The sequence below is a fragment of the Thamnophis sirtalis genome, unplaced genomic scaffold (assembly GCF_051295495.1).
Source record: "Thamnophis sirtalis isolate CommonGarterSnake01/CBP01778 unplaced genomic scaffold, rThaSir2_p1.2 scaffold_3, whole genome shotgun sequence".
In the NCBI taxonomy this organism is placed as follows: Eukaryota; Metazoa; Chordata; class Lepidosauria; order Squamata; family Natricidae; genus Thamnophis; species Thamnophis sirtalis.
The window spans coordinates 17,929,596-18,069,272 of NW_028261383.1; the positions used below are offsets into that span (position 1 = coordinate 17,929,596).

General features: G+C 45.1%; 10 protein-coding genes and 1 pseudogene across 16 annotated transcripts in view; 5 read left to right on the forward strand and 6 right to left on the reverse strand.

The window, feature by feature from the left end:
• LOC106556396 (uncharacterized) overlaps nt 1–4,681 on the reverse strand; it is a 13,145-nt gene extending 8,464 nt beyond the window's left edge. Inside the window, exons 1-3 of the mRNA XM_087711377.1 lie at nt 4,589–4,681; nt 2,545–3,116; nt 2,135–2,264 (exon numbers count right to left, since the gene is read on the reverse strand). Coding sequence (XP_087567503.1) covers nt 2,135–2,264; nt 2,545–2,961 — 547 coding nt within the window. The 5' untranslated portion in view covers nt 2,962–3,116; nt 4,589–4,681. The remainder of the gene's footprint in view (nt 1–2,134; nt 2,265–2,544; nt 3,117–4,588) is intronic.
• Nucleotides 4,682–9,488: 4,807 nt separating this feature from the next.
• Nucleotides 9,489–18,402, forward strand: LOC106556395 (uncharacterized). The gene is made up of 5 exons (XM_087711413.1): nt 9,489–10,538; nt 10,736–10,865; nt 12,099–12,181; nt 13,848–13,974; nt 15,070–18,402. Exons 1-5 carry the CDS (start codon nt 10,110–10,112, stop codon nt 16,758–16,760), a joined length of 2,460 nt encoding a protein of 819 aa, XP_087567539.1. The 5' UTR covers nt 9,489–10,109; the 3' UTR covers nt 16,761–18,402.
• Nucleotides 18,403–21,405: 3,003 nt separating this feature from the next.
• Nucleotides 21,406–32,156, forward strand: LOC148047329 (uncharacterized). Of its 4 annotated transcripts, none has more exons than XM_087711524.1 (6): nt 21,406–23,047; nt 23,564–23,687; nt 23,974–24,084; nt 26,828–26,909; nt 28,899–29,025; nt 29,645–32,156. In XM_087711524.1, the coding sequence occupies exon 6, from the start codon at nt 29,808–29,810 to the stop codon at nt 31,245–31,247; it is 1,440 nt and encodes a 479-aa protein (XP_087567650.1). In that variant the 5' UTR covers nt 21,406–23,047; nt 23,564–23,687; nt 23,974–24,084; nt 26,828–26,909; nt 28,899–29,025; nt 29,645–29,807; the 3' UTR covers nt 31,248–32,156. The 4 variants fall into 4 exon arrangements, 3 of the variants coding, with proteins under 3 accessions (XP_087567650.1, XP_087567647.1, XP_087567649.1); XM_087711521.1 differs by lacking the exon at nt 21,406–23,047 and adding an exon at nt 23,347–23,433; XR_015696132.1 differs by lacking the exons at nt 21,406–23,047; nt 28,899–29,025; nt 29,645–32,156 and adding exons at nt 23,347–23,433; nt 27,541–28,887.
• Nucleotides 32,157–35,375: 3,219 nt separating this feature from the next.
• LOC106549134 (uncharacterized) lies at nt 35,376–42,695 on the forward strand. The gene is made up of 6 exons (XM_014066700.2): nt 35,376–35,590; nt 37,414–37,979; nt 38,236–38,356; nt 38,992–39,074; nt 39,836–39,962; nt 40,770–42,695. Exons 2-6 carry the CDS (start codon nt 37,569–37,571, stop codon nt 42,404–42,406), a joined length of 2,379 nt encoding a protein of 792 aa, XP_013922175.2. The 5' UTR covers nt 35,376–35,590; nt 37,414–37,568; the 3' UTR covers nt 42,407–42,695.
• A 7,794-nt stretch (nt 42,696–50,489) lies between these two features.
• LOC148047330 (uncharacterized) lies at nt 50,490–56,333 on the reverse strand. Its single transcript, XM_087711438.1, has 3 exons — nt 56,021–56,333; nt 54,539–54,622; nt 50,490–52,507 (listed from the first exon to the last, which is right to left on the reverse strand). The coding sequence occupies exons 1-3, from the start codon at nt 56,321–56,323 to the stop codon at nt 50,621–50,623; spliced, it is 2,274 nt and encodes a 757-aa protein (XP_087567564.1). The 5' UTR covers nt 56,324–56,333; the 3' UTR covers nt 50,490–50,620.
• A 10,636-nt stretch (nt 56,334–66,969) lies between these two features.
• Nucleotides 66,970–73,403, reverse strand: LOC106541138 (rano class II histocompatibility antigen, A beta chain-like). Its single transcript, XM_087708042.1, has 6 exons — nt 73,353–73,403; nt 70,609–70,642; nt 69,238–69,513; nt 67,562–67,843; nt 67,291–67,404; nt 66,970–67,022 (listed from the first exon to the last, which is right to left on the reverse strand). Exons 1-6 carry the CDS (start codon nt 73,401–73,403, stop codon nt 66,970–66,972), a joined length of 810 nt encoding a protein of 269 aa, XP_087564168.1.
• A 3,481-nt stretch (nt 73,404–76,884) lies between these two features.
• Nucleotides 76,885–80,195, forward strand: PFDN6 (prefoldin subunit 6). 2 transcript variants are annotated; one of them, XM_087711579.1, is made up of 5 exons: nt 76,885–77,014; nt 78,694–78,809; nt 79,576–79,646; nt 79,730–79,854; nt 79,981–80,195. In XM_087711579.1, exons 2-5 carry the CDS (start codon nt 78,725–78,727, stop codon nt 80,099–80,101), a joined length of 402 nt encoding a protein of 133 aa, XP_087567705.1. In that variant the 5' UTR covers nt 76,885–77,014; nt 78,694–78,724; the 3' UTR covers nt 80,102–80,195. The 2 variants fall into 2 exon arrangements, with proteins under 2 accessions (XP_087567705.1, XP_087567706.1); XM_087711580.1 differs by having other exon boundaries at nt 76,964–77,117.
• Nucleotides 80,196–83,175: 2,980 nt separating this feature from the next.
• LOC148047332 (uncharacterized) lies at nt 83,176–91,125 on the reverse strand. Of its 2 annotated transcripts, XM_087711449.1 has the most exons (4): nt 90,413–91,125; nt 89,699–89,781; nt 87,994–88,120; nt 83,176–85,793 (listed from the first exon to the last, which is right to left on the reverse strand). In XM_087711449.1, the coding sequence occupies exons 2-4, from the start codon at nt 89,771–89,773 to the stop codon at nt 83,854–83,856; spliced, it is 2,142 nt and encodes a 713-aa protein (XP_087567575.1). In that variant the 5' UTR covers nt 89,774–89,781; nt 90,413–91,125; the 3' UTR covers nt 83,176–83,853. The 2 variants fall into 2 exon arrangements, with proteins under 2 accessions (XP_087567575.1, XP_087567576.1); XM_087711450.1 differs by lacking the exon at nt 87,994–88,120 and having other exon boundaries at nt 90,413–91,124.
• Nucleotides 91,126–98,723: 7,598 nt separating this feature from the next.
• LOC148047333 (uncharacterized) lies at nt 98,724–107,053 on the reverse strand (annotated as a pseudogene). Its single transcript, XR_015696121.1, has 3 exons — nt 106,547–107,053; nt 105,763–105,845; nt 98,724–102,342 (listed from the first exon to the last, which is right to left on the reverse strand). The product of XR_015696121.1 is annotated as an uncharacterized LOC148047333 (transcript).
• A 13,100-nt stretch (nt 107,054–120,153) lies between these two features.
• LOC148047334 (uncharacterized) lies at nt 120,154–124,817 on the reverse strand. Its single transcript, XM_087711395.1, has 2 exons — nt 124,643–124,817; nt 120,154–123,068 (listed from the first exon to the last, which is right to left on the reverse strand). Exon 2 carries the CDS (start codon nt 122,898–122,900, stop codon nt 120,285–120,287), a length of 2,616 nt encoding a protein of 871 aa, XP_087567521.1. The 5' UTR covers nt 122,901–123,068; nt 124,643–124,817; the 3' UTR covers nt 120,154–120,284.
• A 3,178-nt stretch (nt 124,818–127,995) lies between these two features.
• The window catches only part of LOC148047335 (uncharacterized), a gene marked incomplete at its 5' end in the record, with an annotated part of 13,923 nt that continues 2,241 nt past the window's right edge, over nt 127,996–139,677 (forward strand). Inside the window, 7 exons of the mRNA XM_087708043.1 lie at nt 127,996–128,055; nt 129,614–129,899; nt 131,252–131,533; nt 131,691–131,804; nt 132,072–132,095; nt 136,862–136,972; nt 137,058–137,254. Of these exons, the coding sequence (XP_087564169.1) occupies nt 127,996–128,055; nt 129,614–129,899; nt 131,252–131,533; nt 131,691–131,804; nt 132,072–132,095; nt 136,862–136,972; nt 137,058–137,254 (1,074 nt within the window). The remainder of the gene's footprint in view (nt 128,056–129,613; nt 129,900–131,251; nt 131,534–131,690; nt 131,805–132,071; nt 132,096–136,861; nt 136,973–137,057; nt 137,255–139,677) is intronic.

A 139,677-nucleotide genomic window follows, 5' to 3' on the forward strand; every position in this document is an offset into this window, starting at 1 on the left:
GAGTCGAGAATCAAAGAAGCCCACAGCCCCAATACACACTGGAGAACAAACCACAATTGGACCTAACCCTAACCTTTTGGGAAGGAGAGAAGAAAGCATACCCTTCAGTGGTGGGATTCAAATTTTTTTTTACTACCGGTTCTGTGGACATGGCTTGGTGGGCATGGTGAGCGTGGCTTGGTGGGCATGGCAGGGGACGAATACTGCAAAATCTCCATTTCCTCCCCACTCCAGGGAAAAATCTCTATTTCCTCCCGATCAGCTGCGACTCAGGAGGCAGAGAATAGATGAGGGAGGGGCCAGCCAGAGGTGGTATTTATCGCTTCTCCAAACTACACAAAATTTCCGCTACCGGTTCTCCAGAAATCATACTGTTCTGGTATCCCAGAAAGACCAACCATTCTTGCAACCATCCCACTGAAATTCTGACACCCAGGAACATGCCTGCAAGGACAGATGGTGCCGGAGATGATCCAGAAAGTATGTGCAATAGAATTGACTCAAAATTTTCTATCAAGAAAGGCCAAAGACTGATTTGCTCCAATCCCCATTGATGAGAACAAAGAAATTTGGTCCTCAGGATGGAGGATCCAGAATGCAACTCAGAGCGATCCCCAGATAAGTTAGTCTTCTGCAGAGGGGGAATTATGAGAAGGGAGTCTATGAATTGAAGAGTGGGACAGTTTGGGAAACTTAGTTAGTTAGTTAAATTTGCATGTTTGATGCTATGCCTTTGTTTACCTTAGTCAATTAAATAGTCAAGTTTGCATGTTTGATGCCATGCCTTTGTTTACCTTTAGTTAAAAGTTAGTTGACAGTGGAATTTATAATTCCAGGCAGGGAGTGTGCTGCCCCAGCAGTATATAGATAGTGTAAGGATTAAGTGCTGTCTCTTTTAAGAAACTACCTCCTGGAAAATGTAGGCAGACACTGCCTTATGGGAAATGTAGTTCCGTGACATGTGATCATATCTGTGTTTCTGATTGGCCACTGGGGCATTCTGCCTGCATGCAGAGACAATAGCTGATCATTTTGAATATCAGCTTGGACTCGGGAAGCAACATGTGTGCCTCCTCTCTCAACATGGGAGCAAAATCACCATCTTTTTACACCATGTGATGAGACAGATTATGGAAAGTCAAATGTATCTTAACACTGAACTGTAACTTTTGATATTAAGAATGCCTGATAATAAACTTGATCTGAATAAGATTCCTAAGCGTCGAGTTAACTGCAAGCTTTCATTGCTTGAGGCAGAACAGTAAGCTAGAAGCTTGAAGAAGCAGAGTTAAGTCTTTTTTGGTGGGTCATCTTCTAATAAGTCCAACAACTAGACATGAGAAAACACAGAGAATTAAGAACAGCTAGAACCGGGATGGCGAACCTATGGCATGCGGAGCCATTTGTCAGGGCACACAAGGTGTTTTCCTGTCAGCTAGCCAGCGCGCATGTATGTCCTGCCAGCTGACTTCAGCCTTTTTTTTTTTGAGGCCATTTTTTGCCCACCCAGGCTCCAGAGCCTCCAGGGCGCAAAAAACTGGCCCTATGGGCAAACCGGAAGTTCGGGAATGGGCTTTGCTCCTAGGGCCGGTTTTAGCCCTCCGGAGGCTTCCCTCAAGGCTCTGGAGAGCAAAAAATGACCCTACGAAGCCTCCTAAAGGCTCCGGAGGACTAAGAATGGCCCTACGGACAAACCGGAAGTGATTTCCGGTTTGCTTGTAGGGTCGTTTTTAGCCTCCAGAGAGTGCAAACCAGAAGTCCATCCCCAAACTTCCAGTTTGCCAGTAGGGATGGTTTTTTGTGCTCCGGAGGCTTTAGGGAAGATCCTGAAGCCTCTGGAGGGCGACCGGGAGCAGGCGGGCAGGGGAGGCTGTTTTCGCCCTCCCCAGGCTCCTATAAAGCCTCTGGAGCCTGGGGAGGGTGAAAAAGGCATGCAAAAAATGGGGGGGGGGTCGCACTGGTCACACACACATGCACGCTGAGGGTCACGCATTGCATTATGGGTGTGGCATGCCCACGCATGACCCCCCTGTGCTGCCCCTCCCCGCTTTTGGCACAGGAGCCAAAAAAGGTTCACCATCACTGATCTAGAAGCTCTCTGGAAAACCTCCAAACATGTAGAACGTTGCCTTACCTATTGAGACATCTTGACATTGATATTTCTCCTTAGAGATCCCTCCGAAACACAACTTCCGAGTAGGGTTTGTGGGATCCACCTTTTCTTCAGAACAATTAGTCCCCACCTCCAGGACGGACCTTAGAACCTGAAATATTTGCGAAGAAGAATTAAGAGGGCAGGAGATAAAAGAGGATCTGGATTTTCATTTTGTGCCCATAGTATTGCATGTCCTCAGTGTCCATCATTAAGGATAAAAGAGGATAATGGAAGAATTGCTCCAAATGTTTCCTCTGGAAACATTTTCCTTAATTATCTTCTCTAAATATCTGGTAGTATTATTAATACCCCAAACTCCCTTAAAGAGACAATTTCGAATTCAAGCCAATTAAAATGCATCTCTATTTCCCAAGAGGAGCATCTCCCACCTGATACCCTTCCTGCTCCTCCTTCTCCTCTGCTTGGCTCAGCAGGAAACCTTCGGCCAGCGCCACCGCCTGGCAAGTGGTCTCCACTCGGCATTCCCGCACCCAGCATTGCATCTCCCTGGGCAGGACGGCCAGAAACTGCTCCAAGATCACCCGGTCCAACATCTGAGCCTTGGTGTGCTTCTCCGGCTGCAACCATCCCCAGCAAAGGTGGTGAAGGCGGCTGCAAAGCTCTCGTGGACCTTTGGTCTCCTGAAAGAGGCTGTTCCTGAAGTGCCAATGCTGGATCTCAGAACTGAGGGCTGCCTTCTCTGGGATCTTCTGCCTGGGTCCTGCCCAGACGTCCCCAAAATTCCTGGGCTGAGCGGCAACAGGGCCTTTCCCCACTCCTTTACAAGCTGGGTGGATTGCATCCATTTTGGCCTTTTCTCTGACAGGGATCCAGAAGGTCCCTGCAGATATCCTGAGCCTCCAGATGTCTTTTCAGTCCTGTGGTATGAAGGAGCTGTACCGGGAGGCCCAGAGAAGATTTTCAAGCCATTCAGTTCTCAGGAGGCCTCCAGCTTTTACATCTGAGGAGGAAAAGAAAGGAAAATTCAACTCTGAGCTACAAACAATTCTTCTGTAATGAAAACTTGAGGAATTGCCAACTGTTGTATTTTTATTGGTTATCTTACCAGAGAAATATAGTAAAGAAGATACATATTTGATCATACATATAACAACAGCGGCTAGAATTGTATTTGCACAGAACTGGAAAACAGACAAAATCCCGTCAGAAGGAGAGATAATAAAGAAAATATTGGACTGTGTGGAAATGATAAAGTTAATTCTGAGAATAAAAGACAAAGAAGAATCAGTGTACTTCAGGACAAGGGGGCGATTTTATGATTGGTTAGAAAAGGAATATGAATAAAGGATTACAGATCAAGAAACCCAGATGACACACTATTAAACTAAGGGGAGGGGAAGGGAAAAACAGAAAAGTATTAATATACAGTTAAAAGGTGACATATGTGGAATTATTATAATGGAAATAAAATGTGGAAGAGGGAATCTATTTTTATGTAAATATAGAACTGGGTTTGCTCGAATCCCACCCCGAAAATCCACCAGAGTGAAGAAGAAAATAAGTAAATACAACAACCGAAGGAGGGAGAAAGGAGAGGGGAAGAAAGAAGTGGAAAGGAGAGGAAGTAAGGGAGGGGTAGTAAGAGTAGGAGAGAGGGTGGGAAGGGGAAGAAGAAAGGAGGAGTGAGGGAGAGGGAGGGGAAGAGGAAAGGAGACAGGAGCGGCGGAAAGAAGGGAGAGAAGGGAGGACGGGAGGACAGAAGAAGTAGTAGGGTTGTTGTAAAATAAGATGGACGTACGTACAAGCTGGCAGAAAAGCGATCCTGATTATATTTTTGATTTTTTTTAAATGAATTGTGATCAATGTTAAAGGATAACACATAAATATCAACAGTACTTATGAGAATGTATATATGAGAAAGAAAAATAAAACTTTTTTTTTAAAGGAACGACCGACTATTCTCCTTCAGAAATGGTTGATGGTTTAATCAAAAGGAGGGCAAGGTGATATTTTGGAAGTGGGGAGGGCCAAAAATCAGATCTCTGCTCCTCTCTCCAGTCTCGACCCGCCCTCCTTGGAGACCAACCCTCATTCTTTTTTGGGGGGGGAGGGTCTTTCTTCCGCAGAAATGCAGCTGAGCTCCATGACAGCAAGAAAAACATTTGAGGGTTAATTCCCAGGCGCAGAATCGGAGCTCTCCAAGGTGCGGGAGTGCCAGGAACGAATTCCTGGATTCTTTTTTGGCTAGGAACGCTGCGAAGTAAACCTGGTTTATGCCCAATGTGAGGTTCTCGTGGGCTTCCCCCCCACCCTCCACTCTTCCTCACCCACCCACCCCACCCCACCCCAATGTCGGATCCCTTGCATGCAAAGCCAGGAGCAGGACTGGGTGTCCCCCACCCCCCACCCCCACCCTGCAAGCCTCCAGATCCTCAGTCCAGCAAACCCTCCGGCGTCCCTCCATCTCTCCACCGGCTTCTCCGAAGATGCTCCTCCCCGAGAGGCTCGGGGTCGCGGAATCCCCAAAGCGCAGTTTTTCAACCGGTCCACCCAAGCTAGGCAATCGTGGCGGAGCATGCGCGGTGGCGGCGAGAGCGAGGCAGACAGACGGTGGCGAGCGCTCCCTGGTGGCACTTGCGGGCAACGCCCGGGCTTCTGTCTGTGAGATCGTAAGGGGTCCCTTAAAGGCCATCCAGGCCAACCCGGGCTCAAGAGAACAGAACGGGATTATTATTTTTTTTATTCCCCAAGTGTGGTTGGATGCACACTTTGTCTCCGGTGCATAAGCTCTCAGGGTGCATACAAGCAACAAATGATAAATCGTGATCCTTGAATTAGAACAGAGCTGGAAGGGACTCGGCGGTCTTCTAGTCCTATATCATTCCAGACAAGTGACTATCCAGTCTCTTCTTAAATACAGTACCTCCAATGTTGGAGCACCCATGACTTCTGGTGGCAAGCTGTTCCCCAGGTTAATTGTCCTCCCAGTTAGGAAGTTTCTCCTTAATCCCAGGTTGCTTCTCTCTTTGATTAGTTTCCAACCACTGTTTCTTGTTATGCCCTCTGGTGCTTTGGAGAATAATTTGACCCCCTCCCTCTTCTTTGTGGCAGCCCCTAAAATACTGGAATATTGCTATCATGTCACCCCTAATTCTTCTTTTCTTTAGACTAGCCAGACACAAAACTTGCAACCATTCCTCATGTGGTTTAGTCTCCAGGCCTTTGATCCTCTTAGTTGCTGAACTTTTTCCAAAGTCTCAACATCTTTTTTGTAGTACGGTGACCAAAATTGGTTGCAGTATTCCAAGTGTGGCCTTACTTACTAATATTTTGAAGGAGTATATGAATCAATATTGGCGTCTGCTTATATGATTGTATGCTGTCAGAAATTAGTTGTTTTCTAGCCCAGCGAATTGCAAACCTTATGTTATCTCACTGCTGCGTCTCGCTTGCATTCTTGGCTTCAAGCTAGGCACATTCTTGAAAACATGGAAGAAATTGTTACACGGGAATAGCTGGCCCCATAGATATAGGAACCAAAGTAGGGAATTTTCCTGGCTCATAAATCTTTAAAGCATTCTGCCGAAAAAGAACTTGGCAAGGGGGGGGGGGCTGCCACCCCCTACACAAGGCTATAGGAATCCTCCATAGATAAGGTAGGCAGATACAGGAGCTTGAACAAAAGGATGCTTTAAGTTGGTAAAGACTCTTTGTCTCTGATGGGATAAACTTTGCTTCTATCTGCCTTAAATATATACAATACTCTGAGCCCCTCTTGCAGGGGGCGGCTCTTCCTTACATGCATTTGTTTATATGTTTTGGGTATAGTTTTGTCACCCAGGATTGTATTCTCTTTTTTGGCTGCTACTGCACACTGCTGGCTCACCCACTAGGACTCCCAAGGTCCCTCCAGTAACCCCCCCCCCCCAAGCTTTCATTCATTTAAGGCCTAAAATTGAGGCTCTTTTGCGGACCTCTTGAAATGTATCCCAGCATTGGGATACATTGGCACTGTATCCCAATGCTGGGATACAGGACAGAGATGGGACAGTTTGACATTTGACCTTCCTTCTGTGTTCTCAAGCCAAGCTCAGATCTTGGGGACCACTTAAGAGATTCTTTCGACGACAATCTCTCACAAATGAAGGCAAATATATCTAAATATTGCAGGATCCAATCTGGCTCAGTTACTGGGACCAGAGATTGTCTTCTGACCTTTGCGACTCCTGCTGGAACCCATCCTCAGGGAATGTCTCTTCACCAGAATGTGTGCTTTCACATAAATAGTATTTGTGGTGCCTGGTTGTGTATGACTTTTTAGTTGTTGGCAGTTGTTTCGTTGCGCTGCATCTTCATTTGTCCTCCAAGAACAATCTCTCCCTGTGTCTTTTTCCAGCTATGCTCCACTATTGAGGGAACTAAGAAAGGGAAACTTATTCTAGGATAGGAATTCAGACTTCTTTTTGTTGGGAGAGTTGGGAGACCACCAGGCGATCCGATGCCCAGAAGGCAAAGCTGCCAAAGGCTATCCATGAGTCTGAGGTGAAGTACAAGGGCCCAGAGATCCCCTGCCAGAGGGACAACGTAACACGGCCCAGGTCACCAGAGGATCACCTCTGTCCATACTTCTCTCACCCAAGGCCCATCAGGGTGGTGCTGCCTCTCCTCCCTCAGGAGGAGTATGTGAGTCTGTGCACTTCCTTCCTTTCGTATTTCCATCCCTCCTTCCTCTTTCTTTCCAATTCTTTTTCCTTCCTTCCCTTCTTTCATCTTTCTTTTTTTCCTTTCCATCTTTTCTTCTTTTTTCCCTTCCTTCCTCTCATCTTTCTTTCCTTTTTTCCTTTCCATCCTTCCTCTTTCTTTCCAATTTTCCTTCCTTTTTTTCCCCCTTCCTTCCTCTCATCTTTCCTTCCTTCTTTTTTCCTTTCCATCCTTCCTCTTTCTTTCCAACTTTCCTTCCTTTCTTCTTCTTTTCCCTTCCTTCCTCTCATCTTTCCTTCCTTTCTTCCTTTCCATCCTTCCTCTTCCCAATTTTCCTTCCTTTCTTCTTTTTTCCCTTTCCTTCCTCTCATCTTTCCTTCCTTCTTTTTTCCTTTCCATCCTTCCTCTCTTTCCAATTTCCCTTCCTTTCTTTTTTTCCCTTCCTTCCTCTCATCTTTCCTTCCTTCTTTTTTCCTTTCCCTCCTTCCTCTTTCTTTCCAATTTCCCTTCCTTTCTTCTTTTTTCCCTTTCCTTCCTCTCGTCTTTCCTTCCTTTTTTCCTTTCCATCCTTCCTCTTTCTTTCCAATTTTCCTTCCTTTCTTCTTTTTTCCCTTCCTTCCTCTCATCTTTCCTTCCTTCTTTTTTCCTTTCCATCCTTCCTCTTTCTTTCCAATTTTCCTTCCTTTCTTCTTCTTTTCCCTTCCTTCTTCTCTCCTTTCCTTTCTTTTTTCCTTTCCATCCTTCCTCTTTCCAATTTTCCTTCCTTTCTTCTTCTTTTACCTTCCTTCCTCTCATCTTTCCTTCCTTTCTTCCTTTCCATCCTTCCTCTCTTTCCAATTTTCCTTCCTTTCTTCTTTTTTTCCCTTCCTTCCTCTCGTCTTTCCTTCCTTCTTTTTTCCTTTCCATCCTTCCTCTTTCTTTCCAATTTTCTTTCCTTTTTTTCCTTCCTTCCTCTCATCTTTCCTTCCTTTTTTCCTTTCCATCCTTCCTCTTTCTTTCCAATTTCCCTTCCTTTCTTCTTTTTTTCCCTTCCTTCCTCTCTTCTTTCCTTTCTTCTTTTTTCCTTTCCATCCTTCCTCTTTCTTTCCAATTTTCCTTCCTTTCTTCTTTTTTCCCTTCCTTCCTCTCATCTTTCCTTCCTTCTTTTTTCCTTTCCATCCTTCCTCTTTCTTTCCAATTTCCCTTCCTTTCTTTTTTCCCCTTCCTTCCTCTCACCTCTCCTTCCTTCTTTTTTCCTTTCCATCCTTCCTCTTTCTTTCCAATTTTTCTTCCTTTCTTCTTTTTTTCCCTTCCTCTCATCTTTCCTTCCTTCCTTCCTTTCCAATTTTCCTTCCTTTCTTTTTTTCCCTTCCTCTCCGCCTTTCATCTTTCCTTCCTGCTTTCTTTTTTTCCTTTCCATCCTTCCCTCCGCTTTCTTTCCAATCTTCCTAACTGCCTTGTCTTCCGCGGCTGAGGCGACTCAGAAACGCCTCTCCAACGGACATAACTTCTCGCCTCCTATTAGCTCTCCCGGCTCACGTGACCCAGCGCGCCCCCTCCTATCCACGCCCCCAAACCGCCAGGCGCCCAGAGCCTACGGAAGCTCTCGTTCTGAGGACTGGCCCCTCTAGGACCGCGCTCGCTCGCTGTAACCCCTTCGTCCCCGCAGGCGGCAGAGAACGAGGGAATCAGAAGTGTGCAGAGCCACCTCGTGGGAAGGAAGCCAAAGGGGAGGGGGAGGCGGACGTGCAAAGGGATCAATCAGGGTTAGTCATCCTAGTCTTGGGGGGAGGGGGGTTGAGGAGAGTCCAGGGTCTCTTTGCATGCAAGACACCCCGCCCCCCCCCACTAATCGTCCCGGGAAAAAGCCTCGGGAAAGGGAGAAGGGAGTTTTTTTGCATTGCAAACTCAAGCAGCACAATGCATTCCTTTCCTTCTTTATTCCGCCTTTTGCTACTTTGTAAGCGGCTCAAGGCGCCAACTCCATAACAACCGTCCTGTGAGGTCTTGTGCAAATCTTATTCAAAGGCCTGGAGGCCAAAACATGAAGGACGGTTGGAGGATTTGGGCTTGGCGGGGGTGCAGAAAAGAGCGACTGCGGGGCGGGGGGGGGGGAAGTACACGAGACCAGTCTTCCAGTATTTGGCGGGCTGCCACAAAGAGGGGGGGGCTCAACTTATTTTCCCAAGCACCTGAAGGCAGGACGAGAAACAATGGATGGAAACTCCATCAAGGAGAGAAGCAACTTGGAATGAAGGAGAAACTTCCTGATAGTGAGAACAATTAACCAGTGGAACGGCTTGCCACCAGGAGTTGCGGCTGCTCCATCACTGGGTGTTTTTAAGAAGAGACTGGACAGTCACTTATCTGAAATGGTATAGGTTCTCCTGCTTGAGCAGGGGGCTGGACTAGAAGACCTCCAAGATCCCTTCCAGCTCTGCCCCACTCTACCGACCCAGCTGAAAAGGATTAGAAGAAAGGAATCGTTCCGGTGACCAGTCGGTCAGGGGCGGGAGGCGGGGGGAATACAATAATTGCCGGGATCTGCTTTGCGTCCGGTGTCAATACTGCGGAGCTGCGGGGGAAGGCAATTGGAGAGGGGATGCCTAGGGGGCGCCCGCCTCAACGTCAAATCCCTGGGCGCCACTGCGCATGCTCCGCCACGTCTGCCCAGCTGGGAAGGAGCGGCTGGGAGCTGAGCCCTGGGAATCTGGGGAGGGAGGGGGGTCCTGCAACCCCGAGTCTCCCCCGGGGAAAGAAACAGCTGGCGGGAGGCTAAAGGAATCAGCTCTTCCCATTTGCATCGACCAGGTTCGCTTCCCAGCGTCTGTAACAAAGAATCTTGCAAGGGGGCATCCCAGCCTGGAACTCCTCCTCCACCCTCTGCAAAGGGATCCCTTTCAAGCTTTGGGGGGGAGGGAGAGGGATCGAAAAGACCCCGCCGAGAGTTTTTCTGTTGCCCCCGGAGCTGAGCGGGCGCCTTCCAGAAAAGACCCTCCCCAAAATGAGGGCGGGGTGTGTGTCAAGAGAGTTGAAGGAGGGACAGACCTTTCACTGAGTCTGAAAGGTTTGTTGATTTTGCCACCACCCTCCCCTCCAAACCGTTACTTGGTCCTGAATTTGATCATACAATCATAGCTTCTGAATGAAAACAGCCTGCAATTCCGGAAGTTTCCTTTCTTTTCCGCCTCCAGTGTAAAAAAACGGGAGCTCTCTTGAGAGCTGAATGGCTTGAATACCGTCTCCCAGCCTCTCTGCCACTCCTCCAGATCCCAGGACTGAAAAGACCTTTGGAGACCCAGGAGATCCACCCATGTCAAAGAAAAGACCAGAAATGGATGCAAACCAGCCAACCTGGAAGCGAGCGGGAAAAGGCCTCGTTGCCACTCAACCCGGGAACTGTGGGGAGGTCTGGGTAGGACCTGGGCAGAAGATCCCAGAGAAGGAAGCCCTCAGTTCTGAGATCCAGCATTGGCACTTCAGGAACAGCCCCTTTCAGGAGGCCGAAGGACCACGAGAGCTTTGCAGCCGCCTTCACCGCCTTTGCTGGGGATGGTTGCAGCCCGAGAAGCACACCAAGGCTCAGATGTTGGACCGGGTGATCTTGGAGCAGTTTCTAGCCGTCCTGCCCAGGGAGATGCAGCGCTGGGTGCGGGAGTGCCGAGCGGAGACCACTTGCCAGGCGGTGGCCCTGGCCGAAGGTTTCCTGCTAAGCCAGGCAGAGGAGGAGGGAATGCACCAGGTGAGAAACGTTCCTCTTGGGAAATATGGAGGAAGCTTAATGTCCGGGAATTCTTAAATGTATCCTTAATGCTTTGGATGATTAATACATCTTAATAATCCCCGTTCTTTGATTTAGGTCACACAGAGCTGGCAATGTTGAAAATGAAAATGTAGTTCATAAGTTCTTGTAACTCCCTTTTTTGGTCAAAATTTCAGGTTCTGGGGTCCTTCATGGAGATAGGGACTAATTGTCCTGGGGAAAGAGTGAATCCCACAAATCGCTCTCAGGAGCCACGTTGTAGAGGACTTTACAAAGAGGGAGATCAATGTCAAGACACCTCAATAGGTAAGAGGAGGTCATTCTACAAGGTTGGAAATGTTGCAGAGAAATTCTAGTTATTCTTTATTCTTTTATCTTCCGAGATGGGGAGGGGATTAACCTGTCTTTGGCCTTCCTGATACGTAATAGCAATAGCAGTTAGACTTATATACCGCTTCACAGGGCTTTCAGCCCTCTCTAAGCAGTTTGCAGAGTCAGCATATCGCCCCCACAGTCTGGGTCCTCATTTTACCCACCTCGGAAGGATGGAAGGTTGAGTCAACCTTGAGCCGGTGAGATTAGAACCGCTGAACTGCAGATAACAGTCAGCTGAAGTGGCCTGCAGTACTGCACCCTAACCACTGTGCCACCTGGGAGAACCAGTTCGGGGGGTGTAGCAGGCCTGGGCCACTGTCGGTTCTAGCGGCCCAGATTGCCAAGCTACTACCGGTTCAGCCAAACCAGTCCAAACTGGTCCAAACTGGTAGAAACTCACCACTTGTGTGGGTGTGCATGGATGCAGATAACAGTCAGCTGAAGTGGCCTGCTGTACTGCACCCTAACCCCTGCGCCACCTCGGTAATTTCAAATAAAGTGTGATATCCATGCTGGAACATCTCTAAGCCATTTTTCCTTGCAGGTGTGTTCCTAGGGTGCCAGAATTGTGTCATTTGCCCTTCCAAAAGGGTTGGTTTCAGGGGTAGGGGGGATCATCTACCATGACTGAGTGATTACTTTGGTTGGCAAGAGTATATTTTTGTGTCCCTGCTCAAAAGGCTAGGAGATAGGTCCACTTGGGGTTTGTGTCCTAGTCAGTGGTGGGATTTAATTTTTTTTTACTACCTCTTCTGTGAGCATGGCTTGGTGGGCGTGGCTTGGTGGGCGTGGCAGCGGAAGGATACTGTAAAATCCCCATTCCCTCCTATCACCTGGGACTCAGGAGGCAGAGAATAGATGCGGGTGGGGCCAGCCAGAAGTGGTATTTACTGGTTCTCTGAACTACTCAAAATTTTCGCTACCGGTTCTCCAGAAGTCGTCAGAACCTGCTGAATACCACCTCTGGTCCTAGTGCATAGTGGGGCGGTGGTCTTCTTTTCTTTCTTTTTCTTGGATCCCAAAATGAAGCCCACAAAAGGCCGCCAAAATAAGAGGGCGATGAATGGAGGTTTCCTTCACAGAACGGGACGAAATATTAAGTTGATGCTTCCAGCTAGAAAAGGTGGGGTTGATTCCTTTCCTGTTTTCCTGTCTTTTTCCCAGGGAACAAAGTGGAGTCACCGTTATTCACCCAATCATCTCCTTGTACTAGTGGAACTGAAAGAATAGCTGGACCTTCAATTCAGGTAGGAAGGAAAAGATCAAAAGCTAATATGGGGGAACAGTTGAGACCTCCGGTTTCTTTTTTTTTTACATTTTTTTTATTAAACAACACACACAAAAAATAATCATCTTATATTACATCTTGTAAAAAGTGTGTCAATTGGTTACAGTTAGCTTTCATGCATCTCTTCCAGAGTCATTGCTTACATTCATATCAAATGTCAAAGTTCTTGATGAGTCTTACTTTCAACATATAGTTCTCATTTGACGGAAATTGTTTTAGTGTCCTTTTGCCTAGAATAATCCATAGTTAAAAACACAACCACCTAATGGCATTTCATTAATTATTACAGAGTCATCCAACAGCCTTAAACCTTTATAACATATTCTAAACAAAAATTAGTTGACAAAATTTCTAAGCCCTTCCCCCCCCACGCAAATCACTATTTACAATTTGTGTCCATGTTCCTTTTGTTATGGTAGTACATGTATGTATCATTAAGTGAAATATCGTAATTCTAGGAGAAAATACGTTGAGAATTATTCCTTGTTTTCAAAGAGTTAAGAACTTTCTTTTTCTGGGCTAAAGGGTAAAGACTGAAGACAATCCTCACTTCATTTTGGCTTTTAGGAACTGCAAAATGATAGAAAGCATAATAATATAGTTGGAAGGGACCTGGGAGGTGTTCTAGTCCAACCTCCTGCTCAAGCAAGAAACTCTACACCATTTCTGACAAGTGGCTGTCTAGCATCTTTTTTAAAACCTCCAGTGATGGAGCACCTGGGCTGAATTAAACAAGTGGTTTTGTATTGGTCTATTTTCAGGTTGTTGTTTTTTTAAAAAATTGGATTAGAAAAGAGATAAAGGATAAAATAAAGGAAACTGATATAGTGGTCCCTCATCCTGTGAACTTGCTTAGCTCAGAAAGTCAACTGAGGGATGGAGTTGTCAATTGGTAAAATCCAGTTTATAGTAACCTGTTCTGTCCCCCCCCCCTTCACGGCTCATTAACAAACGCAGGCAGGCAACTTAAAAGAAAGTCTTTCTTTATCAGTTCTCAGTTCAAACTGGCTTCGAGCCCAAAAATAACATAAATACAAGTCCCCGACAAGAATACAAAACAAAAACTCTTACAAGCACTGCACTTCTTCCACAGTCTCCACGGATCAGGTTTACATGAAACACCAAAGCACTTATCCAAGTGTAACAGGCATAAATCACGATTAATAATCAAGCAATGTTGTACTAAACAAAGAACACGCGAAGGAACGTTGACTCCAGCGACTGGGGTGTGGCAGCATCCGTCCTTTTATCTCCAAACTTGCCTCTAACCCGCCCCAGCTGCATAATGAATCTTGATCCCGAAAAGACTTACAGCAGACATCTGCTGAGTCACAACAGTAACCAATCACATGAACTATTTCAGTAGAGAGGAATACAGTTAATGCACATATAATAACTTTAATGATCTTCAGGGAGAACCTGCTGTACTTCATCACTTAGATGGAGAGGATGGTGTTTGTAACAATCTCTTGAGAGATCAGGGGACGATTTTATCACATAACATGTTGAATCCAGCCGAGGAAAAGTTCAACTAAGAATTACAACTATGTTTTTAGGATTTGCAGATTAAAGGAGATCTTGCAAGTTCCTCCTGTCTCTGCTCATAGAGATTCTTCCCCATTCAGGGTCCTGTGTCCTTTGAGGAGGTGGCTGTTCATTTCACCAGTGAAGAATGGTTGCTGCTGGATTCCAGGCAGAAAGCTCTGCATCAAAAAGTCATGTTGGAGGCTTCTAGGACTGTAACCTTTTTAGGTAAATGTTCATCTAGGGGAAAATTAAATAGGATTGAGGAGTCACTGAACTGTTTATTTGTCGGTTAGGATATCTGTGCAGATCTTCTTAAAATGGATTCTTACCTTTTCTTTTTTTCATTTTGTATTAATTCCGGTCCACTTCTGTGGTCTTCTAAGTACCACAGTATCATTTAGAAGAAAGGAACTGGTAAGAGAGAATCAGTCTGGAGAATTGGCATTCAGTTTTGGTATCTTCTTTGGGCCCTGTGTGTCAGTACTGAAGAACTACTGGGAATATAATCAGAGAGAGATGTTTTTGCTCATTTCACTTATCCTAATTAGTCCCATTTTTTTTTTCTTGGAATGACACTGCAGGTTCCACCACAAAACCGCGGAGTACAAAATCGCGCTCGACGAAAGCGCGCATTTGACGTCATCACAGCGCGACGAAAACATCGCGCTGTGATCGAAAAATGTAAAAATAAAGCGAAAACCTTACCCTAACCCCCCCAAACCTAACCCTAAACCTAACCCTAAACCTAACCCTTAACCTAACCCTAAATCTAACCCTAAACCTAACCGTTAACGTAACGCTAAACCTAACGCTAACCCTTAACCTAACGCTAAACGTAACCCTAACCCTTACCTTTATGTGAATCGGCTTGCTTTAATTTTAATTTTATTTAAATTTTTAATTTTTTTCGTCGCGCTGTGATGACGTCACATGCGCGCTTTCGTCGAGCGCGATTTTGTCCTCCGCGGTTAAGACGGGTCACGGACACTGCAATGACTTTGGCTTTGGTACATTTGACAAAGGGGCATATGCCACCTCATGATGTCAAAATTTAGGCTGCAGGACACGGCATTAGTTGTTGTCATGTTCTGCATTTAAATTGTTGTCAAACCCAATAATTAGATGAGTTGAGCAGCCATGCCAATGTTTTAAATTAAGAAATAGCATTCATGCTGTCATTCCTTGTTTTGTTTTCCCTCCAGATGTTCAGTTTTTTTTTAACATTTTGTCCAGGAATAGACGCAGGCTAGAGATTGTTATGGGGATAGCAAACTATATATTGTAGAGTTTTCTGATTTCTTTTTCTCCTCCCTCGAGCAGTTGATGCGCAGAAAAATGAAAATTACCAAGAGCCAAGTATGGTCCCATCACAAATAATCAAAACTGAAATACGAGAAGAGATGTCTGCAGATATGTGGGGAAGAAGGAGATATGAGAAAAAAGGATCTTACAATTGGAGAGAAAACTCGACTTCTGAGTGTGCGGAAATGGAACACTTCCAGATTCAACATGATTTCAAAGAAAGCAGTATGGGAAAGTGTCGAGGAAATGGGAAGAGATTCAAACCAAAACCCAATTTCAGTAACCACAGCAAAATGGGAAAAAACTTCAACTATAACACCAAAATTATCCCACATAAAATAATCCATGCAAAAGAGAAGCCTTATAAATGTATGGACTGCGGAAAGAACTTTAGGTGGAGAGGTAATCTTAATTACCATAAAAAGATCCATTTGGGGGAAAAGCCCTTCAAATGTGCAGAATGTGGAAGAAGTTTCAATATGAACAGTTCCTTGACTTATCATAAAAGGATCCATATGGGAGATAAACCCTATAAATGCAATGACTGTGGTAAAAGCTTCACTATGAACAGTGCCTTTACTTTTCATAAAAGAATCCATCTGGGAGAGAAACCTTACAAATGCCTGGAATGTGGAAAAAACTTCAGCACCAGAAGTTATCTGACCTCCCATAAAAGGATCCACACAGGGGAAAAACCCTATAAATGCCTAGACTGTGGAAAAAGCTTCAGTATGAACAGTTCCTTTACTTACCATAAAAGGATCCATATGGGAGAGAAACCGTATAAATGCCTGGAATGTGGAAAAAGCTTCAGTATGAATAGTTCTCTTACTTACCACAAAAGGATCCACACAGGCGAGAAACCCTATAAATGTCCAGTGTGTGGAAAGAGCTTCAGTAGTAGCAGTTATCTAACCTCCCATAAAAGGATCCATACAGGGGAAAAACCCTATAAATGCATAGAATGTGGGAAAAGCTTCAGTTTGAACAGTTCCCTTGCTTCTCATAAAAGAATCCATACAGGAGAGAAACCCTATACATGCACAGAGTGTGGAAAGAGCTTCAGTAGCAGCAGTTCGCTTACTTGCCATAAACGGATCCATTCAGGGTTGAAACCTTATATATGCAATGAATGTGGGAAGAGTTTTATTTCAAGCAGCTCCCTTACTAAACACATTAGTATCCACTCAGGGGAGAAATTATATCCCTGTGCAGAGTGTGGGAAAAGCTTCCGATTGAATAGTCACCTAACTTCCCATAAGAGAATGCATTCTGGAGAAAAACCTTATCAATGCACGGACTGTGGAAAAAGCTTCAGTATGAATAGTTCTCTTACTTCTCACAAGAGGATCCATTCAGGGTTGAAACCTTATATATGCAAGGAATGTGGGAAAAGTTTTATTTCTAGCAGTTCCCTTACAAATCATGTTACTATCCACATAGATGAGAAACTATATCAGTGTACGGAGTGTGTGAAAAGCTTCAGATGGAAAAGTCACCTAATTTCTCATAAAAGGATGCATACAGGTGAGAAACCCTATAAATGCACCGACTGTGGAAAAAGTTTCACTAAGAACAGTTCCCTTACTTCTCATAAAAGCATCCATACGGGAGAGAAACCCTATGAATGCACAGACTGTGGGAAGAGATTCAGCAAAAGCCGTTACCTTACTTCCCATAAACGAGTTCACACACGGGAGAAACGATAGATATGCTCTAAATATGGAAATAGTTTTTTGTGTAAATTGGGATCCTTATGCCTACTAATACGAATTACAGAGGTGGAAATTATATATACATACATACATATACATATACACATACACACATACAGTGGGACAAAAAAGTATTTAGTCAGCCACCAATTGTGCAAGTTCTCCCACTTAAAAAGATGAGAGAGGCCTGTAATTGACATCATAGGTAGACCTCAACTATGAGAGACAAAATGTGAAAACAAATCCAAACAATCACACTGTCTGATTTGGAAAGAATTTTTTTTGCAAATTATGGTGGAAAATAAGTATTTGGTCATCTACAAACAAGCAAGATTTCTGGCTCTCACAGACCTGTAACTTCTTCTTTAAGAGGCTCCTCTGTCCTCCACTCATTACCTGTATTAATGGCACCTGTTTGAACTTATTAGTAGTATAAAAGACACCTATCCACAACCTCAAACAGTCACACTCCAAACTCCACTATGGTGAACACCAAACAGCTGTTGAAGGACACCAGAAACAAAATTGTAGACCTGCACCAGGCTGGGAAGATTGAATCTGCAATAGGCAAGCAGCATGGTGTGAAGAAATCAACTGTGGGAGCAATAATTAGAAAATGGAAGACATACAAAACCACTGATAATCTCCCTCGATCTGGAGCTCCACGCAAGATCTCACCCCGTGGGGTCAAAATGATCACAAGAACGGTGAGCAAAAATCCCAGAACCACACAGGGGGGACCTAGTGAATGACCTGCAGAGAGCTGGGACCAACGTAACAAAGGCTACCATCAGTAACACACTACGCCACCAGGGACTCAGATCCTGCAGTGCCAGATGTGTCCCCCTGCTTAAGCCAGTACATGTCCGAACCCATCTGAAAGTTTGCTAGAGAGCATTTGGATGATCCAGAAGAGGATTGGGAGAATGTCATATGGTCAGATGAAACTAAAGTAGAACTGTTTGGTAGGAACACGTCGTGTTTGGAGGAGAGAGAATGTTGAGTTGCATCCAAAGAACACCATGCCTACTGTGAAGCATGGGGGTGGCAACATCATGCTTTGGGGCTGTTTCTCTGCAAAGGGACCAGGACGACTGATCCGTGTACAGGAAAGAATGAATGGGGCCATGTATCATGAGATTTTGAGTGCAAACTTCCTTCTATCAGCAAGGGAATTGAAGATGAAACGTGGCTGGGTCTTTCAGCATGACAATGATCCCAAACACACCACCTGGGCGACAAAGGAGTGGCTTCGTAAGAAGCATTTCAAGGTCCGGGAGTGGCCTAGCCAGTCTCCAGATCTCAACCCCATAGAAAATCTTTGGAGGGAGTTGAAAGTCCGTGTTGCCCAGCAACAGCCCCAAAACATCACTGCTCTAGAGGAGATCTGCATGGAGGAATGGGCCAACATATCAGCAACAGTGTGTGCCAACCTTGTGAAGACTTACAGACAAGGCTTGACCTCTGTCATTGCCAACAAAGGATATATAACAAAGTATTGAGATGAACTTTTGATATTGACCAAATACTTATTTCCCACCATAATTTGGAAATAAATTCTTTCCAAATCAGACAATATGATTGTCTGGATTTGTTTTCAAATTTTGTCTCTCATAGTTGAGGTCTACCTATGATGTCAATTACAAGCCTCTCTCATCTTTTTAAGTGGGAAAATTTGCACAATTGGTGGCGGACTAAATACTTTTTTGCCCCACTGTGTGTGTGTGTGTATGCATATGCATATATATATATATATATGTATGTATGTATGTATGTATGTATGTGTGTGTATATATATATATATATATATATATATATATATATATATATATATATATATATATATATATACATATATACATACATACATACATACATACATACATACATACATACATACATACATATATATATATATATATATATATATATATATATATGAGGTGTGGAAAGAAGTTCATGTGGTGCTCACTTTGGCAGCATATATTAAAATTGGAACTATACGGAAAGAAGTTCGTGTGGAGCAATCAACTTACTTTCCATAAAAGGAACAACATGGGGGAGATGCCTTTTGGGATTGGAGTGTCCTGAATTCCTGTAAAAAGGTTGACTAATGTCAAAAATATACAGTAAAGGCAGTGCTTCACTCAAGAATTGTGAATTGATGTGTCTTAAAGGGCCGCACAAAAGAAAAATGGCATATAAGCACATACTGTGGGAAGAGCTTGCAATGCTTTTGTTTCATCTTCAGATGAAATAGCTTTGCATTGCTGCCATCATAGGGCTAAGAGAAAGTGACAGCCCAAGATCATTTAGTGTCTAATATAGGACTAGAACTCATGGTTTCCCAGTTTCCAGCTGGTGTCTTAACCACTCCACCAAGCTGACTTCTTCAAGTGGAATAGAAACTTTATTTTTGGAAAATAAGTTATTGTAGGTACGCATGGGAAAAACATTAGAATGCATAAAATGCGGGAACAGTTTGAGATAAAAATGTTCACTTGGGAAAGGAATATAAATGCAGGGAGAATGGGAAGAAGTTAAGCAAGGGCCGGTCCCTTATTTTCCATGACAGGATCCATATCGAAGAACCACAAGTACATGTGTAGGAGAAGAATTATCAAGTTGGAGTCCAGAATTTCAGTATAAGGAGCTTTTATTTCCCACAAAACGTTTCACATAGGAGAGACAATATAGACATAAATGCATAGAACAGCATTTTATCTGTCTTACAGTATTTCCCATACAAGAATCGACTTTAAGGATCCAATAAGTACAATGCTCCCACAGAAAGAAGTGAACAGTTCAGAAGATCGTCATAAGAGAAACTGAATAAATGTATGCATTATGGAAAGAGCTCCTAAAACAGATTTGTTTTTATACCAGAGGCATTACCTAGTTAGTTATGTCTTTTTCACAAGAATCTTTTATTACATTGTCTTGCTTATGCCAGTATTTGTCAAGACCTGTATCTGCTCAATTTGCTTTATTTACCGTAGGTAGAGGCAACATCATAAGTTGTTCTGGGATCAGGCTTTGTGAAGAGCTGACATACACAAGCAAACCAGGGGAAAATATATGTTTGTATGTATATGTGTATTTTAGCTCTGATTGTATTGAAAATACCAGCCTTCCTTCAATATATAGCCAAATATATCAGCTGTTTGTACTTTTGTCATATATCATGATATGCATTAGTTGTGGTTTATCTGTAAAACATCTCTTCCAGGTGTTTATATGTACAGGAGGTGAAACTCGAAAAATTAGAATATCATGCAAAAGTTCATTTACTTCAGTAATGCAACTTAAAAGGTGAAACTAATAGTATATGAGAGAGACTCATTACCTGCAAAGCAAGATAGTTCAAGCCGTGATTTGTCATAATTGTGAGGATTATGGCTTATAGCTCATGAAAACACCTAATACACAATTTCAGAAAATTAGAATATTACATGCAATCAATAAAACAAGGATTGTATATGGAACAATATCGGACCTCTGAAAAGTATAAGCATGCATATGTACTCAGTACTTGGTTTGGGCCCCTTTTTCAGCAATTACTGCCTCAATGTGGTATGGCATGGAAGCTATCAGCCTGTGGCACTGCTGAGGTGTTATGGAAAACCAGGATGCTTCAATAGCGGCTTTCAGCTCTTCTGCATTGTTCGGTCTCATGTCTCTCATCTTTTTCTTGGCATTGCCCTGTAGATTCTCTAGCGGTTCAGGTTAGGTGAGTTTGCTGGCCAATCAAGCACAGTAATCCCATGGTCATTGAACCAGGTTTTGGTGCTTTTGGCAGTGTGAGCAGGTGCCAAGTCCTGCTGGAAAATGAAGTCAGCATCCCCATAAAGCTTGTTTGCGGAAGGAAGCATGAAGTGCTCCAAAATCTCCTGGTAGACAGCTGCGTTGACCCTGGACTTAATGAAGCACAGTGGACCAATACCAGCAGATGACATGGCTCCCCAAATCAACAGACTGTGGAAACTTCACACTGGACTTCAAGCATCTTGCAGTGTGTGCCTCTCCATTCTTCCTCCATACTCTGGGTCCTTGGTTTCCAAATGAGATGCAAAAGTTGCTCTCATCAGAAAAGAGGACTTTGGACCACTGAGCAACAGACCAGATCTGTTTTTCTTTAGCCCAGGTAAGACGCTTCTGACATTGCTTGTTGTTCAGGTGCGTCTTGACAAGAGGAATACAACATTTGAAGCCCATGTCCAGGATCTGTCTGTGTGTGATGGCTCTTGATAAAGGAGGCCCACAATCCAGTGTTAGTCCTGGTATTACCTTGATATTACCCCCCTTTTGTGCATTGTAGCGGCACATGCCTTTTTCTCAGTATGTATCCTACATATTGATATGTTTGATGATTTGTGTAACGTCTTGTATGACAAGTGTCCTTGACAATCCTGTCAAAGACTTGAGGAAATTGACAAGGATGGGGCAAAACACCTATCCAGCATTCAGGCCTAAAGGTGATTGGGGGTTGTCCTTCACACTCTCCAGAGCCCACTGCATATGATTGGATGATGCGAGGCTTTTCACTAGTGGGGCTCCAGTGTCCTAAATTGCGAATACACACATCATTACCAATCACTACTATATGCAACAAGCAAAAGGATCCTCTTCATCCTGTCTTCTCCCGTGCGTCGAAAGCCAGCTTCCTGGGTGTGGCTTAGCAGGGGTTTTCTTCACCACTGTGTGAAGGAGACCTATTGCCGGTAAAGTCTCTACAGAGTGGCCTTGAGGTCCCAGACTGGTGCCCAGCAGGAAGGGGATTACACCTAGTCCAGATACAAATCAATACACACTATGCAAGCAACTAGCAATACACCTATAGCAAGGCAAAATAGGATATAGTCCAAGGTCATTTTCAAGTGAACCTTAATTTCGTTGGATGTTCACTTGGTCGCATAGCCCATTGCTCCTCAGCAACTCTCTTAATGTGGGTCCAATGAATCCAAGTCTTGGATTCAGCAATCTTAACAATTACAACATAAGGACCCTTCCATCTCCCCTCTAACTGTTCCTTTTTCCAGTGCTTTACCCACACTCTGTCTCCTGGTTTAAAAGTATGACACTTGGTCACTAACCTAGGTGGGGATTGTTTGGGACCATAAGTCTTGGGTTTTCCAATTTGCTTATTCAACTCTTGCACCATTTCCATGGCCCAAATCTGGCCAGCCTGCTATGTTCCTTCTAAGGAAAGTGGGAGGGCGACCAAACATCAGCTCATACGGTGAGAGTTTATGCTGATTTCTTGGTCCACTTCTAATTGCATACAAAGCAAGTGGCAAAGCATCTAGCCCTAACTAGGGTTAACCTTCGCACGTGTTCCACACTGTGTTGTAACCTTCCTTGCACTACCTGCCAACCTATCCACATAATATTCCCTCAGTATTGCAAATTCCAATGCTCTCTTTCCCATATGAGTGGCATTATGGGATAACTGTATCAATTGCCAGGCCATAGAGGACGGTACATATATTCTTCCATCTGGAAGCAGTGAGGCTCCCCCAACCCTGGGAGCCACGAAGCGCTCGCCGCCCCTCTGACCCCCACCGAGCCTCTTCCCACCACGAGTGTCTTGCATGCGCAACGGGAAGCGGGAGGCTGTTTCACTTTCACTTCAAACGGATGTGTAATCCGCTCCGACCTTTCACTCCCCGCTTCCAAAGGGATAAGGAGTAATAATCCCCCCCCTCCTACTTTTGGGCGTCTCCTTTCTTGGCAAAGCTGTTTTGGTGAGTTTAGTTTGGGGTAGAAATTACGCTCTTTACCCAATCCAATACATTGTAAGTTTTCCGTTTATCTCCGTGCTTGCTTGTTCCGGCTCTCGGAGCTTTGGTTGGGCCACTAATGGGCGTCTCCTCTGCCTGTCGAGAAGATTTTCCCGGATCAGACTGAGTGGACTACCGTCTCCTTGCGATCTGCGGGAGCCCTCCCTTCCTCATCACCCCGTCAGGGTGACATTTGGCCCCGAGAAGCCTCCAGGCAAGCAGAAATCAGCTGAGTTTTGCAGAGCTTCACAAGTTTCAGCTGCCACGCTCCGCCGACAAACCGGGGAAATGATAGATTTTTTAATTCCAGGAGTATTATCTGTTCAGTTAGGTCTAACTCAAAAAGAAATCTGTTCAGACAATTGCCCCTCTCATTGCTGCAAAACCTCACAACCTCAGCTCGGTCCCAAACTGCTTTATTTAGGCAGAATCAACATTTGAAGTGAGCCTGGGATCAGCCTCCAGGCTTTGGGAAGAGCTGCAAGCAAAGCAAGAGAAAATGTATGTGTGTGTATTCGTTTTAGCTCTAATTGCGTTGAAAATACTGATCTTCTTTAAACATGCAGCAAGGTATTTAAGGCATATTTTTTTGACCCGGGGAGGCCCACGATCTCCGCCTGGCTTCTCCCGGATGCCGATTGCACTGCCCGCTCTCCGGGGCAGGTGCAGCTCCGGGCAGAGGCTGCCCTGCAAAGCCTCCCAAAGCTGCCCCCGCGGCTGCGATTTCACCTGCAGGGGGCGCTCTCTTTGCAGTCGGCTGACTAGGCCAGTGCGCATGCTCCACTCTGCCTGAGAGTTCCGGCTGAGAATTGCTCCCTGGGAATCAGGTGGGGGCCAGCAAGAGGGGATTCCGCGACTCAGATCCTCCCCAGGAGAGGGAAGGAGACGTAAGGCTTGGAGCGGGCAGGAAATCCGCTCCATAACTGCTTTGGGCTGTGCATGGGGGAGATCCAAGAATGGGGCAGGATAGAGGAGAGAAGGAAGCCTAAAGGAAGCCTTTGCTCACATCTCCTTCAGATCCAGATTCCTGGAAGACTGGAAGGATCTTAGGAGAGCCAGCGGAGACCAGTTGCCCGGCGGTGCCAGTAGCTGGAAGATCCCTTCTGGGCCTGGAAGAGAAGAGAAGTGAAAAAGGTCCCAGGTCAGAGAAGCTTCTTTTGGGGAACACGGAGGGATCTTCACAAGCTTGAATTCTTCCATTGCTCCCTGATAGGGTTTTGGAGGTTAATAATCCGAGTAGATATTTAGAGAACCTCATTAGCAATATTGGGGTTGTGTCCTTCCAAAGAGTATTTCATTTGGAGCGACTCTCCTATTGGGTCTCATCCTTTGCCACTGATGGTCACAAGGGTTTTGTGGGCAAAAGATAAAATCCAGATCCTCTTTTGTCCTGTTTTCTTAACTGCTCTTCTTTGCTTATATTTCAGGTTCTGAGGTCCTTCCAGGAATAGGGAGTAATTGGGTGGATCTGGCAAATCTTTCCCCTGATCTGTTTTTCGGAGGGATCCCCAAGGATAAAAGTCAGGATACCTCACTAGGTAAGGAAAGACTGTTCCACTGGATTGGAGACTTTCTAGAAAGATTCCAGTTATCCTTAATTCTCTGCGTCTTCTCGGGTCTTAGTCGTTGGACTTAGTAGAAGGTGACCCCATAAGAAAGGTAGAACTCCTTCTTCAAGCTAGAAGACTTAAGGTGCACAAAGGAATTCCCTCCCTTCAGAGCAAGCCTAGGATTTGCCTTTCACAGAAGACCAACTCTTGAAGGGACCACCTTGAGTTGCATTCTGGCTCCTCCTCCATCATGATTTCTCTTTGTCTTTGGCCTTCCTTAAGAGATAATTTTGACTAAATTCCTATACAGATCCCTGCTGGTGTATTTCCAACAATACAATACAGTAGAGTTGGAAGGGACCTTGGAGGTCTTCTAGTCCAACCCCCTGCCTAGGCAGGAAACCCTATACCATTTCAGACAAATGGCTATCCAACATCTTCTTAAAGACTTCCAGCGTTGGGGCATTCACAACTTCTGGAGGCAACTTCTGTTCCACTGATCAATTGTTCTAACTGTCAGGAAATTTCTCCCCAGTTCTAAGTTGCTTCTCTCCTTGATTAGTTTCCACCCATTGCTTCTTGTTCTACCCTCAGGTGCCTTAGAAAACAGTTTGACTCCCTCTTCTTTGTGACAACCCCTGAGATATTGGAAGACTGCTATCATGTCTCCCCTAGTCCTTCTTTTCATTAAACTAGACCTACCCAGTTCCTGCAAGCGTTCTTCCTATGTTTTAGTCTCCAGTCCCCTAATCATCTTTGTTGCTCTTCTCTGCACTCTTTCTAGAGTCTCCACATCTTTTCTACATCGTAGCGACCAAAACTGAATGCAGTATTCCAAGTGTGGCCTTACCAAGGCATTATAAAGTAGTATTTACACTTCACGTGATCTTGATTCTATCCCTCTGTTTATGCAGCCTAGAACTGTGTTGGCTTTTTTGGCAGCTGCTGCACACTGCTGGCTCATATTTAAATGGTTGTCCACTAGGACTCCAAGATCCCTTTCACAGTTACTCCTGTTGAGCAAGGTACCACCTATATACTGTACCTGTGCATTTCGTTTTTCTTGCCTAAATGTAGAACCTTACTCTTTTCACCATTGAATTTCATTTTATTAGATAGTGCCCAATGTTCAAGTTTGTCAAGATTGTTCTGTATCTTTAGCCTATCTTCTGGAATGTTGGCTATTCCTGCCAGCTTGGTGTCATCTGCAAATTTGATGAGTTCCCCATTTATTCCCTTATCTAAATCATTGATGAAGATGTTGAAGAGTTCTGGGCCTAAAACAGAGCCTTGGGATATTCCACTACATACTTCCCTCCATGTAGATGTAGTTCCATTGAGGACTACACGTTGAGTGCGGTTGGTCAGCCAGTTACGAATCCATCTGGTGGTGATGCTGTCTAACCCACATTCTTCTACTTTATCTAGTAGTAGGTTATGGTCTACCTTATCAAATGCCTTACTGAAGTCCAAGTAAACTATATCGACGGCATTCCTGTGGTCCACTAATTTTGTCACATTATCAAAGAATGCAATACAATTACTCTGGCATGATCTGTTTTTGACAAACCCATGTTGGCTTTTGTCTATTATTTTGTTTGCTTTTAGGTGTTCGCTAATTCATTGCTTGATTATCTTTTCCAGAATCTTTCCTGGTATTGAGGTTAGACTGATAGGTCTGTAGTTTCCTGGATCTGTTTTTTCCCCCCTTTTTTGAAGATGGGAACCACATCAGCTCTTTTCGAGTCCTCTGGCAGTTCCCCGGTGCTCCAGGATCTCTGAAAGACATAGTTCAGTGGTTCTGAGATCTCGTCTGCCAGTTCCTTCAGAACACAGGGGTGTAATCCATCCGGTCCTGGTGATTTGAACTTGTCTAGGGTAGACAGGTGCTCACTTACCATTTTCTTCCCTATTTCAACTTGTGTTCCTAATCTGATTTTTGTGGTGCTGTATTTGATAGGTTGGACTGTTTTATCCCTTTGTGTAAAGACAGATGCAAAAAATGAGTTAAATAGTTCTGCTTTCTCCCTGTTGCTTGTCACCTTTCTAGAAAGATTCCAATTATCCTTCATTCTCTGTGTCTTCTCCTGTCTTCGTCGTTGGACTCAGTAGAAGGTGACCCTATAAGAAAGGTAGAACTCCCTCTTCAAGCTAGAAGACTTGAGGCGTACAAAGGAATTCCCTCCCTTCAGAGCAAGCCTAGGATTTGCCTTTCACAGAAGACCGACTCCTGTAGGGGCCACCTTGAATTGCATTCTGGCTCCTCCTCCATCATGATTTGTCTTTGGCCTTCCTTAAGAGATAATTTTGACTAAATTCCTACACAGATCCCTGCTAGTCCATTTCCAACACCACCTGCTCTTTCAGGCATGTTTCCTGGGTTGCTAGAACATCACTAATTTCTCTGATTTCAAACTGAAGAGAGAGTGGGGGGGTGGAGAATTTACAGGGATTGAGCAAAAGCTTCGGATGCCGAAGGTATAAACTGCCATGTGTTGTTCCAAAAGGTTAGGAGAACAATCTAACTGAGCTTAGTTCTTCAGCATGTGGTGAGGTTTGGTCTTCTCCTTTTATTCATGGCTCCCATGATGGAGCCCATGAAAGGAAGTGTGAAGAGACAAAAATGGAGGTTTCCAGGGCAGGACAGGAAGAAACCTTAAGCTGTGCCTTCAGGATAGAAAAGATGAAGCTGAACTCTTTCCTGTTTCCATTCTGTCTCTCTCATTTCTAGTGGACAAAATGGAGTCACCGTTGTTCACTGAATCTTCTCCTCCTATTGGTGGAGTGAAAGAACTGCTGGATTCCTGACTCAGGTAAGAAAGAAGAGGTTAGCCGCTTATATGGGGGAGAATTAGGAGGCCTCTAATTTCCTTTGCCGACTGTACATATGATTACTGCTATTCCTGAGCAAAGCACAACAAGGAAATTTAAATTGATGATCAGTCAACTAGGCCCATCTCTCAACTAAGTTTTGGAGATGAATGGAATTATTTAGTGGTTATGTCAGAGTGCGCACACTGTGACTATGTGAGACAACCCAGGAGCAGATACATCAAACAGAGGTTTGTGTTTAAATAGTTGTTTTATCTAAAAAGAATATATACATGTTCTTTAATCCGACCTCAAAGAGAAAGCAATCAGCAAATTAAAGCACAGAAGCACACACGGAAAGAGAGATATCCCCCAACAGGTCTCTTCTTATTACAGGCTCTTAAAATGGTATCGGCCCAAAAACCTTGCTGACTCATTCCCAGCATTACATCATGGTAGCAGTTGGCCAGCTCTTAAATCTTTACCCTGACAGGTTATATAATTCTGGTTTCAAAAAATGCCACATGGCACTTCATATTGCCTATCCCAAGTAAAGCAGACAGGAGACATGAGTGGTTAGGCTAAATATACTTTATTGTAAGCATAATCTTGTTTTCCTATCATTGATGAAAGGAATAAAAACAGGAGAAGCAGAAATGTTAATAAAACGAAGGAGATCATCATAAATTTTAGAAACAGTCGGCCTGGTCATACTCCATTCCATATGAAGGATGCAGCAGTAGACATGGTCAACAGTATTAAGTGTTGCAAATGCAGATATCAAAGAATCTGAACTGGTCTCCACACATCATCCTTAGTGAAGCATGCAAACCAGCGTCTCCATTTCCTTCGTTGGATGAGGAGTATTTCTAGCAGGACTACCAGATTCTGTAACAGCTTTGTTCCCTATGCCTGGTAAACATCCAAGATCTATTTCTCTCGCCATTTCTTCATTTGATAATCAAGAAAGAAAACCACTGGACTCCATTTGTTGAAATCAAGTGTACTTTTACTAATTATAAATGAATAGATGCGAAGGTAAGCGAAGTCTGGTTAATTAGGTGCGAAAGCGAATAATATATTGTATAATTCATTTCCCTCCCCTTGGCATCCCGTGCACAGTCCAATCATAATTCTCCCAAATGTCAGGTGTGAGATAACTTCAAAAGGCATTACCAGGATGGAATGCCGGACCGTTGGCCTTGGCGGGAAACACTCCTCCTCCACATGCGCAGTAAGGTGGTCAGATCAGAGTCCAGAAACTTCCTCCAGGACAACAATGATTCCCCTCCCAAATACCATGCCACCCCTTCCCATTTCAATGGCAGCCGAAGCAGTGGCAAAGCGGAGGCTGACGCCATGTATACATCCAAACTAAACTGTGTTGTTTCTCCGTGTCATATATGTGATTATATGCATAATTTTGTATTTAACTATTAGAGGTGGAGACCCTTTTGTTTTGTACGCAACAAAATTTCATTTTAATATATACCAAACAGCGTACATTCAAAGTGAGAATAAAGTTATATTCTCTTTCTCCCTTGATAAATTGCTTTGTGTATCATAAGCATTTTGATGGCTGGAAGTGCCTTCCTAGTATTTTCATGAAAGTTCATGAGACTGAGCAAGGCTGACCCTTCAAAGAACCACAAAGACCATTTGGTTACTATGATACACAGAAATCCTACAGAACCTCTTGCAAATATCATGAAATGTTGGGGCCACTGGTAGATGGTGTGTCTGGGGCACACTATGCCACTTGATCAAGGCAGGTTGCTGACATTGAAGGTCAGCAGAGTCAGTCAAAGTAGTGCTAAAATGTTGTAATTGGCTGTCAGGCATAGGCTGTGAATGTTGTCCTTTTTATCATACTATGTTAAGTCCGACTAGGGAAAGGCCCAGTCAAGAATTTTCACTTTGTGCTCTTAGGCTTTGCAGATTAAAGGAGGCCTTGCAAATTCTATCTGCTCACATGGATTCTTCTTGTTTAGAGTCCTGTGTCCTTTGGGGAGGTGGCCATCCATTTCAACAGTGAAGAGTGGTTGATGCTTGATCCCAACCAGAAAGCCCTGCATGAAGAAGTCATGTTGGAAATGTCTAGGATCATGGCTTCTTTAGGTGAGGGTTCCTCTGGAGGAAAATTTAAGTCAGGGCAAGGTGTCACTAGATACTTTATTTACAACTTAGATACATACGTAAGTTGTTAAAAATGATTCCATACTCTTCTTTTTTCCTCTTACATTAATTCCGGTCCCCTTTCATGGTCTTCTAAGTAGCAGTTTCATTTAGAAGTAAGAGATCAGTACAGTGACCAGCAAGGGTTGACATTCAGTCTTGTAATCATCTTTGACCCACCCCTGGGTCATTACTGCAGAGTTATTGGGAAGATGATCAGGGATAGGATGTTTTTGCTTGTTGTAGTTGTCCTACTCAGCAACAAATTTTGTCTTGCTTTGTGTTGCAATGACATATGTTCTCTTACTAAATGCAAGTTGGGTGCCTCATAGATGAGACGAGTTGGGTGCCAGGTCCTGTTGTCAAGACTTGGTTTTTTTTTTGCTTTAAGCTTTTAATGAGGGTTAGATGAACAGCCACACTAGTCTTTTAAGTTAGTAACTAATATTCATATGCTGTCATTTCCCTCATTGCAGACGCCCAGTAATAGATAAATCTGTGCATAGGAATACCAAAGTGGAGGTTGTAGATTATTCTAATTTATTTCTTTTCCCCCGGCAAGCATTTGATGCTCAGAAGAAGGGAAATGACCAGGAGCCAAATTTAGTGCCATTGCAAATAATCAAAACTGAAATTCCTGAGGAGACATCTACAAATAATCGGGGAAGGAGAAAACGTGGAAAGAAGCACAATCGGAAGAAAAAACTATTTTTGAATGTGTGGAAATGGATCGTTTCCTGACACAACATGATTCCAAAGAAAGTACGGAGAAATGTCGAAGTAGAAATCTGAAATCCCATAAAGGGAGAAAACCCTATGAATGCATGGAGTGTGGAAAGAGCTTCAGTGTGAAGAGTTCTCTTACTTCTCATAAAAGGGTCCACACAGGAGAAAAACCCTATGAATGCCTGGAGTGTGGAAAGAGCTTCAGTGTAAAGGGGGGTCTTACTTCTCATAAAAGAGTCCACACAGGAGAAAAACCCTATGAATGCCTAGATTGTGGGAGGGGCTTCAGTCACAGCAGTGGCCTTGCTTCCCATAAATTGGTTCACACAGGAGAAAAACCCTATAAATGCCTAGATTGTGGGAGGGGCTTCAGCCAAAGCGGTAGCCTTGCTTCCCATAAATTGGTCCACACAGGAGAAAAACCCTATGAATGCCTGGAGTGTGGAAAGAACTTCAGTGGAAAGAGGGGTCTTACTTCTCATAAAAAGGTCCACACAGGAGAAAAACCCTATAAATGCCTAGATTGTGGGAGGGGCTTCAGCCAGAGCTGTAGCTTTGCTTCCCATAAATTGGTTCACACAGGAGAAAAACCCTATAAATGCCTAGATTGTGGGAGGGGCTTCAGCCAAAGCGGTGGCCTTGCTTCCCATAAATTGGTCCACACAGGAGAAAAACCCTATAAATGCATAGATTGTGGGAGGGGCTTCAGCCGAAGTGATAGCCTTGCTTCCCATAAATTGGTCCACACAGGAGAAAAACCGTATGAATGCCTGGAGTGTGGAAAGAACTTCAGTGTAAAGAGGGGTCTTACTTCTCATAAAAAGGTCCACACAGGAGAAAAACCCTATGAATGCCTAGATTGTGGGAGGGGTTTCAGTCACAGCGGTAACCTTGCTTCCCATAAATTGGTCCATACAGGAGAAAAACCCTATAAATGCCTAGATTGTGGGAGGGGCTTCAGCCAAAGCGGTAGTCTTGCTTCCCATAAATTGGTCCACACAGGAGAAAAACCCTATAAATGCCTAGATTGTGGGAGGGACTTCAGCCGAAGTGGTAGCCTTGCTTCCCATAAATTGGTCCACACAGGAGAAAAACCCTATAAATGCCTAGACTGTGGAAAGAGCTTCAGGGGAAGCAGATCCCTTACGGCCCATTTTCGGGTCCACACAGGAGAAAAACCCTATAAATGCCTTGACTGTGGGAAGGGTTTCAGCCAAAGCAGTAGCCTTGCTTCCCATAAATTGGTCCACACAGGAGAAAAACCCTATAAATGCATGGAGTGTGGAAATAGGTATAAAAGCAGTAGTTATCTGAACTTCCATAAACGGCTCCACACAGGAGAGAAACCCTATACATGCATGGAGTGTGGAAAGAGCTTCAGTCTAAAGAGTTCTCTTACTTCTCATAAACGGATCTGCACAGGGGAAAAAAACCTATAAATGTCTAGACTAAAGGGTAGGAAGAGTTTCCGCCAAAGTAGTCAACTTAGTTTCCATAATAGGACCCATACAGGGATAAGTGCACAGTCTGTGGAAAGACCTTCGCTGCCAGTGGCCATCTGATTTACAATAAAAGAACCCACACAGGATAGAAGCCTTATAAATGCTTGGAATGTGGAAAGGGCTTCAGTGATAGCCGTTCCCTTACTTCCCATAACAGGATCCATAAAGGAGAGATATCATGTATGCCATGAATTTGGGAAGAGTTTGAGTACAAGCCAGTCCCTTACTTACCACATTAATAGCACACACGGAAGAAATTGCACTAGTGCAATTAAGTCACCTGTTCCCATAAGAGGATCCACACAGGAGGGAAATAGAAATGTATGGAATGAGGAAGGTGTTTTTGTGAAAACAGAATGCTTCTCAAGAAAGAATCCACAGAGGACAGAAAAAAATCTCCCGTGGAAAGCAACCAATTTATTTACCATATTAATACTCTCCTAACCTAGCTGAAAGGGGCTTTAAAAATGTGTCGACCCTGAAGATTACATATATGGAACCATATTTTATTGTACCCTTTGTACTCTTTTTTATTAGCATTTAGGTTTGTAGTAAATGAATTTAAAAATACTTTCAGGCTCGCCACTTTCTAACTGTTGAAAGGCAGGGGGGTTGTAAAGATAAGGGGGGAATGTCATATTTAGGTCGCATTTCCTGTGGAAAGAGAAGGGGCCTGCAGCTGGCCGGAGGTGGAGTTTGGAGTCGCCAGGCTGTTGGACTGACAAGTGATTGAAGATTGTGATGGTTTTTTTGGGTGGGGGAGGGAGTTTCAAACTTTTGCTTTTATAGGGTGTAATTCTGGATCTGGTTCAGAGTTGGAGTTATACCAAATCCTTGACAATTTAATGTGTTCCTAATAAATGGATTTGAAAAGAAAGATGGACGCCATGGACTAATTTTCAGGACACATTACTTGGGAGACTTGAGAAAATGGTTTTATTGATCTAACATTTTTTTAAAGATCTTGATTTAAGTTATTCATTGGTCGGTTTCTCTGATTAATCTACCGTATTTTCTATTTCTCAAGATTTTCAAATGCCGCTTTACTGGCTCCTTCATTTTGTGATATCAAGTTCATCAGAAAGATCAATCATAGTTGACATATCAGGTTGCTATGGTTTTGGAGAAAACAGTTACAAGCATGATTGTGACTTTGTACTTTTTATCGATATATTTTTAAAAAACAGATTTCCTGATTATTAACAACCTTTCTCATATGTAAGAGAACTTATCGGGGGGGGATGGGGAGTGGAATAAAATTTTAGAAAGTGCTAGAGGGGTGGTGGAATGAGTTCAGATCTGACTCAGTTTCACGTTGCACAGTGATACATTGAAAATCATGGAATGAGAAAAGCATTAGCAAGGTAGATATATATATGAAAGAAGCAAAGAAGAGACATAGCCTATAAAATCGGGGAACATTCCTCATTATAAAATCTTGGCATTTTTAAGTAATCTTAATTACTTAATTTTGCAGCTGTGGAATCCTTGCAGCATTGATAATGCTTTGGCCAACTTTATCTTCTTTACATCAGAGGTTTCAAAGGATAACCAGAGAACAGAAAGCCTTTGGCTGCTTTCTACAGTCTGAGCATCCATTTGGACTTTTGAGTGATAGATGAGGATTTGTGCTTCAAGGAGTTAATGGGAAGACATTTACCAGCATCTTCTCATTAAATACAATTAAATAATACAATAGTTGAATATATTATTATGTCAAGGTATTTCGTATTCTCCAGCCAGCAATTTCACCCTTTCTCTTTGCCTTGTAAGATATACTATTGTTATTTTGAAGGATATTTGGGGGTGAGTGGAATCGGAGGCCTTGAAGGGGATCAGGTAGTAGGATCTGAGGATACTCCCAGTCATTCAGCCTCAGCCATGGGGTATGCCTGAGGGATCCACTGAGGTGGCGCAGTGGTTAAATGCAGCACTGCAGGCTACTTCAGCTGACTGCAGTTCAGCAGTTCGGCTGTTCAAATCTCACCGGCTCAGGGTTGACTCAGCCTTCCATCCTTCTGAGGTGGGTAAAATGAGGACCCGGATTGTTGGGGGCAATATGCTGACTCTGTAAACCACTTAGAGAAGGCTGAAAGCCCTATGAAGCGGTATATAAGTCTAACTGCTATTGCTATTGCTAGGTGTTTTCCTTCAGGGAAACTGCTGGATTGAGGGGGGCGGCCCCCCAAACTCTGGTCCTTATTTTGGGTTGGGGACTTTTTTCTCGCTTGCCTAAATCAGGGATACTTTAAACCATGTGGAGGTGGTGGGGCCCCAAGATCCACAAGGGAGTGGGGGGGTTGGAAAGATATTCTCGGCAGGACACCATTGAGGTAGAGGAGGCCTGAGGGAGAGGAGAGGCCCAGAGGGTGGCCTAATTCAGAGAGCAGGATTGGTCCCTGAGGAGCTCTGGGGATCCCTGAGGGCGGTGCTTCCCTCTGGGGGTGCCTCTTTCTCATCCTTTCAGCCAGTAAATAGGCTCCCAACCCCTCTCAGGACCGCCGTTTCCTGCTGAGAGAAGTGAACTGGGAGGGGTGTGGACAGAAGAGAAGGGGAGAAGTCTCACACTCCCACCTCCCTTGCCCAGCAGCCTTTTGTCCAACATCTCCCTTAGGGATTTCAGTCCCTCCTACCCACCCCACCAACATCAATGTTCTCCCACCACTCCCTCCTTACTGATTGGGGCTCCTTATCCCCTTCTAGGGACCCTGGATAGCACTCCCACCAGTAGCAACAGGGGACCTCAACATAGCCCATGGATGCCCCCCCCCCAAGAGAGGAGACATCTAGAGGCTGCCAACCTCAGAAGTGGAATTGGGTGGGTGGGGTCTGGCCAGGGTGGGTACTTTGGAGAAAACATGGGAATCTTCCCTCCTACGATTCATCTGTTTCTGGAGGTCCAAGGAAGGCTGCTTGGCAAGGGAACAGCCCGTACTTGAAAAACGGAGGTGTCTTGCAAATGTCAACCAGATGGGAGTGCCATCGGGTAACTGCCTGTGTTGTTTCTCTGTGTCATACATGTGGGTATATTCATAATTTTGTATGTATTTATTTTGTCATGTTTATGTAGTGCATATTGGAGATGGTGTCCTTTTTGAGAGCTGTATGCAATGTGATTTCATTTTAATGTATTGTAGGAATTCATCACCCGTCCCTCTTCCAGAAAAATGAAATATCCTAGGAAATATTGAAAAGGCAGAATATTTCTCTGGATGTCAAAAGGAAGAAAAATGTTTTATAAAGAGAGAATAGCTCCCTGTAGCTTCCTGCCTCCACCCACTTTGTCAATGGGCCATTAAGAAGGCCATGCCAGTCCCTTTACATAATAAAGAGTTCTCCCGTTCAGCTCCAGGGGATGGGATTAAGGCATGATAATATTGGCCCTTTACCCAACTCTCCACATGGCATCTGAGAGCTCAACCAAACCTGGATTCAAAACGCAGCCTAGAGAGTTGCCCCTGCATGGCCCCATGGGAGTCCGACAACCAATCAGAATACAAGCTCAAGATCAAAGCCCAGAGAAGGCATAAAACCAGGGTCTTTCAGCATCTCAGCCCCCTCCTTCTCTTCTTCTCCACCAACATTGAAGCATGTGATCCCCTTTTCTGTTCAGGACTCAAGCCATGTGGTCCTGTCCACCATTAAAACCATCCAAGCATCCTCCGTGTCTCCAGTGTCTTTTCCCCCACTTGGAGCCGAACCCAGAAGGACGTTTCTTTCAACAGTATGCCAGTCAATATACATACATTCAAAGTGACAATAAAATTGTTGTTCTACTCTATTTTATACATCGATGTAGTGAGCGGTGGTTGGACTAGATGGTTCTCTGGGCTGGGAAGAACGGAGGGCGAAGCTACAGTGGTGTTAACTATTCAACCTTTTCGTGCAACGTTTCCTCTTTCTGCAACGCCTCCCCGCCGGAATGAAGGCCATCGGAAGCGCCACCGTCTCAAAAAGAGCCGGGAGGACCAAGCAGACATTGGCCTGAGTAGCGTTTCAGAATCATCACACGGTCTCGCCGCTAGAGGGCCGGGCGCTGCCGACTCACCGAGCGCCACTGCGCATGCCCTGGCGTCTGCCTGGCTGGGTAGACCCGGCAGCGAGTTGCCCCCAGAATCTTGGGGAGCGGGCAAGGGGGGCTTCCCGCGGGGAGGGCTGGAGAACAGCTCCTTTCCCATCCGCCGCCAGAGCATCCTCGACCGATTTTTGCAGGGAGGGGAGGTAGCAAACTCCCCCGGAGCCCGTGGTGAAGAGGGGAGCCCCCGGATTCCCCCCAAAAGGTATGCTGGGCTCCGAATCTCGAGACTGTTACGAAGGGGGAGTCCCCCCTCCCATTCTTGCTCCTGGCCGTGCAGTAGAAAAGCTCCCGCCCTCCGAAGGGAGGGAGAGGAAGAATTGCTGGGGGAGGGGGAGGAAGCTTAAATCGCCACTTGTTCCTATATTTTGCTTCACAGATTTGTAGCGAAAAAAGAATCCGGGAAAGGGGCTTCACTCTCTTCACACCTCCGCAGAACCCCCCCCCCAAATTTGGCTTGGTCTCCAAGGGGGGGGGCAGGGGGGAGGCGCTGAGGGAGAGAGGACAGATGTTGCCACTGAGCTGAAACATCTCTAAGAATAAAATAGACTCCTAGATCTGAAAGGGATCTTGAAGGTCTTCTAGTCCAACCCCCTCCCTGCCCATGGCAGGAGACCTTATATCAACTCCGACAAATAGTTATCCAGTCTTTTCCTGAAAACATCCAGTGCTGATTGCTGAAGTAGCCACAACTCCAGGAAGCAAGCTATTCCATTGATTAATGGTTCTCACTTTCAGGAAATGTCTTAATTCCAGGTTGAAGATCTGTTTAACCAGCTCCCATCCATTGCTTCTCGTCCTAGCCACAGTTTTGGAGAAACTCCTATCCTCACGCACTGAAAGGCAGTTGTCATTAACCCCCCCCCCCCCTTATGCAGACTCCTTATAAATTGCTATTATCTGAACTCCAGCATACTTTTGCTTGCATTGTGGCAACTAGGAGTGGACTTCATATTCCAAGTGAGACTTCAGCAGTGCAGTGCTAGGACTTCCTTTGATCTTGATGCTGTCCCTCTGTTGATGCAGACTAGAATTATATTTGCTTTTTCGGTAGATGCAGCAAGTGTGGGAATCCACACGTAACACCTAGATCCACCTCACAGTTACTACTACTGTTGAGTACTGCTAGTTACTGCCTATTACTCCAGGCCTTGAATCATCTTAGTTGCTGTTCTTTGCAGTTTTTCCAAAGCTCAACAACTTTATTGTGGTCACCAAAACTGGATACAGTATTCCAGCAGGGGCCTTACTATTGTAAGCAATACTAATTACTTCACGTTATTTTGATTCTATGCCTTTGTTTATACAACCAAGGATTGCATTAGCTTTTTTGGGCTGCGGCCGCATATGCCTGGCTCATAAAAGTGTGTGTCAAAATGTTATTTCTTTCCTCTGGCTTTCTCCAAAATGTGTTCAAGAATGCTTTCATCCTTGGTGTTGTGTATTTCTGTAGAGATGCAGTGATTCCTCACATACAATGCAATTTCCTCTCCTCTTTTGTTGACTCTGGTTTTTTTTGAACAATTTATACCCTTCTAGTTGTAATTCCAATCATGAGTTCTATCCCACCAAGTTTCCATAATGGTGACAATATGATACCTGCTTTTGTGTATTGGATTTCAAGAATACCCCATTTGTTCCCCATTACTCTGATGTATAGGCATCTGAGTGCTTTATGGCTGACCTTCCTTACTTGTGTTTTATACCTAAGTTCACCTTCCTTCTCACCATTTCCTTTCTTGGTTTTTGTTGTTGTCTGTTTTGTTATTGTAAGGTTTATGTTTGGAGGTGGGTCCTAAGGATTCATCTCCTTCCTTTCCAATCTTAGTTTTAAGCCTTTCAGATAAGCTGAGCCAATTGTTTTCCAAGCACATTCTTCCTGGTTCTTTTGAGCTGTAGCCTCCACCAAAATCAATTAATAGAACATCAACTTTGCCCCACTCCAGAGTCAGTTGCTCTGGTTTAGATTAAATGCTCAGTTATTCAGTGAGAATGTTCTGTGTAATCTCCTGGGTTTTTCTTTTTCAGTTAAGATGTAATCGTTGGGGACCATCCGAGGGCTGAATGGCTTGAAAAACTTCTGGTTTCGCTGCGCAACTCATTCAGATCCCAGGTCTGAAAAGATCTTTGGAGACCCAGAAGATTTCAGGGCCCTTGTGCGTTTCTGTCAGAGAAGATTGGAAATGGATGCAAACCAGCCAGCCTGGGAGAGAGTAGGAAAAAGCCCTACTACTGCTCATCTTGGGAACTGTGGGGAGATCTGGGCAGGAGCCCGGCAGAACATCCTGGAGGAAACACTTAGTTCTGAGATCCAACATTGGTGCTTCAGGAACAGCCCTTTTCAGGAGGCTGAAGGACCACGAGAGCTTTGCAGCCACCTTCACCGCCTTTGCTGGGGATGGTTGCAGCCCGAGAAGCACACCAAGGCTCAGATATTGGACCGGGTGATCTTGGAGCAGTTTCTGGCCGTCTTGCCCAGGGACATGCAACGCTGGGTGCGGGAGTGCCGAGCGGAGACCAGTTGCCAGGCAGTGGCCCTGGCCGAAGGTTTCCTGCTAAGCCAAGCGGAAGAGGGGGAACAGGGAAGGTGCCAGGTGAGAGATGCTCCTCTTGGGAAATAGAGATGGATTTTAATCTGCTTGTATTCTTAATTATCTGCGTAGGAGAATTGTTGGGATTAGTAATACAAGAAAATGTTTAGAGAATTCCATTAGAGGAATTGTTCCTGTATTCTCCCAGACGACATATGTAAATAGATACTCAAATCTTGCAATATTGTGGGCCCAAAATTAAAATCCAGGTTCAGTTATATCCTGTTCTTATCTCCTCTTCCTTGCCTGTATTTTTCAGGTTCCAAAGCCCTTCCTGGAAGTGGGCACTTATTATCCTGAGGAAATGGTCGTTAATGCAGATCCGTGGTGTTGCAGGGCTATCTCCAAGCAGGAAGGTCAACATCAGGATGGTTCAGCAGGTGATGGTCATTCTGCATGACTGGAGGTTTTTGAGAGATATTCCAGATTTTCTTAATTCTGTGTATCTTCTCTCTTGTGTCTAATTAGAATTACTAGGTCAGTGTTTTTCAACCACTGTGCCGCGGCACACTAGTGTGCCGTGACATAGTGTAAGGTGTGCCGTGGGAAAATTACTTTATATATAGTCAATATAGGCACAGAGTTAAATTTTTTTAACATTTTCTAATGGTGGTGTGCCTCGTGATTTTTTTCATGAAAAAAGTGTGCCTTTGCACAAAAAAGGTTGAAAAACACTGTACTAGGTGACCCAACAAGAAATACTTAATTCTCCTACTTCAAGCTAGAAGGCTTAAGTCCCATGAAGGAAGCCCCTCCTTCAGTCCATACACTACCTTCCCATGATTCCCCATTTGCAGAAGACTGGTTCTTCTGGGGATCACTTTGGTGGTATTCTTATTCCTTCATCCCAACAAATTTTCTTTGTCCTGAGAGACAGGGAAGGGAGCAACCTGTCTTTGGCCTTTCTTAATAATTTGGATAAAATTCTAATACATCTCCCTGCTAGACCATCTTGTGACTTCGTATCAGAAGAGATGGAGTTAATCTTTTTCCTGCTTATCTCTTTCCTTCCCAGGGAATGAAATGGAATCACAATTGTTCACTGGATCATCTCCTTGCATTGGTGAAGCTGAAAGAGGAGCTGGACCTCCATATCAGGTAGGAAAAAAAAGATCAGGGGCTAATTTGGGGAAGCAGTGGGAGGCCTCCGTTTTCATTTGGGGTCTCAGCACAACATACTGCCGTCAAGATTTGAAGCGAGCTTTTGCTGTTGCAATCATTATTGCTTCTCACATTGCTAACGAACCAGGAGAAGATAAGGGGAGTATTATAGCAATAGCAGTAGACTTATATACCGCTTCATAGGCCTTTCAGGCCTCTCTAAGCGGTTTACAGAGAGTCAGCATATTGCCCCCAACAATCTGGGTCCTCATTTTACCCACCTCGGAAGGATGGAAGGCTGAGTCAACCCTGAGCCGGTGAGATTTGAACCGCTGACCTGCTGATCTAGCAGTAGCCTGCAGTGCTGCTTTTAACCACTGCGCCACCTTGGCTCTTATTGAATCTAGGCTCCAGACATCAAGAAGACAAGTGTGAGCACCAAGGACAATTCAGTAGGTGTTTGCCAAATCCAAAGACTTTTTCTCATAGCAATACAATGAGACTCAATTGGACAATGTGACCTGCACTAATGAGGGGAGGGAGAATCCTATGCTTCGATTATGTAGGTTTGCGTGTGAATTGGATAGATCTGGTTTTGCCCTCATCAGTGCCAAAATGATATACTCAAAAGTTTTGCATCAAGAGATTGGATTGTCTCGACTATGGCTGCTGTGGTTGGGTTCGTCAGTTGAAACGTTGACAACTGAGACCTCAAATATGCTGACTGAGTCTGCTCATAGGGATTCTTTCTCTTTCAGAGTCCTGTGTCCTTTGATGAGGTGGCCATATATTTCACTAGTGAAGAGTGGTTGCTGCTGGATCCCAGTGAGAAAGCCTCACACCGAGAAATCATGTTAGAGACATGTGAGATTGTGGCTTCTTTAGGTAAGGGGTACTCTAGAATTAAGCAAAAGCAGGGAATCACTAGACAGTTTATTTACAGCTTAGGAAATTTGCACAAATCTTGTTAAAATTATTGCCATAGTATGTATGTATGTATGTATGTATGTATGTATGTATGTATGTATGTATGTATGTATGTATAGTGGCATTGGACGCAACTTAAGGTACAGCACATGTGACACAAGTTCATACATCACATCACATGACATCAAGACCTGGGCTGCAGAACACTGCATTGCTTATTATTTAATTTGTGGGATTTTTTTTTAAGTTGTTGTTCACTGACAAGAATGAAACAGGACCAACTATGCTGTTGGACCAAGTCCACAGATGACACGGTCACATCCAATTGAATTGTTTGCTTACACTTAATAAAATCTTGCCAAACTAAATCTATAACCTACTCACTTACTAGATACCAGTATATCCTGAGAAATTCGCGAGACCCTGAATTTCTTCCCCCCTCCTTCATCCAGCTTGGGACTACGCAGTGTTTCGATCTGGACCTTTCTCTGTGAAAGATCTGGGAAACATGTTTTTCCAGGCATTCATTCCATCATATATACAATTTTAAAAGATTAATAACTAATAATCATGCTGTCATTTTCCTACTGCTTTCCCTGCAGATGCAGGCTAGGGACTGGGAACAGCAAGTTGTATGTTTGTTGCCTTAGATTTAGAAGTATTGAAAGAGCTTCTGCAAATAATGAGACTTGATCCCTGTCAACATCCTGAATTTCTTGCTTTTCTAATCAGGTTTTCTAATTGTCCTTTTTTCCCATCAAACAGTTGATGATCAGGAGAATGACAATTACCAAGAGCTGAGTGTGGTGCCAGAAGTAATCAAGATTGAAATAAAAGAAGAGACATCTACCGATAAGTTTGAAAGAAGGCAAAATGAGAAAAAACAGTGCTACAACTGGAGAGAAAACTCCACTCTTGGATGTATGGAATTGGATTATCTCCTGACCCAAAATGTTTGTAAGGAAAATGGGATGGGAAACTATCAAGGAAATGGGGAAATATTCCAAGCAAAACCCAATTTCAGTAATTGCCACCTCAGCAATAAAAGTGACATTGTTCCTCATAAAATGATCCATACAGGAGAGAAACCTTATAAACATGTGGACTCTGGAAACAGCTTGAGATGTACTAGTAATCTTAACTACCATAAGAAGATCCATTCCGGGAAAAAGCCTTATAAATGCACAGACTGTGGGAAAGGATTTGGTTCAAACAGTTCCCTTACTTATCATGAAAGGATCCATAGGGGAGAAAAACCCTACAAATGCCTAGAGTGTGGGAAGAGCTTCGTACAAAGTAGTGACCTTACTTCCCATAAAAGGATCCATACAGGGGAAAAACCATATAAGTGCATGGACTGTGGAAAAAGCTTCAGTTCGAATAGTTCTGTTAATTATCATAAAAGGACACATACAGGTGAGAAGCCCTATGAATGCATTGAATGTGGGAAGAGTTTTAGCAAAAGCAGTGTCCTTACTGCCCATAGAAGGATGCATACAGGAGAGAAACCCTATAATTGCATTGATTGTGGGAAATGCTTCAGTTTAAACAGTTCCCTTACTTCTCATAGAAGGATCCATACAGGAGAGAAACCATATAAATGCGTAGAGTGTGGGAAAAACTTCAGCAAAAGCTGTTACCTGACTTCCCATGAAAGGATCCATAAGGGAGAGAAACCCTTTCAATGCATGGAGTGTGGGAAGAGCTTCAGCAAGAGCAGTGTCCTTACTTCCCACAAAAGGATCCATTCAGGGGAAAAACCTTATAAATGCACGGATTGTGGAAAGACCTTTCATGGCCGTGGCCACCTGATGTCTCATAGGAGGACTCACACAGGAGAGAAACCCTATAAATGTCTGGAGTGTGGAAAGAGCTTCAGTCATAGTGGTTCCCTTACCTCCCATAAAAGAGTACACACAGGAGAGAAACCGTATAAATGCATGGACTGTGGAAAGAGCTTCAGTCGAAGCAGTTCCCTTACTTGCCATAGAAGGATCCACTCAGGATTCAAACCTTATATATGCAATCAATGTGGGAAGAGCTTTAGTACAAGCAGCTCTCTTACTTATCACATTAGTATCCACACAGGGAAGAAACTATATCAATGCACGGAGTGTGGGAAGAGCTTCAGGTTGAAAAGTCACCTAAATTCCCATAAAAAGATCCACACAGGTTTGAAACCTTACAAATGTATGGAATGTGGAAAGAGTTTTTCTGAAAACAGGACTCTTACTTGTCATGAAAGAATCCACACAGGGGAGAAAAAATATGCATGCATGTTGTGTGGAAAGAATTTCATGTGGAGTAATCAACTTACTTCCCATAAAAGGACCCATATGGAGGAGATGCCTTTAGGAACTAAAGCGTCCTTAATTCATGTAAACGGATCCACTATGATATGAAACCTTATAAAAGCATGGAATGCAGACAGAACTTTAGTCAAGAATTGACTAAACTGATTCATGTTAAAACACTTGATGTGCAGGACTATATATCTGCAGGACTAATTTTCCCTGAGGATATCTGTCTGACATTATAAATTGCTCTAAAGCACTATAGAGTGGTATGCAAGTCTTAAGTGCAATTGCTATTTGCCTGTTCCACCAGAGCAATGGAGTTGTCCCTTCTCTTAAATATTGCCATCCTGTGGGTCTTCAGAACCGGCCTTTTCTTTTGCAGTGTCTGCCCTATAGAACAGTGTTTTTCAACCTTTTTTGTGCAAAGGCACACTTTTTTCATGAAAAAAATCACGAGGCACACCACCATTAGAAAATGTTAAAAAAATTTAACTCTGTGCCTATATTGACTATATATAAAGTGTTTTTCCCACGGCACACCTTACACTATGTCACGGCACACTAGTGTGCCGCGGCACAGTGGTTGAAAAACACTGCTATAGAACACACTTCCCAAGAGCTGATAGTCTCTGCTCCTTTAACCCTTCCACAGAGCCCTTAAACTGGGTGCATTAGAGAAGTGAGGCTGAGGCACCTTTTTTTGCTGTTTGCTTTCATATTGCTTTATACTGCTTAATGGCTGTAAGCCATTCAGTTGTTTTAAGATTGGCAGCTATATAAATGTTTAAAGTTTTAACTAAGTCTATATAGGTAACCCTCACTTACCGAAAACAATAGGGATTGGCAACTTCATTATTAAGCCATGTAGTCATAAATTGAAACATCATATGATTGTGCTGGTCTTACATCAATTGGTCAGTTCCACTTGTAATCGTTAATCAAATCCTCTGTGGTCATAAAGGACAATGTGAAATGATTGCAACATGTGACTTGTGGCTTCCACATTGACTTCATGCTTATGAGAATGAATTTAATTTTTTATTATGTGGCCTGAAATCAGGGTCAGCTCTCGTGACTCTACAAACAGGGAGTCCTTAACTTATTACAATTGGATTGGAACTTTCACTGCAAAACAATTGGTCACTAAGCAAGTAAGGGCAAATTTTGACCTTTTTTTGCCTCAGTTGTTAAGTGAATCCAGCTTCCCTGATTGACTGACTGGCTGGGAAGGTCACAAAAGGTAAGCACACGCTACCCCAGGACGCTGCTGCAACTCTTCTAAATATAGGCCAGCTGTCAAGCACCCTAAGTTGCAATCATGCAGTGGTTGTTAAATGTGAAGATTGACCGTGTCACTTTGTTCAGTGCCTTCGTAACTTTGAAAGGTCACTAAAACAAACGGTTGTAAAATGAGGATTAGCTTGCAGAGACTCTGCCCAAGATAATCTGTCCCTAACGGCCTCCTTCAGTTTTCCCAACAGTGTCCCGCTGCCACTGTAGTCAAAGCAGTCTGGTGGATGGCACTCTGTTAAGAGAAGCCGTGAGAAGCTGCTACGACCACAACAAGAAGAAAAGATCAAATAAAGGTTAGCAGAGACACTTGGGCATCCCCTATGTGGAAGTAAGAAAATGTGCCCAGACACCAAGCAAAACTGGCCCAAAGTCATGATTTCCTATGGGGTGTCTTGAACCAATTAAAACTACTAGTATAAAACTACTGATCTGTGAGGTTTATAAGCTTGTTGGTGTGAGGGCCCACCAGAGATTCCTTGGTTTGTTCCTCTAGTCCCCAATGTGGATTTTTTTCTCTCGTTACAGAAATAAAAAGTTTTAAGCATATTCCTTTCCTTCCCACCTCTGTGATTATTGCCTATTCACACCAGACGAAACAAACCTCTCACCTTGTGCTGAGTCAATGCATGAACCCTGCAGCTCATCCGCCTCTTCCACAGAGCCCGATTCTCCTTTTATGGCCCTTCCTTCCGCCTTGAGGGAGCTGAGAAAATTCAGCTTTGTGGAGGCCGGTTTGGGAGACCATCAGGAGATCCTATATGTCCGCATAGGGAAGCTGCCAAAGGCTTTCCAGGGTTTGAGGGGAAACAAGACCCCAGAGATCCCCTTGACGGGATCCAGGTGGTCACCAGAGGATCACTTCTGTCAAAGCTTCTCTCTCTCTCTCTCTCTCTCTTCGGGGCCTCAAGCCCAGGGCTGCCTCTCCTCAGGTGGAGTCTGTGTGCGAGACAGTTTAATGTATGTGTATGCCTTTCCTCGGGGAAAGGAGGGAGATTCGCGTCCAGCGGAGAAGCAGCTGAGGCGATTCCGAGGCTCCCGTTTCCCGCCAAAACCTGACAGGCGCTGCTCGCCCGCCATTGGCTCGGCAGGCTAACGTGACCCAGCGGCCTCACGCGCTCTCTCCCCCCCTCCCCCGCCATCCATGCTCTCCCCTCCCCAGCAGAACGCCTGCGGCCTACAGGCTACCGAGGCCAAGGCGGGGAGGGAGAGCCTCGCTGACTCGGTGGGCTACTGAGCATGCGCGACACTCAAATGGGCGTTAGGTAACTAACGTGTGGTGGTGCTGCGGGAGCTCTGCCGACTTGCTACCGATCGAAAGGCAGAGGCGCCGAAGGGCGCCTTCCTCCCGCAGCCTTTCACCCTTTTTTCTCCGGAAAGGCGAAATTAAACCCGGGGAAAGCAAAACCAGCGTCTCTTTGTCCTTCTGCAACTTCTGCACGTGAGGCGCTCGAGAAGCGCCTGTCAGGTTTTGGTGGGAAACGGGAGTCTCGGAATCGCCTCAGCTGCTTCTCCGCTGGGCGCCAATGATCTCTGGGCGACCTTGAGTTTAGGTGCTCGTTGGAATACACGTACACGAAGGGCGAAATGTATACTTGCAGCACTCTCGAGGTTTTTTTTATCCTTTATTGTTTTGAAGGAAATAAAAGCCACGGGGCTTGACTCCGAAAAGAACAGCAGGGGAGAGGAAGCTCCTATGGAACCAAAACCTGGTGAAGAGATAGAGAAACAGGAGATCCAAAGCAGAGAACTTTCTTGGGCAGAGCAATGGATCTCTGAGATCACCTCTCAGGAATGTGGGAGGGGGAATCCCAAAATGGCTAGTATATGCAGAGAATCTGGATCTGGTGGTCCCCAGTCTTCCCTAAGTGCTTCAACCTGACTGATGGTGGGGCACAGAAGTCTCTCCTTGGGGAGACAGAACATTGAAACAATGCAGGGGTGTATCTTCAGGAGGGGGAGAGAGTACAGGTACACCTTGACTTACAACTGTTTGTTTAGTGCCAGTTACAACAGCACTGAAAAATGTGACTTAGGGGACTGACCCGGCATGGGGGGAGTGGCAGGTGCATGTATGCACGCATCTGTGTGAGCGGCAGCCGTATGCATGCTCTGTACTCAGGTGAATGGAGTTTTAGCAGGCAAGCACCCTCCATTCACACAAGTAGAGGTTCATGCGCCAGCACAAACTTTCCTTTCGTGAAACTTCCTTTCACAAGTGCAGGTCCACCTGTACCTGTAGTTCACACAAATGGAGCTGCACATGCCTGTGTGTGCCTGCTACTAACATACCACCCCATGCTGGGCCAGGCTGCCAGGCGGGAAAGGTTGGGTACCGCTGAATTAGAGGAATCCAGGAGGAATGCGGTCTGTACCCCAGTTAAGCAAAGGGGTTCCTTTTACAGATGCTCAGGTTTTGTCCCTCGTCTGAAGTCAGGGAAACTTTGTCTTCACATCTGGAAGATTCATCATGACTTTTTCACGTGGCTAAGCTCATTTACCCAAGCACTTCTGCTGCACCCATTCTTCGGATGGCTTCCCCTCACTGGGCATCTTCCTTCTGGGTCCCCCAAGCCCCAGTGAAAGAGAGGACACACACAAAAGGTCCAACAGAATTTTATTTGAAGGGATCCAAATGGCCCAAATGACAGGCCTGGGGGCCGGCCGGCCCACCCCTCCCTCCATGCTCCCCTTTCAGGTCTTGACGGACACCTTGCCCTGGGTCCGCTGGAATTCCTGCTGCAGCCGGCTCAGGGCCTCCCGATGCTGCTCCGACTTCCACTCGTAATCCTGAATCTGAGCCTCGTAGGGTTTGCTGGGGACAGAGAACCAGGCCAGTTAATGCCTGAGCATCGGGAGAAACCTCAGAAGAGCTGTGGGGACCCTGACGTACACTGCCTCGGGAGCTGGAGGCCCTACCCAGGAACCCCCGCCCACTCACATCTCCCCTGTGATGTACTCCAGCCTCTTTCCCACAGTTGCTTTGGCTTCCTCTGTGTCCTGCTTCACCAACACCGGACCAATGAGCTTGTAGACGGCATTAGAGGAGTCCAGCAGGTCCAATTCCTGGAGAGGGAGAAGAAGGAGGGCTGTTGCTGAAGGGAGCCCAGGGCAAGAGAGGAGAAGGGGAGAACCAGCCCAGCCCTCACCTCCTTCACCACATCCGTCAACTGAGCCTCCAGCTTCTGACGGGCTGTCATGCATTTGCTCATATCTGCAAGGGGGAAGAGAAGAGACACACACACACCTTTTGTGGTTAGGGTCCTTTGCTTCCTGAGCCTGTTTCCAGCAGCCATACCCCATCAGGTCTAGAGGAGACTTTTACTACAAGTGTATCAGGAAAGGGACAGGACTCTATTCCTCCCCCCGGCCCTCAGTACTATTAAAAGGCCCAGCAATTGGAGAAGAGCACTCGGGACATCTTTGGGAACACCTCCAGCAGTCAGCAGGGGAACACAGGGGGGATTCCTCTAAGGGGGAGTCACAATGCTGTTTCCTTCCGTCTTCTGGCTCTCCAGGATGCAAGAGGAGCTGATAGGCTCTGGCTGGTTTGTGGGAGCGACCAGGAGATTGAAGGAAGGAGTGGACCCAGGCTCCAGCGCCCTGAGAGGCGGGCATTAAAGGGCAAAGATGCCATGGGGAGGTGAGGGCGAGAAGGAGCTAGTGGCCATCCAGATAGCCTCACCAGCCATTGTAGACTCAGCTTAGCAAGCTCTCTGTAAATGATTGGTGGCCGCATGAAGTGCGGCTCCTATTGTTTTCATGCAGCCTAGCTGGTGGGCTGCTGGCTGGGGAAGAGAGGAGCTGCACAAAAACTGTTTCTAAAACAGCTGCCACCTCCAGAATCCATATGGGAGAGAAACCGTATAAATGCCTGGAATGTGGAAAAAGCTTCAGTATGAATAGTTCTTACTTACCACAATAGGATCCACACAGGAGAGAGACCTTATAAATGTCCGGTGTGTGGAAAGAGCTTCAGTAGTAGCAGTTATCTAACCTCCCATAAAAGGATCCATACAGGGGGAAAAACCTATAAATGCATAGAATGTGGGAAAAGCTTCAGTTTGAATAGTTCCCTTGCTTCTCATAAAAGAATCCATACAGGTGAAACTAATATATGAGATAGACTCATTATATGCAAAGCAAGACAGTTCAAGCCGTGATTTGTCATAATTGTGAGGAAGCTTACAACTCATGAAAACCCCAAATCCACAATCTCAGAAAATTAGAATATTACATGCAATTGATAAAACAAGGATTGTACATAGAACAATATCGGACCTCTGAAAAGTATAAGCATGCATATGTACTCAGTACTTGGTTTGGGCCCCTTTTGCAGCAATTACTGCCTCAATGCGGCGTGGCATGGAAGCTATCAGCCTGTGGCACTGCTGAGGTGTTAATGGAAGACTAGGATGCTTCAATAGCGGCCTTCAGCTCTTCTGCATTGTTCGGTCTCATGTCTCTCATCTTTTTCTTGGCATTGCCCTGTAGATTCTCTAGCGGTTCAGGTTAGGCAAGTTTGCTGGCCAATCAAGCACAGTAATTCCACGGTCATTGAATCAGGTTTCGGTGCTTTTGGCAGTGTGGGCAGGTGCCAAGTCCTGCTGGAAAATGAAGTCAGCATCCCCATAAAGCTCGTCTGTGGAAGGTAGCATGAAGTGCTCCAAAATCTCCTGGTAGAGAGCTGCATTGATCCTGGACTTAATGAAGCACAGTGGACTAATACCAGCAGATGACATGGCTCCCCAAATCAACACTGTGGAAACTTCCCACTGGACTTCGAGCATCCTGCAGTGTGTGCCTCTCCATTCTTCCTCCATACTCTGGGGCCTTGGCTTCCAAATGAGATGCAAAAGTTGCTCTCATCAGAAAAGAGGGCTTTGGACCACTGAGCAACAGACCAGGTCTGTTTTTCTTTAGCCCAGGTAAGACGCTTCTGACGTTGCTTGTTGTTCAGGTGCATCTTGACAAGAGGAATACAACATTTGAAGCCCATGTCCAGGATCTGTTTGTGTGTGGTGGCTCTTGATGCACTGACTCCAGTCTCAGTCCACTCCTTGTGAAAGTCCCCAACTTTTGAATGGCCTTTTCCTGACAATCCTCTCCAGGCTGCAGTCATCCCTGCTGCTTGTGCACCTTTTTCTTCCACACTTTTCCCTTCCACATAACTTTCTATTAATGTGCTTTGATATAGCACTTTGAGAACATCCAACCTTTTTTGCAATTACCTTTTGAGGCGTTCCCTCCTTATGGAGGGTGTCAATGATGGTTTTCTGCACAACTGTCAAGTCAGCAGTTTTTCCCATGATTGTGATTCCTACTGAACCAGATTGAGAGACCATTTAAAGGCTCAGGAACCCTTTGCAGGTGTTATGGCTTAATTAGCTGATTAGAATAGGACACTTTGAGCCTAGAATATTGCTACTTTTCACAATATTCTAATTTTCTGAGATTGTGGATTTGGGGTTTTCATGAGGTCATAATCTTCACAATTATGACAAATCATGGCTTGAACTATCTTGCTTTGCATGTAATGAGTCTATCTCATATATTAGTTTCACCTTTTAAGTTGCATTACTGAAATAATTGAACTTTTTAGCATATTCTATTTTTTCAAGTTTCGCCTGTACATGCCCATTTGGTTATGTGTCGGGCTGCAAAATCATGTTAATCCTGCTGTAATAAATGTGTCCAGTGAGTTTGATTGCAACTATTGCCGCTTTATTTTTTAAAAAATTTACAGATCCAACAGTGTATTCATATAAACAATATTTTTTTAAGGAGGGAATCAGCTTGATTTAAATTAGTCAGTCTTCTAACCAGGACCATATTTTCTAACATCTTATAAAAAAAAATACCATTCATCTCAAAGTATGTGTGACAGAGATGTTTTCTAGATTTATGTTACATTCCCAAACTGCTGAATTTGTCAAGGATTTCATTATCACTTTAGTCCCATTGTATATTTTGTGATATCAAAATAATCAGAAAGGTCAATCCTATTTGAAATTTTAGTGGAAATTGCCATTTGGAGAAATCTTGTGTTGGTATGATTATGACTGTTTTTTTTTTTTACCTTAATATAGCTTTAAAAATGTTTCTGCATGTCCCAATTAATTGTATTTCTCATTTTGAAGGATTATTATATTATGGAAACAGTCATTGCACAATGTAGATGATTCCTCTACATAATATATATATATGTGTGTATTTTCCAAGGCACCTGAGGGTAGAACAAGAAGCAATGGGTGGAAACTAATCAAAGAGAGAAGCAACTTAGAACTGAGAAATTTCCTGACAGCTAGAACAATGAATCAGTGGAACAACTTCCGTCCACAAGTTGTGAATGCCCCAACATTGGAAGTCTTTAAGAAGATGTTGGATAGCCATTTGTCTGAAACGGTATAGGGTTTCCTGCTTGGGCAGGGGGTTGGACTAGAAGACCTCCAAGGTCCTTTCTAACTCTATTATTGTATTAGTATAGTGAGGGGTGAGGAGTGGAATAGACAGAAAGTGCTAGAAAACGGCAGAATGAGCTCAGATCAAACTCAGTATCAAAGGATTCCCATTGCAGATGATTGCATAGAAATCCATGGAATGTGAGAAAAGTAGCAAGGCAGATTGACCTATAAGTGAAGCAAGAAATGAGAGAAATCAGTGCCTCTAAAATGTAGGAAGATTCATTAAGTTTCTTATGTCACATTTTTTTCAGGATTTTCCTAATTATATAAATTTTACATCTGTGGAGATAATCCATGCAGCACTGAAAGTGCTTTGGCCAACTTTATCTTCTTCCTTTACTAAGGTGACCAGATTTTAAGATTGGTAAAGAGGGACACCATTGACCGGGGGTGGGGGGTATCTTGATTAAAAAAATTTTATGGAGCAACAAAAATTTTCATAGAACGTAAAAATAGTATTGTAATATATTTTTTGTTTCAACATAAGTACAATGTACAAATATAATACATTTATTTACATTTATATTTATTAAATATATTTACAAAAATTATGTACAGTATTATTTTATTCTTTGACATATTTCTTACTTGAGTGGATTTTTTTTAGTAGATTGCTGTCGTTGTTTAAAAGGTCATGAAATTTTTCACAAGAATTTGTTAAATTATATTTCACACATAAAATGGCTTTCAAAGTCTCAACACTTAATTGTGATTTTTCTGATGTCCACACTTTATTTACCGTAGAAAAAGCGCGTTTAGTCGCAACATTAGTTCCTGGTAAGGACAGCGCGTATTCCACAATTTTTCGTGCATTATTGTATGGAACATGGTTTATTTCAAAATTATGAAATATTTCTAACCATTTGTTCTCTATTGTGATTTTTGCTGATGCCCAATATTTAACCTTTTCCTTATCAATATATAGTTTTAATAATGATACCTCATCAAAAAGATCATTTTTGGAAATATTGCTATATGGGAAATATTGAATAATATGATCAAATGATTTTTGCACATCATTCCAATTAAGTTCTTGTTTTAATGCAACCCAATGAAAATGTTCAATATCCTTGTAATGTACCATCCACTCTTCTAAATAATCTATGCAGTTACTATAGAACTTTTTAATGTGATTCATGATATCTGCACGATTTATTGCACCTTGTTCTTCTAGCTGGCTTATACTATTATGGATAGTTAATGGAATAAAATTATTTTCTAACTGCTCTTGATACTGAAATTTTAAATTATTAACTTCATTTGCTACTTCGATTACCGAAATTTTGTCACCTTCAATAAGTTTTATAGAATTTTGAAAAAGAGATGCTTGATTGTATACAAACTCTAGCCAAATTTTTGAAGATTCTTTTTCAAAAAACTCTTCTAAAATTCTAGGACATTTATCCTGTGATAGAAAGTAGGATTTCAAAGGATCGTATATTTTCAAAATTCTTTCGACAGCTGGCAAAAGAGCTAACCAGCGTGTTTTACTGTATTTAAGTATTTTCTGATATTCGACTTCCACAGTTCCACAAAATTCTTTAAGCATTTCAACGCGCACAGTATATATTGAGAAATAATAATATATTTTAACAACAATATTTTCGACATCTATGGGCAACAAGTCCGCAGCTGTTTGAATGGCGTTATGTATTATGTGTGCTGCACAACCAACACCAATAATGTTTTGATTAAGGTTTTTGTTTAATTTATAAAAAATATTATTTGTACCTCTTCTCACTTTTCCTCCAAAATTTGCGTTCGTGTTGTCTCCACAATATGCAATTATTTTATGTTTTAAATTGTTTTTTTCCAAAATATTAATAATGGAACTGAAAATTATTTCACATGTTTCGCCGGGCAAAGAAACGAAATCTAAAATTCTAATTTGTATTCCAGTTTCCGAATCAAAAAATCTAATAATGGCTGGAAATAACTTTATATCCTTATGATTAGATGCGTCAGAATATATGGATATAAAATTAATTTTTTCTAGATTTTTGTTTAATTCTGAAAATGCATATGGGGAAAGCACATTACACACAATTGCCTCAGATTTTGTTCTAGCACAGGCAAATTTTTTGTTGAATAACTTTTTGACAACTTGTGATGTACAGTCCATAGATCTGAAGGAATGATTGTGATTAATAGCATGAAAAGACATAAGTCCTTCTGCTAATGCTAATTTCTTTTCTTCGTCTTCATAAGTTGTTTTCCAAAAAACTTCCTGTATTTTGGAGGAAGATGCAGCAGTATCTAAATATCTTTTATGTTTCTGTGTGTCCAAGTGCTTTGAAATATCATTCTTCCCGCCATGCGAAATAGAAAATTCACCATTACATTTCTCACATTTTACTATGTGATCGCTTTGGGTTTTTTTAAGAAAAGGAAATTCACTTCTTAGTTTATCGTTGAATTTGCATCCTCTTTTCTTACTCCTTATGTTAATAATCTAAAAAAAAAATTATACGATTTTATACGATATAAAATTCAACGAGGGTGAAACACACTAAATCTTATCAATTATTTATCTAACTTTATCCATTAACACTACATTTTTAACAATTCTCTAATTTTAACAAAATATTTAAACGTCTTTTCTTAATAATTGTTTACAATTTTTATCCAATTTTCGCTGTTATTATGTCGAAACAAATTATTACATTATTATCATTATCAGTCATTTAGTTTGACTGTTTAACTTTTCCCCCTTTTTTCACCATTTAAAAATTTATATCAAATTTACAAAGTTTTTAAGCCTCTTTTCTTAATCATTATTTAAATTTATATCCAATTTCCCTTTTACCCTTTCAATACAAATTATTACATTATTATCAGTCATTTATTTAATGATAGTTTCACTTGCTTTTTCCCTTTTACCATTAATTTTTTTACCCAATTTCCTCTTATCAAACCAACATATATGTATACATTGTTATCATTATCAATTATTTACCTAACTTTATCATTATCATTACATTTTTAGCATAATGCTTTAATTTTAACTAAATTTGACTAGTATTTTATTATTAGTTTTCATATCTCAACCTGTGTCTTTCCAGTAATAGTGTAGTGCTATTTCTTTTGCCACTTGTGGAATTGATCTTCTCGCTATTTCCTTAATCAAATTTGTTTGGACTTCTCTTCGCAACTTGTTGCTTATTACATATCTTATAAAATCTCGAAACCCTCCATCAGCTTCCTTAATTAGTTTATCTTTGGTTATCAGTAGTGTCTTGGTCAAAAATTCTCTCCTTAAGTCCATCCATTCTTCTCTTTTTCCTTCTTCTATACCATGAAATCTGTAGTGAAGCACTTTTCCATCTATCTTCCCATTCCTTGTTCCACTCTTTCCATCTCCAACCACACTCAGTTCACTGTCAATATCCATGGTTATCTTGCCTCTTTGTTCATTTCCCCCCTGGGTTTTTAGGACTCCAGCCTCCACTTTTTCCATTTGCTGAGTATCTTCCATTTTTCCATCAAGTTTTACCACATTAAAATTTATATCTTCAATATTTTCCAATCTCTTCTCAATTCTTCCTATTGTTTCTAATAATTTTTGAATTCCCGACATAATCTGTTGTAGTGTTATGGTTTCTTTTTGATGTCGTGTCATCGTTCCAATGAATAAACACTGCCACTCTAGTTGAAAAACAAATCTTTGTTTTCACTTCTTCCCAGCTAGCAACAAGCATCCAGAGAGCACCTGCGTAAACAATCCATGCCCTTCTTTATAAACAAGCTGAAGCCTTTTAAGTGCATGGTCAAAATGATCAAAGGGAACACAAAAAAAAGCAATGTTTCCAGGTCTCAACCTCCAAGTGGCAGTGTACCTTCTTTTCCCTCTAATGTTGCTACCTTCTTTATACACCTCTTAAATCTTCTTTTATGTTTCAGGCTTTGGAAGAAATAAAGTTCTTAAATGAAACCAAATAAAAACAAAAAATCAATCCCAACCAATATTGTAGAAGTAGAGGAAAGAATTTAATCCATAGATAAAAAAAGAAATAGAAGAAGAAAATCCGAAACTTTCACTTTAAAAAGTAAAAAATATTCACAAAATTTCCATCGATCCTTCCATTGCGGAGATATCCAAACTTCAGCAGCTTGAGGCTGTGCTTTTTGTCGCCAGCTAGAAGAGATTCTCTTGGATCAATCAGGGACTTTGCGATGTCCCTGAGATCAGCAAGACATACTCTTCCCTGTCACTGTCTCTTTGGAACGGTTTAGGTCCAGATGGACCGTCCAGTGGCAAAAGTATTGACTGCAAAAGTATCATTGTGACATCATCTCCTTACTCAATATTTCACCAAGTTTTGATTCAAAATCTGTCTGTATATATAAATATTTGGTAGAGACTTTCACTTGCAACCAAACTTGTGCACACACATATGGAAAAAAAAATAGCTTAAATACTTTGCTACGTTTAAAGGGCAGTATTTTCAACACAACTAAAGCTAAAATTAATATACACACATACATTTTCTCTTGCTTTGCTTGCATTCACCAGATCTTCACAAAGCCTGGAGGCTGATCCCAGACTCGCTTCAGATGTTGATTCTACCTAAATAAAGCAATTTGTGATCAAGCCAAGGCTGTGAGGTTTTGGAGAAATAATTGAGAGGACAATTGTTCAACATTTTTTTGAGGAACAACTTAACTGAATATGTAATTTAATAATATGGAATTTAAAAATCTATCCTGAGAACTTTCCATGTATTTATTGAGTTGTTCCTATGGCTATCCTCTGAGAGAAGGAAGACTGTTTCACCAGGTTTTTCCACAGATGTCATTCTTTTTACACTCCATATCTTTAGATGGTTTCATATACAGTGGATCTTATTACACAAATAAAGGAAACTTAAGCCCCTAAAGGGATCTCCATTCCTTTGTGGGTCAATTAATAAGGGAAATAAGTTGATGGGTTTTCCACAGGATATTTTTCTGCTCAATGTGAATTATTTCTTAAGAAGCATTCTTTTTTCACAAAAACTCATTCTGCATTCCATACATTTCTATTTCCCTTCTGTGTGGATTTTCTTATGGGAAGTAAGGTGACTTTTCCATCTGAAGCTCTTCCCATACTCCAGGCTTTTATAAGTTTTCTCTTATGTGGGTCCTTTCATGGTAAGTGAGAGAGCTATTGGTAGTGTAAGCCTTTTCTCCTGTCTGGATTAGTTTATGAATATTAAGAGCACCCTTTCCCTGAAAGCTCTTCCCACACTCCATGCGTTTAAAAGGTTTTTCTCCAGTATGTATCCTTTTATGGGCAGTAAGGGAATTCTTCAGAATGAACCCTTTCCCACAATCCACACATTTATAAGCTCCCCCCCCCACACCCAATGGATCCTTCTATGGTAAGATTGCTCTCCCATGTGGAGCTTTTTATGGAGGTTCAGGTAAGCTCTCGTTTTATAGCTCTTTCCACACTCCATGCATTTATAGGGTTTTTCTCCTGTGTGGATCCGTTTATGAGAAGAGCACTCTTTACACGGAAGCTTTTTCCACACTCCATGCATTTATAGGGTTTTTCTCCTGTGTGGACCCGTTTATGGGAAGCAAGGGAACTGCTTCCCCTGAAGCTCTTTCCACACTCCATGCATTTATAGGGTTTTTCTCCTGTGTGGACCCATTTATGAGAAGCAAGGGAACTGCTTCCCCTGAAGCTCTTTCCACACTCCATACATTTATAGGGTTTTTCTCCTGTATGTATCTTTTTATGGGAAATAAGGGAACTCCTCAGAATGAACCTTTTTCCACAATCCACACATTTATAAGATTCCCCCCCCCCCGTATGGATCCTTTTATGGGATTTCAGGTAGTATCTATAGCTGAAGCTCTTTCCACACTCTAGGCACTTATAGAGCTTCTGTCTGCTGTGGATCTTTTTATGAGAAGTTAAATTACCTTACCACCCAATGCTTTTTCCATAGTCCACACTGTTGTAGTGCTTCTCCCTTACCTGTATCATTTTATGTGAAGAAACATCATTATTGCTGGAGCTTTTTCCAGTTTCGCAGTGGTTACTAACATTGGGGTTTGCTTTGAATCTTTTTCTACTTCGACATTTCTCCGTACTTTCTTTGGAATCATGTTGGGTCAGGAAACGATCCATTTCCACACATTCAAAAATAGATTTTTCTCTCTGATTGTGCTTCTTTTCACGTTTTCTCCCTCCCCGATTATTTGTAGAGGTCTCCTCAGGAATTTCAGTTTTGATTATTTGCAGTGGCATCAAATTTGGCACTTGGTCGTTTTCCTTCATCTGCACATCAGATGCTTGTGAGGGAAGAAAAATAAATTAGAATAATCTACAACATCAACTTTGGTGTCCCTATGCATACATTTATCTACTACTGGGCATCTGCAGAGAAAGCAACAAGGGAAATGACAGTATGGAGATTAGTTATTAACTTAAAAGACTAGCATGGCTGCTCATCTAACCCTCATTCTTGGCAGTTAAAATTTATAGCAAAAACACAACATCAGGACGTGGCACACATATTATCTCAACTATGACCCACCCAACTTGCATTCAATAAGGTAACATATGTAATGGCAACACAAAGCAAGACAAAATTTGTTGCTAAGTACGAGAACTGCAACAGGTAAAACATCCTATCCCTGGTCATCTTCCCAATAACTCTGCAGTAATGACCCAGGACCCAAAGATGACCACAAGACTGAATATCAACCTTTGTTGGTCACTACACTGATCTCTTTCTTCTAAATGAAACTGCTGGTTAGAAGACCATGAAGGGGGACTGGAATTAATATAAGAGGGAAAAAGAAGAGATGAAATAATTTTTAATAAGTTACATATTGATTGAAGTTGTAAATTAAGTATCTAGTGACACCTTGCCCTGAGTTAAATTTTCCTCCAGAGGAACTCTTACCTAAAGAAGTCAGCATCATAGATGTTTCCAACATGACTTCTTGATACAGGGCTTTCTGGCTGGGATCAAGCAGCAACCACTCTTCACTGTTGAAATGGATGGCCACCTCCGCAAAGGACACAGGACCCTAAAGAAGGAAGAATCCCTGTGAGCAGACTGGACAGAATTTGCAAGATCTCCTTCAATCTGCAAATCCTAAAAGCACAAATGTCTATGGATATTTTCAGTTATCCATGGTCATGGCTGTCCCAAAAGATGCTTTTTTGAAGAGGGGACTGGACTTTTTATCACCTGTTTATTCCTCATACTCTGTCCATTGGTGTATAGACATTTGAGTCCATTTTGATTGACCCTGTCTTTACTGTCCACATAACCTGTGTTATGCCTGACTGCCCCTATTTTCTTGCCACTTGTATGATTCATGCACATGGTATGGCACTCACTATTAAATGCTTGGTTTTGCTTGACAGCAGTAGTGATATCTATGTTATATGCACTGATAACCCTATTAATTTTAGATTATTAGGGACAGAAATGTTCTGTATCAATTAATTCTCTGTCCCCGCTATTCAGTTTAAATGTTTATCCTGAAAATCTGTGAATTTAATGCCAAGTAACTAGGGTCCCTTTCTTGGATGGATGCAAAACATCTCTTTTGTACAGTTTTTCATTGGACCAGCTACAGACATATCTGACTAATAAAACCAAAGCTTTCCCGTTTACAACATTACTTTAGCCACACATTAAACTCCACTACACGCTGGCTTTTCCCATTTTGTTCCTTATATATTGGTAAGACCTATGAAAAAATAAGCCTGCAACTTATACTACTAAGTTCATACTACAAGCTCTGGAAATCATTCTGCACAGGAAGTACATCTTTTTGGGACAGATCATTTGTGCCAAGATGTATAATAGCATCAACATCACAGTCCTTACTTGCATTCTTGACTATCTTAAGAATACGCCTCTTGTCTCTGCTGGCAGGAGCACCTGGCAGATATCTGACCTCTTTTAAAACCTCCATATACTTTCCTAAATTTACATCCCTTACAATTGAATCACCAACCAGAAGGTGGCTTCTCTTTTTGGATACCTTGCTCTTTTTATATACCTGATTCACACTTTCCACTTTCCAATGTAAGTTCTTCATCTCGGACCATGATCTCCTGCTTATTTGAGTCATCATTATCACAACTACCTTGACCTGTCACTTTAGTGTCCCTATTAACATCAGCAAGGGAGCTATATCTATTATGCTGGGACACAGCGAAAGCTTTGCGTTTATGGTTCACAGCTCTCACCCTGCCAGATCCCGCGGTTGTCCATACTGCAGGATCTTTGTGGTAGAGGGGGCTGATAGCACAGCAGCTCAATCGGGTGGAATGGAAGAATTGGGCACCTAATTTCTGCTTGGAGAGCACAGATTAGAGATTCTAGATGGGTAATCTGTAAACTAGTAATTTGTTTACAAAGGGGACAGTATCCAACTTTGAAAAGAGTACTGCAAAAAACAGCTTCAAAACAAATATTACACTGAACTAAGCCAAAATTTTATTTTGAAATAAAATAAAATCACAATCTCAAGTCCCATTAATGTATTGTCGCTATTTGTGGTTTATAGTTATATGACCTCTACCTTTCTCCTCTGTAGTCCCTCTCAGACTCCCCCATCACAGCCAGCAGCTCCTCCCACCAGCCTCAGGGAAGTTAATGCAATGGAGGCAGGTTCACTCTACCTTTCTCCCTCTCAGACTAGATTTGAATGAGAATGAATGATATATTATTCCCAACAGCAAGGAGAAGCTGTGATGGTTAAAATAATTCTATGTGTGTATGTGTATTTTACATGTTTGTAAATTGTGGGAAGTTATCATCCAGCCCTCTCCCAGAAAAATGAAATATCCTAGGAAATATTGAAAAGGCAGAATATTCCTCTGGATGTGAAAAGAAAGAAACATGCTTTAAAAGACAGAATAGTTGCCTATAGCTTCCTGCCCATCCCCACCTTGTTAATGGGCCATTAAGAAGGCCAAGCTAGTCCACTTTACATAATAAAGACTTTACCAGCAGCTACAGGAAAGCATGATAATATTGGCCCCAACTGACCACATGGCATCTGAGAACTCATCCATACATGGATTCAAAACACAGCCTAGAGAGTAGCCCCTGCATGGCCCTATGGGAGTCTGACAACCAATCAGAATACATTTCTTACACAGGAACAGAAAACAGAGAGGTGGGACTAAACAGGTTATAAAAAGCATAGCAAGCCCCTCCTTCAGCCCTTCTCTTCTTCTCCACCAAAATTGAAGCACGTGATCACCCTTTCTGTTCAGGAACTCAAGCCATGTGGCCCTGTCCACCATTTCCAAGCAGCCTCCATGTCTCCAGTGTCTTTTTCCCCACTTGGAGCAGAACCCAGAAAGACATTTCTTTCATCAAAATAAAATTTAAAATAAAAATGTAACACAATTCTTTTACCCAAACAAGAGATTATATTTAATTTTATCTTTAGCTTAAAATTGCTTTTGGATTTTCTGTTTGCAATGAGAGAAAAAAAGACTTTGATTCCGTTTTTGTAAACTGGACAGGCCTATTGTTAAGAAATAATTTGTACATACTGTTGTGTAAAAACAAAAAGTTGTGGTGGTAATGTTTACCTTCGACTGTGCCAAAGTGCGTCGAAAATAGATGCCTTTTTCCTTCCATTATATGTAACTTCCTTTTTCCCCTTCCCCTCTTTCTACTTTTCCATGTTTTCTTTCTATTTATTTTATATTTTGGTAAACTAATTAAAAAGATAGCTTGAAAATAAACCACACATAAACATTCATGAAAATACTAAGGAGGGCACTTTCAGGCATCAAAAGGTAGATGATACAGAAAGCAATTTCTGCTTCTCCTGTTTTTATCCCTTTCCCCAAGGATTGGAAAACAAGATTATACTTACAATAAAGTAGATTTAGCCTAGCTATTCATGTGTCCTTTCTGCTTTACTTGGGACAGGGAACATGAAGTGCCATGTGGCATTTTTTGAAGCCAGAATTATAAAACCACTGAGGAATTCCCTAGATCTCCAAATGTTTGTTGAGCGGTTGGCCTAGTTTGAGTGATTTTAAATTTCTAATTTCCTTGTTGTGCTTTGCTCAGGAATAACAGTAGTCATAGGTTGAATCCCCAAGGAAACCAGAAGTCTCCTAATTCTCCCCCATATAAGCGGCTAATCTCTCCCTTCCTACCTGAGTCAGGAATCCGGTAGCTTTTTCAGCTTCATCAACAGAAGATGATTCAGTGAACAACGGTGACTCCATTTTGTCCACTGGAAAGGAGAGAAACAGAATGGAAACAGGAAAGGGTTCAACTTCATCTTTTCTATCTTTAAGGCACAACTTTCTTACCGTTCTTATTGGATCACCTTCTACTAAGTCAATGACTAAGACACAAGAAGACACAGAAAATTAAGGATAACTGGAATCTTTCTAGAAAATCTCCAGTCCAGTGGAACAGTCTTCCCTTACCTAGCGAGGTATCCTGACTTTTATCCTCGGGGATCCCTCTGAAAAACAGAATCAGGAGAAAGATTTGCGAGATCCACCCAATTACTCCCTATTCCTGGAAGGACCTCAGAACCTGAAATATAAGCAAAGAAGAGCAGTTAAGAAAACAGGACAAAAGAAGATCTGGATTTTATCTTTTGTCCACAAAACCCTTGTGACCATCAGTGGCGAAGGATGAGACCCAATGGGGGAATCGCTCCAAAGGAGATACTCTTTGGAAGAACTCAAGAACAATTTAGCTAATGAGGTTCTCTAAATATCTACTCGGATTATTAATCTCCAAAACTCTATCAGGGACACATGAAATAATTCAAGCATGTGGAGATCCCTCCGTGTTCCCCAAAAGAAGCTTCTCTCACCTGGGACTTTTCCTGTTTCTTCTCCTCTGCTAGGATCAGAAGGGATCTTCCAGCCACTGGCACCGCCGGGCAACTGGTCTCCGCTGGCTCTCCAAAAGCCCTTTCAGGAATCTGAAAATGGAGATCGAGCCTTTAGGCTTCCTTCTCTCCTCCCCCCTGCCCCACTGTTAGATCTCCACCACGCGCAGCCAAGAGCAGTTCTGGGGCGGGTTTCCCGCTCCCTCCAACCTCAAAATCTCGTTCCCTCCCCTGGGGAGGATCTGAGTCACGGGACCCACTCTTGCCCCGCCCCCACCAGATTCCCAGGGATCAACTCTCAGCCGCAACTGCCCGACCATGCCAAGGTAGAAGAGCAGGCGCAGTGGCGTTAAGAGCCCCCTCCCCTGGTGGCACCTGGGTGCAATCGCAGACGCGGGTCTGTCTCTCATTCTCACAAAGAGACGCAAACAGAGAGCGAGAGGAAAGACGGGGAGCGAGGAAGGAGGAGGCTCCCACCGCCAAAACTTAAAGGAAAAGTATAAAGTGAAAGTGACCTTCCCTTGTTGGACCAGAAGCCACAGTCTCTTCCCCGGAGACCCAATGAGCGAAACTCCTTCCTGGTTGGTCCACAGCAAAGGGAGCAAAGCGAAAGGAAGAAACACCCCCCCCCCCCAAAAAAAAGAGAGTCCTACGAGGTTTTTGGTAGAGTTTCACAGGAAAGAAGCCAAGCGTTCATATAATTCATCATAATCATCATCATGTAACTCAGGATCGTGAGAAATGGGTGGAGGGAGAAAGGACAGCCAGTACCCTAGGACAGGGGTCTCCAACCTTGGCAACTTTAAGACGTGTGGACTTCAACTCCCAGAATGCCTCAGCCAGCAAAGCTTGACAAAGCTTTGTCAAGCTTTGCTGGCTGAGGCATTCTGGGAGTTGAAGTCCACACGTCTTAAAGTTGCCAAGATTGGAGACCCCTACCCTAGAAGAGGTTAAAAACATCCTCCTCACCTGATGCTTCTCAGGCGTCCAACAACTTCCTAGGAGGTGTTGGAAGAAATATCCTTCTGGGTTGGTTCACTTCCAAGTGGGGAAAAGGATATGGAGGCTGTTTGGAAGGATGGTTGTGTGGGAAGTTATCATCCAGCCTTCTCCCAGAAAAATGAAATATCCTAGGAAATATTGAAAAGGCAGAATATTTCTCTGGATGTGAAAAGAAACATGCTTTAAAAGACAGAATAGTTGCCTATAGCTTTCTGCCCATCCCCAGCTAGTGGGCCATTAAGATGGCCCGGCTAGCCCACTTTACATAATAAAGACTTCTCCTCACTGCAGCTGTAGGGGGAAGGGATATTACTCAACTGACCACAAGGCATCTGAGAACTCATCACAGCCTAGAGAGTAGCCCCCTGCATGGCACCATGGGTGTCTGACAACCAGTCAGAATACATTTCTTACACAGGAACAGGAAACAGAGAGGTGGGACTAAACAGGGTATAAAAGCCTAGCAAGCCCCTTCCTCAGCCCTTCTCTCTTCTTCTCCATCAACATTGAAACATGTGATCACCTTTTCTGTACAGGGCTCAAGCCACGTGGCCCTGTCCAACAATAAACCATCTTTCCAAGCAGCCTCCATGCCTCCAGTGTCTTCTTCCCCACTTGGAGCTGAACCCAGAAGGACATTTCTTTCAACAGTTGAACGGAGGACAGGATCTCATGCCTTGGAGCTCCTGGGCGACAAAGGACGGAGACCCCTGAGCTTCCATCCCTCTGGGCTTTTGAGTTTGAGTTTGTATTCCGATTGGATGTCAGACTCTCCTGGGGCCACGCAGGGGCAATCCTAGACTGTCCTGAGAGCCAAGCTTGTCTGAGCCTTGGCTGGTTAATGTAATCTTCCCAGATGCCATGCAGTGACTTTCTGTTGCTAGATGGGTACCATTATGGCTCTGCCTCAAGGGGGCAGATCTTTGTTATAGGGAATAAACTGGCTCAGGCCTTAATGGCCCACTGACAAAGGTGGGTGGAGGGTTGAGTTTCTTCCTCCCTTTTAGGAAGGCAGCCGTTTAATATTTCCTAAAATATTTAACTTTAGGAACATTAAATATTTTAATTTAATTTTTCTAGGAGAGGGGTGGATTTTAACTTCCTACAGAGGTCAGAGAAACGAGGTCTCCCTGAAGCAGAAGAGGGAGAATCATATAGAGCTGGCTGAGGAATTCTGGGAGTTGAAGTCCACAAGTCCACAAGTTGCCAAGGTTGGAGACCCCTGATATAGAGAGTCAAAACTACCTTGCTAATGCTTTTCTCATTCCATGGTTTTCATGGCATCATTGGGCAAGGTGAAACTGAGTCAGATGTGAACTCATTCCACCCCCTTCTAGCATTTTCTATCACACTCCCTCTCCTCCCGGTAAGTTCTACATATTCATCTGTTTGTTCATTAAGCTTTTTTTGTTCAATTTATAAAAAGTAGGCATCATTTACATTGTGCAATAACTGTTTCCTGTAATTTATTAACCTTTAAAATTAAAAAAGGTGGTTAACAATCAGGAAATGTGTTTTTTTTAAAAGCCTATATTCAGATAAAAGGCACAAAGTCACAATCATGCTACTAACTGTTTTCTCCAAAATCATATCAATGTTAGTCCCCTAACATAGCAATAGCAATAGCAGTTAGACTTATATACCACTTCATAGGGCTTTCAGCCCTCTCTAAGCGGTTTACAGACTCAGTCTGGGTCCTCATTTCACCCACCTCGGAAGGATGGAAGGCTGAGTCAACCTTGAGCCAGTGAGATTAGAACCACTGAACTGCAGATAGCAGTCAGCTGAAGTGGCCTGCAGTACTGCACCCTAACCACTGCGCCACCTTGGCTCGGCAGGTATGATTGACGTTTCTGATCAACTTGATACCACAAAATGAAACAGAGGGACTAAAGTGACATTTGAAAACCTCGAGAAATAGAAAATATGGCACTGATTGCTTTACTCTTGTCAAATTGAACGATGAATAATTTAAATCAAGCAATATTTCTTTTTTGAAAAATATTGCTCATATGGTACACTGTTGGATCAATAAAACCATTTTTAGAGCCCCTTTCAGTTGGGAGAACAGAACGGAACGGAGCTGTGAGAGGCCTTGAAGGTCTTCTAGATCAGCCCCCTGCTCAAGCAAGAGACTCGGCCTATACAATTTCAGACAAGTGATCGTTCAATCTCTTCTCAAGAACCTCCAGTGATGAAACGCCTACGTTTTCTGAAGACAAGCTGTTGCACTAGTTAATTGTTCTCACTGTTAGGAAGGTTCTCCTTCATCCCAGGTTGCTTCTCTCCTTGATGACTTTCCTTCCATTTTTTCCTGCCTTGCCTTCTGGTGCTTTGGACAATAAATTAACTCCCTCCTCTTTCTGGCAGCCCCCCAAATATTGGAATACTTTTATTATGTCAACCCAAGTCCTTCATTTCCCTAGATTAGATAAACAAAACTGGAAGGTTTGGTCTGCTTTATTGGATTTATATGCCGCCCTTCTCCCAAGGACTCAGGGCCGCGTACAACATTAAAAAAAATACATAATACAAAAGTTTAAAAAAATTAAATAGAATATCCCAAACAAACCCAATTAGAATTAACAATAACATTTTTTTTTTAAATCAATTAAAATTAACAATGATCAATAATTTATTTTGTTTTGTTCAGGCCAGGCTGGCTTGCTGGAAAAGCCAGCTTTTTAGGGTGCGTCGAAAGGACCGGAGGTCAGGGATTATGCGAAGCTCCAGGGGCAGCTCATTCCAGAGGGAAGGCGCTCCCACAGAGGAGGCTCTCCCCCTGGGGGTCACTAGCCGACACTGTCTGCCTGACGGCACTCTGAGGAGGCCAACTCTGGGATTGCACTGGACGGTGGGAGGCTACCGGTGGCAGTAGGTGGTCTCGCAGGTATCCTGGGCCTAAGCCATGGAGCGCTTTAAAGGTCATAATTAGTATCTTGAATTGCACCCGGAAGACAACCAGTGCAGGCCACCTAAAAGGGGTGTAACATGGGAGCACCTAGATGCCCCCATGATAACCCGCGCAGGGGCATTCTGGACCAGTTGAAGCCTCCGGGTGCTCTTCAAGGGCAGCCCCATGAAGAGAGAGCGTTACAGTAGTCCAGGTGAGAAAGGACGAGGGCATGAGTGACTGTGCATAGAGCATCCCGATCCAGGAAGGGGCGCAACTGACGTACCAGGCGAACCTGGTAAAAGGCCCTACTGGTCACAGCCATCAGGTGTTCTTCTAAACTAAGCTACGTATCCAGGAGGACGCCCAGATTGTGGGCCCTCTCTGAGGGGGCTAAAATTTCTCCCCCTATGATCAAAGATGGAACAAGATGCACAAATGCACAAATCGGGATGACAGAAACCACAGCCACTCAGTCTTGGAGGGATTGAGCTTGAGCCTGTTCCTCCCCATCCAGATGTCCCCCTCCAGGCATCGGGTCGAGGGCATTGTTTGGGACTGTGTATGTCAGCTAATCCAAACCCCTCCCCCCAAAGCAGCACCTTACACCATTTTTGACAGATGGCACTCCAGTGTCTTCTTGAAAGCTTCCTGTGTTCGATTGTTCTGTCAGAAAATTTCTCCTTATTTCTAGGTTGAAATCTAGGTTGGCTAGTTACACCCAAATCCTGCAACCGTTCTTCAAATGTTTTAGTCCCCAGGCCTTTGAGGACCTTCGTTGCTCTTCTATGAACTTTTTCCAAGGTCTCAACATCTTTTTGTAATGTGGATTACAAAATGTGGATGCAGGAGTGGCCTCACAAAGGACCAAAATGGCGGTGGCACAGCAGCGACGAGGGAACTGGTCTGGGGCACGGGATGCCTGGGTTACTGGCGGGTCTGCCACCCAGGCCTGAATTCCACTACCGTTTTGGCCGAAGCGAGTCGAACCAGGAGCAACTCACCTCTGTCCCAGGGGTTTTGGGATGCATTCTGTGAGTTAGCCCATTTGAGGTATGTTGAATCAAAAATTGTGGCCCAACAAGGCACCCAGTTTAAGGTTACAAACAGACACAAGAGGTTTAATATAATATAGATAGTAAAACCTTTAATGTAAATAAGTTCTATTTGGAAAGCCTTAAGGAAAAACATAGGATGGGCTTTCCCCTTTTCCTATCAGCCTCCCAAACAGGCCCATACTGCAGGGGTGTGGTTAATGGGCAGGGTCTGGATGGAGCGAGAATCTGCCCCTTTAGGACCAGGGATTGCTCTCCATCTCATCTCCTGGGACTCGAAGGGGAGTCCAAGTTCAGCCGAGAGGTCCAAAGGGCAGCTCCAGAGTGACCTTGACAAGATGGAATTATAGCAATAGCAATAGCAGTTAGACTTATATACTGCTTCATAGGGCTTTCAGCCCTCTCTAAGCGGTTTACAGAGTCAGCATATCGCCCCCACAGTCTGGGTCCTCATTTCACTCACCTCGGAAGGATGGAAGGCTGAATCAACCTTGAGCCAGTGAGATTTGAACAGCCGAACTGCAGTCAGCTGAAGTAGCCTGCAGTGCTGCATTTAACCACTGCGCCACCTCGGCTCCCTTATTGGCTTAATTAGAGGGTTAATCAAGAGAGGACCGCTCCCTCCCGGTAGATCAGTGGTGGGTTGCTAACCGGTTTACTACTGGTTTGCTCATGCTTACGCAAAGCTTGTGCACATGCACAGAAGTGTCCAGGCAGGTGGGCGGAGCCTCCTGCCGCCACCACTACAGGTACGGCCAAACTGGGCCGAACCAGGAGCAACCCACCTCTGCTGCAGATGTTTCATATTAACAAAGAAGACGGGGCTACAATGGGAGTGGCACCAAAGGAGGGAGCCTGGCATCATTTTGCCAGAATCTTTGCAAAAGATCGAAAGAAAGAAGGGCAACTCATAAAGGAGAGATGCTCCCTTCCGTTGCCCTCTTCAATTTCCCAAAACTTGGGAGACACCCTAGATCAGGTACTATGTAGTGTTGTGTAGAGTTTGCGTGTGTGTGTGTGTTCAATTGCATTGCACGAAAAGCTGCCAAACAGGCTCCAAAACAGAGAATTAGGCTTTTTTAATTCTCTGTTATGGAGCCTCCCCCACTCACTCATTTTTTTTTTAATTTAATGGAAGGGAAATAGAAGATACTCACCTGCAGGCGGCTGGATGAGCATTGCTGGAAGGAGAAAATGACCCAATGAGAACCGTTCATGGGCTGGAGCACTGAGGGAGTCCTCCCCCCGCTTTCAATAGCCCATAATAGGTTGCATGATCTTCCCTTAATAGCCCCTCACAGAAGAGAGGTTCCCAAACAAATTTCTCAGAGGGACAAGCAGTCTTGCTATTGGATGCCCCTCTTTGCCCTCTGCTCACTAAGCTTCACAAGATGTCTCCCCTAGATGGTCCCCATCCCCACAACCTCTTATCCAGCCCCACAGACTCACCATTCTTGCTCTTCAGATAGGAGAAGAACCCCATAGCCAGGAAGGCCACTCCTATCATGGCCCCCACAGCCCCCGTCCAGAGTTTCCTCCTGGCAGAGCTGGAGGAATGGGGCTCTGAGGAAGGAGAAGGAGCTTTACCTGAGCAGGAGGATCAGGGCCACCTTCCTCTAGGAGGTTCCATTCCGGTTCTACCCACAGGAAGCATCTCTCCCACTTCTCAGAGCAGGATGGAATCCCCAGAGAAGGGGAGGGAGGGAGGAGAGTGGCTTACCCCACTGGACAGTGATGGGGACCTCCAAGCTGGCGTGTTCCACCTTGCAAGTGTAGACATCTCCCCGCTGGGGCTGGGTCTCCAGCATCACCTGGAGCTGGTAGGTCCAGTCTCCATTCCGGAGCTCCTCCCCGAAGGCCACGCCCTCCTTTTCCGGCCGCCCATTCTTCAGCCACTGGATCTCGATCTCCACAGGGTAAAAGCCCGTCGCGGTGCAGAGGAGGATGGTGTTGGGGGAATCGGGGTCCATCTTGGTGGGGGAGATGGTGACGGTGGGCTTGGCTGGAGGGGAGGAGGGACATGAGAGACCCAACAGAGCCCAGAACAGAAGACCAAACGCAGAAACCATTTTAATTTTCAAATTACAGAATAAGTGCAAAACAATAACCTTGGCCGCTATCTAATAAAAAGAAAGAATGATTGATCCAATTTATATGGTTGCTCATCTCAACAGGTGCCTCTGAGCAGCAAACAGTTAAAAAAAAAAAGAACAATCATAAATATTACAAAAGTTAAAACGCATAGCAGCCATGCAAAAACTCAAACCAGTAACCTAACCAAGAAGTCAGTCCCTGTATGCCCTTGGCATAAATTATTTATGTTGGCATAAATAAATAATTTATGTTGGCATAAATAATAAAAGGCCAGCAGGGCTGGTGCCATCCTGTTCTCAGGAGGTGATGTCATGGCCCAGGCTCAGAATTCGAACTCTGATTCTGAGAAAGTGCCCCAGTTAAAACCAGAGTATGTGAGCCTCAGGAGACCAGAAGCCAAGAATCCCATGAGGCTGATCAAACACCTGAACAGCTGCGGCAGTCAGATGAAGATGGAGTAAAGCTGTCCAGCCCCTGCACCAGGCAAGTAGAATGAAGAGCACAGCAGAGACATTCTATAAGGCTTCTCACTAAGCAAGGGGATACATTTCTTGAGAAATGACAACTGGCTGAAGCCAGATAAAGGAGGCAGCTCTAACCCATGTTCCTCTGTGGGAAAATACCATCTAGTATTCAGCTGTTACGTGATATTCCTGAGGTTTCTGCCAGTGAAAGTCTGACCTCCAGACCGGCTAACAACCTTGACTCGGCTCTTGGAACTTTGGAATGATTTGGGAGTATTTTTATTCACACCTCTGTTAACACCAAACTCGGTAAAACAGACTCTGTTAAGATAATTACAAAATGTAACAGGTGGAGCAGTGAAAGGTTGGGCAGTGAGTAAGAACACACATAGCTAATTGGTTGAAGAGAGTTGGCCATGGCATGAGGAAATATGATTGGTTGCTACAAGAGTAAAGGGGGAGTTTGATACCCCTGGGTTAAACAAGGGGAGTCTTTGTACCCTCCATCCCAGGATGGACTGGAATAACTTGTTGCAGCCAACTCGCCGTGGACAACTCACTTTCGGACAACTTGCTGCAGGACAATTCAATTCAATTATTTAAAATAATGTTAAAAAATCATTTTACTTTTTGTCATTTACTTTTCATGTTGTCCCACCTTTGGCATTCTTGGTTTAATGATTTTGTTCCATCGTTTCTTTGATATTACCGGTAATGTAACTCTTGTCCTGCAGAGAGTTGGCTATGGTAAATTGGCAGTGGTGAGTCAGATGTGACGAGTTGGTCATGACGAGTTGTCAAATACCCTCCCCAAGAAGCCCTTCCCTCCCGGACTCACTTTTCCGGCCAACCACAAGCCCCATCTTGGCTGCCTTGTAGTTGTGTCTGCAGAAGCGATCCACTTCAGCCCTCTTCATCATCAGAATGACCTTGTTTCTGTTCCACTTCTTGGCCTCCAGCTGCCCCAACTCTGTGATGGCCACGTGCTTCCCGAGGTGGCTGTCGAAGCGGACAAACTCCTGCCGGTCGTAGAAGTACCTGTCCAAGTAACGCACCCGCTGCGTCCCATCACGTGGGAAAAGACAGGCGGTCTTCTCCTGGTACAAGAAATGGACTGCAGGGAGAGGGAGTATAAAGAGGAGAAGGAGGGAGGGCATCATAATGGAGTCCAGAGACATCTGAGCAATCGGTGTGCTGTTGCGGCCAAAAGAGCCAACGTGATCTTGGGTTGCATCCACAAAGGGACAATTGAAGGAGCCCAGGAAGGGCTGCACCGGTCAGACTGTGGCTGGAATTGGGTGTCCAGTTTGGTGTCCCCAATGGGAAAAGGAGGCAGAGGGACTGGGAAGGGGCAGAGGAGGCCAGGAGCCTACAACCAGAGGCTCCAGGGAACTGGCTTCTTTTGCCTGAGGGAGGAGGGGAGGAGGGAGAAGAGGAAGAGGAGGAGGAGAAAGGAGGAGGGAGGAAGAGGGGGGGAAGCAGGAGGAGGAAGAGGGATGCAGAGGAAGAGGGGGAGGGAGGAGGGGGACGAAGGAGGCCATCATAATGGACTGCAGGGTCCATTGCTCCCAGTCACTACGTGATCAAATAATTTTGGAGATTCACCATGTTTAACGCAACAAACTTTGGCGAAGCCACTTCCCGGTTTAATTCATGGCCCAGAAGGTCCGACTCCAGCCCAGCCACGTGGGATGGCTTGCAAGACAGCCCCAGAGTTGCTTCCCCATGACCCCCTCTCCCACTTGGGCCACCTCCAAAGAAGAAGGGGTTCACTCAAAGGGGGTATTCAGCCAGTTCAGACAGGTGCTGGAGAACTGGTAGCAGAAAATCTGAGCAGTTCGGAGAACCGACAAATAGGCTGGCTCCGCCCCCATTGCCTCCCAGCTGATCTTCTTTAGTTGCCCTGAGCAGGAGTTGGAAATAAGGTTAGTGGGGTGGGGAGGGAATGGGGATTGTACAGTATCCTTCCTCTGCCACACCCACAAAGCCCCGCCCACAGAACTAGTAGTGACATATTTTGAATCCCACCACTGTGTTCACTCTCTATGGGGGGGGGGGATGTGGAGTGGAAGGGGGAGACCGCATAGGCGTTTGGGACTCCTGCGGGATGCTGTGTCTCTCGCTCTTGACCCCTTCCTCAAAATCACTTGCTTTCTTCCACCACCAGTATCCCAGACCCTCTCCTCCCCCCACCGAGCCCCCTCCTTACCAGGGAGCTTCTTCCCGCCTCCACTTCCTGGGTTCTGGGCCAGCACCAATGTTCCCTCTAATTTTTTTTCACGGTGAGCGGAAAAGTATAGTGTTTGAGCGGCACAGTTTCATGCCTGAGCACCTAAGAGAGCCACCGTTTGAACTTCTGTCTCGTCTGCTGGACATTTGCGCAACATTCCAAGCGCCAAGCACCAATTGTGAGCGAGGTTTCAGCCTGATGAATGCCAGGCATGAAAATGTGCCACTCAAACACTATACTTTTCCGCTCACCCTGAAAAAAAAAAGACTTCTGCTCAGCTTTTAGATCATTAGACTGGCTAGAGAGAGACATGGCACCAACAGGTCCTGGGTCCTGGCATTTTGCAGGCAACCTGTCCTCTCACATTCCTTTGGAATGCAACCCATCACATTTGAATTAGATTTTGCCAATTATCCTATTAAAAGATAATCCTATTATTCTAAAATATGACTAACTCGATATTAAAAATGTAAATATTTAATGCTGATAAATAATAGCAGTAATTGTTATTTAGTATGATTAAAATCAGTATTGATATATATCTATCTAAATTGACAATAAACACTAAAATAACAATACAAATATATAATGTGGAATATAAATGTAATAAATATAATATATAAATACAACATAAATGTAATAAAATAATTTATCATGAAACTCTCCCCCTTTAAAGTAATAAGATCAATTAAATAGTCTAGCAAGTTTGGACAATATGCTATATGTTATGTTACTTAAGAATATATATGCCTCAGAATCAGATACAACATCCACATCATTTCCAACTGAGTCAATAAAATGATATGCCATGCCAAAACTATTTTAAATAAAGATATGAAATTAATCAAGTATTGCATTTATTTTTCAAAATGAATGTAGAATTTTTTTTATTATTTAAGTTTTGAAGACTTAGACACAAAAAGAGATAGCTGACTAACCTAATACGATTAAACCAATAACTCAAATGAACAATATACAACAACTGAGAGATAAGCGAAAGGAGAAATGTATTAGGGGTGAGAACCCACCGTCGAGCAATTTGGTTAGACCACAATGTTGGGAAAACTTAAAAAAGCTGATAGGAAATCCGCTATAACTACCTGCTTGGAATTAGCAATTAAACTTCATTTTAGATGAGGCGAGAGGATTTATAATCCTTGCCTCTTTAAGCAAGGAAAGGAAAAGAGAACCAGGTTGTCCTCAGCAGAGGAAAATATGTAAATGTAACAAAGGTTAGAGGGGAGGGAAGGAGGATAGTAGGGAAGTCAGGATGGAGAGGAGAAAGGAGAGGAACAGGAAAGGCAGAAGAAGGGGGGAAGGATAAGGAGGAGGAAGAGAAAGAAGAGAAGGGAAAGAAGGTGGGAAGAAAGGAGAGAAGAAAGAGAAGAAACCGGGGGAGGAAGGAGGGAGGGAAGAGGAGAGGGTAGTAAAGAGGGAAAGAGGGAGGGAAAGAAAGAGAGAAGGAGAGTTGAAAGGAAGGAAGGAAGGAAGGAGGGAGGAAAAGAGGGAGATTAAGAGAAAAGGAAGGAGGAGGGAAAGAGGAAGGGAAGGAGGAAAGGTATGTGAGAAGGAGGGGGGGACCGAGGGAGGGAAAGGAGGGGGAAGGAAAGGAGGAAAGGAGAAAAGAAAGGAGGGAAGGCAGGGGAGAAGGAAGTAAGGGGGGAGGGAAGAAAAGGATATGGAAAAGAAGAAATGAGGGAAGAGAAGAGGGAGGGAAGGAATAAGATACCTAACCTTTGATGTTTATAATGATTTGATAGTATGGGAATATCTCGAAATGTAGTTGTATTGTTTTTTACAAGTTATGGATGTTGTATTTTCTTTTTACCAATAAAATCTTTTTTAAAAATTAAAAAAAAAAGTTTTGTACCCTATCTTTTCTAACTAACGTTAACTTTAAAAAGATGTTACATCAGACTACAATACAAGTAATTAAATGAAGACTAAAATAAGTGTTTTGGCATATTGAGCTTTTTATATTTCTTTCTAATATTTCTTCCTTAGTTGAGAACTTCCTCCTCAGCTTACTTACACATTAACTGTTTGTTGCTTTTATGGTTTATTCATTCACTGCTCCATCTTCAGTTTTTTTCACAGGGGGCAGGGTTTCCTTCCTTCCTTCCTTCCACTCCTTTGGCCACCAATTTTGATCTGACTCTCTCTCTCTCACTCACTCACTCTCTCTCTCTCTCTCTCTCTCTCTCTCTCACACACACACACACAGACAGACACGTGTTCTTTGGGGGGGGGGTTTGAATTACTCCACCTCACTGCGCAAAGTCGGCTCAGCATGTGTTCGGCCCCTGCTTACGCTGAATCAAATCTGCAGCCGGCGGGACCATTTCAAAGCCGCCAGTCCTCTTGCTCCTTCTCCTTCACCTCCCCCTTCGCTCGGAGCACCTCAGCTGGGCTCTGGGTTATCCCTGCCATCGCCTCCACCTCCGCCGCTTTCCTACTAGCTCCCGCGGCCTCAAGCACGGCAGAGGAGGAAGGGGGAGGGATAACGCGGGGGCCAGCTCCACGTGGAGAGAGAGGCACCACTGCCACGGGCGGCTCATCAAAACAAGTCTGGGGAGGTCCTTTGCAAGCGGCCAGTTCTAGCTGCCTGCAAAGAACTTCCCCACGTTTGCTTTGGTAGAAAGCTCTGCGCGGCAGTTAGAAAGCTCTGCGCGGAGGTTTTTAGCGACGTGCGCGGCAGCGCACGCGCGCACCTTAGAGGGAACAGTGGCCAGCACCCCCACCAGCAACAGCAGGGGGACTCCAGCATTGCCCATGGATGCTGCTCCACAATCCCCCTCCCAAGAGAGGGGGAACCCAGAGGCGTTCGATCCCGGAGGCGGAATCGGTGGTCTGAATTGCGGACAGAGGAAGTGTTTTTTTTCCTCTCTCTCAAAATTGGCAGAAGAAGCAGCGGGACCAATGGGAATTCTCCCTTATGCAGCGTCATCGGTCTCCGGGCAGAGTCTCTCTTGATATCACCCTATGCAGGAGATAGTTCATACAAGAGAGAGAAGTAGAGAAAGTGGGAAGTGGGGATCCTTACAGTCTTTTTGCGGGGGGGGGGAGTTCTGGCTTAACGGGGTGCCCCCTGACAGTCCCAGAGGGGATAATCCCTTCCTTTGCTCTCTTCACCCAGCGAGATCTCTTTTTCTCTGTGTGCCCGGAGACAGCTGGACCAGGGGAGACAGAATAGCAGTGGTCCAATATTTGCCACAGAGAGGAGGGGGTCAATCTATTTTCCAAAGCATCTGAAGGCTAGAGAAGGAACAATGGATGGAAACTGAACAAGGAGAGATTGAACCTAGAAATAAGGATAACTTTTCTGACAGTGAGAACAATCTACCAATGATTTCCCTTCAGAAGTTGTGGGAGCTTCATCACTGGAGGCTTTCAAGAAGAGACTGGACTGCCATTTGTCAGAAATGGTGTAGGGTGTTCTGCCTGGGCAGAGGGTTGGACTAGGTGACCTAAAAGATCCTTTCCAGCTCTGTTAATCTGTTAAATCTATTAGATATTCTTTTAGGCTTGCTTAAGCCACCACCATCCCAAACCCAGATTGGGAAGGCAGAGACTCTGAAGGAGGAAGAGGAGGGAGGAGGTGGTGGAGAAGGAGGAGAGGAGGAGTAAGGGAAAAGGAGAGATGGAGGAGGGAGGAGGTAGTGGAGGAGGGGAGAGGGAGGAAGAGGAGGGGAGAGGGAGGAGGAGGGGAGAAGGAGAGGGGGAGGAGGAGGAAGGAGGAGGAGGAAGGAGGAGGATGGATATAGCGGGACATGGCAACCTCCTCCTACAGGCAGGAATCTCTCAGGGCAGAAGGGCAGGATTTATTCTCTAGGTAGAACTACAAGCAATGAGTGGAAGTTCCACAGGGAGGGATCCGAAGTTGAACTAAGGAGGAATTTTCTGCCTGGGAGAGTGATGAAGGAGGGTAATGGCTGATGGGTCAGGGTGCCACCTCGCAGGGCACAAAGTGACAAGACAGAAGGAACAACCTCAAGGAAGAGGCATCCCAACACAAGGGTCAAGTTGGAGGCACCTGAGTTTGGGCCAGTCCGGGACGCTGAGAAAGTGATGGTCTCTGAACGTGGCTGTTTTCTTGCAGACGTTTCCTCTCTCTAACTAGGAGACATCTAATGCCAGCACTGATGACGTTACCTAGCTGGGTCATGAAATGTCTGCAAGAAAACCACCCAGCTCAGAGAGGACCAGAGAGACTCTACATTTCAACCCTGAGCTACAAAGATTCTCCTTTATTGTGATGAAAGAAATGTCCTTCTGGGTTCGGCTCCAAGTGGGGAAAAAGACACTGGAGACATGGAGGCTGCTTGGAAAGATGGTTTTAATGGTGGACAGGACCACATGGTTTGAGTCCTGAACAGAAAAGGTGATCATATGCTTCAATGTTGGTGGAGAAGAAGAGAAGGGCTGAGGGAGGGGCTTGCTAGGCTTTTATAACCTGTTCAGTCCCACCTCTCTGTTTCCTGTTCCTGTGTAAGAAATGTATTCTGATTGGTTGTCAGACTCCCATAGGGCCATGCAGGGGCAACTCTCAGGCTGTGTTTTGAATCCAGGTTTGGTTGAGTTCTCAGATGCCATGTGGTCAGTTGGGGCCAATATTATCATGCTTTCCTGTAGCTGGAGAAGTCTTTATTATGTAAAGTGGACTAGCTTGGCCTTCTTAATGGCCCATTAACAAGGTGGGGATGGGCAGGAAGCTACAGGCAACTATTCTGTCTTTTAAAACCTGTTTCTTTCTTTTCACATCCAGAGAAATATTCTGCCTTTTCAATATTTCCTAGGATATTTTATTTTTCTGGGAGAGGGCTGGATGATAACTTCCCACAATTGGTACCGAGAAAGTGACTCAGACATGACCCTCCCTAGTTCTCCCGAAGACAAAGGGAGGGCAGGGGGAGTACATTCAGACATGCAGGATTCTTTCCCTGTGACCTGATTAGCCTGCCTGACTCGGTTTCCCTGCCATCTACCTGGAAGGGCTGACACTTGTCTTCTGCTGTCCTGAACACTTCCAGGGGAGCATATATACAGCATGAAGAATAAATACTTATGGATATATTTACTGTACATATATGACATTTTATCCTTTATATTGTTTATATACAGCATAAAGAATAAATACTTATATATTTATAAATCTGGTATTTTATTCTGTATAGTTTATATACAGTATAAAAATAAAAATATTTATATATTTACTGTACATATCTGGCATGACATTCTTGATACTGTTTATATACAGAATAAAGAATACTTATATGTATGTTTATATATCTGGTGTTTTATTCTGTATACTGTTTATATACAGCATAATGAATAAATACATAGATATATTTACTATCTGGCATGATATTCTTGATACTGTTTATATACAGAATAAAGAATACTTATATTTATGTTTATATATCTGGTATTTTATCCTCTATTCGGTTTATATACAGCATAAAGAATAAATACTTAAAGATATATTTATAAATCTGGTATTCTGTATGCTGTTTATATACAGTATAAAGAATAAATATTATATTTACATATCCAGTATTTTATCCTGTATCCTGTTTAAATACAGCATAAAGAATAAATACATAGAGATATTAATGTACATATTTGGCATGCTATTCTTGATACTGTTTATATACAGAATAAAGAATACTTATATGCATGTTTATATATCTGGCATTTTATCCTGTATAGAGTTTATATACAGAGTAAAGAACAAATACTTATATAAATATTTATATATGTATATTTTATCCTGTATTCGGTTTATATGCAGCATAAAGAATAAATACATATATACATTTACATATCTGGTACTTTATCCTGTAGTGTATGTGGTTGATATACAGCACAAATAATAAATAATTATATCGATATATTCATATAGGGCTTTTTAAAAATCTTTATACGGTTTATATACCGTATAAAGGAGAAATACTCATATAGATACGTATTTATAAACCAGATGTTTTATTCTTTCGACTGCTTCCATCTTCCCTCAACATATTCAGAGAAGATTATTCTCTCCCAGCGCTTCCAAAGACTCCCAATTTCTCGCCCATCCAGAAAAAAATAAAATAAAAATAAAACCGAAAATGCAAATTGGGCTCATGAGAGGCTCGCGGGCTCCGCGAGGGCGGGGCCGGAGGGTCACGTGGCCACTGCCGCGGCCACCGCCTACGCGATGACGCATCGTCCGCGAGCGCGCGCGCGCACCAACCATCTTGGGACCGGGCGGAAGTGGGTCCGGAGTGGCGTCCTCGGCTTCCGGTTTGCTCGATCTCTCCCCCCCCTCCCCCTCCCGCGAGGTGAGAGCGGCGTCCGGTATCCGTGGGGACGAGGCGGTTGGCGGGCGTCGCGCGGTTCGCAGGTGAGACTGCCGTTCCCAGCGTCCCCCGGCGAAGCGGGGCTTCCATCCTGACCCTCGGAAGGACCTCGTCTAGCTGCCGGACTACGGAGTCCATTATCCCCAGGCAGGCAGGGGCGGGCGACGGTTAACGGGCTACATCTCCCATCATTCTGGCTGCCTCGCCTTTTTCCGGAGGGGCTGGACTACAACTCCCATCCTCCTCCCCAAGAAACACAGCAGCTGCCCTTTGGGGACTACATCATGCCCCGGGCTGTGCAGCATGGGCCCATTCCCCCCCCCCCACTGGAGTCTCATATATACTTGGGGCCTCTTGGGGTCCAGTTTCTTTAAAAAAAACAACCTACCAAATGTATTATTTGGTAGAGATGCAGGGGCTGAGCCCTCCAATGTGGAATTTATTATTTTTAATTGTTATTTATACACCTACACGTATATATGCATGTGCATTTATGTTGATAAGTATGTCAGTGGTGGGTTTCAACAAACTTTAGAACCTCTTCTGTAGGTGTGGCCTGCTTTGTGGGAGTGGCTTGCTGGCCATGTGACTGGGCGGGAGTGGCTTGCCAGCCATGTGACTGGGTGGGTGTGGCCAACTGGTAAAATGTGGTGAAACTCACTTAACAACGCTCTTGCTTACCAACCAAAATGTTGGCTCAGGAACTCTGGCACTGAAGTGTGCAAGTCTTAAAGCTGTCAAGTGGCAAGACCCCTAACCCTTTAGGAAAAAAAAACCCCAGGGGTGTACAAACTTCACAGCTTTAAGACTTGTGGACTTCAACTCCCAGAATTCCTCCTCTCGCTCTTTTTATCTTAATGATGCGCGGATGGGTGGGGGGAGTGAGCTGGAACTGGTTCCAAACAGCACAGTAGATTGTGAAACCTCTTTTATAGAAGAGGTCAGAACTGGCAGGAACCCACCCCTGATGTATATATATCTTCCGGTATTTATTTATTTATCTATCTATCTATCTATCTATCTATCTATCTATCTATCTATCTATCTATCTATCTATCTTCTACCTACCTACCTACCTACCTATCATCTCTTTCTATTATCTATCTATCATCTCTATATCTATGTATCTATCTATCCATCATCTCTCTTTATTATCTATCTATCCATCCATCCATCCATCCATCCATCCGTATAGCTACATACATATACAGGTAGTCCTTGACTTACGACCACAATTGAGCTCAGAATTTACGTTTCTAAGTGAGAAATTTGTGAAGTGAGTTTTGTCCCATTTTTATGACTTTTCTTGCCACTGTTGTTAAGTGAATCAGTTAAGTTTGTAAACATGGGGCTGTTAAGTGAATCTGGTTTCCCCATCGGCTTTGCTTGGTCAGAAGGTCGCAAAAGGGGGAAATTGCGTGACCTTTCGTTTCTCATCCAAGAAACTTCATCAGGGGACAGGGTGGGGTGGGGATCCAGTCAGATGCTGCAACCGTCATAAAGGTGAAGCAGTTGTCAAGCATCCGAATGTAAATCACGTGACCATGGGGATACCGCAATGGTCAGAAGTCACTTTTTCAGTGCAGTTGTAACTTCGAATGACCACCAAACAAACTTGTAAGTCGAGGACTATCTGTACTGTGAAACTGCTGGGAAGGAAGCATCTCTGGAGGTAACATTCAATATAACCCGATGATTGGTGTTCTTCTATTCTTGGTTCCAGCGTGAGAGACAAACCAGAGGAGCCTCGGCACATGCAAGCTGAGAAAGACACCATGGGTGAAGCTCTGCAGAAGAAGCTACAGACGGAGCTAGAGAAATATCAGCAGCTCCAGAAAGGTCAGAACCTGCCCTGGATTCTGCTGCGGGGAGGGTCCCAGGACACCCACACACACACTGCACTGTCTTCCCATTCCTCCCAGTTGCTCCTGACCACTCTGCAGGATCCTGTTTTCTGGAGGTGGCAGCCGTTTTAGAAACACGTTTTTTGTGCAGCTCCCCTCTTCCCCAGCCAGCACCCCATCAGCTAGGCTGCATGAAAAGAATAGGAGCCACACTTCATGCGGCCACCAATCATTTACAGAGAGCTTGCTAAGCTGAGTCTACAATGGCTGGTGAGGCTATCTGGATGGCCACTAGCTCCTTCTCGCCCTCACCTCCCCATGGCATCTTTGCCCGTCAATGCCCGCCTCTCAGGGCGCTGGAGCCTGGGTCCACTCCTTCCTTCAATCTCCTGGTCGCTCCCCAAAACCAGCTAGAGCCTATCAGCTCCTCTTGTATCCTGGAGAGCCAGAAGATGGAAGGAAACAGCATTGTGACTCCCCCTTAGAGGAATCCCTCCCTGTGTCCCCCTGCTGACTGCTGGAGGTGTTCCCAAAGATGCAGAGGGTTCTCGGAGGTGTCCCGAGTGCTCTTCCCCAATTGCTGGGCCTTTTAGTAGTACTGGGGGGTGGGGGGGGAGGAATTGAGTCCTGTCCCTTTCCTGATACACTTGTAATAGAAGTCTCCTCTAGACCTGATGGGGTATGGCTGCTGGAAACAGGCTCAGGAAGCAAAGGACCCTAACCACAAAGGGTGTGTGTGTCTCTTCTCTTCCCCCTTGCAGATATGAGCAAATGCATGACAGCCCGTCAGAAGCTGGAGGCTCAGTTGACGGAGAACCATGTGGTGAAGGAGGTGAGGGCCGGGCTGGTTCTCTCCTTCTCCTCTCTTGCCCTGGGCCCCCTTCAGCAACAGCCCTCCTTCTTCTCCCTCTCCAGGAATTGGACCTGCTGGACTCCTCTAATGCCGTCTACAAGCTCATTGGTCCGGTGTTGGTGAAGCAGGACACAGAGGAAGCCAAAGCAACTGTGGGAAAGAGGCTGGAGTACATCACAGGGGAGATGTGAGTGGGCGGGGGTTCCTGGGTGGGGCCTCTAACTCCCGAGGCAGTGTACCTCAGATTCCCCCCAGCTCTTCTGAGGTTTCTCCCCATGCTCAGGCATTCACTGGCCTGGTTCTCTGTCCGCAGCAAACGCTACGAGGCTCAGATTCAGGATTTCGAGCGGAAGTCGGAGCAGCATCGGGAAGCCCTGGGCCGGCTGCAGCAGGAATTCCAGCGGACCCAGGGCAAGGTGTCCGTCAAGACCTGAAAGGGGAGCATGGAGGGAGGGGTGGGCCGGCTGGCCCCCAGGCCTGTCATTGGGGCCATTTGGATCCCTTCAAATAAAATTCTGTTGGACCTTTTGTGTGTGTCCTCTCTTTCACTGGGGCTTGGGGGACCCAGAATTCCCAGAGGAAGATGCCCAGTGAGGGGAAGCCACCCGAAAGTGGATGCAGCTGAAGTGCTTGGGTAAGTGAGTTCAGCCACGTGAAAAAGTCATGATGAATCTTCCAGATGTGAAGACAAAGTTTCCCTGACTTCAGACGAGGGACAAAACCTGAGCATCTGTAAAAGGAACCCCTTTGCTTAACTGGGGTACAGACCGTATTCCTCCTGGATTCCTCTTAATTCAGCGGTACCCAACCTTTCCCGCCTGGCATCCTGGCCCAGCATGGAGTGGTATGTTAGTAGCAGGCACACACAGGCGTGTGCAGCTCCATTTGTGTGAACTACAGGTACGGGTGGACCTGCACTTGTGAAAGGAACTTTCACGAAAGGAAATTTTGTGCTGGCGCATGAACCTCTACTTGTGTGAATGGAGGGCGCTTACCTGCTAAGCTCCATTCACACGAGTACAGAGCATGCATACGGCTGCCGCTCACACAGATGGAGGTGTATGTGCATGCATGCACCTGCCACTCTCCCCATGTCTGGTCGGTCCACCAAATCACACTTTTCAGTGCTATTGTAACTGGCACTAAACAAACAGTTGTAAGTCAAGGTATACCTGTACTCTTTCCCCCTCCTGAAGATACACCCCTGCATTGTTTCAATGTTCCGTCTCCCCAGGGAGACACTTCTGTGCCCCACACCAGACAGGTTGAAGCACTTAGCCAAGCCTGGAGACCACCAGATCCAGATTCTCTGCATATACGAGCCATTTTGAGATTCTCCTCCCCCTCCCACATTTCTCAGGTGATCTCAGAGATCCATTGCTCTGTCCAAGAAAGTTCCCTGCTTTGGATTGGCTGCAGGCATTTTGCTGGGGGCGGGGAGCATGGATGGTGGAGGCGTGGGGGAAGGGCATGTGAGGCCGCTGGGTCACGTTAACCTGCCGAGCCAATGGCGGGTGAGCAGCGCCTGTCAGATTTTGGCAGGAAACTGGAGTCTTGGAATCGCTTCAGCTGCTTCTCCGCTGAGGCGATTCCTCCTCCTTTCCCCGAGGAAAGGCATACACATACATTAAACTAAAGTACCCACCCTGGCCAGACCCCATCCACCCAATTCCACTTCTGAGATCAGACCCCCACCCACCCAATTCCACTTCTGAGGTTGGCAGCCTCCCCAAGGAAAGGCATACACATACATTAAACTAAAGAACCCACCCTGGCCAGACCCCATCCACCCAATTCCACTTCTGAGGATGGCAGCCTCTAGGTGTCTCCTCTCTTGGTGGGGAGGAGCATACATAGGCCATGTTGAGGTCCCCTGATGCTACTGGTGGGAGTGCTATCCAGGGTCCCTAGAAGGGGATAAGGAGCCCCAATCAGTAAGGAGGGAGTGGTGGGAGTACATTGATGTCGGTGGGGTGGGTAGGAGGGGACTGAAATCCCTACGGGTGATGTTGGAGAAAAGCTGCAGGGCAAAGGAGGTGGGAGTGTGAGACTTCTCCCCTTCTCTTCTGCCCACACCCCTCCCAGTGCACTTCTCTCAGCAGGAAACGGTGGTCCTGAGAGGGGTTGGGAATCTATTTACTGGCTGAGAGGATGAGAAGGAGGCACCCCCAGAGGGAAGCACCGCCCTCGGGGATCTCCAGAGCTCCTCAGGGACCAATCCTGCTCCTCCTTTCTCTCAGACTCTGAATTAGGCCACCCTCTGGGCCTCTCTTCTCCCTCAGGCCCTCCTCTACCTCAATGGTGTCCTGCCAAGAATCTTTCCAACACCCCCCCTTGAGGATCTTGAGGCCCCACCACCTCCACATGCTTTAAAGTATCCCTGATTTAGGCAAGCGAGAAAAAAGTCCCCAACCCAAAAGAAGGACCAGAGTTTGGGGGGCCGCTCCCCTCAATTCAGCAGGTTCCCTGAAGGAAAACACCTCAGTGGATCCCTCAGGCTCACTCCATAGCTGAGGCTGAATGACTGGGAGTATCCTCAGATCCTACTACATGACTCCACTCACCCCCAAATATCCTTCAAAACAACAATGGTATCTCTTACAAGGCAAAGAGAAAGGGTGAAATTGCTGGCTGGAGAATACGAAATACCTTGAAATAATAATATATTCAACTACTGTATTATTTAATTGTATTTAATGAGAAGATGCTGGTAAATGTCTTCCCATTAATACCTAGACCCTCTGACTCCTTGAAGCACAAATCCTCGTCTATCACTCAAAAGTCCAAATGGATGCTCAGACTGTAGAAAGCAGCCAAAGGGTTTCTGTTCTCTGGTTATCCTTTGAATCCTCTGATGTAAAGAAGATAAAATTGGCCAAAGCATTATCAATACTGCATGGATTCCACAGCTGCAAAATTAAGTAATTAAGATTACTTAAAAATGCCAAGATTTTATAATGAGGAATGTTCCCCGATTTTATAGGCTATGTCTCTTCTTTGCTTCTTTCATATATAAATCTACCTTGCTAATGCTTTTCTCATTCCATGGTTTTCAATGTATCACTGTGGAACGTGAAACTGAGTCAGATCTGAACTCATTCCACCACCCCTCTAGCACTTTCTAAAATTTTATTCCACTCCCCATCCCCCCCGATAAGTTCTCTTACATATGAGAAAGGTTGTTAATAATCAGGAAATCTGTTCTTTAAAAATATATCGATAAAAAGTACAAAGTCACAATCATGCTTGTAACTGTTTTCTCCAAAACCATAGCAACCTGATATGTCAACTATGATTGATCTTTCTGATGAACTTGATAACAGAAAATGAAGGAGCCAGTAAAGCGGCATTTGAAAATCTTGAGAAATAGAAAATACGGTAGATTAATCAGAGAAACCGACCAATGAATAACTTAAATCAAGATCTTTAAAAAAATGTTAGATCAATAAAACCATTTTCTCAAGTCTCCCAAGTAATGTGTCCTGAAAATTAGTCCATGGCATCCATCTTTCTTTTCAAATCCATTTATTAGGAACACATTAAATTGTCAAGGATTTGGTAGAACTCCAACTCTGAACCAGATCCAGAATTACACCCTAAAAAAGCAAAAGTCTGAAACTCCCCCCCCCTCCAAACTCACAATCTTCAATCACTTGTCAGTCCAACAGCCTGGCGACTCCAAATTCCACCTCCGGTCAGCTGCAGGCCTCTTCTCTTCCCACAGGAAATGCGGCCTAAATATGACATTCCCCCCTTATCTTTACACCCCCCCTGCCTTTCAACAGTTAGAAAGTGGCGAGCCTGAAAGTATTTTTAAATTCATTTATTGTATACCTAAATGCTAATAAAAAAGAGTACAAAGGCTACAATAAAATATGGTTCCATATATGTAATCTTCAGGGTCGACACATTTTTAAAGCGCCTTTCAGCTAGGTTAGGAGAGTATTAATATGGTAAATAAATTGATTGCTTTCCACGGGAGAGTTTTTCTCTCCTCTGTGGATTCTTTCTTAAGAAGCATTCTATTTTCACAAAAACACCTTCCTCATTCCGTACATTTCTATTTTCCTCCTGTGTGGATCCTCTTATGGGAACAGGTGACTTAATTGCACTAGTGCAATTTCTTCTATGTGTGGTATTAATGTGATAAGTAAGGGACTGGCTTGTACTCAAACTCTTCCCAAATTCATGGCATACATGATTTCTCTCCTTTATGAATCCTGTTATGGGAAGTAAGAGTACGGTTATCACAGAAGCCCTTTCCACATTCCAAGCATTTATAAGGCTTCTCTCCTGTGTGGGTTCTTTTATGGTACATCAGATGGCCACTAGCAGCGAAGGTTTTTCCACAGACTGTGCACTTATAAGGTTTTTCCCCTGTATGGATCCTGTTATGTAAAATAAGTTGATTACTTTGGCGGAAACTCTTCCTACACTCTAGACATTTATAGGGTTTTTCTCCTGTGTGAATCCACGTATGAGAAGTAAGAGAACTCTTTACACTGAAGCTCTTTCCACACTCCATGCATTTATAGGGTCTCTCTCCTGTGTGAAACCGTTTATGGAGGTTCAGGTAACTGCTGTTTCTGTAGCTCTTTCCACACTCCATGCATTTATAGGGTTTTTCTCCTGTGTGGACTCGTTTATGGGTAGCAAGGCCACTGCTTTGGCTGAAACCCCTCCCACAATCTAGGCATTTATAGGGTTTTTCTCCTGTGTGGACCCTTTTATGAGAAGTAAGAGAACACTTTACACTGAAGCTCTTTCCACACTCCATGCATTTATAGGGTTTTTCTCCTGTGTGAATCAATTTATGGATAGCAAGGCCACTGCTTAGTCTGAAGCCCCTCCCACAATCTAGGCATTTATAGGGTTTTTCTCCTGTGTGGACCCTTTTATGAGAAGTAAGACCACTCTTTACACTGAAGCTCTTTCCACACTCTAGGCATTCATAGGGTTTTTCTCCTGTGTGGACCCGAAAATGGGTAGCAAGGCCACCGCTTTGGCTGAAGCTCTTTCCACAGTCTAGGCATTTATAGGGTTTTTCTCCAGTATGTACCCTTTTATGGGAAGTAAGGCAACTCTTCAGACTGAACCTTTGTCCACAATCCACACAATTATAAGGTTTTCTCCCTGAATGGCTCCTTCTATGGCTCCTCAAGTATCTACTACTGCTGAAGCTCTTCTCACACTGTTTGCATTTATAGGGTTTTTCTCCTGTGTGGATCCTTTTATGAGAAGTAAGAGAACTCTTTACACTGAAGCTCTTTTCACACTCCATGCATTTATAAGGCTTTTCTCCTGTGTGGACCCGAAAATGGGTAGTAAGGTCACTGCTTTGGCTGAAGCTCTTTCCACAGTCTAGGCATTTATAGAGTTTTTCTCCTGTGTGCATCCGTTCATGCAAAGTAAATTGACTCCTGTGGTGGAAAGTCTTCCTACACTCTAGACATTTATAGGGTTTTTCTCCTGTGTGGATCCGTTTATGAGAAGTAAGAGAACTCTTTACACTGAAGCTCTTTCCACACTCCATACATTTATAGGGTTTTTTTCCAGTATGCTTCCTTTTATGGCAAGCAAGGGAACTCTTCACACTGAACGTTTTTCCACAATCTACACATTTATAAGGTTTTCTCCTTTTATGGATCCTTTTGTGGGATTTCAAATAGCCTTTATACTTGAAGCTCTTTCCACACTCCAGGCACTTATAGAGCTTTTCTCTAGTGTGGATCTTTTTATGAAAAGTTAAAGTATCTCTCCACCCCACGCTTTTTCCATAGTCCACACCGTTGTAGGGCTTCTCCCTTGCCTGGATCTTTTTATGTGAAGTAACATTATTACTGCTGAAACTTTTTGAATTTTTGTAGTGGTTACTAACATTAGGGCTTACTTTGAATCTTTTTCTACTTCGACATTTCTCCGTACTTTCTTTGGAATCATGTTGGGTCAGGAAACGATCCATTTCCACATATTCAGAAATAGTTTTTTCTCTCCAATTGTGATTCTTTCCACGTTTTCTCCTTCCCCGATTATTTGTAGATGTCTCCTCAGTAATTTCAGTTTTGATTATTTGCAATGGCACTAAATTTGGCTCCCAGTCATTTCCCTTCTTCTGTGTATCAAATGCTTGCGGGGGGAAAAGAAATAAATTAGAATAATCTACAACCTCCACTTTGGTATTCCTATGCACAGATTTATCTATTACTGGGCGTCTGCAATGAGGGAAATGACAGCATATGAATATTAGTTACTAACTTAAAAGACTAGCGTGGCTGTTCATCTAACCCTCATTAAAAGCTTAAAGCAAAAAAACAAGTTTTGACAACAGGACCTGGCACCCAACTTGTCTCATCTATGAGGCACCCAACTTGCATTTAGTAAGAGCACATATGTCATTGCAACACAAAGCAAGACAAAATTTGTTGCTGAGTAGGACAACTACAACAGGCTAAAACATCCTATCCCTGATCATCTTCCCAATAACTCTGCAGTAATGACCCAGTCAAAGATGATTACAAGACTGAATGTAAACCCTTCCTGGTCACTAAACCATTGTTCCCTCTAACTGCCGCGCAGTGATTTCTGCCAAAGCAAACGTGGGGAAGTCCTTTGCAGGCAGGTAGAACTGGCCGCCGTCAAAGGACCTCCGCAGACTTGTTTTGATGAGCACGGAGCGACTGACGGTAGTTTGTGCCGGCCGCGGCTGCTCAAACTAGCGTCAGTCGCCCCTGTGTTCAGCAAAGCAAGCCCGGGGAGGTCCTTTGTGGGTGGCCAATCCTAGCTGCTTGTGCCCGGCGCTGCGGCTGAAGTAACCCCCCAAAGCCCCTCTTGCCACCAGAATATCTGCTGTCTCCTCCTCCTCCTCTAACAGCACTGGATTTTCCGCCCGACACCGCAGCTGAGATGAAGCCACCAAAGCTCCCGTCAGCAGCACCCCCGCCCGTGGTGCCTCCCCCTCCACGCGGAGCACCTGAGCTGGCCCGCACGTTATCCCTCCCCCTTCCTCCTCTGCCGTGCTTTTGAGGAGCCATGAGGCCACAGGAGTTAGTAGAAAGGCAGCGGAGGGGGCGGGAGCAGGAAAAAAAGGCCTCATGTCTTCTTAAAAGAACGGCAGAGGATGAGGCGGCGGCAGGGGTAAATGCGGTGCCCAGCTCAGGTGCTCCTGAGCGGAGGTGCTGCCAGCGGGAGCTTTGGCAGTTTCACATCACCGGCAGCGCCGGGCAGCAAATGTGGTTAAATGAGCCGAGGTGGCGCAGTGGTTAAATGCAGCACTGCAGGCTACTGCTAGATCAGCAGTTCAGCGGTTCAAATCTCACCGGCTCAGGGTTGACTCAGCCTTCCATCCTTCCGAGGTGGGTAAAATGAGGACCCGGATTGTTGGGGGCAATATGCTGACTCTCTGTAAACCGCTTAGAGAGGGCTGAAAGCCCTATGAAGCGGTATATAAGTCTACTGCTATTGCTATTGGTGGTTCTCTTGGAGGAGGGGGAGGCGGCGGCAGCAGTTATTCTGGTGGTGGTGGGGCTCATTGGCATCTTCCCCCTGTGAAAAAAACCCGAAGATGGAGCAGATCCACACAGATGATGTCGCCGCAACGTGACTGGAGGTGGAATTCTGGGAGTTGAAGTCCACAAGTCTTAAGCTGTCAGGTTTGAAGACCCCAGAGGTTTTTTTCCTAAAGGGTTAGGGGTGCAAGGATCTTGTAACTTGACAGCTTTAACACTTGCATGCTTCAATGCCAGAGTTTCTGAGCCAACATGACTGGAGGAGGAATTCTGGGAGTTGAAGTCCACAAGTCTTAAAGCTGTCAGGGTTGAAGACCGCTGGTTTTTTTTTCTAAAGGTTTAGGGGTGCGAGGGTGTTGTAACAACAGCTTTAAGATTTGCATGCTTCAAAAGCCAGACTTTCTGAGGAACATTTTGGTTGCTAAGCAGGAGCGCTGTTAAGTGATACTGATATTATATAACACTTTTAATTAAGCGGGTACCTTGAATAAACATAACTTTGAGTTTCAAATAATACTGAAGTTGTTGTCTTAGGTGACATCTGTTAAAAAAATTCAGGTGCTCAGGCATGAAAATATGCCGCTCAAACACTATACTTTTCTGCTCACACTGAAAAAAAATTAGAGGGAACATTGTACTATACTGATCTCTTTCTTCTAAATGCAACTTAGAAGGCCATGAAAGGGGACTAGAATTAATGTAAGAGGAAAAAAGGAGAGTATGGAATCATTTTTAACAACTTATGTACATATCCAAGTTGTAAATAAAGTATCTAGTGACACCTTGCTATGACTTAAATTTTCCTCCAGAGGAACCCTCACCTAAAGAAGCCATGATCCTAGACATTTCCAACATGACTTCTTCATGCAGGACTTTCTGGTTGGAATCAAGCAGCAGCCACTCTTCACTGTTGAAATGGATGGCCACCTCCCCAAAGGACACAGGACTCTAAACAAAGAAGAATCCATGTGAGCAGATAGAATTTGCAAGACCTCCTTTAATCTGCAAAGCCTAAGAGCACAAAGTGAAAATTCTTGACTGGACCTTTCCCTAGTCGGACTTAACATAGTATGATAAAAAGGGCAACATTCACAGCCTATGCCTGACAGCCAATTACGACATTTTAGCACTACTTTGACTGACTGCTGACCTTCAATGTCAGCAACCTGCCTTGATCAAGTGGCATAGTGTGCCTCAGGCACACCATCTACCAGTAGCCCCAACATTTCATGATATTTGCAAGAGGTTCTGTAGGATTTCTGTGTATCATAGTAACCAAATGGTCTTTGTGGTTCTTTGAAGGGTCAGCCTTGCTCACTCTCATGAACTTTCATGAAAATACTAGGAAGGCACTTCCAGCCATCAAAATGCTGATGATACACAAAGCAATTTATCAAGGGAGAAAGAGAATATAACTTTATTCTCACTTTGAATGTACGCTATTTGGTATATATTAAAATGAAATTTTGTTGCATACAGTCCTTAAGGGTCTCCACCTCTAATAATTAAATACAAAATTATGCATATAATCACATATATGACACGGAGAAACAACACAGCTTAGTTTGGATGTATACGTGGCGAGAGAAACAGATCTTGGAAGTTTACCAGGCATAGGGAACAAAGCTGTTACAGAATCTGGTAGTCCTGCTAGAAATACTCCTCATCCAAAGAAGGAAATGGAGACGCTGGTTTGCATGCTTCACTAAGGATGATGTGTGGAGACCAGTTCAGATTCTTTGGTACCTGCATTTGCAACACTTAATACTGTTGACCATGTCTACTGCTGCATCCTTCATATGGAATGGAGTATGACCAGGCCGACTGTTTCTAAAATCTATGATGATCTCCTTCGTTTTATTAACATTTCTGTTTCTCCTGTATTTATTCCTTTCGTCAATGATAGGAAAACAAGATTATGCTTACAATAAAGTATATTTAGCCTAACCACTCATGTCTCCTGTCTGCTTTACTTGGGATAGGCAACATGAAGTGCCATGTGGCATTTTTTGAAACCAGAATTATATAACCTGTGAGGGTAAAGATTTAAGAGCTGACCAACTGCTACCATGATGTAATGCTGGGAATGAGTCAGCAAGGTTTTGGGGCCGATACCATTTTAAGAGCCTGTAATAAGAAGAGACCTGTTGGGGGATATCTCTCTTTCCGTGTGTGCTTTTGTGCTTTAATTTGCTGATTGCTTTCTCCTTGAGGTCGGACTAAAGAACGTGTATGTATATATTCTTTTTAGATAAAACCACTATTTAAATACAAACCTCTGTTTGATGTATCTGCTCCTGGGTTGTCTCACATAGTCACAGTGTGCGCACTCTGACATAACCACTAAATAATTCCATTCATCTCCAAAACTTAGTTGAGAGATGGGCCTAGTTTGCCTGATCATCAATTTAAATTTCCTTGTTGTCCTTTGCTCAGGAATAGCAGTAATCATATGTACAGTCGGCAAAGGAAATTAGAGGCCTCCTAATTCTCCCCCATATAAGCGGCTAACCTCTTCTTTCTTACCTGAGTCAGGAATCCAGCAGTTCTTTCAGCTCCATCAATAGGAGGAGAAGATTCAGTGAACAACGGTGACTCCATTTTGTCCACTGGAAATGAGAGAGACAGAATGGAAACAGGAAAGGCTTCAACTTCATCTTTTCTATCCTGAAGGCACAGCTTAAGGTTTCTTCCTGTCCTGCCCTGGAAATCTCCATTTTTGTCTCTTCACACTTCCTTTCATGGGCTCCATCATGGGAGCCATGAATAAAAGGAGAAGACCAAACCCCACCACATGCTGAAGAACTAAGTTCAGTTAGATTGTTCTCCTAATCTTTTGGAACAACACATGGCAGTTTATACCCTCCGCATCCGAAGCTTTTGCTCAATCCCTGTAAATTCTCTCCCCCCCCCCCTCTCTTCAGTTTGAAACCAGAGAAATTAGTGATGTTCTAGCAACCCCGGAAACATGCCTGAAATTGCAGGTGGTGTTGGAAATGGACCAGCAGGGATCTGTGTAGGAATTTAGTCAAAATTATCTCTTAAGGAAGGCCAAAGACAAAGAGAAATCATGATGGAGGAGGAGCCAGAAGGGAGGGAATTCCTTTGTGCGCCTTAAGTCTTCTAGCTTGAAGAGGCAGTTCTAGCTTTCTTTATGGGGTCCCGAGAAGACGCAGAGAATGAAGGATAACTGGAATCTTTCTAGAAAACCTCCAATCCAGTGGAACAGTCTTCCCTTACCTAGTGAGGTATCCTGAGCCTCCAGCTACTGGCGCGGCCGGGCAACTGGTCTCCGTTGGCTCTCCAAGGATCCTTCCAGTCTTCCAGGAATCTGAAGACGCGAGCAGGGGATTCCTTTGGGCTTCCTTCTCTCCTCCTCACTCTTGGATTCCCCCCATGCACAGCCAAGAGCCGTTATGGGGCGGGTTTCCCGCTCCCACCGAACCTGGTTCCCTCTCCTGAGGAAGATCTGAGTCGCGGACCCGTCCTTGCCCGCCCCCACCAGATTCCCAGGGAGCGACTCGTGCCCGAAACGACGCAACCACGCAGACCGAGTGGAGCATGCGCAGTGGCCTCGGCAGTGGGCAGCCAAGAGTGCGCCCCCTGCCGGCACCTGGGGTGAAATGGCGCCCGCGGGGGCAGCTTTGGAGGCTTTTGCAGGGCAGCCTCTGCTCGGAGTTGCACCTGCCCTGGAGAGCGAGCTGTGCAAGCGGCATCCGGGAGAAACCAGGCGGAGATCGCGCGCCTTCCCGGGTCCTGGTGCAAAAGGCGACTTGCAGAAAGTCACGCGGAGGGCACGCCGCTTCCGTCCTTTGGGGATCCTCCCTTTTTCTCCGTCACTCACTCACACACAATAGTTCAGGGAAACAGGCTCCCCGTGGAGCAGAAGGAGGAGAGTCATACGGCTCCCCCCTTCTCTTTCTCCTTCAAAGGCTTTCTCCGCAGGGAGAAATTTGCCCGGAGACAGATGACTCAACAAAAGGGAGGATTCCCATTGGCGCAACGGATTCCTTGGAAGCCACTCCGAAATCTCCCTGTCGAGCCCCTCCCCGTCCCGATGCTCCTTCTCCCCTCTCTTATGGGAAGCCTCCGTGGATGCCGCCTATTGCTGCTGCTGCTGCGGGGGGGGGGGGGAACGTTGGCCGGGAGCCCTGGAAGCGAACGTGGGAAGGAGCACTCACGCGGGACTGGGAGGGGACTCTGACACCCAGCCACCCCCACTCCAGGCGAGACGGGAGCTTGCGTGAGTCCTCCCCTTTCTTCTTGGCCACGCCCCTCCCTGTGCGATTCCCAGACGCGAAGCGGGAAAAGGGGGCCCGAGAGGGGTGGGAGGAGCCTATTCTGGCGGGAAGAGCGGAGAGAGACAGACGCGGCTCTGAGGGAAGCGCCAACATGGAGGGTTCCTTGGGGTCCTTTGTGAGGGACTCGACTTCTCCTCTCTCCGTGTCAGAAACTGAATTGGGTCCCCTGATCCCTTTTTCTCCCAGGCCAACCCCTTTACCTATCCAACATCTTAAAGACTTCCAGTGTTGGGGCATTCACAACTTCTGGAGGCAAGTTGTTGAATTGGGTCCCCTGATCCCTTTTTCTCCCAGGCCAACCCCTTTGCCTATCCAACATCTTAAAGACTTCCAGTGTTGGGGCATTCACAACTTCTGGAGGCAAGTTGTTACACTGATTCATTGTTCTATAACTGTCAGGAAATTTCTCCTCAGTTCTAAGTTGCTTCTCTCCTTGATTAGTTTCCACGCATTGCTTCTTGTTCTACCCTTAGGTACATATACATATATACATATATATAACATATTTACATGTATATTATGTAGAGGAATCATCTATATTGTGCAATGACTGTTTCCATAATATAATAACCCTTCAAAATGAGAAATAGAATTAATCGGGACATGCAGAAGCATTTTTAGAACTATATTAAGGTAAAAAAAAAAAAAATCATAATCACACCAACACAAGATTTCTCCAAATGGCAATTTCCACTAAAATTTCAAATAGGATTGACCTTTCTGATTATTTCGATATCACAAAATATACAATGGTAGTAAAGTGATAATGAAATACTTGACAAATTCAGCAGTTTGGGAATGTAACATAAATCCAGAAAACATCTCTGTCACACATACTTTGAGATGAATGATATATTTTTTTTATAAGATGTTAGAAAATATGGTCCTGGTTAGAAGACGCTGAGTTATTTAAATCAAGCTGGTTCCCTCCTTAAAAAAATATTGTTCATATGAATACACTGTTGGATCCGTAATTTTTTAAAAAAATAAAGCAGCAATAGTTGCAATCATAAACTCACTGGCCACATTTCTTACAGCAGGATTAACGTGAGCCCAACACATACTCAACCAAATGGGCTTGTACAAGCGAAACTCGAAAAATTAGGATATCGTGCAAAAGTTCATTTATTTCAGTAATGCAACTTAAAAGGTGAAACTAATAGTACATGAAATAGACTCATTACATGCAAAGCAAGATAGTTCAAGCCGTTATTTGTCATAATTGTAATGATTATTTTTTAACTGTTGTTTTTATTTTTTATATCCCCCTTTCCTTTTTATTTGTAAGCCGCGCTGAGTCTTCTGAGAGTGGGCGGCATACAAGTTAAATAAATAATAAATAAATAAATAAATAAATAAAGATTTGCAGCTCATGAAAACCCCAAATCCACAATCTCAGAAAATTAGAATATTGTGAAAAGGTGCAGTATTCTAGGTTCAAAGTGTCCTACTCTAATCAGCTAATTAAGCCATTACACCTGCAAAGGGTTCCTGAGCCTTTAAATGGTCTCTCAGTCTGGTTCAGTAGGAATCACAATCATGGGAAAGACTGCTGACCTGACAGTTGTGCAGAAAATCATCATTGACACCCTCCATAAGGAGGGAAAGCCTCAAAAGGTAATTGCAAAAAAAGTTGGATGTTCCCAAAGTGCTGAATCAAAGCACATTAATAGAAAGTTATGTGGATGGTAAAAGTGTGGAAGAAAATGGTGCACAAGCAGCAGGGATGACTGCAGCCTGGAGAGGATTGTCAGGAAAAGGCCATTCAAAAGTGTTGGGGATTTTCACAAAGAGTGGACTGAGGCTGGAGTCAATGCATCAAGAGCCACCACACACAGACGGATCCTGGACATGCGCTTCAAACGTCGTATTCCTCTTGTTAAGCCGCTCCTGAACAACAAGCAACGTCAGGAGCGTCTTACCTGGGCTAAAGAAAAACAGACCTGGTCTGTTGCTCAGTGGTCCAAAGTCCTCTTTTCTGATGAGAGCTCTCGCCCGCCGCGGCCAAAAACAGTCTGTCCTCGCTGTAAAAGAGGATTTCATTGGGCAAATCAATGTTGCACAAACCCCATGCCCAAACCTGACTCACGTTTGCCTAAGCAAAGCTGTGGACATGCACATGTTATTAGGGAATTGTTTAATACCAGTTTGCACACCTTTTTCCGTCATTTTAAATGACACCCAGCTGGCCATGTTTAAAAAAGGGGAGGAAGTTAATTACGGCAACTCTCCGATGTGGGGCCCTATCACAAGGGAGCTCCCTGCTGATGCCATGTCTCTCACCACACCCTTTGTAGCCAGCGGACACAACGTTACATGTGCACACATTAAAAATTGTACTGCTTCCCTCACACAATCTTGTATGCCTACGGGAATCTTTCCCGCCAACTGCTCCACTTACGAGGACATTTCCTACAATTGGGCTCACGCTGGTTGGTTTTTCACATGTGGTCAAAAAACCTTTAACTATATACCTGCTAATCTGTCGGATACACGTTGCTGTCTGAGTTGTCTTACTGCAGTTTGGTTCCACCGACCAAACAGAATCTCAGTCCACGGCCACGGAGGTCATCAGTAGTCCTTGACGAATCATGTGACAGCTCGATTAATCTTTTTAACGAGGCTGAATATCTTTCCCTTGCTATATTCATACTTGGCGTTCCGGCATTAGCAATGCACAACCACATGCACAACCACAGGACAGCCCACCGCATCGCCTGTTCCCTTGCAAAAACCATCAATATCACATCTGCAGCCATAGCCGCCTTGAATCAGGAACAGGTAGAGATTAGACACGCTGTTCTAGACAATCGTGCTGCTATTGATTTTCTGTTATTAGTACATCATCTAGGCTGTGAATCTGTTAGAAATATGTGTTGTTTTAACTTGTCAGACACCTCTCAATTGGTCAAGCATCAGATCACTTCCTTAAGGAGCTGGCTTCCCAGATTCGAGAAGACGTACTGCCAGCCTAGTGAGATGGTCTGTGGTCTTGGCTACTGGATGGCTCCTGGCTAAGGAGCATTTTTTCATCCATCATGTGTATTATAGTACTACTTGTGTCACTCTGTTGTATTCAATGCATGCCTTCTCTTTTTCAGCTGTGCAAAGGCCTTTTTTCCTCAGCTAGGAAGGATATTTTGATCAACGAAACCAAATCCCTTCTGGAACCTGAGGACGAGCATGAGTTGGAGAACAGCCTGTCTATAAAGGTGTTTGCCATAACCAGTGATGAGGACGATTCTGCATTTGATGTGTCTGTTTTCCTCCTTGTCATTTTAAAACAAAAACAGAGGAGATGTTGGAATCCATCATTGGTGTTTGTGCAGGGTAGTTTCGGCTGCCTGAAACACACACACACAAGGATGGAGAAAACACCGTACCAGGATGTGTATTACATTCCTTTTAGCAATATGTAAACATTCCTTTTAATTAGCATGCAGAACAGTACCAGCCTGTGTGGGAAGATGTCCAGCGCTGGCCTCTGCAATTATATCATTTGGCAAGCACCTCAAAGGGATACAGGAATGTGAGCCATGCGTGTATTTCTCTCCCTCCCTAGAGCATGAGCTTTTTGCCACGTTGTAACATTATTATTGGACTTAGTTAATCATGTGTCTTTTGATGTAATTGTATACACCTTTTCTTTGTTTGTACCTAATAAAAGAGGTTCTCCGAGCCTCGTTCGGAGCCCTCATCCCGAGAAAGCATTTGTCCGGTGTTTTCCTTCTCATTTGGCCAAAAGCATGAGCGGCCCATCGGAAGCGCTAAGCCGCACCTCACAATTATGACAAATGACGGCTTGAACTGTCTTGCTTTGCTCTTCCCCAATTGCTGGGCCTTTTAGGGGGGAGGAATAGAGTCCTGTCCCTTTCCTGATACACTTGTAATAGAAGTCTCCTCTAGACCTGATGGGGTATGGCTGCTGGAAACAGGCTCAGGAAAGAAAGGATCCTAACGACAAAGGGTGTGTGTGTCTCTTCTCTTCCTCCTTGCAGATATGAGCAAATGCATGACAGCCCGTCGGAAGCTGGAGGCTCAGTTGACGGAGAACCATGTGGTGAAGGAGGTGAGGGCCGAGCTGGTTCTCTCCTTCTCCTCTCTTGCCCTGGGCCTCCTTCAGCAACAGCCCTCCTTCTTCTTCCTCTCCAGGAATTGGATCTGCTGGACTCCTCTAATGCCGTCTACAAGCTCATTGGTCCCGTGCTGGTGAAGCAGGACACAGAGGAAGCCAAAGCAACTGTGGGAAAGAAGCTGGAGTACATCACAGGGGAGATGTGAGTGGGCGGGGGTTCCTGGGTGGGGCTTCCAGCTCCCGAGGCAGTGTACGTCAGGGTCCCCACAGCTCTTCTGAGGTTTCGCCCCATGCTCAGGCATTCACTGGCCTGGTTCTCTGTCCGCATCAAACGCTACGAGGCTCAGATTCAGGATTACGAGCGGAAGTCGGAGCAGCATCGGGAGGCCCTGGGCCGGCTGCAGCAGGAATTCCAGCGGACCCACGGCAAGGTGTTCGTCAAGACCTGAAAGGGGAGCATGGAGGGAGGGGTGGGCCGGCCGGCCCCCAGCCCTGCCATTTGGGCCTTTTGGATCACTTCAAATAAAATTCTGTTGGACCTTTTGTGTGTGTCCTCTCTTTCACTGGGGCGTGGGGGACCCAGAATTCCCAGAGGAAGATGCCCAGTGAGGGGAAGCCATCTGAAGGTGGGTGCAGCTGAAGTGCTTGGGTAAGTGAGCTCAGCCACGTGAAAAAGACATGATGAATCTTCCAGATGTGAAGACAAACTTTTCCTGACTTCAGACGAGGGACAAAACCTGAGCATCTGTAAAAGGAACCCCTTTGCTTAACTGGGGTACAGACCACATTCCTCCTGGATTCCTCTAATTCAGCAGTACCCAACCTTTCCCGCTTGGCAGCCTGGCCAAGCATGGGGTAGTACGTTAGTAGCAGGCACACACAGGCGTGTGCAGCTCCATTTGTGTGAACTACAGGTACAGGTGGACCTGCACTTGTGAAAGGAACTTTCACGAAAGGAAAGCTGGTGCATAAACCTCTACTCGTGTGAATGGAGGGCGCTTGCCTGCTAAAACACCATTCACATGAGTACAGAGCATGCATACGGTTGCCGCTCACACAGATGGTGGTGTACGTGCATGCATGCACCTGCCACTCTCCCCATGTCGGGTCGGTCCACCAAATCACATTTTTCAGTGCTATTGTAACTGGCACTAAACAAACAGTTGTAAGTCAAGGTGTACCTGTACTCTTTCCCCCTCCTGAAGATACACCCCTGCATTGTTTCAATATTCCGTCTCCCCACACCAGTCAGGTTGAAGCACTTAGCCAATCCTGGAGACCACCAGATCCAGATTCTCTGCATATACGAGCCATTTTGGGATTTCCCTCCCCCTCCCACATTCCTCAGGTGATCTCAGAGATCCATTGCTCTGTCCAAGAAAGTTCCCTGCTTTGGATCGGCCGCAGGCATTTTGCTGGGGTGGAGGAGCATGGATGGCGGAGGCGTGGGAGACAGCGTGTGAGGCCGCTGGGTCACGTTAACCTGCCGAGCCAATGGCGGGCGAGCAGCGCCTGTCAGGTTTTGGCAGGAAACAGGAGTCTTGGAATCGCCTCAGCTGCTTCTCCGCTGGACACGAATCTCCCTCCTTTCCCCGAGGAAAGGCATACACATACATTAAACTAAAGTACCCACCCTGGCCAGACCCCCCCCACCCAATTCCACTTCTGAGGTCAGACCCCCCCACCCAATTCCACTTCTGAGGTTGGCAGCCTCTAGGTGTCTCCTCTCTTGGCGGGGAGGAGCATACATAGGCTATGTTGACGTCCCCTGTTGCTACTGGTGGGAGTGCAATCCAGGGTCCCTAGAAGGGGATAAGGAGCCCCAATCAGTAAGTAAGATGTTGGAGAAAAGGCTGCAGGGCAAGGGAGGTGGGAGTGAAATTTCTCCCCTTCTCTTCTGCCCACACCCCTCCCAGTTCACTTCTCTCAGCAGGAAACGGTGGTCCTGAGAGAGGTTGGGAAACTATTTACTGGCTGAGAGGATGAGAAGGAGGCACCTCCAGAGGGAAGCACCGCCCTCAGGGATCTCCAGAGCTCTTCAGGGACCAATCCTGCTCCTCCTTTCTCTCAGACTCTGAATTAGGCCACCCTCTGGGCCTCTCCTCTCCCTCAGGCCCTCCTCTACCTCAATGGTGTCCAGCCAAGAATATCTTTCCAACACCCCCACCTTGAGGATCTTGGGGCCCCACCACCTCCACATGCTTTAAAGTATCCCTGATTTAGGCAAGCGAGAAAAAAGTCCCCAACCCAAAAGAAGGACCAGAGTTTGGGGGGCCGCTCCCCTCAATTCAGCAGGTTCCCTGAAGGAAAACACCTCAGTGGATCCCTCAGGCTCACTCCATGGCTGAGGCTGAATGACTGGGAGTATCCTCAGATCCTACTACATGACTCCACTCACCCCCAAATATCCTTCAAAACAACAATGGTCTCTCTTACAAGGCAAAGAGAAAGGGTGAAATTGCTGGCTGGAGAATACGAAATACCTTGAAATAATAATATATTCAACTACTGTATTATTTAATTGTATTTAATGAGAAGATGCTGGTAAATGTCTTCCCACTGACTCCTTGAAGCACAAATCCTTTATCTATCACTCTATCACTCAAAAGTCCAAATGGATGCTCAGACTGTAGAAAGCAGCCAAAGGCTTTCTGTTCTCTGGTTATCCTTTGAATACTCTGATGTAAAGAAGATAAAGTTGGCCAAAGCATTATCAATGCTGCATGGATTCCACAGCTGCAAAATTAAGTAATTAAGATTACTTAAAAATGCCAAGATTTTATAATGAGCAATGTTCCCCGATTTTATAGGCTATGTCTCTTCTTTGCTTCTTTCATATATAAATCTACCTTGCTAATGCTTTTCTCATTTCATGGTTTTCAATGTATCACTGTGGAACGTAAAACTGAGTCAGATCTGAACTCATTCCACCACCCCTCTAGCACTTTCTAAAATTTTATTCTACTCCCCCTCCCTCCGATAAGTTCTCTTACATATGAGAAAGGTTGTTAATAATCAGGAAATCTGTTCTTTAAAAATATATCGATAAAAAGTACAAAGTCACAATCATGCTTGTAACTGTTTTCTCCAAAACCATAGCAACCTGATATGTCAACTATGATTGATCTTTCTGATGAACTTGAGAACACAAAATGAAGGAGCCAGTAAAGCGGCATTTGAAAATCTTGAGAAATAGAAAATACGGTAATGATTGATCAGAGAAACCGACCAATGAATAACTTAAATCAAGATCTTTAAAAAAATGTTAGATCAATAAATCCATTTTCTCAAGCCTCCAAGTAATGTGTCCTGAAAATTAAAGTCCATGGCATCCATCTTTCTTTTCAAATCCATTTATTAGGAACACATTAAATTGTCAAGGATTTGGTAGAACTCCAACTCTGAACCAGATCCAGAATTACACCCTATAAAAGCAAAAGTTTGAACCCCCCAAAAAACTCACAATCTTCAATCACTTGTCAGTCCAACAGCCTGGCGACTCCAAATTCCACCTCTGGCCAGCTGCAGGTCTCTTCTCTTCCCACAGGAAATGCGACCTAAATATGACATTCCCCCCTTATCTTTACAACCCCCCTGCCTTTCAACAGTTAGAAAGTGGCGAGCCTGAAAGTATTTTTAAATTCATTTACTACAAACCTAAATGCTAATAAAAAAAGAGTACAAAGGCTACAATAAAATATGGTTCCATATATGTAATCTTCAGGGCCGACACATTTTTAAAGCCCCTTTCAGCTAGGTTAGGAGAGTATTAATATGGTAAATAAATTGATTGCTTTCCACGGGAGATTTTTTCTCTCCTCTGTGGATTCTTTCTTGAGAAGCATTCTGTGTTCACAAAAACACCTTCCTCATTCCGTACATTTCTATTTCCCTCCTGTGTGGATCCTGTTATGGGAACAGGTGACTTGATTACACTAGTGCAATTTCTTCCATGTGTGGTATTAATGTGGTAAGTAAGGGACTGGCTTGTACTCAAACTCTTCCCAAATTCATGGCATACATGATTTCTCTCCTTTATGAATCCTGTTATGGGAAGTAAGGGTACGGTTATCACAGAAGCCCTTTCCACATTCCAAGCATTTATAAGGCTTCTCTCCTGTGTGGGTTCTTTTATGGTAAATCAGATGGCCACTAGCAGCGAAGGTCTTTCCACAGACTGTGCACTTATAAGGTTTTTCCCCTGTATGGGTCCTATTATGGATACCAAGTTGACTACTGTTGTGGAAACTCTTCCCACACTCTAGACATTTATAGGGTTTTTCTCCTGTGTGGATCCGTTTATGAGAAGTAAGAGAACTCTTTACACTGAAGCTCTTTCCACACTCCATGCATGTATAGGGTTTCTCTCCTGTGTGAAACCGTTTATGGAAGTTCAGGTAACTGCTGTTTCTGTAGCTCTTTCCACACTCCATGCATTTATAGGGTTTTTCTCCTGTGTGGACTCGTTTATGGGAAACAAGGGCACTCCTTTGGCTGAAACCCTTCCCACAGTCTAGGCATTTATAGGGTTTTTCTCCTGTGTGGACTCGTTTATGGGAAGCAAGGGCACTGCTTTGGCTGAAACCCTTCCCACAGTCTAGGCATTTATAGGGTTTCTCTCCTGTATGGATCCGTTTGTGAGAAGCAACAGCACTGCTTGTAGTGAAGCATTTTCCACACTCCGTGCATTTATAGGGTTTTTCTCCTGTGTGGACTCGTTTATGGGAAGCAAGGGCACTGCTTTGGCTGAAACCCTTCCCACAGTCTAGGCATTTAAAGGGTTTCTCGCCTGTATGAATCCTTTGATGGGAAGTAAGGCCACCACTTTGACTAAAGCTTTTCCCACACTCTATGCATTTAAAGGGTTTCTCTCCCACATGGATCAATTTATGTTTAGTAAAATAACTGCTTGTACTGAAGGTCTTCCCACAGTCTACACATTTATAGGGTTTTTCTCCAGAATGTATCCTTTTATGGTAAGTAAGATAACTCTTCATACTGAACCTTTTCCCACAGTCTAGACATTTATAGGGTTTTACCCCTGAATGGATCCGTCTATGGCATATCAGGTAACTACTAGTGCTGAAGTTCTTCCCGCACTGTATGCATTTAAAGGGTTTTTCTCCAGTATGTACCCTTTTATGGGAAGTAAGGAAACTCTTCCGACTGAACCTTTGTCCACAATCCACACATTTATAAGGTTTTCTCCCTGTATGGATCATTTTGTGGCGCCTGAAGTAACTACTACTGCTGAAGCTCTTCTCACACTGTTTGCATTTATAGGGTTTCTCTCCTGTGTGGATCCTTTTATGAGAAGTAAGAGAACTCTTTACACTGAAGCTCTTTTCACACTCCGTGCATTTATAAGGCTTTTCTCCTGTGGGGATCCGATAATGGGCAGCAAGGGAACTGCTTTGGCTGAAGCTCTTCCCACAATCTAGGCATTTATAGGGTTTTTTTCCTGTGTGGACCCGATAATGGGTAGCAAGGCCACTGCTTTGGCTGAAGCTCTTCCCACAGTCTAGGCATTTATAGAGTTTTTTTCCTGTGTGGATCCGTTCATGAGAAGTAAGAGTACTCTTTCTCCTGAAGCTCTTTCCACACTCCAGGCATTAATAGGGTTTTTCTCCTATGTGGACCAATTTATGGGAAGCAAGGCCACTGCTTTGGCTGAAGCCCCTCCCACAATCTAGGCATTTATAGGGTTTTTCTCCTGTGTGGATCAATTTATGGGAAGCAAGGCTACCGCTTTGGCTGAAGCCCCTCCCACAATCTAGGCATTTATAGGGTTTTTCTCCTGTGTGAACCAATTTATGGGTAGCAAGGCCACTGCTTTGGCTGAAGCCCCTCCCACAATCTAGACATTTATAGGGTTTTTCTCCTGTGTGGATCCGTTTATGAGAAGTAAGAGAAGACCTTACACTGAAGCTCTTTCCACACTCCAGGCATTCATAGGGTTTGTCTCCTGTGTGGACCAATTTATGGGAAGCAAGGCTACCACTTCGGCTGAAGCCCCTTCCACACTCCATGCATTTATAGGGTTTTTCTCCTGTATGTATCTTTTTATGGGAAGCAAGGGCACTGCTTTGTCTGAAGCCCCTCCCACAATCTAGGCATTTATAGGGTTTTTCTCCTGTGTGGACCCTTTTATGGGAAGCAAGGGCACTGCTTTGGCTGAAGCCCCTCCCACAATCTAAGCATTTATAGGGTTTTTCTCCTGTGTGGACCCTTTTATGGTAAGTGAGAGAACTCTTTACACTGAAGCTCTTTCCACACTCAGTGCATTCATAGGGTTTTCTCGCTTTATGGATCCTTTTGTGGGATTTCAGATAGGCTTTATACTTGAAGCTCTTTCCACACTCCAGGCACTTATAGAGCTTTTCTCTAGTGTGGATCTTTTTATGAGAAGTTAAATTACCTCTCAACCCCACGCTTTTTCCATAGTCCATACCATTGTAGGGCTTCTCCCTTGCCTGGATCATTTTATGTGAAGTAACATTATTACTGCTGGAAACTTTTGCACTTTTGTAGTGGTTACTAACATTAGGGCTTGCTTTGAATCTTTTTCTACTTCGACATTTCTCCGTACTTTCTTTGGAATCATGTTGGGTCAGGAAACGATCCATTTCCACACATTCAAAAATAGTTTTTTCTCTCCGATTGTGCTTCTTTCCACGTTTTCTCCTTCCCCGATAATTTGTAGATGTCTCCTCAGGAATTTCAGTTTTGATTATTTGCAATGGCACTAAATTTGACTCCTGGTCATTTCCCTTCTTCTGCGCATCAAATGCTTGCTGGGGGAAGAGAAATAAATTAGAATAATCTACAATCTCCACTTTGGTATTCCTATGCACAGGTTTATCTATTACTGGGCATCTGCACCAAGGGAAATGACAGCAAATGAATATTAGTTACTAACTTAAAAGACTAGCGTGGCTGTTCATCTAACCCTCATTAAAAGCTTAAAGCAAAAAAACAAGTCTTGACAACAGGACCTGGTCCAACTTGTCTCATCTATGAGGCACCCAACTTGCATTTAGTAAGAGAACATATGTCATTGCAACATAAAGCAAGCCAAAATTTGTTGCTGAGTAGGACAACTACAACAGGCAAAAACATCCTATCCCTGATCATCTTTCCAATAACTCTGCAGTAATGACCCAGGGGTGGGTCAAAGATGATTACAAGCAGGGACGTGTAGTCAGGGGAGGCGGGGCCTCACCAGTGTCATGAGGAAAAGAAAAGAAATTTTAAAATAATTAAAAAGGCTAAGGTAGTTGCTGCCAGACTCCAGAGTCACAGTGACTCTGTGTCTGCTTAATGCTAACTGTAGGGGGAGGCGAGAGAACTATGGGCCTCTTTTGCATAAGGAATTTTTCGCCTTTTAACCCTTGCTTAACTCTGACTAAAGGGTTAAAAGGCGAAAAATTCCTTATGCAAAGGAGGCACATGATTCTCCCACCTCCTGATCTGGGAGCAAATCGTGCCTGTTGCTTTTTTATTTAACTTTTTACATTTTCATTATGGTGGGTGGACAAGAGGAGAGTTGAAAGTGTTTCCACAGCTGGAAAAGCTATATAGATCGGACAGAGGGAGAGAGGAGATTCAAAATTATTGGAATTTAATTTGTAATTTTTTGTGAGGAATTTCTCTGTCTGTGTGTGTGTTTCTTTCCTCATAGCGGTGGGGCGGAGGAGGGCACGCAGCGGAGTGCGGCAGCGACATTCTCACCACTGTGTCCCAACAGGCCAGGTGTCCCGCATTTATGTCTGCCATAAACGCGAGACACCTGGCCTGTTGGACACAGCGATGGCGGGGGGGGAGGAATGGGCTGGCTGGCTGGGGGGGGGGGGAAACCATGGTCGCTCAGGCCCCAGCGGCAGGGCTTTAAAGTGGCGGCAGGGCCCCGGCGCCAGGGCTTTAAAATCCCAGCGCCATCCGCCATAGAGCGGTGGCGGACGGTGCCAGGACTTTAAAGTCCTGGCGCCGGGCCCTGCCGCCACTTTAAAGCCCTGCCGCTGCATCCTGGCGCCGTCCGCCATAGAGCAGGACCGGATCTTGTTCTATGGCGGACGGTGCTGGGACCTTAAAGTCCTGCCGCCAGGGCCCTGCTGCCACTTTAAAGCCCTGCTGCCACATCGCGGGCGGCAGGGCTTTAAAGTGGCAGCAGGGCTTTAAAGTCCCGGTGCCGCTTCCACCATAGAGCGGGTCCCGGTCCCGCTCTATGGCGGACGCGGCACCGGGGCTTTCGCGCTTGCCTCACCGGCCATGAAGCTCACCGCACGTCACTGATTACAAGACTGAATGTCAACCGTTGCTGGTCACTATACTTATCTCTTTCTTCTAAATGCAACTTAAAAGACCATGAAAGGGGACCGGAATTAATGTAAGAGGAAAAAAGGAGAGTATGGAATCATTTTTAACAACTTATGTACATATCCAAGTTGTAAATAAAGTATCTAGTGACACCTTGCTATGACTTAAATTTTCCTCCAGAGGAACCCTCACCTAAAGAAGCCATGATCCTAGACATTTCCAACACGACTTCTTCATGCAGGACTTTCTGGTTGGGATCAAGCAGCAGCCACTCTTCACTGTTGAAATGGATGGCCACCTCCCCAAAGGACACAGGACTCTAAACAAGAAGAATCCATGTGAGCAGATAGAATTTGCAAGACCTCCTTTAATCTGCAAAGCCTAAGAGCACAAAGTGAAAATTCTTGACTGGGCCTTTCCCTAGTCGGACTTAATATAGTATGATAAAAAGGACAACATTCACAGTCTATGCCTGACAGCCAATTACGACATTTTAGCACTACTTTGACTGACTCTGCTGACCTTCAATGTCAGCAACCTGCCTTGATCAAGTGGCATAGTGTGCCTCAGACACACCATCTACCAGTGGCCCCAACATTTCATGATATTTGCAAGAGGTTCTGTAGGATTTCTGTGTATCATAGTAACCAAATGGTCTTTGTGGTTCTTTGAAGGGTCAGCCTTGCTCAGTCTCATGAACTTTCATGAAAATACTAGGAAGGCACTTCCAGCCATCAAAATGCTGATGATACACAAAGCAATTTATCAAGGGAGAAAGAGAATATAACTTTATTCTCACTTTGAATGTACGCTATTTGGTATATATTAAAATGAAATTTTGTTGTGTACAGTCCTTAAGTGTCTCCACCTCTAATAATTAAATACAAAATTATGCATATAATCACATATATGACATGGAGAAACAACACAGTTTAGTTTGGATGTATACGTGGCGAGAGAAGCAGATCTTGGATGTTTACCAGGCATAGGGAACAAAGCTATTACAGAATCTGGTAGTCCTGCTAGAAATACTCCTCATCCAACGAAGGAAATGGAGACGCTGGTTTGCATGCTTCACTAAGGATGATGTGTGGAGACCAGTTCAGATTCTTTGGTACCTGCATTTGCAACACTTAATACTGTTGACCATGTCTACTGCTGCATCCTTCATATGGAATGGAGTATGACCAGGCCGACCGTTTCTAAAATCTATGATGATCTCCTTTGTTTTATTAACATTTCTGCTTCTCCTGTTTTTATTCCTTTCATCAATGATAGGAAAACAAGATTATGGTTACAACAAACTATACTTAGCCTAACCACTCATGTCTCCTGTCTGCTTTACTTGGGATAGGCAATATGAAGTGCCATGTGGCATTTTTTGAAACCAGAATTATATAACCTGTGAGGGTAAAGATTTAAGAGCTGGCCAACTGCTACCATGATGTAATGCTGGGAATGAGTCAGCAAGGTTTTTGGGCCGATACCATTTTAAGAGCCTGTAATAAGAAGAGACCTGTTGGGGGATATCTCTCTTCCCGTGTGTCTTTCTGTGCTTTAATTTGCTGATTGCTTTCTCTTTGAGGTCGGATTAAAGAACATGTATGTATATATTCTTTTTAGATAAAACCACTATTTAAACACAAACCTCTGTTTGATGTATCTGCTCCTGGGTTGTCTCACATAGTCACAGTGTGCGCACTCTGACATAACCACTAAATAATTCCATTCATCTCCAAAACTTAGTTGAGAGATGGGCCTAGTTTGCCTGATCGTAAATTTAAATTTCCTTGTTGTCCTTTGCTCAGGAATAGCAGTAATCATATGTACAGTCGGCAAAGGAAACTAGAGGCCTCCTAATTCTCCCCCATATAAGCGGCTAACCTCTTCTTTCTTACCTGAGTCAGGAATCCAGCAGTTCTTTCAGCTCCATCAATAGGAGGAGAAGATTCAGTGAACAACGGTGACTCCATTTTGTCCACTGGAAATGAGAGAGACAGAATGGAAACAGGAAAGGCTTCAACTTCATCTTTTCTATCCTGAAGGCACAGCTTAAGGTTTCTTCCTGTCCTGCCCTGGAAACCTCCATTTTTGTCTCTTCACACTTCCTTTCATGGGCTCCATCATGGGAGCCATGAATAAAAGGAGAAGACCAAACCTCACCACATGCTGAAGAACTAAGCTCAGTTAGATTGTTCTCCTAACCTTTCGGAACAACACATGGCAGTTTATACCCTCCGCATCCGAAGCATTTGCTCAATCCCTGTAAATTCTCTCTCCCCCCCCACTCTCTCTGCAGTTTGAAACCAGAGAAATTAGTGATGTTCTAGCAACTTAGGAAACATGCCTGAAAGTGCAGGTGGTGTTGGAAATGGACCAGCAGGGATCTGTGTAGGAATTTAGTCAAAATTATCTCTTAAGGAAGGCCAAAGATAAAGAGAAATCATGATGGAGGAGGAGCCAGGATGCAACTCAAGGTGGCCCCTACAGGAGTCGGTCTTCTGTGAAAGGCAAATCCTAGACTTGCTCTGAAGGGAGGGAATTCCTTTGTGCGCCTTAAGTCTTCTAGCTTGAAGAGGCAGTTCTAGCTTTCTTTATGGGGTCCCGAGAAGGCGCAGAGAATGAAGGATAACTGGAATCTTTCTAGAAAACCTCCAATCCAGTGGAACAGTCTTCCCTTACCTAGTGAGGTATCCTGAGCCTCCAGCTACTGGCGCGGCCGGGCAACTGGTCTCCGTTGGCTCTCCAAGGATCCTTCCAGTCTTCCAGGAATCTGAAGACGCGAGCAGGGGATTCCTTTGGGCTTCCTTCTCTCCTCCTCACTCTTGGATTCCCCCCATGCACAGCCAAGAGCCGTTATGGGGCGGGTTTCCCGCTCCCACCGAACCTGGTTCCCTCTCCTGAGGAAGATCTGAGTCGCGGACCCGTCCTTCCCCGCCCCCACCAGATTCCCAGGGAGCGACTCGTGCCCGAAACGACGCAACCACGCAGACCGAGTGGAGCATGCGCAGTGGCCTCGGCAGTGGGCAGCCAAGAGTGCGCCCCCTGCCGGCACCTGGGGTGAAATGGCGCCCGCGGGGGCAGCTTTGGAGGCTTTTGCAGGGCAGTCTCTGCCCGGAGTTGCACCTGCCCTGGAGAGCGAGCTGTGCAAGCGGCATCCGGGAGAAACCAGGCGGAGATCGCGCGCCTTCCGGGTCCTGGTGCAAAAGGGGACTTGCAGAAAGTCACGCGGAGGGCACGCCGCTTCCGTCCTTTGGGGATCCTCTTTTTTTCTCCGTCACTCACTCACACACAATAGTTCAGGGAAACAGGCTCCCCGTGGAGCAGAAGGAGGAGAGTCATATGGCTCCCCCCTTCTCTTTCTGCTCCAAAGGCTTTCCCCGCAGGGGGAAATTTACCCGGAGACAGATGACTCAACAAAAGGGAGGCTTCCCATTGGCGCAACGGATTCCTTGGAGGCCACTCCGAAATCTCCCTCCCGAGCCCCGCCCCCTCCCGATGCCCCTTCTCCCCTCTCTTATGGGAAGCCTCCGTGGATGCTGCCTATTGCTGCTGGGTGGGGGGTGGGGGGAACGTTGGCCGGGAGCCCTGGAAGCGAACGTGGGAAGGAGCACTCACGCGGGACTGGGAGGGGACTATGACACCCAGCTACCCCCACTCCAGGCGAGACGGGAGCTTGCGTGAGTCCTCCCCTTTCTTCTTGGCCACGCCCCTCCCTGTGCGATTCCCAGGCGGGAAGCGGGAAAAGGGGGCCCGAGAGGGGTGGGAGGAGCGTATTCTGGCGGGAAGAGCGGAGAGAGACAGACGCGGCTCTGAGGGAAGCGCCAACATGGAGGGTTCCTTGGGGTCCTTTGTGAGGGACTCGACTTCTCCTCTCTCCGTGTCAGAAACTGAATTGGGTCCCCTGATCCCTTTTTCTCCCAGGCCAACCCCTTTGCCTATCCAACATCTTAAAGACTTCCAGTGTTGGGGCATTCACAACTTCTGGAGGCAAGTTGTTACACTGATTCATTGTTCTATAACTGTCAGGAAATTTCTCCTCAGTTCTAAGTTGCTTCTCTCCTTGATTAGTTTCCACGCATTGCTTCTTGTTCTACCCTTAGGTACATATACATATATACATATATATAACATATTTACATGTATATTATGTAGAGGAATCATCTATATTGTGCAGACTGTTTCCATAATATAATAACCCTTCAAAATGAGAAATAGAATTAATCGGGACATGCAGAAGCATTTTTAGAACTATATTAAGGTAAAAAAAACCAACAATCATAATCACACCAACACAAGATTTCTCCAAATGGCAATTTCCACTAAAATTTCAAATAGGATTGACCTTTCTGATTATTTCGATATCACAAAATATACAATGGTAGTAAAGTGATAATGAAATACTTGACAAATTCAGCAGTTTGGGAATGTAACATAAATCCAGAAAACATCTCTGTCACACATACTTTGAGATGAATGATATATTTTTTTTATAAGATGTTAGAAATATGGTCCTGGTTAGAAGACGCTGAGTTATTTAAATCAAGCTGGTTCCCTCCTTAAAAAAATATTGTTCATATGAATACACTGTTGGATCCGTAATTTTTAAAAAAAATAAAGCAGCAATAGTTGCAATCATAAACTCACTGGCCACATTTCTTACAGCAGGATTAACGTGAGCCCAACACATACTCAACCAAATGGGCTTGTACAGGCAAAACTCGAAAAATTAGGATATCGTGCAAAAGTTCATTTATTTCAGTAATGCAACTTAAAAGGTGAAACTAATAGTACATGAAATAGACTCATTACATGCAAAGCAAGATAGTTCAAGCCGTTATTTGTCATAATTGTAATGATTATTTTTTAACTGTTGTTTTTATTTTTTATATCCCCCTTTCCTTTTTATTTGTAAGCCGCGCTGAGTCTTCTGAGAGTGGGCGGCATACAAGTTAAATAAATAAATAAATAAATAAATAAATAAATAAATAAATAAAGATTTACAGCTCATGAAAACCCCAAATCCACAATCTCAGAAAATTAGAATATTGTGAAAAGGTGCAGTATTCTAGGTTCAAAGTGTCCTACTCTAATCAGCTAATTAAGCCATTACACCTGCAAAGGGTTCCTGAGCCTTTAAATGGTCTCTCAGTCTGGTTCAGTAGGAATCACAATCATGGGAAAGACTGCTGACCTGACAGTTGTGCAGAAAATCATCATTGACACCCTCCATAAGGAGGGAAAGCCTCAAAAGGTAATTGCAAAAAAAGTTGGATGTTCCCAAAGTGCTGAATCAAAGCACATTAATAGAAAGTTATGTGGATGGTAAAAGTGTGAAAGAAAAAGGTGCACAAGCAGCAGGGATGACTGCAGCCTGGAGAGGATTGTCAGGAAAAGGCCATTCAAAAGTGTTGGGGATTTTCACAAAGAGTGGACTGAGGCTGGAGTCAGTGCATCAAGAGCCACCACACACAGACGGATCCTGGACATGCGCTTCAAACGTCGTATTCCTCTTGTTAAGCCGCTCCTGAACAACAAGCAACGTCAGGAGCGTCTTACCTGGGCTAAAGAAAAACAGACCTGGTCTGTTGCTCAGTGGTCCAAAGTCCTCTTTTCTGATGAGAGCTCTCGCCCGCCGTGGCCAAAAACAGTCTGTCCTCGCTGTAAAAGAGGATTTCATTGGGCAAATCAATGTCGCACAAACCCCATGCCCAAACCTGACTCACGTTTGCCTAAGCAAAGCTGTGGACATGCACATGTTATTAGGGAATTGTTTAATACCAGTTTGCACGCCTTTTTCCGTCATTTTAAATGACACCCAGCTGGCCATGTTTAAAAAAGGGGAGGAAGTTAATTACGGCAACTCTCCGATGTGGGGCCCTATCACAAGGGAGCTCCCTGCTGATGCCATGTCTCTCACCACACCCTTTGTAGCCGCCTTGAATCAGGAACAGGTAGAGATTAGACACGCTGTTCTAGACAATCGTGCTGCTATTTATTTTCTGTTATTAGTACATCATCTAGGCTGTGAATCTGTCAGAAATATGTGTTGTTTTAACTTGTCAGACACCTCTCAATTGGTCAAGCATCAGATCACTTCCTTAAGGAGCTGGCTTCCCAGATTCAAGAAGACATACTGCCAGCCTGGTGGGATGGTCTGTGGTCCTGGCTACTGGATGGCTCCTGGCTAAGGAGCATTTTTTCATCCATCATGTGTATTATAGTACTACTTGTGTCACTCTGTTGTTGTATTCAATGCATGCCTTCTCTTTTTCAGCTGTGCAGAGGCCTTTTTTCCTCAGCTAGGAAGGATATTTTGATCAACGAAACCAAATCCCTTCTGGAACCTGAGGACGAGCATGAGTTGGAGAACAGCCTGTCTATAAAGGTGTTTGCCATAACCAGTGATGAGGACAATTCTGCATTTGATGTGTCTGTTTTCCTCCTTGTCATTTTAAAACAAAAACAGAGATGTTGGAATCCATCATTGGTGTTTGTGCAGGGCAGTTTCGGCTGCCTGAAACACACACACACACAAGGATGGAGAAAACACCGTACCAGGATGTGTATTACATTCCTTTTAGCAATATGTAAACATTCCTTTTAATTAGCGTGCAGAACAGTACCAGCCTGTGTGCGAAGATGTCCAGCGCTGGCCTCTGCAATTATATCATTTGGCAAGCACCTCAAAGGGATACAGGAATGTGAGCCATGCGTGTATTTCTCTCCCTCCCTAGAGCATGAGCTTTTTGCCACGTTGTAACATTATTATTGGACTTAGTTAATCATGTGTCTTTTGATGTAATTGTATACATCTTTTCTTTGTTTGTACCTAATAAAAGAGGGTCTCCGAGCCTCGTTCAGAGCCCTCATCCCGAGAAAGAATTTGTCCGGTGTTTTCCTTCTCATTTGGCCAAAAGCATGAGCGCCCCATCGGAAGCGCTAAGCCGCACCTCACAATTATGACAAATGACGGCTTGAACTGTCTTGCTTTGCATATAATGAGTCTATCTCATATATTAGTTTCACCTGTATGGATTCTTTTATGAGAAGCAAGGGAACTGTTCAAACTGAAGCTTTTCCCACATTCTATGCATTTATAGGGTTTTTCCCCTGTATGGATCCTTTTATGGGAGGTTAGATAACTGCTACTACTGAAGCTCTTTGCACACACCGGATATTTATAGGGTTTCTCTCCTGTCTGGATCCTATTGTGGTAAGTAAGAGAAGCTTTTTCCACATTCGAGGCATTTATACGGTTTCTCTCCCATATGGATTCTGGAGGTGGCAGCTGTTTTAGAAACAGTTTTTGTGCAGCTCCCCTCTTCCCCAGCTAGCAGCCCATCAACTAGGCGGCATGAAAACAATAGGAGCCACACTTCATGTGGCCACCAATCATTTACAGAGAGCTTGCTAAGCTGAGTCTACAATGGCTGGTGAGGCTATCTGGATGGCCACTAGCTCCTTCTCGCCCTCACCTCCCCATGGCATCTTTGCCCTTCAATGCCCGCCTCTCAGGGCGCTGGAGCCTGGGTCCACTCCTTCCTTCAATCTCCTGGTCGCTCCCCCAAACCAGCCAGAGCCTATCAGCTCCTCTTGTATCCTGGAGAGCCAGAAGATGAAAGGAAACAGCATTGTGACTCCCCCTTAGAGGAATCCCCCGTGTCCCCCTGCTGACTGCTGGAGGTGTTCCCAAAGATGCGGAGGGTTCTCGCAGGTGTTCAGAGTGCTCTTCCCCAATTGCTGGGCCTTTTAGTAGTACTGAGGGGGGGAGGAATAGAGTCCTGTCCCTTTCCTGATATACTTGTAATAGATGTCTCCTCTACACCTGATGGGGTATGGCTGCTGGAAACAGGCTCAGGAAAGAAAGGATCCTAACGACAAAGGGTGTGTGTGTCTCTTCTCTTCCTCCTTGCACATATGAGCAAATGCATGACAGCCCGTCGGAAGCTGGAGGCTCAGTTGACGGAGAACCATGTGGTGAAGGAGGTGAGGGCCGAGCTGGTTCTCTCCTTCTCCTCTCTTGCCCTGGGCCCCCTTCAGCAACAGCCCTCCTTCTTCTTCCTCTCCAGGAATTGGACCTGCTGGACTCCTCTAATGCCGTCTACAAGCTCATTGATCCCGTGCTGGTGAAGCAGGACACAGAGGAAGCCAAAGCAACTGTGGGAAAGAGGCTGGAGTACATCACAGGGGAGATGTGAGTGGGCAAGGGTTCCTGGGTGGGGCCTCCAGCTCCCGAGGCAGTGTACGTCAGGGTCCCCACAGCTCTTCTGAGGTTTCTCCCCATGCTCAGGCATTCACTGGCCTGGTTCTCTGTCCGCAGCAAACGCTACGAGGCTCAGATTCAGGATTACGAGCGGAAGTCGGAGCAGCATCGGGAGGCCCTGGGCCGGCTGCAGCAGGAATTCCAGCGGACCCAGGGCAAGGTGTCCGTCAAGACCTGAAAGGGGAGCATGGAGGGAGGGGTGGGCCGGCCGGCCCCCAGGCCTGCCATTTGGGCCTTTTGGATCACTTCAAATAAAATTCTGTTGGACCTTTTGTGTGTGTCCTCTCTTTCACTGGGGTGTGGGGAACCCAGAACTCCCAGAGGAAGATGCCCAGTGAGGGGAAGCCATCCGAAGGTGGATGCAGCTGAAGTGCTTGGGTAAGTGAGCTCAGCCACGTGAAAAAGACATGATGAATCTTCCATGTGAAGACAAACTTTTCCTGACTTCAGACGAGGGACAAAACCTGAGCATCTGTAAAAGGAACCCCTTTGCTTAACTGGGGTACAGACCGCATTCCTCCTGGATTCCTCTAATTCAGCAGTACCCAACCTTTCCCGCTTGGCAGCCTGGCCAAGCATGGGGTGGTATGTTAGTAGCAGGCACACACAGGCGTGTGCAGCTCCATTTGTGTGAACTACAGGTACAGGTGAACCTGCACTTGTGAAAGGAACTTTCACGAAAGGAAAGCTGGTGCATAAACCTCTACTTGTGTGAATGGAGGGCGCTTGCCTGCTAAAACTCCATTCACATGAGTACAGAGCATGCATACGGTTGCCGCTCACACAGATGGTGGTGTACGTGCATGCATGCACCTGCCACTCTCCCCATGTCGGGTCGGTCCACCAAATCACATTTTTCAGTGCTGTTGTAACTGGCACTAAACAAACAGTTGTAAGTCAAGGTGTACCTGTACTCTTTCCCCCTCCTGAAGATACACCCCTGCATTGTTTCAATATTCCGTCTCCCCACACCAGTCAGGTTGAAGCACTTAGCCAAGCCTGGAGACCACCAGATCCAGATTCTCTGCATATACGAGCCATTTTGGGATTTCCCTCCCCCTCCCACATTCCTCAGGTGATCTCAGAGATCCATTGCTCTGTCCAAGAAAGTTCCCTGCTTTGGATCGGCCGCAGGCATTTTGCTGGGGTGGGGGAGCATGGATGGCGGAGGCGTGGGGGACAGCGTGTGAGGCCGCTGGGTCACATTAACCTGCCGAGCCAATGGCGGGCAAGCAGCGCCTGTCAGGTTTTGGCAGGAAACAGGAGTCTTGGAATCGCCTCAGCTGCTTCTCCGCTGGACACGAATCTCCCTCCTTTCCCCGAGGAAAGGCATACGGTAGGTTGTAGGTTGTAGGTTGTAGGTTGCGTTTATTTATAGGCCGCCCTTTTCCCTGAGGGGACTCAGGGCGGCTAACAACTTATGGGAGGGGAAGACATACAATAACATAAAAATACAATATATAACTAAGATCAAACAACATTCATTCAATATTCGGGCGGGGGCAAACTATGGTCTTTACCCCCAGGCCTGGCGGGATAGCCAGATCTTGAGGGCTGTGCGGAAGGTCTGAAGGGTGGTGAGGGTACGAATCTCCACGGGGAGATCGTTCCAGAGGGTCGGAGCTGCTACAGAAAAGGCTCTCCTCCGCGTAGTTGCCAGCCGACACTGGCTGGCAGATGGCACTCGGAGGAGGCCTAATCTGTGGGATCTTATGGGTCGAGAGGAGGTAATTGGCAGAAGGCGGTCTCCCAAGTACGCAGATCCACTACCATGAAGGGCTTTATAGGTAGTAAGAAGCACCTTGAAGTGCACACGGAGGCCAACAGGTAGCCAGTGCAGCTCGCGGAGGATAGGTGTTATGTGGGCGAACCGAGGTGCACCCACGATCACTCGCGCGGCCGCATTCTGGACTAGCTGAAGCCGCCGAATGCTCCTCAAGGGCAGCCCCATGTAGAGCACATTGCAGTATTCCAGCCTAGAGGTCACGAGGGCGCGAGTGACTGTTGTGAGAGCCTCCCGATTCAGGTAGGGTCGCAACTGGCGCACCAGGCGAACCTGGGCAAATGCCCCCCTGGTCACAGCCGACAGGTGGTGATCAAAAGTCAGCTGTGGATCCAGGAGGACTCCCAAGTTGCGAACCCTGTCTGAGGGGTGTAAATTTTGACCCCCCAGCCTGATCGTTGGTACACTAGCCAAATTTTTGGGAGGGAAACACAACAGCCACTCGGTCTTTTCTGGGTTGAGTACAAGCTTGTTAGCCCACATCCAGTCCCTAACGGCTTCAAGACCCCGGTTCATCACGTCCACCGCTTCATTGAGTTGGCACGGGGCGGACAGATACAGCTGCGTATCGTCCGCGTATTGGTGGTATCTTATCCCGTGCCTCCGAATGATCTCGCCCAGCGGTTTCATGTAGATGTTAAATAGTACGGGGGACAGGACCGACCCCTGCGGCACCCCATATGATAGGGGCCTCGTGGTCGATCTCTGACCCCCGACCAACACCGACTGCGACCTGTCCGAGAGGTAGGAGGAGAACCACCGTAAAACGGTGCCTCCCACCCCCACCTCCCGCAGTCGTCGCAGAAGGATACCATGGTCGATGGTATCGAAAGCCGCTGAGAGGTCGAGGAGAACCAAGATGGAGGCATAGCCTCCATCCCTGGCTCTCCAGAGATCATCGGTCAATGCGACCAAAGCGGTTTCTGTGCTGTAACCAGGTCTGAAGCCGGACTGGAAGGGGTCCAGGTAATCGGCTTCCTCCAAGGACCGTTGGAGCTGGTAGGCCACCACCTTCTCAACAACCTTCCCAATGAAGGGGAGGTTGGAGACTGGACGATAGTTGTTAAGTATGGCTGGATCCAAAGATGGTTTCTTCAGGAGGGGTCTCACCACCGCCGTTTTAAGTGCGGCGGGGAAGTGCCCCTCCCGAAGCGAGGCGGTAATAACCGCTTGGATCCAGCCCCGTGTCACCTCCCCGCTGTTAGCAACCAGCCAGGAGGGACACGGGTCCAGTACACAGGTGGAGGCACTCACAGCCCTCATGGCCTTGTCCACGTCCCCAGAAGTAACATCCTGAAACTCAACCCAGCGATGGTCAACCAACTCGTCCTCTCGTGCCTCGGCTGGCTCTGCAAAGGTGGAGTCCAAATCCGACCGAAACCGAGCAACTTTGTCCGCCAAGAACTGGGCATAATCCTCAGCCCTACCCTGCAAGGGGTCCCCCGTATCCCTCTTATTTAAGAGGGAGCGGGTTATCCTAAACAGGGCGGCTGGACGAGACTCGGCGGACGCAACCAAGGTGGCAATATAAGATCTCTTTGCTGCCCTAAGTGCCCTGATGTAATCCTTGGTGCAGGTTGTTAAGAGTGCTCGGTTCAGTTCGGATTTATCGGACCTCCACAAGTGCTCTAGGCGTCTCCTCCGGCGCTTCCTCTCCCGGAGCTCCTCGGTGAACCAAGGAGGCCTCCGGGATCCGCCGCCTCGGAGGGGCCGTAGTGGCGCAATCCGGTCGAGGGTCTCCGATGCTGCCGAATGCCAGGCGGCAGCCAGAGTCTCTACCGGACTGTGGGCGAGAGTATCAGGAATAACCCCAAGCTCCGTCTGGAACCTCAAAGGGTCCATAAGTCGCCTGGGGCGGAACCACTTGGTCGGTTCCTCCTCCCTACAGTGGGGGTTTGGTCTTCGGAAGTCAAGCCTCAGTAGGCAGTGGTCTGACCACGACAGGGGTATGATCTCATTACCCCTCAGACCAAGATCACAAGTCCACTGCTCCGAGAGGAATACGAGGTCGAGCGTGTGACCCGCAGAGTGGGTTGGGCCCTGAATTATCTGGGTCAAGCCCATGGCTGTCATGGAGGCCATGAACTCCTGCGCCCCATCCGAGTGTTCACCGAGCGTAGGCAAATTGAAATCCCCCAGGACCATAAGCCTGGGGAACTCAACTGCCAGCTCGGCTACCAACTCGAGGAGCGAGGGGAGGGCTGCTGCAACGCTGTTGGGAGGCAGGTACGTTAGCAGCAGACCCACTTGACCCTTAAGGTCCAACCTCACCAGCAGGCACTCACACCCGACAAGCTCCGGAGCAGGGATCCTACGAGGAACCAAAGACTCCCGAATAACGATAGCCACACCCCCACCCCTTCTCTGAGCTCTCGGCTGATGAAGCACCTGAAATCCTTCTGGGCACATCTCTACGAGGGGGACTCCTCCCTCCGGGCCCAGCCAGGTTTCAGTAATACATGCCAGGTCTGCCCCCTCGTCTAAAATTAAGTCCCGGACGAGGGGAGCCTTGTGAACAACAGACCTGGCATTTAGCGACAACAGCCGGAGACCAGGGTCCTGACTACTCGCGCCATCTGGCCTCGGAGTGGGACCTATAGGGCCGGAAGGAGGGATCGCTGTAACATAGCGAACCCTCCTTCCCCGGTAATGGCCAGCCCTAAAGTCCCCGCCATATCTGCCCCTCCCCGTTATGACCGTAATGCTCCGACCCACTCCCGTGTCCGTGGTTCCCCCAACCACACCTACAGCTCCCGCATTCCCGATCAGGCCCTCCGAATCAGACACACTCATTCGTTCACTCAAACAGTCCCCACGTGATAATTAAAACACACGAATACAACAATATAGGGTAATAAAAGTGGGCGCTTTCACTCAGTCACATGCAATCACATACACTCATCATACCGATTTAAAATAAAAATTTTAAATTAAAATTAAAAATTTAAAATTGCGCAATGTGCAAAAAGCGTATAAGGCTTGTATAAGGTCTTAATTGTCTTAGTCTTCTCCTCTACAAGTCCGGTGGGAGTTCTGGCAAGAGTTCATTGAGTTCAATGGGGGGGGGAGCAGTTCAATGGGGGGGAGCAGTCCAGAGAGGGGTATTCTGTCCCTCTCCCTTCCTCCACGTCCCAGAAACTGTGCCCTAAGCCAGAAGGGTTTCCTCTGAAAGGGCTGAGATAACGTCTCTGGGCCTCCATAGATGATAATAAACCCACAAGGTGACCAGATTGCAAGTCCAGGCATCCAGCTACTATAAATAAAGGGGGCCAGGTGGCAGAGAGGCCCCGAAGCCGTGGAAAAATCACACAGGACAAGCTACACCAAGGGGAAGGCCAGTTCAAATGGGGCGAAGGGGGGGGCGTCCAAGAGGGGTCACGGAGACAGCACAAACAACTCCCCAACCTCGCCCAATATTCTGCCAAGCCAGCCCCTTCTCTGGGATAGTCTGAAGTTCGTGTAGCATAGGAGAGCAAACAAAGATTGTTAAAAGGAGCCGGGGGCGCCGCGTTTCGCAAGCCAGTAGAGCCGATAGAACAGGGGGGGGGGCGCTTAAAGAGGCAGCGGTCGCAGCAAGCAAGCCGACTGCCCAGCTTCGTCCAGCGCCGTTTCAAATCACCTACCACCTCCCCAGAATTAGAGTCACAGCTGCTAAGCACCTTCCAAGGCTCCTCGTAGTCGACGGAGGGAACGGGGCTAAGGTTGTAAAAAGAAGCCTCCAAAGACGGCGCCGCCAACGCGCCGCCGCCACGATCCTGGTTTATGCCGCCGAACGCTCTCAGAAATGCTGCGGGTGACTTCCTGGTCCAGAGGCCGCCCCGTCGCGACAACTCCCCAAACAAACGATGGTCCAGGTACCCCAAATGTCGCTCTCTCGCTGGGGCTCCCTCCTGCATAGTCTCGAGCCGGGTTGTTAGTATTTTTTAGGTGTTTTCCGCTCACCCAGACCGGAGAGAAGAAGACAGCAGCCATTTGCCTCGCACATGCGCAGTTGTTTTGCACATACATTAAACTAAAGTACCCACCCTGGCCAGACCCAGCCCGCCCAATTCCACTTCTGAGATCAGACCCCCCCACCCAAATCCACTTCTGAGGTTGGCAGCCTCTAGGTGTCTCCTCTCTTGGCGGGGAGGAGCATACATAGGCTATGTTGACGTCCCCTGTTGCTACTGGTGGGAGTGCAATCCAGGGTCCCTAGAAGGGGATAAGGAGCCCCAATCAGTAAGTAAGATGTTGGAGAAAAGGCTGCAGGGCAAGGGAGGTGGGAGTGAGATTTCTCCCCTTCTCTTCTGCCCACACTCCTCCCAGTTCACTTCTCTGAGCAGGAAACGGTGGTCCTGAGAGAGGTTGGGAACCTATTTACTGGCTGAGAGGATGAGAAGGAGGCACCTCCAGAGGGAAGCACCGCCCTCAGGGATCTCCAGAGCTCCTCAGGGACCAATCCTGCTCCTCCTTTCTCTCAGACTCTGAATTAGGCCACCCTCTGGGCCTCTCCTCTCCCTCAGGCCCTCCTCTACCTCAATGGTGTCCAGCCGAGAATATCTTTCCAACACCCCCACCTTGAGGATCTTGGGGCCCCACCACCTCCACATCCTTTAAAGTATCCCTGATTTAGGCAAGCGAGAAAAAAGTCCCCAACCCAAAAGAAGGACCAGAGTTTGCTGGGCCGCTCCCCTCAATTCAGCAGGTTCCCTGAAGGAAAACACCTCAGTGGATCCCTCAGGCTCACTCCATGGCTGAGGCTGAATGACTGGGAGTATCCTCAGATCCTACTACATGACTCCACTCAACCCCAAATATCCTTCAAAATAACAATGGTATCTCTTACAAGGCAAAGAGAAAGGGTGAAATTGCTGGCTGGAGAATACGAAATACCTTGAAATAATAATATATTCAACTACTATATTATTTAATTGTATTTAATGAAAAGATGCTGGTAAATGTCTTCCCATTGACTCCTTGAAGCACAAATCCTCGTCTATCACTCAAAAGTCCAAATGGATGCTCAGACTGTAGAAAGCAGCCAAAGGCTTTCTGTTCTCTGGTTATCCTTTGAATACTCTGATGTAAAGAAGATAAAGTTGGCCAACTGTGCATGGATTCCACAGCTGCAAAATTAAGTAATTAAGATTACTTAAAAATGCCAAGATTTTATAATGAGCAATGTTCCCCGATTTTATAGGCTATGTCTCTTCTTTGCTTCTTTCTACCTTGCTAATGCTTTTCTCATTTCATGATTTTCAATGTATCACTGTGAAACGTGAAACTGAGTCAGATCTGAACGCATTCCACCACCCCTCTAGCACTTTCTAAAATTTTATTCTACTCCCCCTCCCTCCGATAAGTTCTCTTACATATGAGAAAGGTTGTTAATAATCAGGAAATCTGTTCTTTAAAAATATATCGATAAAATGTACAAAGTCACAATCATGCTTGTAACAGTTTTCTCCAAAACCATAGCAACCTGATATGTCAACTATGATTGATCTTTCTGATGAACTTGAGAACACAAAATGAAGGAGCCAGTAAAGCGGCATTTGAAAATCTTGAGAAATAGAAAATACGGTAATGATTGATCAGAGAAACCGACCAATGAATAACTTAAATCAAGATCTTTAAAAAAATGTTAGATCAATAAATCCATTTTCTCAAGCCTCCAAGTAATGTGTCCTGAAAATTAAAGTCCATGGCATCCATCTTTCTTTTCAAATCCATTTATTAGGAACACATTAAATTGTCAAGGATTTGGTAGAACTCCAACTCTGAACCAGATCCAGAATTACACCCTATAAAAGCAAAAGTTTGAACCCCCCAAAAAACTCATAATCTTCAATCACTTGTCAGTCCAACAGTCTGGCGACTCCAAATTCCACCTCCGGCCAGCTGCAGGTCTCTTCTCTTCCCACAGGAAATGCGACCTAAATATGACATTCCCCCCTTATCTTTACAACCCCCCTGCCTTTCAACAGTTAGAAAGTGGCGAGCCTGAAAGTATTTTTAAATTCATTTACTACAAACCTAAATGCTAATAAAAAAAGAGTACAAAGGCTACAATAAAATATGGTTCCATATATGTAATCTTCAGGGCCGACACATTTTTAAAGCCCCTTTCAGCTAGGTTAGGAGAGTATTAATATGGTAAATAAATTGATTGCTTTCCACGGGAGATTTTTTCTCTCCTCTGTGGATTCTTTCTTGAGAAGCATTCTGTGTTCACAAAAACACCTTCCTCATTCCGTACATTTCTATTTCCCTCCTGTGTGAATCCTCTTATGGGAACAGGTGACTTAATTACACTAGTGCAATTTCTTCCATGTGTGGTATTAATATGGTAAGTAAGGGACTGGCTTGTACTCAAACTCTTCCCAAATTCATGGCATACATGATTTCTCTCCTTTATGAATCCTGTTATGGGAAGTAAGGGTACGGTTATCACAGAAGCCCTTTCCACATTCCAAGCATTTATAAGGCTTCTCTCCTGTGTGGGTTCTTTTATGGTAAATCAGATGGCCACTAGCAGCGAAGGTCTTTCCACAGACTGTGCACTTATAAGGTTTTTCCCCTGTATGGGTCCTATTATGGATACCAAGTTGACTACTGTTGTGGAAACTCTTCCCACACTCTAGACATTTATAGGGTTTTTCTCCTGTGTGGATCCGTTTATGAGAAGTAAGAGAACTCTTTACACTGAAGCTCTTTCCACACTCCATGCATGTATAGGGTTTCTCTCCTGTGTGAAACCGTTTATGGAAGTTCAGGTAACTGCTGTTTCTGTAGCTCTTTCCACACTCCATGCATTTATAGGGTTTTTCTCCTGTGTGGACTCGTTTATGGGAAACAAGGGCACTCCTTTGGCTGAAACCCTTCCCACAGTCTAGGCATTTATAGGGTTTTTCTCCTGTGTGGACTCGTTTATGGGAAGCAAGGGCACTGCTTTGGCTGAAAGCCTTCCCACAGTCTAGGCATTTATAGGGTTTCTCTCCTGTATGGATCCGTTTGTGAGAAGCAACAGCACTGCTTGTAGTGAAGCATTTTCCACACTCCGTGCATTTATAGGGTTTTTCTCCTGTGTGGACTCGTTTATGGGAAGCAAGGGCACTGCTTTGGCTGAAAGCCTTCCCACAGTCTAGGCATTTAAAGGGTTTCTCGCCTGTATGAATCCTTTGATGGGAAGTAAGGCCACCACTTTGACTAAAGCTTTTCCCACACTCTATGCATTTAAAGGGTTTCTCTCCCACATGGATCAATTTATGTTTAGTAAAATAACTGCTTGTACTGAAGGTCTTCCCACAGTCTACACATTTATAGGGTTTTTCTCCAGAATGTATCCTTTTATGGTAAGTAAGATAACTCTTCATACTGAACCTTTTCCCACAGTCTAGACATTTATAGGGTTTTACCCCTGAATGGATCCGTCTATGGCATATCAGGTAACTACTAGTGCTGAAGTTCTTCCCGCACTGTATGCATTTAAAGGGTTTTTCTCCAGTATGTACCCTTTTATGGGAAGTAAGGAAACTCTTCCGACTGAACCTTTGTCCACAATCCACACATTTATAAGGTTTTCTCCCTGTATGGATCATTTTGTGGCGCCTGAAGTAACTACTACTGCTGAAGCTCTTCTCACACTGTTTGCATTTATAGGGTTTTTCTCCTGTGTGGATCCTTTTATGAGAAGTAAGAGAACTCTTTACACTGAAGCTCTTTTCACACTCCGTGCATTTATAAGGCTTTTCTCCTGTGTGGATCCGATAATGGGCAGCAAGGGAACTGCTTTGGCTGAAGCTCTTCCCACAATCTAGGCATTTATAGGGTTTTTTTCCTGTGTGGACCCGATAATGGGTAGCAAGGCCACTGCTTTGGCTGAAGCTCTTCCCACAGTCTAGGCATTTATAGAGTTTTTTTCCTGTGTGGATCCGTTCATGAGAAGTAAGAGTACTCTTTCTCCTGAAGCTCTTTCCACACTCCAGGCATTCATAGGGTTTTTCTCCTATGTGGACCAATTTATGGGAAGCAAGGCCACTGCTTTGGCTGAAGCCCCTCCCACAATCTAGGCATTTATAGGGTTTTTCTCCTGTGTGGATCAATTTATGGGAAGCAAGGCTACCGCTTTGGCTGAAGCCCCTCCCACAATCTAGGCATTTATAGGGTTTTTCTCCTGTGTGAACCAATTTATGGGTAGCAAGGCCACTGCTTTGGCTGAAGCCCCTCCCACAATCTAGGCATTTATAGGGTTTTTCTCCTGTGTGGATCCGTTTATGAGAAGTAAGAGAAGACCTTACACTGAAGCTCTTTCCACACTCCAGGCATTCATAGGGTTTGTCTCCTGTGTGGACCAATTTATGGGAAGCAAGGCTACCACTTCGGCTGAAGCCCCTTCCACACTCCATGCATTTATAGGGTTTTTCTCCTGTATGTATCTTTTTATGGGAAGCAAGGGCACTGCTTTGTCTGAAGCCCCTCCCACAATCTAGGCATTTATAGGGTTTTTCTCCTGTGTGGACCCTTTTATGGGAAGCAAGGGCACTGCTTTGGCTGAAGCCCCTCCCACAATCTAAGCATTTATAGGGTTTTTCTCCTGTGTGGACCCTTTTATGGTAAGTGAGAGAACTCTTTACACTGAAGCTCTTTCCACACTCAGTGCATTCATAGGCTTTTCCCGCTTTATGGATCCTTTTGTGGGATTTCAGATAGGCTTTATACTTGAAGCTCTTTCCACACTCCAGGCACTTATAGAGCTTTTCTCTAGTGTGGATCTTTTTATGAGAAGTTAAATTACCTCTCAACCCCACGCTTTTTCCATAGTCCATACCATTGTAGGGCTTCTCCCTTGCCTGGATCATTTTATGTGAAGTAACATTATTACTGCTGGAAACTTTTGCACTTTTGTAGTGGTTACTAACATTAGGGCTTGCTTTGAATCTTTTTCTACTTCGACATTTCTCCGTACTTTCTTTGGAATCATGTTGGGTCAGGAAACGATCCATTTCCACACACTCAAAAATAGTTTTTTTTCTCCGATTGTGCTTCTTTCCACGTTTTCTCCTTCCCCGATAATTTGTAGATGTCTCCTCAGGAATTTCAGTTTTGATTATTTGCAATGGCACTAAATTTGACTCCTGGTCATTTCCCTTCTTCTGCGCATCAAATGCTTGCTGGGGGAAGAGAAATAAATTAGAATAATCTACAATCTCCACTTTGGTATTCCTATGCACAGGTTTATCTATTACTGGGCGTCTGCACCGAGGGAAATGACAGCATATGAATATTAGTTATTAACTTAAAACACTAGTGTGGCTGTTCATCTAACCCTCATTAAAAGCTTAAAGCAAAAAAACAAGTCTTGACAACAGGACTTGGCACCCAACTTGTCTCATCTATGAGGCACCCAACTTGCATTTAGTAAGAGAACATATATCATTGCAACATAAAGCAAGACAAAATTTGTTGCTGAGTAGGACAACTACAACAGGCAAAAACATCCTATCCCTGATCATCTTTCCAATAACTCTGCAGTAATGACCCAGGGGTGGGTCAAAGATGATTACAAGCAGGGACGTGCAGTCACGGGAGGCGGGGCCTCACCAGTGTCATGAGGAAAAGAAAAGAAATTTTAAAATAATTAAAAAGGCTAAGGTAGTTGCTGCCAGATTCCAGAGTCACAGTGACTCTGAGTCTGCTTAATGCTAACTGTAGAGGGAGGCGAGAGAACTATGGGCCTCTTTTGCATAAGAAATTTTTCGCCTTTTAACCCTTGCTTAACTCTGAGCAAGGGTTAAAAGGCGAAAAATTCCCTATGCAAAGGAGGCACATGATTCTCCCACCTCCTGATCTGGGAGCAGCAAATCGTCCCTGTTGCTTTTTTATTTAATTTTTTACATTTTCATTATGGTGGGTGGACAAGAGGAGAGTTGAAAGTGTTTCCACAGCTGGAAAAGGTATATGGATTGGACGGAGGGAGAGAGGGGATTCAAAATTATTGTAATTTAATTTGTAATTTTTTGTAAGGAATTTGTCTCTGTGTGTGTGTGTTTCTTTCTTCATAGCGGTGGGGCGGAGGAGGGCATGCGGTGGAGTGCGGCAGCGACATTCTCACCACTGTGTCCCAACAGGCCAGGTGTCTCGCATTTATGTTCGCCATAAACGCGAGACACCTGGCCTGTTGGACACAACGATGGCGGGGGGAGGAATGGGCGGACGGTGCAAGGACTTTAAAGTCCTGGCGCCGGGGCCCTGCCGCCACTTTAAAGCCCTGCCGCCGCGTCCCGGCGCCGTCCGCCATAGAGCAGGACCGGCTCCTGTTCTATGGCGGACGGTGCTAGGACTTTAAAGTCCTGCCACCAGGGCCCTGCCGCCACTTTAAAGCCCTGCTGCCACATCGCGGGTGGCAGGGCTTTAAAGTCCCGGTGCCGCTTCCACCATAGAGCAGGTCCCGGTCCCGCTCTATGGCGGATGCGGCACCGGGGCTTTCGCGCTTGCCTCACCGGCCATGAAGCTCACCGCACGTCACTGATTACAAGACTGAATGTCAACCCTTGCTGGTCACTATACTGATCTCTTTCTTCTAAATGCAACTTAAAAGACCATGACAGGGGACCGGAATTAATATAAGAGGAAAAAAGGAGAGTATGGAATCATTTTTAACAACTTATGTACATATCCAAGTTGTAAATAAAGTATCTAGTGACACCTTGCTATGACTTAAATTTTCCTCCAGAGGAACCCTCACCTAAAGAAGCCATGATCCTAGACATTTCCAACATGACTTCTTCATGCAGGACTTTCTGGTTGGGATCAAGCAGCAACCACTCTTCACTCTTGAAATGGATGGCCACCTCCCCAAAGGACACAGGACTCTAAACAAGGAAGAATCCATGTGAGCAGATAGAATTTGCAAGACCTCCTTTAATCTGCAAAGCCTAAGAGCACAAAGTGAAAATTCTTGACTGGGCCTTTCCCTAGTTGGACTTAATATAGTATGATAAAAAGGACAACATTCACAGTCTATGCCTGACAGCCAATTACGACATTTTAGCACTACTTTGACTGACTCTGCTGACCTTCAATGTCAGCAACCTGCCTTGATCAAGTGGCATAGTGTGCCTCAGACACACCATCTACCAGTAGCCCCAACATTTCATGATATTTTCAAGAGGTTCTGTAGGATTTCTGTGTATCATAGTAACCAAATGGTCTTTGTGGTTCTTTGAAGGGTCAGCCTTGCTCACTCTCATGAACTTTCATGAAAATACTAGGAAGGCACTTCCATCCATCAAAATGCTCATGATACACAAAGCAATTTATCAAGGGAGAAAGAGAATATAACTTTATTCTCACTTTGAATGTACGCTGTTTGGTATATATTAAAATGAAATTTTGTTGCGTACAGTCCTTAAGGGTCTCCACCTCTAATAATTAAATACAAAATTATGCATATAATCACATATATGACACGGAGAAACAACACAGTTTAGTTTGGATGTATACGTGGCGAGAGAAACAGATCTTGGAAGTTTACCAGGCATAGGGAACAAAGCTGTTACAGAATCTGGTAGTCCTGCTAGAAATACTCCTCATCCAACGAAGGAAATGGAGACGCTGGTTTGCATGCTTCACTAAGGATGATGTGTGGAGACCAGTTCAGATTCTTTGGTACCTGCATTTGCAACACTTAATACTGTTGACCATGTCTACTGCTGCATCCTTCATATGGAATGGAGTATGACCAGGCCGACCGTTTCTAATATCTATGATGATCTCCTTCGTTTTATTAACATTTCTGCTTCTCCTGTTTTTATTCCTTTCATCAATGATAGGAAAACAAGATTATGGTTACAACAAACTATACTTAGCCTAACCACTCATGTCTCCTGTCTGCTTTACTTGGGATAGGCAATATGAAGTGCCATGTGGCATTTTTTGAAACCAGAATTATATAACCTGTCAGGGTAAAGATTTAAGAGCTGACCAACTGCTACCATGATGTAATGCTGGGAATGAGTCAGCAAGGTTTTTGGGCCGATACCATTTTAAGAGCCTGTAATAAGAAGAGACCTGTTGGGGGATATCTCTCTTTCCGTGTGTGCTTCTGTGCTTTAATTTGCTGATTGCTTTCTCTTTGAGGTCGGACTAAAGAACATGTATGTATATATTCTTTTTAGATAAAACCACTATTTAAATACAAACTTCTGTTTGATGTATCTGCTCCTGGGTTGTCTCACATAGTCACAGTGTGCGCACTCTGACATAACCACTAAATAATTCCATTCATCTCCAAAACTTAGTTGAGAGATGGGCCTAGTTTGACTGATCATCAATTTAAATATCCTTGTTGTGCTTTGCTCAGGAATAGCAGTAATGATATGTAGAGTCGGCAAAGGAAATTAGAGGCCTCCTAATTCTCCCCCATATAAGCGGCTAACCTCTTCTTTCTTACCTTAATCAGGAATCCAGCAGCTCTTTCACTCTACCAATAGGAGGAGATGATTCAGTGAACAACGGTGACTCCATTTTGTCCACTGGAAATGAGAGAGACAGAGTGGAAACAGGAAAGAGTTCAACTTCATCTTTTCTATCCTGAAGGCACAGCTTAAGGTTTCTTCCTGTCCTGCCCTGGAAACCTCCATTTTTGTCTCTTCACACTTCCTTTCATGGGCTCCATCATGGGAGCCATGAATAAAAGGAGAAGACCAAACCTCACCACATGCTGAAGAACTAAGCTCAGTTAGATTGTTCTCCTAACCTTTTGGAACAACACATGGCAGTTTATACCCTCCGCATCCGAAGCTTTTGCTCAATCCCTGTAAATTCTCCCCCGCCCCATTCTCTCTTCAGTTTGAAACCAGAGAAATTAGTGATGTTCTAGCAACCCAGGAAACATGCCTACAAGATCAGATGGTCTTGGAAATGGACCAGCAGGGATCTGTGTAGGAATTTAGTCAAAATTATCTCTTAAGGAAGGCCAAAGACAAAGAGAAATCATGATGGAGGAGGAGCCAGGATGCAACTCAAGGTGGCCCCTACAGGAGTCGGTCTTCTGTGAAAGGCAAATCCTAGGCTTGCTCTGAAGGGAGGGAATCCCTTTGTGCGCCTTAAGTCTTCTAGCTTGAAGAGGCAGTTCTAGCTTTCTTTATGGGGTCCCGAGAAGACGCAGAGAATGAAGGATAACTGGAATCTTTCTAGAAAACCTCCAATCCAGTGGAACAGTCTTCCCTTACCTAGTGAGGTATCCTGAGCCTCCAGCTACTGGCGCGGCCGGGCAACTGGTCTCCGTTGGCTCTCCAATGATCCTTCCAGTCTTCCAGGAATCTGAAGATGCGAGCAGGGGATTCCTTTGGGCTTCGTTCTCTCCTCCTCACTCTTGGATTCCCCCCATGCACAACCAAGAGCCGTCATGGGGCGGGTTTCCCGCTCCCTCCGAACCTCGTTCCCTCTCCTGAGGAAGATCTGAGTCGCGGACCCGTCCTTGCCCGCCCCCACCAGATTCCCAGGGAGCGACTCGCGTCCGAAACTACCCAACCACGCAGACCGAGTGGAGCATGCGCAGTGGCCTCGGCAGTGGGCAGCCAAGAGTGCGCCCCCTGCCGGCACCTGGGGTGAAATGGCGCCCGCGGGGGCAGCTTTGGAGGCTTTTGCAGGGCAGCCTCTGCCCGGAGTTGCACCTGCCCTGGAGAGCGAGCTGTGCAAGCGGCATCCGGGAGAAACCAGGCGGAGATCGCGCGCCTTCCCGGGTCCGGGTGCAAAAGGCGACTTGCAGAAACTCACGCGGAGGGGACGCCCCTTCCGTCCTTTGGGGATCCTCTCTTTTCCTCCGTCACTCACTCACACACAATAGTTCAGGGAATCAGGCTCCCCGTGGAGCAGAAGGAGGAGATTCATACGGCTCCCCACTTCTCTTTCTGCTCCAAAGGCTTTCCTCGCAGGGAGAAATTTGCCCGGAGACAGATGACTCAACAGAAGGGAGGCTTCCCATTGGCGCAACGGATTCCTTGGAAGCCACTCCGAAATCTCCCTGTCGAGCCCCGCCCCATCCCGATGCCCCTTCTCCCCTCTCTTATGGGAAGCCTCCGTGAATGACGCCTATTGCTGCTGATGCTGGGAGGGACGTTGGCCGGGAGCCCTGGAAGCGAACGGGGGAAGGAGCACCCACGCGGGACTGGGAGGGACCAATGATGCTGGTGCAGGCAGGCGGGGAGGAGGGGACTGTGACATCCAGCCACCCCCACTCCAGGCGAGACGGGAGCTTGCGTGAGTCCTCCCCTTTCTTCTTGGCCACGCCCCCTCCCTGTGCGATTCCCAGACGCGAAGCGGGAAAAGGGGGCCCGAGAGGGGTGGGAGGAGCCTATTCTGGCGGGAAGAGAGGAGGGAGACAGACGCGGCTCTGAGGGAAGCGCCAACATGGAGGGTTCCTTTGGGTCCTTTGTGAGGGACTCGATTTCTCCTTTCTCCGTGTCAGAAACTGAATTGGGTCCCCTGATCCCTTCTTCTCCCTCCACCCCTGCAGTGTCAACCCTAACCATGGATGATCTTCAAGCCCTTCGGCCTCCACTCAGCCCCAAAGACCCTTCAGAATAACGATGGTGTTTCTTTCAGGGCTTCGTTTTCAAAGGGAAAGAGTGGAATCTCTCGCTGGACAATGAGGAATATGTTCAATTGACTTATTCAATTAATACATTATTTTAAATGGTATTAACTGGGAAGATAAATGGAAATGCCGCCTGGACCTCCCCAGCCTCAAAGTGCAAATCCTTAAAGGCCAAGAAATACCTTCCAAGTTGTAGAAAAAGAAGCTCCTCTTTGAGTCCTTAGCCAGCCAAAGCTCAGACAAGCTTGGCTCTCAGGACAGTCTAGGATTGCCCCTGTGCGGCCCCAGGAGAGTCTGACATCCAATCGGAATACAAGCTCAAACTCAAAAGCCTAGAGGGCATGGAAGCTCAGGGATCTCTGCCCTTTGTCGCCCAGGAGCTCCCAAACATGAGATCCTGTCCTCCGTTCAACCATCCTTCCAAACAGCTTCCATATCTTTAAAAGTGAGCCCAGAAGGATATTTCTTCCAACACCTCCTAGGAAGTTGTTGGACACCTGAGAAGCATCAGGTGAGGAGGATGTTTTTAACCTCTTCTAGGGTAGGGGTCTCCAACGTTGGCAACTTTAAGACTTTTGGACTTCAACTTCCAGAATTCCTCAGCCAGCTTTGTCAAGCTTTGCTGGCTGAGGCATTCTGGGAGTTGAAGTCCACAAGACTTAAAGTTGCCAAGTTTGGAGACCTCTCTTCTAGGGTACTGGCTGTCCTTTCCCCCTCCACCCATTTCTCACAATCCTGGGTTACATTATTATTATGATGATGAATTATATGAACGCTTGGCTTCTTTCCTGTGAAACTCTACGAAAAGCCAGGTAGGACTCTCTTTTTGGGGGGGGGGTTTCCTCCTTTCGCTTTGTTCCCTTTGCTGTGGACCAACCAGGAAGGAGTTTCGCTCATTAGGTCTACGGGGAAGAGACTGGCTTCTGGTTCGACAAGGGAAGGTCACTTTCACTTTATTCCAGCCAGTCTGGCCAGTGCAGCCCTTCCTGCGCTCCTTCAATTGTTCTTTGTGGATGCAGCCCAAGATCACGTTGGCTCTTTTGGCTGTGACAGCACACCGATTGCTCAGGTGTCTCTGGACTCCATTATGATGGCTTCCCTCCTTCTCCTCTTCATACTCCTGCAGTCCATTTCTTGTACCAGGAGAAGACCGCCTGTCTTTTCCCACTCGATGGGACGCAGCGGGTGCGTTACTTGGACAGGTACTTCTACGACCGGCAGGAGTTTGTCTGCTTCGACAGCCACCTTGGGAAGCATGTGGCCATCACAGAGTTGGGGAAGCTGGAGGCCAAGGAGTGGAACAGAAACAAGGTCATTCTGATGATGAAGAGGGCTGAAGTGGATCGCTTCTGCAGACATAACTACAAGGCGGCCAAGATGGGGCTTGTGGTTGGCCGGAAAAGTGAGTCCGGGAGGGAAGGGCTTCCTGGGGAGGGTATTTGACAACTCGTCATTACCAACTCTTCACATCTGACTCACCACTGCCAATTTACCATAGCCAACTCGCTGCAGGAAAAGAGTTACATTACCGGTAATATCAAAGAAACGATGGAACAAAATCATTAAACCAAGAATGCCAAAGGTGGGACAACATGAAAAGTAAATGACAAAAAGTAAAATGATTTTTTAACATTATTTTAAATACTGGTAATTGAATTGAATTGTCCTGCAGCAAGTTGTCAGAAAGTGAGTTGCAACAAGTTATTCCAGTCCATCCTGGGGAGGGGCTACAAAGACTCCCCTTTGTTTAACCCAGGGGTATCAAACTCCCCCTTTACTCTCGTAGCAACCAATCATATTTCCTCATGCCATGGCCAACTCTCTTCAACCAATTAGCTATGTGTGGTCTTACTCATTGTCCAAACTTTCATTGCTCCAGCTGTTACATTTTGCAATTAACAGAGTCTGTTTTACCAAGTTTGGTGTTAACAGAAGTGTGAATAAAAATACTCCCAAATCATTCCAAAGTTCCAAGAGCCGAGTCAAGGTTGTCAGCCAGTCTGGAGGTCAGACTTTCACTGGCAGAATCCTCAGGAATATCACATAACAGCTGAGTAATAGATGGTATTTTCCCACAGAGGAACATGGGTTAGAGCTGCCTCCTTTATCTGGCTTCAGCCAGCTGTCATTTCTCAAGAAATGTATTCCCTTGCTTAGCGAGAAGCCTTATAGAATGTCTCTGCTGTGCTCTTCATTCTACTTGCCTGGTGCAGGGGCTGGAGAGCTTTACTTCATCTTCATCTGACTGCCGCAGCTGTTCAGGTGTTTGATCAGCCTCATGGGATTCTTGGCTTCTGGTCTCCTGAGGCTCACATACTCTGGTTTTAACTGGGGCACTTTCTCAGAATCAGAGTTCGAATTCTGAGCCTGGGCCATGACATCACCTCCTGAGAACAGGATGGCACCAGCTCTACTGGCCTTTTATTATTTATGCCAACATCTAAGATGCCAAGGGTATACAGGGACTGACTTCTTGGTTATGTTACTGGTTTGAGTTTTTGCATGGCTGCTATGTGTTTTAATTTTTGTAATATTTATGATTGTTCTTTTTTAAAAAAAACTGTTTGCTGCTCAGAGGCACCTGTTGAGATGAGCAACCATATAAATTGGATCAATCATTCTTTCTTTTTATTAGATAGCGGCCAAGGTTATTGTTTTACACTTATTCTGTAATTTGAAAATTAAAATGGTTTCTGTGTTTGGTCTTCTGTTCTGGGCTCTGTTGGGTCTTCTCATGTCCCTCCTTCCCTCCAGCCAAGCCCACCGTCACCATCTCCCCCACCAAGATGGACCCCGATTCCCCCAACACCATCCTCCTCTGCACCGCGACGGGCTTTTACCCCGTAGAGATCGAGATCCAGTGGCTGAAGAATGGGCGGCCGGAAAAGGAGGGCGTGGCCTTCGGGGAGGAGCTCCGGAATGGAGACTGGACCTACCAGCTCCAGGTGATGCTGGAGACCCAGACCCAGCGGGGGGATGTCTACACTTGCAAGGTGGAGCACGCCAGCTTGGAGGTCCCCATCACTGTCCAGTGGGGTAAGCCACTCTCCTCCCTCCCTCCCCTTCTCTGGGGATTCCATCCTGCTCTGAGAAGTGGGAGAGACGCTTCCTGTGGGTAGAACCGGAATAGAACCTCCTAGAGGAAGGTGGCCCTGATCTTCCTGCTCAGGTAAAGCTCCTTCTCCTTCCTCAGAGCCCCATTCCTCCAGCTCTGCCAGGAGGAAACTCTGGACGGGGGCTGTGGGGGCCATGATAGGAGTGGCCTTCCTGGCTATGGGGTTCTTCTCCTATCTGAAGAGCAAGAATGGTGAGTCTGTGGGGCTGGATAAGAGGTTGTGGGGATGGGGACCATCTAGGGGAGACATCTTGTGAAGCTTAGTGAGCAGAGGGCAAAGAGGGGCATCCAATAGCAAGACTGCTTGTCCCTCTGAGAAATTTGTTTGGGAACCCCTCTTCTGGGACGGGCTATTAAGGGAAGATCATGCAACCTATTATGGGCTATTGAAGCGGGGGGAGGACTCCCTCAGTGCTCCAGCCCATGAACGGTTCTCATTGGGTCATTTTCTCCTTCCAGCAATGCTCATCCAGCCACCTGCAGGTGAGTATCTTCTATTTCCCTTCCATTAAATACAAAAATAAAAAATATTGAGTGAGTGAGGGAGGCTCCATAACAGAGAATTTAAAAAGCCTAATTCTCTGTTTTGGAGACTGTTTGGAAGCTTTTCGTGCAATGCAATTGAACACACACACACACAAACTCTACACAACACTACATAGCACCCGATCTAGGGTGTCTCCCAAGTTTTGGGAACTTGAAGAGGGCAACGGAAGGGAGCATCTCTCCTTTATGAGTTGCCCTTCTTTCTTTCGATCTTTTGCAAAGATTCTGGCAAAATGATGCCAGGCTCCCTCCTTTGGTGCCACTCCCATTGTAGCCCCGTCTTCTTTGTTAATATGAAACATCTACAGCAGAGGTGGGTTGCTCCTGGTTCGGCCCAGTTAGGCCGTACCGGTAGTGGCGGTGGAAGGAGGCTCCGCCCACCTGCCTGGACACTTCTGTGCATGTGCACAAGCTTTGTGTAAGCATGAGCAAACCAGTAGTAAACCGGTTAGCAACCCACCACTGATCTACCGGGAGGGAGGGAGCGGTCCTCTCTTGATTAACCCTCTAATTAAGCCAATAAGGGAGCCGAGGTGGCACAGTGGTTAAATGCAGCACTGCAGGCTACTTCAGCTGACTGCAGTTCTGCAGTTCAGCTGTTCAAATCTCAAGGTTGACTCAGCCTTCCATCCTTCCGAGGTGAGTGAAATGAGGACCCAGACTCTGGGGGCGATATGCTGACTCTGTAAACCGCTTAGAGAGGGCTGAAAGCCCTATGAAGCGGTATATAAGTCTAACTACTATTGCTATAATTCCATCTTGTCAAGGTCACTCTGGAGCTGCCCTTTGGACCTCTCGGCTGAACCTGGACCCCCCTTCGAGTCCCAGGAGATGAGATGGAGAGCAATCCCTGGTCCTAAAGGGGCAGATTCTCGCTCCATCCAGTCCCTGCCCATTAAACACACCCCTGCAGTGTGGGCCTGCTTGGGAGGCTGATAGGAAAAGGGGAAAGCCCATCCTATGTTTTTCCTTAAGACTTTCCAAATAGAACTTACTTACATTAAATGTTTTACTATCTATATTATATTAGGCCTCTTGTGTCTGTTTGTAACCTTAAACTGGGTGCCTTGTTGGGCCACAATTTTTGATTCAACATACCTCAAATGGGCTAACTCACAGAATGCATCCCAAAACCCCTGGGACAGAGGTGAGTTGCTCCCGGTTCGACTCGCTTCGGCCAAAACGGTAGTGGTATTCAGGCCTGGATGGCAGACCCGCCAGTAGCCCAGGCCTCCCATGCCCCGGACCAGTTCCCTCGTCACTGCTGTGCCACTGCCATTTTGGTTTTCATTGTACATGTGCGCAGTTCACTGTAAATTGCGCATGTGTGAAGAACGATTTACAGTGAACAGCGCACGGACGCTCTGGGTTGTAGTAAAACCAGCAGCAACCCATTCCTGCCCTGGGGGATTGAAATTTAACGTACTCATGAACAGAGGCATAGAATCAAAATCATGTGAAGTATCAGTATCACTTTATAAATCCTTTGTGAGGCCATTCCTGCATCCACATTTTGTAATCCACATTACAAAAAAGATGTTGAGACCTTGGAAAAAGTTCAGAGAAGAGCAACGAAGGTCCTCAAAGGCCTGGGGACTAAAACATTTGAAGAACGGTTGCAGGATTTGGGTGTAACTAGCCAACCTAGATTTCAACCTAGAAATAAAGAGAAATTTTCTGACAAAACAATTGAACACAGGAAGCTTTCAAGAAGACAAGTGCCATCTGTCAAAAATGGTGTAGGATGCTGCTTTGGGGGGAGGGGTTTGGATTAGCTGACATACACAGTCCCAAATGATGCCCTCGATGTGATGTCCCAATGCCTGGAGGCTGTGTGGATCTGGATGGGGAGGAACAGGCTCAAGCTCAATCCCTCCAAGACTGAGTGGCTGTGGTTTCCGTCATCCCGATTTGTGCATCTTGTTCCATCTTTGACGATAGGGGGAGAAATTTTAGCCCCCTCAGAGAGGGCCCACAGTCTGGGTGTCCTCCTGGATATGCAGCTTAGTTTAGAAGAACACCTGACAGCTGTGACCAGGGGGGCCTTTTACCAGGCTCGCCTGGTACGTCAGTTGCGCCCCTTCCTGGATTGGGATGCGCTATGCACAGTCACTCAGGCCCTCGTCCTTTCTTGCCTGGACTACTGTAACGCTCTCTCTTCATGGGGCTGCCCTTAAAGAACACCCGGAGGCTTCAACTGGTCCAGAATGCGCCTGCGGAGGTTATAATGGGGGCACCTAGGTGCTCCCATGTTACACCCCTTTTAGGTGGCCTGCACTGGTTGCCGGTTATCTTCTGGGTGCAATTCAAGGTACTAATTATGACCTTTAAAGCGCTCCATGGCTTAGGCCCAGGATAGCCTCCCACCGTCCAGTGCGATCCCAGAGTTGGCCTCCTCAGGGTGCCGTCAGCCAGACAGTGTCGGCTAGCGACCCCCAGGGGAGAGCCTCCTCTCTAACTGCTATTGCTATTGCTATGTTAGGGGACTAGCATTGATATGATTTTGGAGAAAACAGTTAGTAGCATGATTGTGACTTTGTGCCTTTTATCTGAATATAGGCTTTAAAAAAAAACACATTTCCTGATTGTTAACCACCTTTTTCAATTTTAAAGGTTAATAAATTACAGGAAACAGTTATTGCACAATGTAAATGATGCCTACTTTTTATAAATTGAACAAAAAAAGCTTAATGAACAAACAGATGAATATGTAGAACTTACCGGGAGGAGAGGGAGTGTGATAGAAAATGCTAGAAGGGGGTGGAATGAGTTCACATCTGACTCAGTTTCACCTTGCCCAATGATGCCATGAAAACCATGGAATGAGAAAAGCATTAGCAAGGTAGTTTTGACTCTCTATATCAGGGGTCTCCAACCTTGGCAACTTTAAGACTTGTGGACTTCAACTCCCAGAATTCCTCAGCCAGCTCTATATGATTCTCCCTCTTCTGCTTCAGGGAGACCTCGTTTCTCTGACCTCTGTAGGAAGTTAAAATCTGCCCCTCTCCTAGAAAAATTAAATTAAAATATTTAATGTTCCTAAAGTTAAATATTTTAGGAAATATTAAACGGCTGCCTTCCTAAAAGGGAGGAAGAAACCCCCACACACACCCACCTTTGTCAGCGGGCCATTAAGGCCTGAGCCAGTTTATTCCCTATAACAAAGATTTGCCTCCTTCAGGCAGAGCCATAATGGTACCCATCTAGCAACAGAAACTCACCGCATGGCATCTGGGAAGATTACATTAGCCAGCCAAGGCTCAAACAAGCTTGGCTCTCAGGACAGTCTAGGATTGCCCCTGCCTGGCCCCAGGAGAGTCTGACAACCAATCGGAATACAAGCTCAAACTCAAAAGCCCAGAGGGCATGGAAGCTCAGGGGTCTCTGTCCTTTGTCGCCCAGGAGCTCCAAGGCATGAGATCCTGTCCTCCGTTCAACCATCCTTCCAAACAGCCTCCATATCCTTTTCCCCACTTGGAAGTGAACCAACCCAGAAGGATATTTCTTCCAACACCTCCTAGGAAGTTGTTGGACGCCTGAGAAGCATCAGGTGAGGAGGATGTTTTTAACCTCTTCTAGGGTAGGGGTCTCCAACCTTGGCAACTTTAAGACTTGTGGACTTCAACTCCCAGAATGCCTCAGCCAGCAAAGGTTGGAGACCCCTGTTTTAGGGTACTGGCTGTCCTTTCCCCCTCCACCCATTTCTCACGATCCCGAGTTACATTATTATGATGATGTTGAATTATATGAACGCTTGGCTTCTTTCCTGTGAAACTCTACGAAAAGCCACCTAGGACTCTCTTTTGGGGGGGGGTCCTCCTTTCGCTTTGCTCCCTTTGCTGTGGACCAACCAGGAAGGAGTTTCGCTCATTGGGTCTCCGAGGAAAAGACTGTGGCTTCTGGTTCAACAAGGGAAGGTCACTTTCACTTTATAAGTTTTGGCGGTGGGAGTCTCCTCCTTCCTCGCTCCCCGTCTTTCCTCTCGCTCTCTGTTTGCGTCTCTTTGTGAGAATGAGAGGCAGACCCGCATCCGCGATTGCACCCAGGTGCCACCAGGGGAGGGGGCTCTTAACGCCACTGCGCCTGCTCTTCTACCTTGGCATGGTCGGGTAGTTGCGGCTGAGAGTTGATCCCTGGGAATCTGGTGGGGGCGGGGCAAGAGTGGGTCCCGTGACTCAGATCCTCCCCAGGGGAGGGAACGAGATTTTGAGGTTGGAGGGAGTTTGGAAACCCGCCCCATAACTGCTCTTGGCTGCGCGTGGTGGAGATCCAACAGTGGGGCAGGGGGGAGGAGAGAAGGAAGCCTAAAGGCTCGATCTCCATTTACATTCAGATTCCTTGGAAGGGTCTTTGGAGAGCCAGCGGAGACCAGTTGCCCGGCGGTGCCAGTGGCTGCAAGAAGCAGGAAAGGTCTCAGGTAAGAGAAGCTTCTTTTGGGGAACACGGAGGGATCTCCACATGCTTTAATTATTTCATGTGTCCCTGATAGAGTTTTGGAGATTAATAATCCGAGTAGATATTTAGAGAACCGCATTAGCTAAATTGTTCTTGAGTTCTTCCAAAGAGTATCTCATTTGGAGCGATTCTCCCCTTGGGTCTCATCCTTCTCCACTGATGGTCACAAGGGTTTTGTGGGCAAAAGATAAAATCCAGATCCTCTTTTGTCCTGTTTTCTTAACTGCTCTTCTTTGCTTATATTTCAGGTTCTGAGGTCCTTCCAGTAATAGGGAGTAATTGGGTGGATCTCGCAAATCTTTCTCCTGATCTGTTTTTCAGAGGGATCCCCGAGGATAAAAGTCAGGATACCTCACTAGGTAAGGGAAGACTGTTCCACTGGACTGGAGATTTTCTAGAAAGATTCCAGTTATCCTTAATTCTCTGTGTCTTCTTGTGTCTTAGTCATTGACTTAGTAGAAGGTGATCCAATAAGAACGGTAAGAAAGTTGTGCCTTCAAGATAGAAAAGATGAAGTTGAAGCCTTTCCTGTTTCCATTCTGTCTCTCTCCTTTCCAGTGGACAAAATGGAGTCACCGTTGTTCACTGAATCTTCTCCTCCTGTTGATGAAGCTGAAAGAACTGCCAGATTCCTGACTCAGGTAAGAAAGAAGAGGTTAGCCACTTATATGGGGGAGCAGTAGGAGATTTCTGGTTTCCTTGGTGATTCAACCTATGATTATTGTTATTCCTGAGCAAAGCACAAGGAAATTAGAAATTTAAATTTACGATCAGTCAAACTAGGCCAACCACTCAACAAACATTTGGAGATCTAGGGAATTCCTCAGTGGTTTTATAATTCTGGCTTCAAAAAATGCCACATGGCACTTCATGTTCCCTGTCCCAAGTAAAGCAGAAAGGACACATGAATAGCTAGGCTAAATCTACTTTATTGTAAGTATAATCTTGTTTTCCAATCCTTGGGGAAAGGGATAAAAACAGGAGAAGCAGAAATTGCTTTCTGTATCATCTACCTTTTGATGCCTGAAAGTGCCCTCCTTAGTATTTTCATGAATGTTTGTGTGTGGTTTATTTTCAAGCTATCTTTTTAATTAGTTTATCAAAATATAAAATAAATAGAAAGAAAACATGGAAAAGTAGAAAGAGGGGAAGGGGAAAAAAGGGGTTACATATAATGGAAGGAAAAAGGCATCTATTTTTGACGCTCTTTGGCACAGTCAAAGGTAAACAACATTACCACCACAACTTTTTGTTTTTACACAACAGTATATACAAATTATTTCTGTAACAATAAGCCTGTCCAGTTTACAAAAACGGAATCAAAGTCTTTTTTTTTTCTCATTGCAAACAGAAAATCCAAAAGCAATTTCAAGCTAGAGATAAAATTAAATATAATCTCTTGTTTGGATAAAAGAATTATGTTACATTTTTATTTTAAATTTTATTTTGATGAAAGAAATGTCTTTCTGGGTTCTGCTCCAAGTGGGGAAAAAGACACTGGAGACATGGAGGCTGCTTGGAAATGGTGGACAGGGCCACATGGCTTGAGTTCCTGAACAGAAAGGGTGATCACATGCTTCAATTTTGGTGGAGAAGAAGAGAAGGGCTGAAGGAGGGGCTTGCTATGCTTTTTATAACCTGTTTAGTCCCACTTCTCTGTTTCCTGTTCCTGTGTAAGAAATGTATTCTGATTGGTTGTCAGACTCCCATAGGGCCATGCAGGGGCTACTCTCTAGGCTGTGTTTTGAATCCATGTATGGATGAATTCTCAGATGCCATGTGGTCAGTTGGGGCCAATATTATCATGCTTTCCTGTAGCTGCTGGTAAAGTCTTTATTATGTAAAGTGGACTAGCTTGGCCTTCTTAATGGCCCATTAACAAGGTGGGGATGGGCAGGAAGCTATAGGCAACTATTCTGTCTTTTAAAGCATGTTTCTTTCTTTTCACATCCAGAGGAATATTCTGCCTTTTCAATATTTCCTAGGATATTTCATTTTTCTGGGAGAGGGCTGGATGATAACTTTCCACAATTTACAAACATGTAAAATACACATACACAAAACATAGAATTATTTTAACCATCACAGCTTCTCCTTGCTGTTGGGAATAATATATCATTCATTCTCATTCAAATCTAGTCTGAGAGGGAGAAAGGTAGAGTGAACCTGCCTCCATTGCATATTAACTTCCCTGAGGCTGGTGGGAGGAGCTGCTGGCTGTGATGGGGGAGTCTGAGAGGGAGTACAGAGGAGAAAGGTAGAGGTCATATAACTATAAACCACAAATAGCGACAATACATTAATGGGACTTGAGATTGTGATTTTATTTTATTTCAAAATGACCGGCTTAGTTCAGTGTAATATTTGTTTTGAAGCTGTTTTTTGCAGTACTCCTTTCAAAGTTGGATACTGTCCCCTTTGTAAACAAATTACTAGTTTACAGATTACCCATCTAGAATCTCTAATCTGTGCTCTCCAAGCAGAAATTAGGTGCCCAATTCTTCCATTCCACCCTATTGAGCTGCTGTGCTATCAGCCCCCTCTACCACAAAGATCCTGCAGTATGGACAACCGTGGGATCTGGCAGGGTGAGAGCTGTGAACCATAAACACAAAGCTTTCGCTGTGTCCCAGCATAATAGATATAGCTCCCTTGCTGATGTTAATAGGGACACTAAAGTGACAGGTCAAGGTAGTTGTGATAATGATGACTCAAATAAGCAGGAGATCGTGGTCCGAGATGAAGAACTTACATTGGAAAGTGGAAAGTGTGAATCAGGTACTACATATCAACCACATAAAAAGGGCAAGGTGTCGAAAAAGAGAAGCCACCTTCTGCTTGGTGATTCAATTGTAAGGGATGTAAATTTAGGAAAGGATATGGAGGTTTTAAAAGAGGTCAGATATCTACCAGATGCTACTGCCAGCAGAGACAAGAGGCGTATTCTTAAGATAGTCAAGAATGCAAGTAAGGACTGTGATGTTGATGCTATTATACATCTTGGCACAAATGATCTGTCCCCAAAAGATGTACTTCCTGTGCAGAATGATTTCCAGAGCTTGTA

What these genes read in the sequence shown, in the direction of transcription:
- LOC106541138 (XM_087708042.1), bottom strand. Translation starts at nt 73,403, where the DNA reads ATGGGCAATGCTGGAGTCCCCCTGCTGTTGCTGGTGGGGGTGCTGGCC. An exon ending in GCTTGTGGTTGGCCGGAAAA is followed by an intron (nt 67,844 to 69,237) that starts GTGAGTCCGGGA and finishes CCTCCCCTCCAG; the next exon opens with CCAAGCCCACCGTCACCATC. An exon ending in CCCCATCACTGTCCAGTGGG is followed by an intron (nt 67,405 to 67,561) that starts GTAAGCCACTCT and finishes CTCCTTCCTCAG; the next exon opens with AGCCCCATTCCTCCAGCTCT.
- LOC148047334 (XM_087711395.1), bottom strand. Translation starts at nt 122,900, where the DNA reads ATGGATCGTTTCCTGACCCAACATGATTCCAAAGAAAGTACGGAGAAA.
- LOC106556395 (XM_087711413.1), top strand. Translation starts at nt 10,110, where the DNA reads ATGTCAAAGAAAAGACCAGAAATGGATGCAAACCAGCCAACCTGGAAG. An exon ending in ATGTCAAGACACCTCAATAG is followed by an intron (nt 10,866 to 12,098) that starts GTAAGAGGAGGT and finishes TCTTTTTCCCAG; the next exon opens with GGAACAAAGTGGAGTCACCG. An exon ending in TAGGACTGTAACCTTTTTAG is followed by an intron (nt 13,975 to 15,069) that starts GTAAATGTTCAT and finishes TCCCTCGAGCAG; the next exon opens with TTGATGCGCAGAAAAATGAA.
- LOC148047330 (XM_087711438.1), bottom strand. Translation starts at nt 56,323, where the DNA reads ATGAAGGAAAACGACCAAGTGCCAAATTTGATGCCACTGCAAATAATC. An exon ending in CTTCACATAAAATGATACAG is followed by an intron (nt 54,623 to 56,020) that starts GTAAGGGAGAAG and finishes TGCTTTATTTAG; the next exon opens with GTAGAATCAACATCTGAAGC. An exon ending in CAAGCAAAGCAAGAGAAAAT is followed by an intron (nt 52,508 to 54,538) that starts GTATGTGTGTAT and finishes TTTTTTTTTTAG; the next exon opens with ATTATTAACATAAGGAGTAA.
- LOC106549134 (XM_014066700.2), top strand. Translation starts at nt 37,569, where the DNA reads ATGGATGCAAACCAGCCAGCCTGGGAGAGAGTAGGAAAAAGCCCTACT. An exon ending in ACATCAGGATGGTTCAGCAG is followed by an intron (nt 38,357 to 38,991) that starts GTGATGGTCATT and finishes TTTCCTTCCCAG; the next exon opens with GGAATGAAATGGAATCACAA. An exon ending in GAGCTGGACCTCCATATCAG is followed by an intron (nt 39,075 to 39,835) that starts GTAGGAAAAAAA and finishes TTTCTCTTTCAG; the next exon opens with AGTCCTGTGTCCTTTGATGA.
- PFDN6 (XM_087711579.1), top strand. Translation starts at nt 78,725, where the DNA reads ATGCAAGCTGAGAAAGACACCATGGGTGAAGCTCTGCAGAAGAAGCTA. An exon ending in AGAACCATGTGGTGAAGGAG is followed by an intron (nt 79,647 to 79,729) that starts GTGAGGGCCGGG and finishes CTCCCTCTCCAG; the next exon opens with GAATTGGACCTGCTGGACTC. An exon ending in GAGTACATCACAGGGGAGAT is followed by an intron (nt 79,855 to 79,980) that starts GTGAGTGGGCGG and finishes CTCTGTCCGCAG; the next exon opens with CAAACGCTACGAGGCTCAGA.
- LOC148047332 (XM_087711449.1), bottom strand. Translation starts at nt 89,773, where the DNA reads ATGGAGTCACCGTTGTTCACTGAATCTTCTCCTCCTATTGATGGAGCT. An exon ending in CTGCTGGATTCCTGACTCAG is followed by an intron (nt 88,121 to 89,698) that starts GTAAGAAAGAAG and finishes TTCTTTGTTTAG; the next exon opens with AGTCCTGTGTCCTTTGGGGA. An exon ending in TAGGATCATGGCTTCTTTAG is followed by an intron (nt 85,794 to 87,993) that starts GTGAGGGTTCCT and finishes TCCCCCCGCAAG; the next exon opens with CATTTGATACACAGAAGAAG.
- LOC148047329 (XM_087711524.1), top strand. Translation starts at nt 29,808, where the DNA reads ATGGATCGTTTCCTGACACAACATGATTCCAAAGAAAGTACGGAGAAA.